The sequence below is a fragment of the Ammospiza nelsoni genome, chromosome 22 (genome assembly GCF_027579445.1).
Source record: "Ammospiza nelsoni isolate bAmmNel1 chromosome 22, bAmmNel1.pri, whole genome shotgun sequence".
In the NCBI taxonomy this organism is placed as follows: domain Eukaryota; kingdom Metazoa; phylum Chordata; class Aves; order Passeriformes; family Passerellidae; genus Ammospiza; species Ammospiza nelsoni.
In genome coordinates, this window is record NC_080654.1 from 7495785 (window position 1) to 7603203 (window position 107419).

The 107419-nt window shown below is 52.2% G+C and overlaps 1 protein-coding gene across 2 annotated transcripts; it reads right to left on the reverse strand.

Moving 5' to 3' along the window:
• Window positions 1–270: 270 nt before the first annotated feature.
• Window positions 271–54865, reverse strand: EPHA8 (EPH receptor A8). Of its 2 annotated transcripts, none has more exons than XM_059487306.1 (17): window positions 54781–54865; window positions 41443–41507; window positions 31357–32020; window positions 17949–18104; window positions 15394–15729; window positions 11788–11912; window positions 11501–11663; window positions 10292–10388; window positions 9583–9650; window positions 8987–9112; window positions 8054–8239; window positions 7384–7445; window positions 6813–7022; window positions 4695–4844; window positions 2773–2963; window positions 1658–1813; window positions 271–385 (listed from the first exon to the last, which is right to left on the reverse strand). In XM_059487306.1, exons 1-17 carry the CDS (start codon window positions 54863–54865, stop codon window positions 271–273), a joined length of 2955 nt encoding a protein of 984 aa, XP_059343289.1. The 2 variants fall into 2 exon arrangements, with proteins under 2 accessions (XP_059343289.1, XP_059343288.1); XM_059487305.1 differs by having other exon boundaries at window positions 8987–9163.
• Window positions 54866–107419: the final 52554 nt, after the last annotated feature.

A 107419-nucleotide genomic window follows, 5' to 3' on the forward strand; every position in this document is an offset into this window, starting at 1 on the left:
CTGCACAGCTGTGGGGACACCCCCAGTCCCACAGGGAAATGGCAGAATCATGATGTGCCTGCTTGGAAGGCTGCTCCCCCCTTCCCCTGGGGGAAGGATGCAGCAGGACCCCCAAGGTATCTGGAACACCACATTTCCACCAATGCTGAAATCACAGAGATGCTGGCAGGGCTCCAGCTGCTGGCGCCCCTGTTCCTGCTCACCACCCTGCAGCCCCTTTGCCAGGGTGAGTGTTAAGGAGTGCCTGATGCAGCTCTGCAGAGCTTTTGGTCAGAGATGCCTCCTGGGGCCGTTTGTGTTCAGCAGCTGGGATCTCATGGCCTGGATGCTGCTCAAGATCTTTTTCTGGTGGCCCATCATGGTGATGCCCAGACTCCGAACATCCCTGGAGAACAAAGACACTGTCAAAGACACCTGAGCCAGGCCCCAGGGAGACAACTGCACCATGGAGCAGCCTGTGCCTGGATCTGCTCCACCTGCACATCAGCACAAGGCTGGTCCTGCCCAGGGTCCATGGGCATTCTCCCAGGGACAGACAGACTGCCATTCTCTTGGACATGTCCTCCTGTGACAGCCCTGTGGGAGCAGGAGCAGCATCACTCCTGACAGGCTCACAGGTGACAAGATCAATGCTGTGAAATTGGATTCAGTTTTAGTGAGATGCCCTCAGATAACCCAGTCAGAAGGATGGATGATGAGCCTTCCCCATTCAAAAGATTCTCTGATGTGCATGACAAACAAGGATCACTATCAGCTCAATCCCAGAGCAAAGGGCTCATGTACAGCACTGACCAATGCACATGACAACTCTCTGTATCTCTCTGCCTTCCCTTTCACTGCCACAGGAACCCCTGTCCAGCAGCTCCCTGCCTTTAGAGGCTGAACAGGCTGTCACTCCTGGTAACAGCAAGGGATGAGAGATGTAAGCAGATATAAGGGCAGGAGCTGGCATAATTGCCTTCTTTTCTGGTACTGCTTGGATGCTCCACTTGGAAACTCCCTAGACAGGTGGGAAATCAAGCTCCTTACAGCAGGAGGGTGATGAGACAGATCTTCTCCAGCTCTATCTACTTAACCCACCCTTGGTAACGTGTGAATGACCTTCCAGGGATGTCTCACTCCTGGCTGCACTGAGCAGGGAGCCAGTCCTGTGCACGGGGGTCTGACAAAGCTCCAAGGTAATGCCCAGCTAAGGTTGTTTCCCAGTGATCCTGGAGAAGCTGTGCAGAATAGCACAGCCACACTCTAGTCCAGAGGTGCCTTTTGCAGGGAGAACAAAGATGAGAAGCACAAGAAGACAGAAACCCCCTGCCTGACCCTGCTCTGACCAGGAGGCTGGGTGAGCAACCCAACCTGGAGCACCTTGCAACCTGAATTACCTCCTATGGCCCTATAGTGACATTGGAGAGCCACCACAGAGCACTGGAGGTGACTTGGAGCTCACAGCCTCTCAGTACAACTCACACACCTTCCCTCAAAGCTCAGTGCAGCCTTGGACATTGTCCCAGGTCTCACCACCCTGTGCCTGGAGATACCTCTCCAGCCCCAGGGACCAACCAGGCCGAGCCAGCAGAGGCAGGAGGTCACTGTTTGGGGCTGGGGAGTTGCTGTGGGCCTGGGCACACCCAGACAGCACTGCTTGCTCCCTGCTACTCACTCGAGGTTCATGTGCATCACCATGCCCAGGGAGGAGTAGCCAGCCATGGCGAAGTTGTCGCGGTAGTGCCCCAGGCGGATGGAGTCCAGCCAGTCCTCCACAGTCAGGCAGCTGCTCAGGTCCAGGAGACCCCTGTCCAGGCGTGTCTGGGTGAACCTGGGAGCAGAACAGAAGGGGTTAGATGAGAAACGTTGGTCCAAGGTGAGCAGGCTGTAGGGCCACCTGAATGCAGCTATGTAATCAGGAAAGCATTAAGGTTGGAAAAGCCCTCCAACATCATCAACTCCAACTGCTGACTCAGCACTGCAAGGGCTGCCACTAAACCATGTCCCCAAGTGCCACATCCACACCTCCAGGGGCGATGACTTCACCACTGCCCAGGGCAGCCTGTGCCAGGACCTGACCAGCCTTTGTGTGAAAAAATTTTCCCTAATATCAAACCTAAACCTCCTGTGGCACAACTTGAGGCCATTTTCTCTTTTCCTGTCCTCATTTCCCAGACCAGAGGCCAACTGCTGCCTGGCTGACCCCTCCTGTTGGGGAGTTGTGGAGAGCCAGAAGGTCCAAGCTGAGCCCCTCCCAGCTCCCTCAGTCTGGAGCCAGGGTGCTCCAGACCCTTCCCCAGCTCTGAACACACTCTATCCCTCCATTTTTGTCTTGTCATGAAGAGCCCAGAACTGACCCCAGGATTCAAGGTGGGGCCTCACCAGTGCCCAGCACAGGGGGGCAATCACTGCCCTGGTCCTGCTGGCCACATTACTCCAGATGCCATTGTTCTCCTGCCCACGTGGGCACACAGCTGTGACACAGTTGATCTGCAGATCGTGCAGAGCAGGACAGAGAGAGCCCTAGCAGGCAGGTAAAGTCAGAGATGCTGCTGCATGGGCACTGCTGCACATCCTTGGCCTTGGCATGGGGATGCCGTGGTGGGAGCAAGGGGATGAAGTGCAGGAAGTTTCTCCCTACTCACCACAGCCTCTGTCCACGGGCCCTGTGCACATCCATGCTCCCAAGGGCAGCCACTGGTGCTACAGCCAGTCAGAACTGCAGCCCACATGCTCTGAGCAGGATCAGGTCATTGGGCCCTGCTCACACAGGCGCCTGGGAGCCCTCACCTGTTGATGGTGCCTGTGCACTTGAGGCTGTCGGGGTTGCGGATCAGCTTGTCCAGGATGCCCACAATGTGGGAGAAGCGAGGCCGCTCGCTGCGCTCCTTCTGCCAGCAGTCCAGCATCAGCTGGTGCAGGGGGCTGGGGCAGCCCATGGGCGCAGGCAGGCGGTAGCCCTCCTCCACTGAGGTGATGACCTGCAAGGAAGCCACAGCTGCAGTGGGGCTGCACCCCATCCCACTCCAGCCCCACCGATGGGAAGGTCCATGGAAGCTGCTGGGGCCGTGGGATGGGAAGCAGAGGGATGTGCACAAGCTCCATGCTAAACAAGTGAGTGGCTGCCTGCAGGCTCTGTGCAGAGCTGGCAGCGGGCTGGACTGCAGCAGACCCCATAGAATTGTCTAAGACCCCGTGGAGGGCTGAGACTTAACAGTAGGAATTGCTGAGTCATGATGAGACAGCAAAATAAACTCCTGTCTTCTGCCTCTCAGACCCCAGCTTATCTCTGTAACCCCATAGATCACTTTCCCCTAACCCTTACTATTGGGCAAGTTTGGATCCCCCTTTACCCTATAAAAAGGGGCTGTTTTAGCCCGTTCAGGAGAAGAAGAGCTGTTGCTGGAACAGACCCCTCAATAAACCATCGCTGTGGAACCACCAAGACCTCTCCTTCTCTTCTCTCTCATCTGCTTCTCCCCATAGCCCTCTGGCACCTTAGCAAGCAAGCTAAGAGCTGAAATCATAAGAGAGCTGATAATCATCTAAAGAGCTGAAATCCACTGAGCTTGCTTAAGGCAGCAGTGGCTACGAGCAGCCTGGGCATTTGGGCACTCTGTATCCAAGAGGGACTGAGCTATAGGGATAGGCCTGCCTTGCTTGGGGGCAAAGCCTGCTCTGCAGGCAGGGGAGACCTTTACTGGACATCACACACACACAGGAAATCAGTGCTATGACAACGGAGTTGTTTAGTGGTCCAGTGGCCTAAAATATTGCAGCTTCCCTCCAGCAGACAAGCCATGAGGGCTGCACTCACACTCAGTTTTTCTACAGCTGGGGTGTGGCACTGGTCAGCAAGGCTGGAGGAAATGCTGCTTGAAGAAATTTTGTGGAGGAGGTAGTGTAAGCCACTGCATTGATGCCCTACTGTCACCAAAGCCACCACAAAATAAAAAAAAAAAAAATAGGAAGCGAGGGGGCTCCCAGCACAGGGGGACATTTGTAGTACTTATAGGTAAAAAAAGGAGTCCTGTGGTTCTGCAGAGCCAAAATATTCATTTTACTGCCTCCTCTTGAAAATTTTGCCCTCAGGTTGTGGTCAGGATTATAACCTACATTTTCCTTCAGATTTTATGCTACTCTTGAGGTGAGAATGGTTTCACACAACTCAGACAAGTCCAAAGCCTCCAGCTGGGTGGTGCTAGGCTGAGGCTCTCAGCAGCCTCATTCGGACAGTGGAAGGGATGGATGCCCATCAGTGGAACTGGCAGGCTGGTCCAGTGGGGCTGCAATGATCCTAGGAAGCCCTGACCCCTCCCAGGGACTGGGAAATGTGGCACAACATGAGCTGGCTCTCTCCAGCCAGCAGAAAGGCAGGATTGCAGACAGCCACAGAGCACACAGCCAGTGTGGCAGCGATCTCCCTGCCTGTATCTGTATCTGGGGAACTTAAGTCAGTGTCCCCAGAATGAGGCAGGATTGGGAAGGGCCAGCAGGTAGGTCCATATATGAGCTCTGGTCACTCCTGGGTGCCACGGGGCTGCAAAGGCAAAGGCTGTGCAGTGCAGGGATGGAGTGCTGTCGGCACAGAGGGGACATGCACCCTGTGCACAGCCCTGGGGGATGTTTAGAGAGGCAAGAGCCGATCCTTGGGCCCTGCTGCCAGCCCCAGGCTGGCTGGGAGGGCAGGAGGGGCAGCTGGCAGCACTCACGTCGCGGTTGGTCATGTTCCAGTAGGGCCGCTCGCCGTAGGCCAGCACCTCCCACATGACGATGCCGTAGCTCCACACGTCGCTGGCCGAGGAGAACTTGCGGTACGCGATGGCCTCGGGAGCCGTCCAGCGGATCGGGATCTTCCCCCCCTGGAAAAGGAGCGACAGTGGGGGCTCAGAGCGGGCAGGGCTCAGCATCCCGAGCTCTTCAGCTGGGACAGCTCTTGGACAAGCTGGGGTGGCATCTTCTAAAAAGGACTGAGGAGGGAATCTGCCCAAAAGAAGCCCAGAGGGGTATGTGAAGGACGACTTCAAGGTGTTTCCAGCAGAGCAAGGAGAACACTGTGCTCTTTTACAAGGTCTTCATGCACAATTTGGTTCCCCGGTGCTCAAGAGACAAGGAATTCAAAGTGATGAAGAGGAGCCCTGGGCTAGCAGAGCACACAAGCACAGAGCTGACTCTGTGTGCAAGCAGAGAGCCTGATCTGAGCAGACAGGGAGAGTGATGGGATGTGCTCCCTGTCCTTCCCTGCTTTGACAGGCGAGGACTGAAAAGGCAGATGCATTCAATTCAAGGACCATGCTGACAAAAATCGGCAATATATGGACTAAGAATGCTTTTAAGTTGGAAATGCGGTTGCCAGCCATCTGAAGAGGAAAGGTGCAGCGTAGGGGATATTGGGTGGGCTTCCAGAGCCCCGGGACAGGAATGGTGTGCCACCACCATTGAGGGACACCTGTGTAGGGAGAGCTGCCTCCACCCAGCTGAGTCCTGCCTGCTCAGGCACATGCCTTGATAAGAACTGAGGATGAACACTGTGTGTTTTGGGAGAGTTCCTTGGGTGAAGCAATATCCTGAGCATGTTGAAGACAACACAGGAGGAATACAAGTTTCTGAACACAAAAGAAACGGCATTTGTGGGGTACCCTGACTGAGACCTCACCAGAGATCTGACTCTGGCACTGCATCCTTGGGGTTCAGCTCTGCCCACACTATGCACTATCCAATCTTCCTCCAGAGCAACCACCTCTGGTGGGTTTCACTGCACCAAGGTACCTCAAAGCACCAGAAACCAAGCAGCAGGAACCTTGCCCAAAGTGAAATTATCTGGAATGACATGCGGTTTCCTGAGATACCAGAAGGAGCAGATGAATGCATGGACACACACACAGAGGGAGCCCCTCTGGCTCAGCTTCTCCACTTTGCTGAAGCCAAGCAAAGACCATGAAAGGCCACGTTCTTTAGACTGGGCCATGGTGCACTCATCCCTCAGAGCTACAGCTGCTCTGGGACATGTTCAGCATCAGCCACCCCAAAGGAGCCTGAAGCTCTTTCTGCTTCTTAGTCTTGGTCCTTCTGAGAAATGATGCTCAGACTCCTCTGCTACAGCGCCAAACTGGCCTCCATCAGGACCAGTCTGTCTACCAGATGTGTTCCAGGGGAGCACACTAATTCTTTTCATGGCTAGAGAAGAGTAAAGAGAGCTTGATTTATTTAACATATTCTATGTATTTCATGAAAATGTATTTCATTTTGCTCCTAATGACCTCCCATGGAGGAGGACATCAAGAAACAGAGCTGCCAGGTTGGCCAGAAAAATCTCAACAGGGCTTCACAGACAAGTGTCCTGCATGAAATAAAACCACAGGTTGCAAAATCAATTCCCACCTTTCCCACATCCATGAATGAGGCACAGTCACATGGAAAAACCAGTGTGTGGCCACAGTGTTGAAGGGTGGACCAGAACACCCCCCTATGGATCGAGGGCTCTAGGACAACTGTGGAGTGGATGGAGCTACAGAGCCTAGGGAAGGACTCCAGTGGGCACACAGAGGCCACACACACCCATGGGAGCAGTTGGCTGGGGATGTTTGATAACTCCCTGTCCTGCTGTCCTGCTGCTCCTTGTTCACTGCACACTCAGTTCTGGGATGTCCCTGTGCGAAGGACACTGCTTTAAGGCTCAGGAGCTCTTTGGGTTTGAACTGTTGGCTCAGATATCAGCAGGAAGTGACACTGCCATTCCTGCCCTACCTATTCTCACTTGAGAATCTCTGACTTTTCCATGTGTCTGGGGCAGCAACCAGCAGCAGGGACCAGCTCTGTGAGCCACCCACCGTGGTGGTGTAGGCAGCGTCGGGGTCGTCCTCCAGGATGCGGGAGAGGCCGAAGTCAGACACCTTGCACACCAGGTTGCTGTTGACCAGGATGTTGCGGGCAGCCAGGTCCCGGTGCACATAGCCCAGGTCAGACAGGTACCTCATGCCTGCCCCAATGCCCCGCAGCATCCCCACCAGCTGGATGATGGTGAATTGCCCGTCGTGTTTCTGGAAAGGAAATAACCCAGAGTTCGCTTGTGGTGCTCACCACCATCCTGTTGGTGCTCCTGTCATTAAACCAGACCCCAGTGCCTCTCATCTTTGGCTTTGCACATCCTCTGACCCCACTGCCTCCTGCTTGTGCCCCTGCCCACTTCCTGCCCTCGCAGTGCCTGTGACACGTGCTCAGCTTTTGCAGTGTCACTTCAGGGAGCCAGACACAATGCCTGGAGCCTGTGTCTGCTGGAGAGGTGAGGGCCCAGCACCCACAGCTCTCTCTAAAACAGGGGTTTCACTGGCTCTGAGGCTGAGGAGCAGGAACCAACCCCAGGGGATGTGCAGTGAATGTAAATACAAACTCACTCCTTACCCTGAGGAAGGTGTCTAGTGAGCCGTTCTCCATGTATTCAGTAACAATCATTACCAATTTGCCTGCAGAAGACAAGGGAGGTCAAGTTAGCAGAGAAGTCACCTTCCTCCAAGAAGCCCAGTGCCAGGTTTTCACTTGGAGAGACATGAATTCAGGTCTGTGGGTCTTCTGCAGCCCCTCAGACTGGTGTCACCCCTGCAGTGGGCAGGACTGGCCCAATGACGGGGATGTGGCAACAACCCAGACAGGTATCCCTCCCTCCAGGTGCTATTGACATGGCTAGGTCAGTTTTGTTACCCTGCTGAAATTTGCATGCCATTAGTGTGAGCCTTTGCATCAGAATGTGCCTTTTTGGAGGAAGACTTCAAATTATGATTCAGTACAGGCAGCCTTTAAAATAAATGCCTTTGAGTAGGACATCTCCCAAACCAACAATGATCTGGAGCACGCTGCAGAGCACGGTGTGGAACTGCCATGGGGAACTTTGTTCTGGAAGAGAAGGCAAGGGGATGGCTGTCCCAGGTAAATGAACAAATCTGAAAAGCCACTGGGGCTGTGAAGGCTGGAGTGCACCCAAAGTGAGCCCTGACCCACATCTCCCAGGCTGCCCACAGGGAGATGCATCCCAGCTCTGCTCTGCCATACACTCCCTCCCCTGCCAGCCACATACTCCTGGTGACCACCCCCTCCAGGTGGATGACGTTGGGGTGGTCGAACTGTGCCATGATGCTGGCCTCGCTCAGGAAGTCCCGTCTCTGCTTCTCCGTGTAGCCAGCCTTCAGTGCTTTGATGGCCACGGGAATCTCCCTCTTCCCTGGCAGCTTCAGGCGGCCGTAGCACACCTCTCCAGACTCCCCTGCAAGGCAAGGGAAAGCGGGAGCATGGAGAGCTCCTCAGCTTCTCGTGCTCACCCACCAACACCATGAATCATCCAGCCTGTCAGCATACTCACAGCATGCCTCAGTCCCTCTGGGTTTCAGTCTGGATTTCAATCCCCTCCAACCCCTCCAGGATTCAATCCTCTGAAAGGATCGATAAGCTCTTGTTTCTAGCTCAGGAAGGGTGGGAACATCTGAAACCACCTCTCTCTGGTGCCTGTCACTGAAGGCAATGGGCCAAGGGCAGTGATTACAGTGGCATCATTCCTCTGGATTCGGCCCTCAGGGTGCTGCTGGTGAAGTTCCAGCTCCAGCTATGCACTGTGTTTCTCAAAAAGTCCCTGTTCCTATGCAAAATTCCCTTTTGTTCTGAAAATGTGCCATTTTGCTTGCAATTTCATTTGCATCTTGTCACCCAGGTTTTTTCATGGGTGCATGCTGGGACACCCATGGGGACAGGCTGAACCATCTGCTGTGTCAGCCTGAGCCACCAGTCCCACACCTGCTGACGAGCAAGCCCCCGCACCAGGCTGCTCCAAAGGGTTTATTTCACTCCCACAAACCCCCACTCTGTCCAAGGTTTTGATCTCACAAGGCTCAGGAGCAGATGAAGCCCTGCTGAGCACGGCTCTGATCCCAGTGGGCCAGGAGCACAGCTCAGCCTCAGAGCATGGATTTCCCTGAGCAGACACCAAGCAAAGGGGCAGCTGGGCATCAGCACTCACCAGACCCGATGACCTTCTCAATCTTGATCCGGGAGGCCTCTATTTCACGGGTGAACTCATGCACAGCTTGGCAGGGGTCCTCGTATGTGTGGGGGTCCACATAGAACTTGGACTCGGGGAACTTCACTGCCGGGTTGCAAAGTGGAGAGAGGAGATCAGCACTCTCAGGCAGCCCTGCTGGGAGGAGGGACACCAGCCACAGGGCAGAGGGTGGGCAGGGGCAGGGCAGGCTGAGGAGCCATGGAGATGCAGCACAAGGAACCCTAAGTCACGCTTTGGTGCAGCAGGGTCCCCAGAGCAGTTCAGGGCCTGGCTGCCCAGGTGTTCTCCACATGATTGTCCCACTCCCCCACTCCTGCCCCTGGCCTGCTGCTCTCTGGGATGATCCTGCTGCACTCTCAGTGCACAGTGGTCAACATTTCAAACCCCATTACCAGAATGCCCCTGGGATCAGATCACTCAAGTCTCCTAAGACAGGTTCCCAGAAGGAGGCAAGATACAAAACCCTTCCCCCTGGAAACCACAGCTCTGTCAGGGGGTAACTGTCCATCTCTGTCCATCCATGGGGCTGGAGTTCTTCCCAGAGAGTGTCCTACCTTGCCCATTCTGATAATGCATCTTCTCCTCATCAGAGTCCTGGAAAGCCTTGCTGTACCCACAGTGCCTGCCACAGGAGGACAAGGGTCAGAAGAGAAGCCCCCATCCGTCACCCCCACAAGCATTCCAAAAGCAGGGTGGAAGGCAGTGCATGCTGGGCCTGTAGGCAGGCAGAGAAAACACTTGGCCATCCACCAGCTGCATCCCTGCATCTCACTGCACTGACACTTGGGCGCTCTCCAGGTGCTCTCCAAGGCTTGGCAGTGCTAAAAGCAAGTGTGCTCCACGTGCCTAGCTCAGCATGCTCATACAAAGCACACAGTCTCCCTTGGATCTGTTTGCTGTAGAAAAGATCTCTCCACCCCTGACCTACCCACCAGTCCATCCAGTCAGCTCTTGTACTGGTAGTAGTTCTGGTACTGGTATTGCTATTGCTCGTGCTACTGACATTCCGTATATCATATATTATAACGTACACACTAATTTATTACTATTCAGCCTGCTGGCATGAGGAGAAGATCTGAAGACTGGCTCTGCCTCAGGGAAAGTGGTGACCCTTAAAAGAAGTCTCTTGGCTGCTTATTAACCCTGGACCTATAGATGCTCTGGACAAACTGAAAGGAGAAAAGTTGTGCCCAAGTTCTCCCCTCCCTCCTGTCCCTGCTGGAGACCTCCAGGAAGCCTCACTAGCCTTGACAAAACTCTTACCTCTTCTTGCAGATCAGAACCAGCAGCAAGGTGACAAGGCCAGTGATGAGTGACAGACAGATCCAGACAATCGTCATCGTGTCGTACCGGAGAGACACTGGAAAAAGCAGGGTAGGAAGGGACTGGGCTGGAATTCACTGCTGAGCTCAGGCACATACCCACCCCATGGTCATCAAAGACAAAGCCTTGGGCTGGCAATGTGGTAATGGTCTTCAAAGATGAAGCACTGTCCCACCTATTCCCAGTTTTGAGCCTCTCCCAGTGTACAGGGACTGTTTACATGTGGGGAAATCAAGGAGAGATCTGAGAAAGCCATGGTGACACAGCAAACCAGTACAGAGAGGAGACTGGAGCCTCAGGACCTCTCCAGGTCTTCCCTGCCCTAACTGTTCCATCCTTCCTCCCTCTTCTTTCTAATGTATAAGCATAGAATCACAGAATCATTAAGGTTGGAAAAGACCTCTAGGATCATTGAGTGCAACCATTAACCAGCATGGCCAAGGCCATCACTTAAACATGTCCCCAGGTGCCATATCAACAGATTGAGTGAGCACTTCCAGGCATGGTGACTCTACCACTGTCCTGGGCAGGCTGTTCCAGTATCTTCTTTCAGTGAAGAAATATTTCCTATTGTCCAACCTGAACGCCATTTCAACTTGAGTCTGTTTCCTCTTGTTCCAAACATGTCAGGAATGTAACCTGTAGCAATCCCTGCAAGCTGAAACACTGGGGGGATGTGCCTTCAGGTCCCCTCCCTGTGTGGCAGAGGAACAGTGGCCATGGAGAAGTATAGGGGCCTGAGTAAATGTATGTATTGCAGTAAAAGATCTCTGTATTGTATAAGTGACCCTGCCCCAATTCTAGTTATTGTAAATGGGCTGCAGGTGTGATGCCCTTAATTGGGCGGCAGCTGCAGACCGTGGAGGTAGCTGGGATAAAAGGAGGTGGGGCAGCCAGGGAGAGCTGGAGAGGAGCCCTGACTGAAAAGCAACAACAACGCTGCTGTGAAGAGTTGTGTGTGAGAAAACCAGCCTGAGAAGGTATGGGACTCTAGAAATATGAATACAACAAGTGGTGACCCCGACGTGATAGAAGATAGGACAGCCAAGAGCTGGGACTCTAGAAATGTAAATACAACAGAGAAAGGCATCAACAGGCCCCAGGCTCCCTGCCCTACACTTCCCACACCCCACATGTCCACACACTCACCTGGCTTTCCTGTTTCCACCTCCACAGTCTGACTGAACCTCCCGCAGCCGGCAGAGGTGCGAGCCCGCACCTGGAAAACGTAGCGGGTTGCAGGCTTGAGCCCAGAGATGGTGGCAGTGGTGCTCTTGGATTTCAGAGTTGAGTAGCTCTGCATTTCCTTGTCCTGGAGAAAATCAACAACAAAACCTTCTCTGCATTAGCATGGCAACCACGTGGTCTTCCAAAGAAGCCCTTGTGCAAGGCTGGCTGATAGCAGGGGGCTCCCTGAGAAACAAGCTCAGTGTTACCTTCTCATAGTACTTGATCTCATACTCCAGGATGATGCCGTTGGGCTGGTCCGGCTCTTGCCACAGCAAGGTGACACTGTTCTGGCCTGTGCTCTCCTGATGCACCACCACCACCTGTGATGGGGCTGGGGACCAGACAGGGGGTTAGGTGCCTGCTGAGGGGGGCAGCAGGAGATAGCAACAGAGAAGGGTGGAACCAGAGCCCCAGGCAGGACCCCAGGCTTAAACCAGGTTCTGGTTTAATTAAAGCCATGTGGAGATGAGGGCTGTGATGGGGATTGCAAACAGGCTTTTCCTTGTTTTGGCTGCATCAGTCTCTTTCCCATGGAGTAAGGCAGCTCTGAGAAGATGAGAGAGGATGGAATTGTCCCAGCACAGGCAGGAGGGGACATGGGTGATTTGTTGTCATCTGGAGCCAGAAAGGAGAAGGACCAGTGTGGTTGCAGGTCATGGAGAGTGTGGAGGCTGCTGGGCCTACACAAAAAGGGTCCATTACAGTTCCTTGGGTGGAGAGACCCTAAGTCAGAAAAATCTCTGTTCAAGGCAACTGAGCAAAGCCTCTCCCAGGCTGCTTTGCTGTGTATGCAAATACGCCCCAGTTCTACCTCCCTGGTTGGCCCGTTGGCCTCTCCACCCCTTTTTCCTTATATGTATATGCCCTAGAGTGTTCTCCCTTCCCTGCTGACCATTGACCCCCTATGGCCACAGTGTCCTGCCCCCTTTACCCTATTGGCTGCCACCCCTTGTCCTGCCTCCGTACTGCCCTGAGCCCTCAGCCCATTGGCCCTGATGCTCTGCTCTGCCTCCCTCATATTTAAACCTGGACCCTTCACTGTTCTTTTATCTTTGTCCCTGGACCGTTTCATGCATGGCTGGAATAAATCTCCTCCTCAGAGCTCTATACAAAGACCCTTTCCACTTCTTTGTCATTGGTGATTCTACAAGAGCTACCTGAAGTGTGTGCTGCAGTGATGGTGTGTGACTGTGTGTGTGGGTGTGTGTGTGCGTGTGTGCTGGCGTGACTCTATGTGTGTGTGCTGGAGTGACTGTGTGTGTGTGCTGCAGTGATTGTGTGTGCGTGCATGCTGGAGTGACTGTGTGTGTGTGCTGCAATGATTGTGTGTGTGTGCTGGAGGGACTGTGTGTGCGTGTGCCTGTGCCTGTGACTCTGTGTGTGTGCTGCAGTGACTGTTTGTGTGACTGTGCATGTGACAGTGTGTGTGTGTGTGCTGGAGTGACTCAGTGTGTGTGTGTGACTGTGTGTGTGTGCTGCAATGCTTGTGTGACTGTGCCTGTGATGGTGTGTGTGTGCTGCAGTGACTGTGTGTGTGCTGCAATGATTGTGTGTGTGTGTGTGTGTGCTGGAGTGACTGTGTGTGTGCTGCAGTGATGGTGTTTGTGTGCTGGAGTGATTGTGTGTGTGTGTGCGCTGGAGGGACTCAGTGTGTGTATGTGCCTGTGACTGTGTGTGTGTGCTGGAGGGACTGTGTGTGTGCTGCAATGATTGTATGTGTGTGTGTGTGCTGGAGTGACTGTGTGTGTGCTGCAGTGATGGTGTTTGTGTGCTGAAGTGATTGTGTGTGTGTGCTGGAGGGACTGTGTGTGCATGTGCCTGTGACTGTGTGTGTGTGTGCTGCAATGGTTGTGTGTGTGTGACTGTGCCTGTGACGGTGTGTGTGTGTGCTGGAGTGACTCTGTGTGTGTGTGCCTGTGCCACCGAGCGAGCAGCTCCATTACTGGAGACCTTTCTGGAAGGTCGGGCACCGCTGCCTCTCGCACCACTGGCAACGGGCCAGCGGCTCACAACAGGAGATCCCTACTGCACAGTCCCCTCTTGTTCTACCTGTGGTAAAGAGAGAAGGGCAGAGGAAGAGGGAAAGGGAAAATGCTAAGTGTGGTCAGGGTCTGAGCAGCAGTCTAAAAGTGCCTGGGGGTGCTCTGCTGCCCTGAGATATTTGTCATCTTCCCAGTCCTGAGCTGGGAGCCTGTGACTCTGTTCTTGTACCTGTAGGCATGCCTGAACTGTAGCTGTCACAGTTGAAGGAACCAACTTACCAGCCTCTTTTCCTACTGGGAAAATAACCACTGGGAGTTCCCCAGAGTGTGGTGGGTGCTGTGATGGCCGGGTGCAGCCATAGGGTCTGACTCATGGGAAGGTTTCGGGCCCCACTTGTGAGCTTCATTGTCAGGTGAAAAATGGGATGTGGCAGCTCTGGGGAAGACAGAGCTGCAGTGGCCATGGCTGCAGTGCAGGGGTGTCACCAGAGCAGCACAGAGACCAAAAGAGGCCACAGGGACTGCAGCAGCAATTTTAGCTCATTGGGGATGGCTCCTCTGAGAAGCAGAAAATGCTGCTGGTACAGAGCACCCTGCACCAGATGGGGAGATGGGACAGGGTGGAGTGGTGCGAATCAGTTAAACTGCAGGAGCATGGGCAATGCCTTTCCTCCAAACAGCCCAGGGAATCTGTGCTGCACTGCCTCAGCCATTGGGGCTGGGGGCAAGGGTAACAGCAGCCAGGAGGTTCCCTCATGCAGTGTTGGGGTCCCTCAGCCACCTGGAGGGCAGGGGGCTCTGTCACATGCAGCAGCTGGAGCACAGAAGCTGAACTACTAAATTCCCAACCCCGCTGCTTTCACAGCACCTGCTCAGAATCCATTTTGTAGCTGAATGGTCAAAACAGGAATACTCAGCACTTCCTGAGAGCATATCCGTCTGAGACATCAGGCTGAGGCAGCTCATCAGCACTTGGAGGGATTGTGAGGGATCAAGCCAGCAGGACTGAGCCATTTCCACATGCTGTAGAAGTGCTACAGGCTGGCATTAGTGACAAAGGGACCTGTTCTCATGCCAGCCATGAACTAACCAGCAAGGCTCCCAAGTTTCTCCCACTGGTACCCCTGCCATGAGACCAGAAGGGGCTCAGCATCACGGGAAGTTCTTGTGGGCTCATTTCAAACTGGGAGGACTGACAAGGAGGGTCAGTCCCTGCCCTGATCTTTCTGCTCACAGTGTGCTCCATGGAAAAATGCCACGGAACAAAGTCCTGTCCTACCTGGGCTACAGCACTGCTCAGAGGAATTTCCTGAGGAAAGATCATTTTGCAGTGAGGGATTTGCAAAGGTGAGACATGCATGGCATTGGTGTAAGATAAGAGCAAAGTATGAACTGCTGCATGGCCCTTTGGGAAGGGACAAAAGGCTGGAGGATCAGCCTGAAACAGTCATACTCCCCTTAGTGTTCCTGTCAATAAACAAGTGTTCTCTGTGTACCCTGTCTCTTGCAGAAATGGAGCCACCAACAGTGTCTGCAAGCTGAAGTGGGGGGAATGGAGAAGGGAAAAGGATCCCATGAAGCAGAAGCAGAGTAAGGTAAGAGTTACCTTGGGCAGCAATTTATCCCCAGCCCATTCCAGTTCCCTGAACCCACCTCCAGCAGCATAAAGGACATGGGTCCCATTTCTCGGCTGTCCCAAGCCCATCACCAAACCAGCCCTTCCCTGCTGGAGCAGGTTCTGGCTCTTGCAGACACTGCCTGGAGCAATGCTGGAGAAACATCAGCATCACCCGCGCAGGCCAGGTCTGGGGGTGGGTCTGCTCCTCCTACCTGCCTGGTTTGTCGTGATGTTGGCCACCGCGGCTCTCCGGGACTCCAGGCTGAGGTCGGAGACGCCGTTGACGGCCTCCACCCAGAAGGAGTAGTTGGTGTGTGCCAGCAGGTTGGTGACGGTGAGCGCTCCCTGCACCAGGCGCATCTGCTGCGGCACGAAGCGGATGCTGCTGCCGCAGGCCTCGCACGGCCCCGCGGCGCCCGCGCAGCGCCGGCACCGCACGTTGTACACGACGTCCGCACGGCCGCCCTTGTCCAGCGGCGGGCCCCACTCCAGCGTCACCGAGGTGCCATTCACGCTGGAGATCAGGTTCACCGGAGCAGAGGGCGGCCCTGCAAGACAGGCGGGGATTCAGGCAGGGCGAGGGCTGCTGGAGCATTGGAAACGGTGGAGCGTGGGACCAATGGATTTCGGAACCCAGGACATTCCTCTGGCTGCCCTGGAGGACTCCAGACCCTGGCAGGGGCTCAGAGACCTTGGCACGGGGTCAAAGACACCTGTGCCTTGTATTTTAGCACATGGAAAAAACTCCCAACTTTGTATGAAGATGTACAAGCCACAAGAGTTTGAGTAGAATGATAGTGAATTTACCACAGGGTGGAAAAGTAGAATTTTGGGGTTTTTAGAAAGGGAGTTCAAGAGGCAAGATGGAGGAATCTGGGTGTGTTCTGTCTTTTTCTTTCTTCTTCCTAGCCTCCATCTTCTGCTGTGATGGTGGCACTTTTTGATTGGTTTAGAGTAGAGACAGACTGTCTAACATAGGTGATAGGTATTGGAAAATTATTGTAAATAAAGTACATGTAGTTTTTTGGATAAAAAGATAACACCGGCCTGAGGGCAGTCAGTGTGCCTCAACCCGACCTGCCAGACAGTCTTCAGCAGGTCAGAAAAAGAATGTTATAGATAAGGAAAACTAAACAACCTTGAGAACGAGAGCCAAGGAATCCTGTCTTCTTCTTTGGTCTCAGGGCTGGGAAAAAGAGACTTTCTGACACCTCGGGGTCATCTCGACACCAGAGACCCCGTCAAATGGAGATGTGCCTTGGGCAGCAGGACCTGAGCTCACAAACACTGCTGCAAGGGACAGAGAACTGCCCAGAGCAGCGAATGTGCTGGACACGAGACAGCAAAGACACAGGCAGGGCACAGGGTGAAATGCCCTGGAGGTAAAACAGTCAGGATCAGGATGCCAAATGCCAGACAGTAAGAGCTGCTGTTAGCTCTGGGGGAAGCAGGAAGCAATGGTGAGGCATGAAGTTTTTTGGGGAGAGCCACAGTTGATGAGCTGGATATGCTCACCTAAAGGGAAAGGTGAACTCGCATTTCCTTGGCAGATTAATAAACTTGGGTGGATATTCCTTAGGGAAACACAAGTCAGGTGCTGCTTATCCCTCCTTCACCCTGGCCTCAGCTAGCAATGCCACACCTGTCTGTCCTCCTGGGCCAACTGCAGAAAGGAGAACCCCCCTGGGATGTCCTTGTCCCCTTTTAATAGCACTGGGCCCCTCAAAGCAGCATATTGCAAAGCTGAGCTGAGACCGTATGACAAACCCTGGTGTCACCCACAGAGGAGGAGAGCACAGCAACACTTGCACGGACCCCATGGCTTCCCAGGGGTGTCTGACCACCCCGTGCACTTCTGGGAAGGGAAAGCTGGGCTGGGGTCAATCACTTCTCCCAGGTAAGAAGTGACAGGATAGGAGGAAATGGCCTCAGGCTGTGCCACAAGAGGGTTAGATTGGGTATTGCCTTCTAGAAAGGAAAATTGCCTTCTAGAAAGGATGGTCAGGCATTGGACCACGCTGTCCAGGGAAAAGGTGGAGTTACCATCCCTGGAAGTGTTCAAAAAAATGTGTGGATGTGGCCCTTGGGGGCACGGTTTAGGGGTGAGCATGGTGGTGGTGCTGGGCTGATGGATGGACTTGACACACACAGAGGCTCTTCCAACCTTAATGATTGTGTGACTCTCTGAGCCTGGTCAGCTGCGTTTGGAGAGCAGCAGGATAGGGCTGGCACAGAGGCAGCGAGGGAGTGCAGCTAAGGAGGGCTCTCAGCTCACATGCCAGAGAGATGCTCGGGGTTGTAGGGCTGGTGGAGCACCTGGGGCAGCAGGTACAAGGGGGCTCAGGCAGGAGCACCAGCCGAGGATGTGACACTGCCCCAGGGCAGCACAGTGAGCACAGGACAGCCAGGGGTGTTCAGGGGATACTCAGGGGGTACTCGGGGGATACTCAGGGTGTTCAGGGGGTACTCAGGGAATACTCAGGTGATACTCGGGGGGTACTCGGGGGATACTCAGGGGATACTCAGGTGATACTCAGGGGGTACTCAGGAGATACTCGGGCAATACTCAGGGGGTACTCAGGAGATACTCAGGTGATACTCAGGGGGTACTCAGGGGATACTCCGGGGATACTCAGGGGATACTCAGGCGATACTGAGGAGATACTCAGGGGATACTCAAGGGGTACTCAGGGGATACTCAAGGGGTACTCGGGAGGTACTCAGGGGATACGAAGGGGGTACTCAGGCAATACTCAGGGGTACTCACGTGTGCAGGCGGCCGAGGGCGGGTCCTGCACGGCGCGGTAGAAGCTGCTGTCACAGTGGCACACACGAGCTGCCCGGCTCTCCGAGTGGCTGTGCAGGGGACATTTGGCGCACAGCTGGTCCCCAGGGGCTGATTTGTAAAATCCCAGCTGGCAGGCTGCAGGGAGAGGGGCACAGGTCTCAGGGATGTGCCTGGATGAGGAGCATCCCACGGCTCAGCGGATCCCAGCAGCACAAAGCTCAGCTCTGCTCTCATGCAGTGCACAGCAAACCAGCCTTTCTCCCCTGCACCTGGGCGAGTCCCCTCCAGCTGCTCGTCTGGAAACTGGGCTCTGTGGAAACTTCTGTTCCCCCAGCTGCACTTACTGCCATCCCAACACCCGTTCCCCACTGCTTCACAAGCAAACTTGGATGCCTCTGCTGTTCAGGAGCTGCCTGCAAAGCTCCAGGTATCGTTGCCCCTGTGCCTGCTGTCCACACTGTCTGCCCTCAAGACAGAGACCATTGCAAGGATCAAACCATGGAAGCACTGGAAATCTATTGGCAACTACTCCAAAATACCATTTATGGGGCAAACTTACAACACAGTCCACACTTCACAGGGGTTGCCACAAACACTGGCTATGCCCAGGTTCCCAAAAGCATCTATGTGGGAAGTTTCAGAAATTAAATCTCCACAACTGGGACATGGTACATGTCCCTCTGCAAGACCCTGGGGAGCTGCCACACAGAGCAATGAGTTTCCTTACACAAAAGGATGGGGAAAGAGCCTCTCTTGTTGCATAGCACAGCAAAAAGGCACTGCACGCCTGCTGCCCTCCCTCTGGAGGCAGAGGGACACTCAGGCCCAATGAGACAGCCTTGGAAAAAAGTTTTTTTCTGACAATACAACCTGCCTGCAGTTCCTCTGCCTCCTCCTGACGCAGGAGCTCATCCCACACCCATTGCTCTGCTTCATCCTACCCCTTCTCCCAGCAGCCCCTCAGGTAGATCATCTGTCACACAAACAAACAGCTTGTCTCTCGTTAAAAATCGATTTCTTCAAGAGTGACATGTGGCATGTCAGGTATCTGTCTGGGGGTGGAAGGATCTTCCCTCTCCTGCAGACTCAGATTGCAAATAAGGGAAAGCAGGCTCTGTCTGGGTCCCTGTACTCATGAGGCACTTTTAGGACCAGTTCTAGTGATTCAAGGATTATTCCTGACTCTGACTCATCTCTGTTTTTTCCCACTGAGGTAGTAATACCTTCATTTTCTCATCTTTACCTCCAGTGGCCAGATTTGCATACAAGCCTCAATCTTTGCTTTCAGGCATGCAAAAGGGTTTTTTTTTGTGATCCAGCATCCTCAGTGGGCTGTGTCCCTCCATGCTGTTTGTTCTGTTTCAAGGTGCTGATTTGTTTTCTTATTAATAGCACTCCTTTCCTTGCCGCAGATCTCCCTGGACTGATGCTACCAGCACATTCCACCTCTCACACACTGTACAGTGACACAAGGGCCTTTTTATAACCGAGCCACTCTAGCAATGGCAGCTGAAGGCAGTGCTCCAGTCATGTATCCCTGGTGTGGGGAGCACTTGCTGGTCCCTCTCTGGGCTCTGTCTCCAGTTTCTGTGGCACTTTTACACCAAATGCTCAGGAGTGATGCCACTGGCAGGACGGACACGTGCTGCATGTGCCAGAGGTGGTGGCACAGGCTGGTGTCACACCTTGGTACAGCAAAGGCCAGCAGTTCCAGACTTTGTTCCTAAATTTCTGCTTCTGCACTCCCCAAAGGCCATCACGGCAAGGAGCAGAAATGCCCAAAACTGGGGATGCAAGGGAAGGCAGATGTGAAATTGCAGCAGCTTAGGGCTGGTTTTGTTCCCCAGCTCTTCTGGCACCTTTCACCCCCTCAAGGGCAACAGGAGAGGAGAGAACACGGGGGATGCAGATTTTCAGGGGATTTCATGTCCTCCCAAGGACAGCCCGAGACATTTGGCAGGCTCTGGTGCTGACTGGTCCTGAGGATGCCAAGAGATTCAGGGACTCTGCCCTTGCCAAGTGCCCCCTGATGCAGCACCTCCAGTCTGCATTATGTGAGCATGGATACATCCTGTTCTCATGTGGGGACAAGCCCCAACCAAACTCCCAAAATAAATCATAAGAAAGAAAATTTCCCAGTTTTCCTGCATGGGAAAGGATGAAAACACTGCATGAGCACAGATGGGAGCTGAGCAATGGGACAGCCCCAGCTGGTGCTGGGCAGGTGCAGGACAGGAACTGCTGCCTTTAACTTGTGAATGTCCCTTAGACCTGCAAACCAGCACCTCCACCCATGCAGCAAGCAGCCACTTGTGGCTCCAGAGGCACTGGAGTGCTTCCCTCCACCTCTATTTAATTCAGGGCAGAGAAATCAGTGCTACCTCAGGTAGGAAAAGACAGGCAGCAGGAAGGATGGGAACACGAAGCACAGCAGATTTGCACAGAGCAATTGTAATCACTTAGCATTTAATGCTGTAAAAAAACCCATTAATTACCTGTAGCAATGAGTCACAATTATTTTAGATGCACTCAAGGGGAAAATTATACTAAATGACAAATTACAGGTGAATTTGTGCACCAGGGCAGAGCCGTCAGGAGCCAGTTCCCAGCACATGGACAGCGTGAGCACACAGGGAGGGCTGGGGAGCACCTGGTGCTGGGACAGGCACTGCTCAGGGGGTCAGTGCCCACTTCTGAGGGGAGCAGGACATGTGAAAAGCCTTCATGGGAGAGGGCACCAGCTCCAGCCTGCACACAGTATGAGACACCTTCAGTACAGGATGCCAGGCATGTCCTGCTCTGGACTGAGCTCTCTCATGCCATGCCAGTGACTTGTGGAAGGCCAGGACGTCCCAGGTTAGCTCTGGGAAGAGCAAACAGCAGAGCAGTGACCAGTAGGAAAAATTCAATCAAATGCACCAGGTCTGAAACACACTGGGCTCCACAGCCGTGGTTGTGGCACACACAGGAGCCTCCCAAGTCTGCAGCCATCCAGCAGAGAGGTGCAGAGTGGTTGTTCTGTTGTTTTCACGGCAGTCAACTATGGCCACCTGCCAGAAGTGCCCTCCCTGGAGCCCTGGGGAAGGTGAGGGTATCTTTTATTCCTATTATTTTATGTAGTTGACACCCTTGCTCTGAATCTGAGGCTCTCAGGTCCTGCCTCTTTGTGAGCCACCAGAAGTGCTGCCATGTCCCAGTGCCAGCCCCAGCTGCCTGTCCCTGCAGTTTGGTCTCACATGCACGGTGGGACAGGAGCAGCCCTTCACCTGCCACTCAGCCCAGGACTTGTACACCTGCATTCTCCCTGCAGCCCAGACCCCTGGGTGATCCTGGTGTCACCAGCAGAGCCGACAAACCCAGTGCTGAACGTGGGCAGAGCACATCTCTAGCCCTGTACTGCACAGGTGAGTCCCCCGTAATCACTGCAGACCCGTCTGGGTCTATCCCGTGGGGCTTGCATTGATTCCCTGCCCTGCCCTGCCCACCTTGCCTGTCTGCCCAGCCCACCAGCCCCACTGGCACGTGTCACCTGCCCAGAGGACCCTGCAGCAGCAGGTTTGTCTCAGGAACAGGGAACGCGGAGGGCCCTGCCAGCCATCTGGAGTTCGGTCCATTTGTTTCACTCCCCCTCCATCCTCTGGGGACAGGACAACATCTGCTAATGAGCTGGCAGAGCTCAGGAGATGATGGATGGAGCTGTCAGGGATCCGCTAGCAGGGAATGAGCTGCTCCTCTCCCTCTCAAGTGCTGCCTGGAAGCAGAGCTCTGCAGGTGGCCCTGGTGGGACCACCAAGGGCTGCAAATGCCAGCACTGCCCTCATGTCCGCCTCTCCTGGCTCTGTCCTCTGCCCAGGAGCTCTGGGCAGGGTGAGGGCATGGCTGAGGGTGACATGGGGCAGCCCTGTGACACTGGTGCCACCCTTCCTGACCCTTCAACAGATCTGGGCATCTGCAAGCAGCAGAAGAGCAGCCATGTGTCTCCCTTTGGCCATGCTGAGAAGAGATAGAGATGGAAATAAAGGTGTCACAGCCACTGTGACAGCCAGAGACAGGCACCAGTCCCAGAGCCCCCCAGGCTGCACAAGCCAGCGCAGAAAATCCCAGCCTCCTTTCAATCCAGTTTCAGCATGATGCCTCAAATCTCAGCTCCCATATGACACAGACACTGAAACAGAAGCCAGTTATTCTCAGTCATGTCTTAAAATGACACATTTGCCTCACTGCCCAAAATCTTCTGTTTTAGCAGGGCTGTGCTCCTGTTTCCCTGCAATCCAGGTCAGCCCAGGCTCTGTAGCCTGCAGGGAGTTTGGGGACCTGGCTGGGCTGGAGCTCTCAGTGATCTCCTGGAGCAGAGGTCATGCCTGGCCCCAGGGCCTGCTGGTGCTCACAGACCCTCCTTGTGCTGCTTGTCTCCACTCTGCCTCAGCCCTGAGCACCACACTGGCCTGTCCACAGCCCCACTCCCTCCCTGGAGCCCCTTTGCACTGCTCACAGATCTTCCCATCCCCAACACAACCCATCTCACCACCACACACCCCTGAACTTGTCTCCTGCTGCCCCAGACTCCACCTCACATCACTTCCCCACTTCTTGGCCCTTCTTCCCACAATTAACCCATTTCACACCCCACTGTACCCCTGAGTCTTTCAGAGGGGGAAACAGGAGGAATTTTTTACCCATGAAAGCTTTGCAAAGCCAGAAGGACCCTGTGCTTGTGGCTCCCAGCAAATGGTACACACAGCAAAGGACACCCTGCATCCGTCTTGGTGATACCCGGATTTCACTGCCACCAGAACAAGCTGTATTTAGGAGGGTCCTGGTCTTCCAAGTGGAGTAATTGCACTTGTAGTGCTGGGAAAACTGGAGCTGCAGTTGTAGAGACTGGTTGCATCCCAAACTGGAAATCTACATGATGCTGCCATAGAAAAATCAGCAGGTCTCAGAGTCACAGAATCACTCAGAACCACACCTCTAGCACAGAATTCCAGAATCCCAGAGAGGTTTGGTTTGGAAGGGACCTCAAAGATCATCCAGCTCCCCTTCCACCTTCTGCTAGACAGACTGCTCACACGCCCATTCAGCCTGGTTTTAGTACTGTTGGGCACACACCTTACACTCTTCTCTTTCCCACACCTTAAAAAAAATGCAAAATAAAAGCAGGAAACACCCAAGTCCCAGTTTGCTCTGAGTGCTGCTCTGCTGCCTGGTGCAGACATCTCCTGTGGGAGTGGAGGTGAGGCTGTGAAGATTTGTGTAGGTGAGACACCCTGACATGCTCAGAGCAAAGGCTTTTTTATAAAGCTTATCCAGGGAAAGGCTACAGCTTGCTGGAGTAGCATGGCATGGAAACAGGCAGCCTAGTGCCAGAATTAGAAGAAAGCTGTTTCCCAAACTCAGTCTTGTCAAAGAGTTTTAGGCAGAAGTATCCCAAGCTTCTGAAAAATCCCACAGATTTCACCAGGCCAGAAGCAAACGCAGAAAGCACAGTTTAGGGGAAGGGGTGTCACACCTGCAGGCGACAGTGCTGGAGGTAACTCTGTGTCCATGGCAAGGCAAGGAAGAGGAAAGGACACAGAGGACACCAAGAGCTCCATCCCATCCCTGGCAGGAGCTGCAGGGCAGTTTGGGGGGCACGGCATGGCATCCCTATGGCTGTGGATGTGTAGAGGGGCTGAGCTGTGAGATGAGGGTGCCCAGACCTGCAGGGCCAGCACAGCCCTCACTCCTCTGCTGGGCTCCACCAGCCTCGGGATCTTTCTCCTTCCTGCAGAAGTGGCAGCAGCAGCAGCAGTTTTCAGAAGGGGAAGAAGCCCTGACACAAACAGTGACATAAGTGGCATCTGGAGCTCCTGCCAAGGGCAGAACAAGTTTCTGGCAGGGCCCTCCTGCTCTGTGGGATGAGGAGAATCTTCTCCATGCAAGGCAGTCTCACCAAGCCTCTGAACGTGCTGGTGGGGAATTTGAGATTCCTGCCCCTCAGTGTGTTACACTATCCCCAGTGCAAGGACTGGTGCAAAATTCCAGGTCTTTCTTGTGTTCTGTGTCCTAACTCCCCAACAACAGCTTCCCAGGCACCTGCACACTGGAAATCCAGAGGAACAGCCTGTGTTCATCACCCAAAGGCAGCCAAGTTTTATGGAAGAGTTCAAAATAAAAATCCCCTGAAAATCCACATTCCCAAACTGGTGAACATCCTCATCCATCATAGCCCAGCTGCTCCTCACCACTTCTCAGAGGGACACAGAGACCTGCTAAGCACAAATAAAATTTGATTAATCCCCATCACTACCCTGAACTCCAGCTCACTATCATTCTCACCCTTCATTTCTGTCAGCACCGAAACACAGAAAACTCAGAGGAAAAGTGGCACACAAAATATTCAGCCAAGGACAAACCCTATATTGTTGTGTTGGTGAAATACAGTGGTGCTCTGCAGGCAGCTCCATCCTTTTTGTTTGTTCCTTAGCAGAGAAATAAGTAAAGGGATGTTGGGGTTCTGCTTTGTTTTGTTTTCCAAGCAAATGCAATTAGCCACCGCATTTTAGAGGTGGGAGTGATGCTGGGGATCCTGGGATCACTCTGTCCTGCCTCCTGCCTTCTCCAGAGATCTCACTGGGCTGAATTAGCCACACACACAGCCCAGCACCCCTGGGCTCCCTGCCTGAAGCCAGGTCTGTGACAGTGAGCTGGAGCTCCTGGTATGAGACAAGTGTGAACCCAAGGGTCCCCCCGAGGCTGGATAGGCCTCTACAGGAAGAAGTCTTTCCTAATGAAAAAAGAAAGAGAGCAGGTTTAGATGGCATATTGGGAGAAATTGTTCCCTGTGAGGGTGGGCAGGCCCTGGCACAGATTTCCCAGAGCAGCTGTGGCTGCCCCTGGATACCTGGCAGTGCCCAAGGCCAGGTTGGACAGGGTTGGGCTTGGAAGGAGATGAGTTTTAAGGTCCCTTCCAGCCCCGAAACCTTTCTATGATTCTGTGCTCCTAGATAGTAACAGCTTATGTGTCTTGGAAGACAAACTGACAAACTGGCTCCTTCCTTCCTTCCTTCCTTCCTTCCTTCCTTCCTTCCTTCCTTCCTTCCTTCCTTCCTTCCTTCCTTCCTTCCTTCCTTCCTTCCTTCCTTCCTTCCTTCCTTCCTTCCTTCCTTCCTTCCTTCCTTCCTTCCTTCCTTCCTTCCTTCCTTCCTTCCTTCCTTCCTTCCTTCCTTCCTTCCTTCCTTCCTTCCTTCCTTCCTTCCTTCCTTCCTTCCTTCCTTCCTTCCTTCCTTCCTTCCTTCCTTCCTTCCTTCCTTCCTTCCTTCCTTCCTTCCTTCCTTCCTTCCTTCCTTCCTTCCTTCCTTCCTTCCTTCCTTCCTTCCTTCCTTCCTTCCTTCCTTCCTTCCTTCCTTCCTTCCTTCCTTCCTTCCTTCCTTCCTTCCTTCCTTCCTTCCTTCCTTCCTTCCTTCCTTCCTTCCTTCCTTCCTTCCTTCCTTCCTTCCTTCCTTCCTTCCTTCCTTCCTTCCTTCCTTCCTTCCTTCCTTCCTTCCTTCCTTCCTTCCTTCCTTCCTTCCTTCCTTCCTTCCTTCCTTCCTTCCTTCCTTCCTTCCTTCCTTCCTTCCTTCCTTCCTTCCTTCCTTCCTTCCTTCCTTCCTTCCTTCCTTCCTTCCTTCCTTCCTTCCTTCCTTCCTTCCTTCCTTCCTTCCTTCCTTCCTTCCTTCCTTCCTTCCTTCCTTCCTTCCTTCCTTCCTTCCTTCCTTCCTTCCTTCCTTCCTTCCTTCCTTCCTTCCTTCCTTCCTTCCTTCCTTCCTTCCTTCCTTCCTTCCTTCCTTCCTTCCTTCCTTCCTTCCTTCCTTCCTTCCTTCCTTCCTTCCTTCCTTCCTTCCTTCCTTCCTTCCTTCCTTCCTTCCTTCCTTCCTTCCTTCCTTCCTTCCTTCCTTCCTTCCTTCCTTCCTTCGCTTTGGGATAACCAGGAGGTGACATGATCTCACCAGTAAGTATTCCCTGTATTTTACAGAGCAGCTGATGGCCTTGCAAATCACAATGAAAATCTTGTGAGTCACCAACTTTTTTTTATTCTGTTGTCTGGCATCACAGAAAGGACTTTTGCATAACTCCCATAGCACCACTTTGGAACTGTTTCTGCTCCTGGCCTTGGAAGCTTTGTCTTGGTACACTCATGGCAGAGCCCCTCTGTGTGGGACACCTGGGGCATTGGTGCCACCAGCTCTGGGTACCAGGTACAGCAGGCAGAGGATGCTGCAGGCAGGTGAGGCTGTGGCTTGGGCCTGCCATGTGTGTGCTGGGACTTGCACAGAAATTCCTCTTGAAATCCACACCAAGAAAACTGAAACATCATCCAAGATGTTTGCTTGGAGCTGCCATAACGGGATATTCTCATAGAATCATGGAATCACCAAATGGTTTGGATTGGAAGGGACCTTAAAGCCCATCTCATTCCACCTATGGCTGGGACACCTTCCAGTAGACCAGGCTGCTCCAATCCCCATCCAGCGCCTTCTCCTGGCACGTTTCTCCTCAGGCGTTTCCAGGGCTTTCCCTGCCCCTGTCCCAGGCTTTGGGGTGCAGCTGGAAAGGGTTTCCCCTCCTTTCACACAGCTCTGCACCCCCCTTGCCCCACCAGCTGTGGGACTTCCTTCATAAATGTCCATGGATACAAAACTGTATTCACAAGCACATAATTACCAAGCTGGGTATTTTCTCCTCTTAATTAGCAATGCCGTGGTGCTTTAATTGCTCGATTAAAGTTGCCCACAAGGAAGTTTTAAGGTACATTAAATCTGCTGATTGGTTCATCAGCATGAATCCCACCAACTGGAAAAAATTAACTGGCTTCCAGATTGCTAACCAGACTCTCCAGATCCATTTCCACCAGCTGTGTACCACAGGAGGCACGAGAGAGCTCAGCAGTCCTTCGTCTGTTCCCACCTCTCCTTCATTTTGGGGGCTGGAGGGGAAGGGTCCCAGCAGTGGCAGTGTCCCTCTCCTTTGCCCAGAGGAAAAAGGCCATTTTCTTGCTGAAGCAGAGCTGGGTACAATCTAACCCAGGGCCAGATCCTCGTTCAGCCACACACATCAGACCTGTGTTTGGTGGCTGTTCTCACTCAGGCTGCAAACACCCATCCTCGTGTACAAACAGGCTGCTGGAGCAGGAATTAGGAATTGCTCAGTTCCTGCTCCCTCATCACCATTTTCCAAACGGAAGGTCCCAAGAACGGAGGGAAAGCAGCCAGAGAAACCAGAACACCCAGAGGATAAGATGTCTGTTTCCAAACTTCAGGCAGAAATGTCTGAACAGCTCCTGAAAGCCAGGGATATTCAACAAAGAAGATCTTTGGGAGTGGCATTTCTGCCAAAGGCTCATCCACCCACTCTGACAACAGGAAAGGGGGCCTGCCCTCTGTTCCACTTGATTATTAACAAAAACCCTTCCTGGGAGATTCTGTGCTCCTGGGGGTCCCCCATGACTGGATGCTGGATGGGTTTGTGTCAGCTCCCAGAGAGCAGCACCATGATCTGTGGCCATGGCACTGCTGCTGCTGCTGCTGCAAACAAACTCCCTCTGCATGTACAACCTGTGAGCAGCTCAACAGATTTTAGCCCAACTTGAAGTTGTGCTGACTGATAGCTGGCGAGAGATACAGCCCAAGAAATAACTGGGACTTGACTCAAAAGGGGGACTGTGATGCAAGGACCATGGATTTACATGGTCCAAGGACCAAGGTCTATCCACCAAGGACCAACACCAAAACCCAAGGTCTTGGTGGCTCAGAAGCCTGACAGCCCTTCCCAAGAGGGGCTGACCAAGGCTGATAGAGGGCTGTGGCTGAAGAGCCACTGCCCTCACCTGCCTGACCCTCCATATCCATCCATCCATCCATCCATCCATCCATCCATCCATCCATCCATCCATTCATCCATCCATCCATCCACACACAGGACAGGGTACCAATGGCCCAGCTCTCAGCCTTTGGGGAGGTGGATTATGTGCCCTTCCCGGGCCACAGAAGCACAAACAGGCTCCCCTTTCCCATCCCTCCAATTGCACTGACCTTATTGAAATGGGTGTCTATGTGTCCTGCACAGCAGTTGCATATCAATAAGGCGAATTATGCTGATTGTCTCCTTATCTGATAAATTGCTGGGACAGATCCCTTTCCCTCCTGCTCTTGCTTATTCTGCTGTTTAGGCAGAGCAGTTGCTATTTGCTGTGTGTAAGAGATGTTAATGTGTTGTGTGTGGACTGTTGCATTTCAAGGAGGAAAGAGCAGTCCGAGGCTGTGGGTTAGGGGGCGAGGGAAGAAAAGTCCTTCAGAACCTTGAAAACAGAGGGAAAAACAAGCGGGCTGTGCTGTGCCAGGAGGAGTTTTATCCTTGGGGTGGCTGTGGCACAAGATACTGTGGGGCTAAATGTTGGGAATGTTAGGAGCTGGCAGACCCCAGGATGTCATCAACAGATGTAGGAATTCCAGCTCAAATCCCATTTCTGTCCAGCAAGGTGCTGTAGCACATGTGCCCAGTCCCAGCTGGGGAAGGGGGTTCTCTGGAGAGGAATCTGGCAGAGGCATTAGGCACAGATCTGGGGACAAATATCTGGTGTGTGGGGGCTGTGATTCAATGCCAAGCCAGCTGGCATCCTCAGACAATCCCAGTGCCCCTGGGCTGAGATCTGACCCCTCAATCCCATGGAAACTGCCCCTCACATCCTTATTGCAAACAGCAGGACATCAGAGCAAGGCAAAATGTAGATTCTGCTGGGATGAGTGCAGGAACAAGAGACCCCAGCCACCATCCCCCTGCCCCAAAAAAGGGCAGAAGGATCCAACATGATAGATGACAGCCAAGCCCCATCCCTGCAAGGCCAGGCTGGACAGGGCTTGGAGCAACCTGGTCAAGTGGAAGATGTCCCTGCCCATGGCAGATGGTGGAACAGGATAAGCTTTAAGATTCCGTTCAACCCAAACCAGTCTGGGATTCTACAACTCTGTAATGGGGGTGAAAGGCAAAGAAGTTCCCAATGTTCCTATACATCATTCACCATGTCCCACCTCACCCCTTCCCTCCCAGGTCTGTGGCACTGCCTTACTTCTCCTCTGAAGGGCTGGGAACAGCCCTGGCTGTGGTCTGGTTTCCTGAGCTGTCTTCCATCACTCTGGCAGGCCCTTAGGAAAATGAATGTTAAAGAGGAGGGGAAGAAACCTCCACTGTTCAAATATCTTTAGCTTTGACAAATAAAGCGTCTGGCTGTGAAAGGCAGAAGGAAATTAATTTGGAATCATATTTTAAACACTGCCATAGAGGCAAAGTATCTTCTCTAATTTCTCCCCCTCCACACCTCCTCTCCCCAAGCAAAAAATGAATTTCCCTGATATTTATAGAAAGATTATTAGGGCCACAAGGAGTGATTTATACCATCTCATCCCTGTGACCGAGAATGAAAAATTGCTGGGGCGACAGCCACTGGAATCCTGCTTTTATCCGCCTGACAATTAAAACGGCTAATTTCCAACTCCAACAGATCTGCTGGGCTTATAAATCATCCCCAAAAGGCACTTTTCAGCCTGAAAAATGAACTCTGCCCCAATCAGGCACAAGATCAGAGATTTGCATCTGTTTGCCTTCATGTGTAAATACACGTCCTGCTGCCCCAGCAAAGGAGATGCAGCAAAGGAGCCCCTGTTCACTTGATGTTGGGTCATCAAACTGTGCTGGAGCCAGAAAAATGGTACAGGGAAGGCAGGACAGTGAGACAACACCCATGTCAGAGAAAGCCCAGTGACATTTCTGTCCTGTTTCTGATGCCACAAGGCTTGGAGAGTTTTACCAGAGAGCATTGCTGGGTCTGAGTCCGTCTGTGGGGCCACCTGGGGTCACCTGCTGGACCACACTTCCTCCTGTGCCATGCCTGTGGTAGGAGCAATCCCACCAGAAACAGGCAGGAGGGCAGAGAAGGGGCTCTGCAGGAGAGAGCAAACCTATCCAAGGAATCACATGAAAATGAGGCAGGCAGAGCCCAGCACCAATGCCACAGCCTTGCTCAGCCTCCTGCCTTTGGGGCGGGGATGTCCTGGGGCAGAGTGTGCAGCACAGCCCTGCTGGAACGGAGCAGTAGGAAGGGCTGGTTTGTCTGTCTGAGCCAACGTGCAGCTCCTTGTAGGAGTGGGGCTGGCACAGCCAACCAGGAGGCCCACGCCAGTGTCCCATCCTGCAGCAGCACACGCCTGGCCCTGTAGTGAGAGTCCTATGTATTGGATAAGTGGGTCCTATAGCTATTCTAAATGAGCCACAGCTGCTGCCCAACTAAGGACTTCGCAGCTGTAACTCATTTAGAATAGCTAGGACCCACTTATCCAATACATAGGACTCTCACTACACGGCCCCACATACATCTTGCACCCACTCTTTAGCATGATGGAAGACCTTTCCTGAGTTATTAGATCTATCCCAGGACAACTTTCAAATCGACTGTCACAGACAGAAGGAGTTTCAAATAAAAGCATTTATTCTGCCCATCCTTCCCACTCTGTAACTGGAGACCTGCAGGAGCCAGCGTGGGTCCCAGCAGCCCCTGGATCCATTCCAGTCTGGTGTTGGACGTCCTGACCTTGAGCCAAGCCTCCCTAACTTGACGTTACCACGAAATTCAAACAAAGGCCCCGCACTCATATTTGTGCTGCTCCCCCTCCACACATCCCATGAAGAAACAGAGAGCAAACAAATCTGTGTGGAGGGCTCTCCTGGGGAGCCTGTGCTCTGTATGCACACATCCCTGTGCTGCTGCTGGTCACCCCAGTTCCTTATCACAGTTTGTTCAGTTGGCAGCTCAAAGCTGCCCAGTGGCACTGAGGGCCCCTGGGAAGGCTCCCCACACCCTGCATGAGGGGCTCTGCAGCAGCCCTGGGGGGTGAGAGATGGAGGCAACGACCTTGCTCCATGAAAGATCAGTGTTTTCCTTTTTGCTTTTCTCGCTTTTAAACCCATTCCAGCAGTGGGTGTTTTGGAGAGGCCAAGTAGTGCCTTGCTGGAGCACACCAGAGATCTCAGCACCAGTCAGAGCTGCTGGGGGCATTGAGCTGGGATCTCTGGGCCAGTGATCCATGGTACAGAAAGATGGAACCAGAGCAGCCCCTGTCCTGCTGCCAGCCAGTCCCCATCCCAAAGCCCTGCCCTGTGCACCAGGACCTGTCAGAGCCACAGGAACTCCCAGGGAGTTTGTCAGTCATACCAGCCACATATTTGGAAGCATGAAGCCAGCCAGCAAAGGCATGGACAGCCCTGGGCCTCCATAGAGACTGGCTGTCCCAGTTTCTGTGAGCAGGCTTCTGTCTTCAGCCCTTCCCCAAAGAGGCAAGAGCCCCTTGCAGGCACCCTTTCCCTTGCAAGCACTCACCCATGCAGGAATCACGCTGCTCCTCATAGCCAGCGCTGCACACACACTTCCCGATGGGCACCAGCCACTCTCCCTCGGCACTGCAGTACATCTTGGGGGTGTCCCTCTCCTCGGAATGGCCCACGCACTCTCCCCGCACTTCCACCAGGGAGGACGAGTCTGCCCCGGTCACGGCCTCGGAGAAGGACGCCAGGTTCCTCACGGTGGCCGGGCACTTCTTGTAGTACACGCGCACCGAGACGATGGCGATGCAGGCGCCGATGTCCTGGAAGGCCAGGTAGAAGCCCCTCTTGCTCAGCGGCCCCACGCCCCGCACCTCCGTGTTGAGCTTCAGGCGCCGCACGCCCAGGTCCACGTTGGTGAAGCTCTCGTCTGCAGCGATGGTGTCGATCTTGAGGAACTGGCTCTCGCGGGTGCTGGTGCCCAGGTCCCGGTCGGACTCCATGTAGTAGAGGTTGAAGGTCTCCTTGCAGGTTCCCAGCACGCCTGGCATGCTGTTACAGTCCCTCAGCGTGAATTTGATCTCTGCGTACACGCGCCGCGCCCCGTCCCGCTGCACCCAGTTGGTCCGGAGCCAGTTGTTCTGGTTGGGGGTCATGACGTTACACACCTGGTAGGTGTGGATGGGGCTGAAAAACTCATCCATTTCATTGATTGAATCCCACTGCAGGACAGAGCAAACGGGTCATTCCAGACCTCCCAACCCCTGGGGGAGCAGGGAGCATGCAGGGGTGTGTGCCATCTCTGCTGCTGTGTCTGGATGGGAGGTCGCTGCTGCCAGAGCAAAGGGAAATGAGGAGTACTCATTAGCTGCACTAACCTGGGCAGTGACACCCAGGTGTAGCACTGTGGGAGGTGCAGCCCTGCTTGAAGAAGGAACACTAGCTGAGGTCCTGGCAGAAGCTGATGGCAATGTGTGTTTGGGAGGGCTCAAACCCTCCAGGTCATGTCTGCGAGCACCTTTCCTTGGTGCTCAGCCTGTCATTCCCAGCAGTAGCAGGAACCACCTGCCTTGTGCTCACCTGCATCTCCACTGGCTCGTGCACTGCCCATGCACAAACTAAACTGGGTGCTTTCCATCTGGAGAAGGAGTTTCTGGGTGGATACCAGAGGGTGAAGGGGAAGCCTGTACTGAGCACAGCACTGTCAGCAAGAAATGTGGACACATGGGGGCTCAGAGGTCTCTTCTACCCTGCAAGGTGGTGCCAGTGTGGCTCCTCAGTGTGAGCCCACAGTGCCCAACCCAGCTGAGAGGCTGGATCAGGGCTGGCTCTGGGAACCAGAATGTTCATGGCTTGACAGCTCCAGGGTGAAAATTCCATATACTTGTGGCTGCAGGGCAAACCTGGGGAAGGGATACTGGCAAAAGCAGGTTGCAGCAAGCAGGATTGCAATGGAGGGTGGTCTGGATGAGTTTAGAGGGACAGGGACATGGGCGTCACACAAGGGAGGGATGCTACATGGGTTTAAGTGATAGAAAGTGAGAAGAAGTAGTGACATTTTGGATATGAGTTCCAGAGGCGAGGAACAAGTAGAACTTAGCTGTTGAGAGCTACATGACACTTCTGGAGGCTCAGTCTTGCCTGGCGTCTCCCTCTCCACTCTCACCACATGCCTCACCAGGACACACTGCACTGGGGGCTTCTCACCACCTCTTTAGCTCACATTTCTGCTCAAACCAGGTACTCCAATCATACCCCCATGGATGGGCCTGGGACCCCTGAATTCTTAGGAGAGAAAGGGAGGAGAAAGAGGAGCAGAGGAGAACTTCAAACCATGTGGCTTTTCCCCAAACTTAGAAACAGGCTTTGAAGTCCCACCCCCATGCCCAAGCCCAGCCGTAAGGGACAGCCTCAGGTGCAATGCTGCAGAAAGTGGGGAAGGCTCTGGCACTCCTGCTCCTTTGCTTCCAAATGATCATCACCTTTCTACCCCCAGCCTCAGCATCCCCCTCCAGCACCTTCCTGGGGTCCTGGCTGTGCTTGGAAGCTGGCAGGGAGCAGCCCCACCTGGGCAGCTGTGTGTACCGAGCTGTCTGTGGGAGCTGGGGGAGTCAGGTAAATCCCCAGCCATGCTGCACAGAGCAGGAAAACAAATCTTTTAGGCAGGATTTTAAGTACTTTAAATTAAACCTCTAGGCTTGCTCTGACAGGGCAAAAATGGTGTTTTCTTATGCGAGTGGTGACTAGTGTTTCATTAGACACAAAGCAGCAGTCCCGAGAGAAGGATGCTCTGCTCCAAGAAGGTGAGCTGCAGCCTTCACCCTGGTGATGTGGGAGCTGACAAGGATGCAGATCCCTGGGACCTGCACCCGCCAGCCTCGCTGGGTGCTGCCAGCAGTGCAGGGAGAGGGCACAACTAGGAGAGGGCAGCACACCTCCAGAACATAAGAGATACAGGAAAGAGGTATCAGTGATACCTGTAAAGCAGTCCACTCCCTTCTCCCCTCTCAGATGGGAATGTCCTTCCCTGTTTGACCTCCCTGACCTGCTGCTCCTGGGGATGTGTTGTCATGCCTTCTGCTCGTGTGAGGGTGATCAGAGCACTCACTGCACACATGTGCATCTCCAGTTTTCTCCAGCATCTCCAGTTCTCTCCTGCATTTAGGAGAAAACCCTGCTTCTCTGTCCTAAAGAGCCTAAAGTAACCTGGAAAAGGCAGCAGCTCCAGGTGCAAACTACAATGGAAGCTCATTTTAAGGGGAATATGCTGGCAAAGGGGGTCAAAATCAAATCCCAGGGAAAAAAAATGTTTTGTGATACATTTTAAAAAATTGCCTTCTGAATTCCCAGAAAAGCCCAGGTTTGTCCTGGGATCACTGGGAACATGCCCTGCACTCCAGTACTCAGGTGGACAGCGTGGAAAAGGGCCAGGCTACAGCTCAGCTTGGGCAGAGGGATGAGGGCAGCAGCCCAGGGATGAGCCTGTCAAAGGTGCTGTGCCACCCAGGACCCTGCCCTGCTGCACAGGGGCCCTGGCAGTGTGTGCCAGCCCTGGCAGTGCTGCAGAGCACAGCAGCCCCCAGTCCCACTCCCAGTGGCGCTCAGGCTGCTGCTGCGGCGCTTCCGAGGGGGTGGAAGCCGCTGTCGAAATTAATTGAGCACAAATTAACACAACATCTGTTTCCTGTCTTTTCCCTGCTGAGTTTCCCGGGGGAAGGGAAGCAGAGCTGTGCACGGGAGGAGCCACACAGTGTGAGGGCAGAGCTGTGGGGGTGAGCAGGGATGTCCCCACAATGCACAGCCATCCCCCTTCAGCACTGCCCGGGCGGGCAGGGCTCTCTGCGAGGGTCTGGCAAGGGAAAGATGAGGTTATTGTGAGCACCAAAATGCTTTGGATCCAGCTCATCTGGTTGGTTTTGGTCTCCAGACATTCTCTCCTAAATCTGGCAGAGGAGATGGAGCTCCCCACGTCCCCACATGGCAGTCCCCATGTGGCAGTCCCAGAGCAGGCAGCATCCTCCCTGTTGACAGAGCAGGAGATAAATGCCCACCTCCAAGTACCAGCAACAGTCAGTGTCAGCCACACCTCCAGCCTCTGGGGTGAATTTGGAGAGTTTGCACATGCACCATCACTCTTTCAAACTTAGTGCTGTTTTGCACAGCAGCTGCACTGTCAGTTCTGTCCCACGGTCCCTTGGGATCCCAGTCTGAGACCAGCCCAAAATGCCACACCCGGCCTGCAGGGAAAGTGCACTAAGAATGGGGCAGGCAGGCTACCTGAGCTCGTGGTTCACATGCCACAGATTCATCTCCCAGCATGTCACAGCTCAACCAAGGTCCCATAGGCCCTACCAGGTCCCAGGAGTTACAGGGCCTTTGGGATCACAGAATCCAAGAAATTATTTGGATTGGAAGTGACCATCTTGTTCCAACCCCCTGCCATGGCAGGGACACCTTCCATTATCCCAGGCTGCTCCAAGCCCTGCCCAGCCTGGCCTTGGACACTTCCAGGGATGGGGCAGCCACAGCTGCTCTGGGCACCCTGTGCCAGGGCTTGCCCACCCTCACAGGAAAAATTTTTTTCCAATTTCCATTCTAAATATACCCTCCCTCAGCTTAAAGCCATCACTGCTTAACCTTGCAAAAAGTCCCTCTCCAACCCTCCTGTAGGCCCTTTTAGGTACCGGAAGGGAGATGAAAGGACCTGCTTCAGGAATGCCCATGACTGGAGGGGTTTTTCTGTCTCACCTTAGTTCCAGGCTCTGTGGGCAGGAGGGGACCTCTGTGACACTGGGCACCACTGGTTCAGGAACACAGGCAGCATGCACACCCCAGGCACTGCTGGCTCTCCGTTCATGGGCTGAGATGGATTTTTGAACCAAAGATCAGCTGGGCCCCACCAGTGTGATAAGATCCCCCAGCGAGATGGAAATGAGGACATCATAATTAACGTGGTGAGCGCGCGCGCTGGGGAGGATGCGATTGCATCTGCATTCAGGAGTTTGCCTAATCGTTTAAATTAAAGTCAACACCAGTTATAAAATATTTGCCAGATTATGAAAGGCAAGAGATGCAAACACCAGATATCTGGGCAGCTGAGTAAGGTCTTATAAGTCTCCCAGGGCCTGTGTGGCACAGCAGAGGAGAAGAAGGAGGAGCAGAGGAGAGGCTGTGTCCCCCTGGCAGCAGCTCAGCCTCCCACCATCCTCAGAGTGCAAAGGAATGAGTGTCCCCAGCCCTGGGACAGCTTCCAGGAGGGATGCCAGGTCTGCCTGGCATAGCAAAGCTTTTGTGGCCACTGAGACATCCAGCACTTTCCTTCCCAGCACGCCATGGCACCTTCTCACACCATTGTCACTGGGAGAGGAAAAAAAGAGAAGGCTGTTATTGAAGCTATAAATCATTAGATGGGAGGCCTTAATGGAGATAATCCCCATGAAATCAGTCACTGCTGTGCCTAAGGAGGGATTTGTCAGGCAGTTAACTACCCTGAGCTTCACTGCAGGTGATTAACTACTGGTAGTGACCAGCATCTGGGGAATTAGCAATAACCCAGGATTTACTGAACAAGCACTGGGAGATGAGCTTTTATCTCAATTACCAGTCTAAATCTTTATTTTCTAATGTTCCTTTCCTACACTTTTTTTTCCCCAAAGAAAATTAATTTCACCACAGCTTGAGCTGTAACTTGCTGGTACTTTGGACCCAGGTAGAGGCTCCAGCTTGGAAGAGAAACCCAAGAAATACAACAGGGACATCAAAGTGAAGGAGAGCAGAGACATGGCCTAGGCACATGGGAGAGCCCCAATATCTCTTGGTGGTCTGAGAAGAGATGAACCTGAAGGGGGGTGGGATAGCAAGGACACAGCACAGCTCACACAGGGGATGGGATTTTACAGAGTGAGCTTGGGGCAAAGGGAGACCTTGCTTCATGACACATGAGGATCATCCCAGCCATGAACTGGCTGCTGGCTGCAGGATCAGACCCAGGCAAAAAAAAGTCTCCTGGTGTGTAGGCATGGCTTTGCAAATAGCTCAGTCCCAGGGCTGAAATCCCCATTCTTAATGCACAAATACTGCTGGGAGTGTCTGTGCTTTCAGCTGGGGGTTTCAGCAGATCTGGTGCGTTTCTGACAGGGTTCTCTCTGGGTATGTAGGATGAAGGAGGAGCACCCTTGGCTAACTGTGCCCAGGGGCTTCAGGATGCATCCCTTTCTGAGGAGCAAAGGAGCAGGGATGGGGAGATCCAAAGCCCTCTGAAGTTCTTTCCTCATTCCCATCAACAAAGCCAACATGGAGCATGCCAGGTGGGATTGCTGGGGATTGTACAGGGCCAGGAGTTGGACTTGATGACCCTTGTGGCTCCTCCCAGCTCAGGACAGTCCATGACTCTGTGACAGATGCTGGGGCAGCTGCCTGGGTGGCAATGCCCAGCCACTCTCTGGGCTGACCCCAGCCCCTGCTGCAAGAGGGAAACTGTGGGGCCACCACAGAAGGTGCTGGTGGGAGTGGATGGGGAGGTCATGGGCAGCGTGGGGGGCCTTCCTCCAGCACCCAAGGTGCTCCCATTCTAATTAGCTTTTGCAAGGCATCATTCAAGCTCCTTAGATGCCCTGTGTCTGAACAAAATAATTTCCTGTTTGACTTTGTAAATCAAAGTAGACGATACAATAATTATTAATAATATGTTGACTTATCTCATCAGTGTTTTAATTAGTCAGTAGAAAGGCAATTTGCAGCGGGGCCGATCAGCTCCCTCTGATCCAGCAGGTCACGTGCCCAGCCAGGAGAAGGGAGAGAAGGGCACTGGGGCACTGGGGCGTTTGGCTGGGGAGAACTGGGATACAGGAGGCATGGCAAGGGAAGGGGTTGACCACACTGATGAGAGTTTAATTTTCAATGCAAAGGGAATTGTTCTGGGAAAGGAGCGAGCTGCAAAGCTCCTGGGAGCCCTTTGAAGTTATAATTGAGAGGAGCCGCAGCCTGTGGGACAGGGATGCTCCCGGTGACCCCTCTGCTTCCTGCACGTGTCTCTGGGGTGGAGGTGAGGGGGGGGATGCAATTAAACCCCTGAGCAGCAATTACAGCCAATTACCCCTCAGTTAATTGTCTGTCAAGAGAAAATGTCAAAACAGGCCAGGCATGGCTCCCTGATGGCCTGACATTCCCCAGGGCCCACGGCACTGCTGACCCTCACTGTGCCCACTGCTCCCAGCTCCTGCTCCTCTGCTCTTGCTGGCCCTGGCAAAGCCAGACAGGGAAGGAACCTTCCAGTGAGGCAAGTGACCTTCCAGTGAGGGAAGAAGTTCACCTTGCCCACAGGTGTGATGAATGGTGCCCGTCCGGTTTTGCCTTGGCTGTGCAGGTAGCTCTGGGATCTCCCAGCCAGAGGATGAAGCCTCTGAAGCTGCTGCCTTTCCTCTGGACCCTCAGGTGTGACAGGACCTGCAGGTGCCACAGAGCGAGCCATAGGGCACTAGGCAGTGAAATAGCAGACACAAATCCTCTTCAGAAGTTCCTCAGGCTGGGGACCAAGGGTCTGTGCTGCTTAGTGCCATGAAAAGACCCAGGCAGAGCTACCCACCTGCTCCTGTCTGTCACACCCATGTGGTGGCCCTGGCGGAATGGAGGTGTGGGTACAGCAAAAGGAACATGACTTCAGCCAGCAGTGCTGGACCCTTGGCAGAGGATGCTGTCTGTGTCTGCCCACGGACGGAGCTGACACACTGTGGGGAAATCCTGCACTGTGGCTCAGGCAGGACAGCTGGGAGGCAGCAGGAATGGGGGGGCCACTGCCATCAATCTTTCAGCTAGAGTATCTAAATTAAGGAAATGGCAGTAAAAATAAACCTCCACGAAAATCTGGCTTCACAGTACAATGCCTCTATACAACCCCAGCCCAAAGCTACAGCACGGGGCAGGGACAGGGACAGCCCCAGGGACACCCAAAGCACTGGGCACAGATGGTGACCAGCAAAGGGAGTTCCTTCCTTAGTGCAGGGATCACACCAGATCTCTCCCACCTAAGCCTGAACTGCACTGTGGGGGCTGCATCTGCTCAGAGCCAAAGCATTGGCACTGCTAGCAAGGATTCTACCCCAGCTCCCCTGAGACACCAGCACCCCAATGCAGCTCCTGGGGACAGCAAACAGATCCCAGAGCAAATTTCCTACTCACAAAGGGCCTGGAGGTGAAGGACCAGCAGGGAGGGAAACGAGTGAGATGTGGTTTCCGGATAAGTGATACAAAGGCCCATGGAGGAAAAACCATGGTCCAGACTGGTGTTTAGAGGAGCCATTAAAACATCCAGCTGGAAAAATATATGAAAAGTTGAGGGTGTTCAAGACAGTTTCCACACAGGTATGTGGTCATCCTGTCAGTAACAGGGCCAAAATTTGGGCATAAGCACAGGGTAAGTGCACAGTGGAGTTACCCCACGCCTGACTAAGGTCCTGTAGGACTCAGCAGCATGGCCAAGAGGTGGCTCTGGTGTTGGGTGGTACACAGCATTTAATGTTATGAGCCTTTTTGGTTTTCTTTTACTTTTTTGGCATCCAGTACTATAATTTTGTTTTATTCTTTGTTATATTTATTTACTCTTTTTAAAATTTCCTTACTGTTTAATTTATTACATATAATTTAATTTATTATAAAGATTATTCATTATATTATTATTTATTTTTAATAAACATCACCAATAAGGTGGAGAACTCAGATGTACTGGTGTTCAAGAGCTGCTGGTGAAGGACTGCTGGGCATCTGCTGCAGAGAGCCCTGAGACTCAGCCCCAACCGCTGTGGTCACCGTGCAGTCACAGCTGACAGTCCAAATGGGGTGGGGCTCTGGATTCATCGCTGGATTTGTCAGTGTCCAGCACAGGATACTGCACCTTAGCTGGCCAGGGAAGTCCCTGGTGTGCTGAGAATGAGGCTCCTGTAGGCTCAATCCTTTTGTCTCCTTTGGGAGTGCAAGGCCCTGCCCAGCACAGGCAGCCCAGGGGATTCACCCTCAGTGATGCAATGGATTCCACCTGCACTCCTGACAGGGACCAAGGGCTGGGCACCCAGAAGGATAATCCTGGGCAGTCTGCAGGCAGCTGTGGCCTGACCATGGGGAGGGGTTAAGGACAGATGTGGACAATGGAAAACAGCCCTGTTTCCCAGAAAATCCCAAAAACACTCTCCCTTGCAGGAGAGCAGAGGAAGCCCCGAATGTGTGTCAGGCTCCTCCAGGATGCCACAATCTGGCAGCAGGGCTGGGATGATATGACAGCTGATTAGTGACAGGACAGCAGTGACAGCCAAGGGCAGCCATGAGCAGGACAGCATCTGCCTCATGCAGGCAGAGGCAGAGGAAAGTCCCCTGGCTGCAGACCAGGGGCAGGCAAATCCTCGCAGCGATCGCTTTTAACAGGGGCACGTTAACAGCCTCGCCACAGGACCTGCAGCATTTACCAGCACCAGCAATTTTGCAGCCAAGGATGTTTTTTCATCAAAGCTGTGCTGCTCTCAGAGCTGAATGAATTGACAGGTCTGAAGGCCCGTATTTATGCAGGAGATCACATCACATTAGTTCCACAGTCCCCTCTGACCTTGTACCTCTCAATCTCTTACATTCCCAGGATACTCATCATTGCAACAACTAACTGCTAAAATTAGACTTGAGTTAACAATTTAATATATTTACATATATGATAAAGTCTGATAGAAATCTGATCATTGGTATTATTATGAATTCACTGTTCTGATCACTCCTGCTCAAGCAGTGCAGGGACTGAAAGTCTCAAGCAACAGATCAATGAAAATTATTAGAGACCTGGGAAGATTTCTGTGGGAGGTGGAATTGAAAAGATTAGGACCATTTAGTTCAGAGAGAGGATAAAAAGAATGGACATGAAAAATCAACACAGCAGCAACAGCCAGGTAGGCACCCCAATTTTGCACATTTTGTGCCTGCAGAAAGCCCCACTGTGCCTTGCAGTTGGTCCTGTGGGTATTTATGGGATTGTTTCTGTTCACTAAATGAATGAGAAAAATCCTTCCAGCCAGGTCACCCTGACATCTGGAACTTACTATTTCCAGAAAGCTACTGTGTCAGGAAAACCTGGGCATGGAAATGCAAATGAAGGGAGAGTGTGGGAAGGATCCAGCTGGTGGAGATGGCAGGCTGGGGGTGGGGGTCACCAGCCACCATCCCTCCTCTGCACTCCTCTGCTGTAGGATGCCATCCACAGGGGAGGCTGCCCTGCCCCTCTTGCCCAGTGCTCACAGAAATTCCTTGGATTCCAGCTGGTTGGGACCTTCCTGGTCATTTGGGGCTGTTCCCCCTGATGCTCACAGTGCGGTGAGGAATGAGACACTTCTTAGCATGTCCCAGCTCTTGAGTCCCTGCAGAGTTCAGGACCTGGTGACGGCCTGATCCTTACCAGGGCACACGGAAGGTGAAATGGCATTTCCAAAACAGCTGTATCCCTCTGCCAGTCTATCAGGCTGGCATTTTCCCAACAGACATGGTCTGTTTGCCTCATCAGCACTGACTTGGGGCTGAGATGTCCATTCCCTACTCATCCCCTAACTCCTGCCACAGTGACCCATGGTGACCCATCCCACTGGGGTCCCCCTGCCAACAGTCACTTCATACTTACCCCATGTGAGGGATAAGTCATCCAGCCCCAGTCTCCCAGGATTGTTGACGTGTCTAGCAAGTTCACTGGAAAACACAGGAGTAAAAGCTGTGTTAGAAAGCTTTGTCCCCATCCCCAAGGAACAGAGCCACCATGAAGAAGCCCTCTTCACTTGCCATTTCCTTGAAAATGCCCCCCATCCATCAATCTTTCTTCAGGGATTGCCTGGCTGGATATGAGACAGGTATGGAGTTTGGGGATGGCAATAAGGGATGCTCCCCAGAGCTGGTGGTTCAGGATAGAGTTGAGTCCTGGCCCCAGCACTGAGAGCAGTGTGACCTTTGGGGGAGAGGAAGCTGCAAAGAGCAGGCTGGAGGGAATGCAGAGCAAGGAAGGGTTGTGGAAACAAACTCCCAGCATGAGGTTGTCCACCAGCCCCACCATGGGCCAAGACTGATGCAACTGGAGCATCATTTCTCAGCTGGACACTTCTCCTCTGGAAGCCCTTTAGGCACAGCTCCCTCTCAGCATCCCTGGTTTGAAGTCTGCACTCCAGCAGCTGCTGTAATTGCACACTGCAGTGCCCAGCTCCAGCACAAAGAGATCCCCATGGTCCTGGCTGACACCCCACTGGAGAAGTCCATCAAAGCCGGCCCCTCCAAATCCCTGCCACCACCAGGAGCCCAACTTAAAGAGGAGACAGAGGCAAACTGCAGGAAGAGGGGAGCAGATTGCATGGTAGGAGACATGAGGATGCCTTCCAGTGTGCTCAGAAGCTTCCTGTGGAAACCTGTGCAGTGGCAGCAGTGGAGGAAAGCAGGATGCCATGGAACTGCTGTCTCTGAGCCATCTGAGCCCCATGGTCAGACCCCACAGCATCAAGCAGAGGACAGCCTTGCCTTGCCTGATAACCTCGAGTTGCTCAGCACCTGGGGAAGGAGCCCCAGCTCCATGGTGCAGACCCAGAGGGATGGAGGCTTGGGGGAGACTGCCAGCAAGGTGCCTTGACCCTTGCAGCAGTGGGCACCAGGACCCTGATGCCTCAACACCCCCCAGAGCACCAGGCTCCCACAGGGACCCCCAGTGCCTCCAGCTTTCCCCATTCCCTTTATCCTGGAGCCACCCAGTGAGGTCAATGCCGCAGGAAGCTTCATCCTTGCTGGCTGCCTTTCCTCACCCTTGAGCAGCACCAAAGTGGACCTGGAGGCACCTGGTCACAGCATCCCTCTGCAGCACCAGGGCTGGGCTGGCCCCGGGCTCAGGAGGGATGGTGCTCTTGTTGCCAGGACCAGCTTGTCACAGCAGGGACAGGGCATATCAGGACAGTGGCTCCAGTCCCTGCAGAGCCTGGGCTCAGCATGAGGCTGCTCTCTGTAGCCTGAGGAACGGGTGCCACTTTCATTTACTATTACCAGGCAGGGAAGGAGAGGGGAGGAGAGAGGAGCAGAGACGTGAGCTGGCTGTGAAACACCCGGACGTCATGCTCCTGACAGAGCAGATTAGGAGCTTTTGAGGCATTTATTAATGTTAGCAGAACAATTTGAAAGAATTTCCAGGGTTTCTTGTGTGGTTCCATTGGCCCAACAGCAGGCCAAGCCCCTCCACTCCCTGCGCAGCACTGCTCCCACTGCTAAAGAGGCCCCTTGCCCTCAGCACAGAGTAATTACCTCTGAGATCTCAAATCCATTTTTATTTGTTATTGTTAATCTGAAGATTTTCTGCCTATTTTCCCTGGGTAATTCACCCAGCAGGAGCCCAGGCTTGGGAGTTTCCCTGTTCACAGTGCAGGACCACAGTCCTGGTGACCCTCAGCAGGCAGTTGCACGGAGGGGACAGCTTTTGCAGACCCTCTCTCCCCCCCACCGTGGTCTCTGCACCCTCTTTCCCACGCTGGGATGCTCAGCAATGGATGTGGCTGCCTCCCCCTGCTCTGCAAGCAGCAGGAGGAGCCTGCATGAGCTGGGGTCCAGCGGGATCATCGCATTGTGAGGAATGATGCTGAGCGCATACAGTGGGTGTACCCCAGACTTGTCTGCCAACAGCCTGTGGGACCTGGAGCCAGCTTGCTACACCTCATCCCACCACCCTGACCATGTGGTCATCACCCAGTCTCACAGAGATGTTGTCATGACCTGAAGGAGTCTTCTCCTTTCAGTTGCTTTGGTTCCCAGACAACCTATGCCACTTGCATCCCACCCATCGTCAGATTCCTCTTTGCAGGAAGAGGGATAAGTTTCTTTTACTCCCTCACTTCAGCCAAGTGCTCAGAGCCCTGCATTTTAAGCCCACACAGCAAGCACTGCACAAACACAAAGGCACTGTGTGTCCTGGAGCTCCTGTTAACTCATGGAGAGCCCACCCACTGGATCCCAGTGTCCATCCAGCAGCACCGTGACACGCTCCTATACGGGGACATCAACGCTCTCCCAAAACCCAGCTGGTTCCAGCCCAGGTTCCAGCCCAGGTTCCAGCCCAGGTTCCAGCCCAGGTTACAGCCCAGCTCCAAGGGCCGCTGCCACCCCCAGTGCCTGCTGTGCCCCGTGCAGCGAGCCCCCGGCCGCGCTGCCCCGCGGGGCCCATGCTCTGAGCCCCCTGCGAAGCCGCAGAGTGAGCAAGACCACCACAAAGGACCCCTTTCAGCTCAAACATTTTTTCAGAAAATGTGCTGGTTTGGGAGACCTCTCTCCTACAGCTGGGCAATTCTCTTTGATGCTATGGACTGTCTGCACGTATCAGTCTCAAACCGTGAGCTCCATTTTGTTTTTCTCAGCACCATTTTGTCATTTCCCCATTCTGTGCCTTGGCCTTGCCTCGGGTATTGAGCCAAAACACCAGGAGGTGTCAGGGGAAATTCTCGCCCTGGTGGAAAAGCTGTCAAGCCTGATTGCCCATTCAAATGTAAGCACCTAGGAAAGAGCAGGTCGTTTCCCAGCACAACTGGGGTCTGCAGACAGAGCCTCACGTAGGGCAGACCCTCATGCTGCATAAAGTTGCATCGTGCAATGGTGCATGAGCAGTGGACATTGCAGCCTAGGCAGGAGTCAAAGTGTGCAAATCAGTATATGATCTATGTATATATTGTATTTATACCTATATCTCTGCTTTTGGATCTATATCTGTATCCATTTCCATTCCCATATCTACCAAATCCTATATCCTGCCTGGGATAAGTGAGGGACCTGAGAGTGGGACTAGCATGCAGAGGATGTGAGTTTTACTTGGGACCATGTATCTCTTGCCATATATCTGTATCTATATCTATTTCTGTATCTATCTATATCTATATCTGTATCTATATCATCTATATCTATATCATCTGTATATCTCTATCTTATCTATATATTTATACCAATATCTATATTTATATCTGTATCATATATATCTATATCATCTATATCTATATCAATATCATCTGTACATTTCTATCTTATCTATATATTTATATCCATATCTATATATCTGTATCATCTATATATATATATTTATATCCATATCTATATTTATATATATATCTATATTATCTGTATATCTCTATCTTATCTCTATATTTATATCAATATCTATGTTTATATCTGTATCATATATATCTATATCATCTATAAAGAGTGAGTGCTTACATACCCTTCCCAACACTTTCACTGCTGGCCACAGGTCCTGCAGGGATGTATTGCATCCCTAAAAACAGATGTGGGAGCACACTGGAATCTCACATCCAAGCATCCTGGGCTCAGGAATGGGCTTGTGGTACCTAGGGGAGCTTGTGCATCCTCAGCCCACCCCGGGTTCATGGTGGGGTGGTGGAACAAGCCTGGAGGTGACACACTGGTGGATGTGCTGAGTCCCAGCCTCTGGAAAAACAGTGGGGGACCAAAGAGGGCTCTGAGCACCCTCACTAATTGTTAACTCACTGTGGTCCTCCCTCTAATTACTCCACCATCTCCCTCTTAGGCAGGGGCTTTGTAGCGCAGGCGTGGGGAGGAAGGGTCACTGGGAGCAGCCCTGTTCCCTTGGGCTTCAGTTCCTCTCCATCACAACTTCAAAGGCCTCCCAAGATTCACAGCAAGGCTCCCCCCCCGCCATGCAACAATGCCTTTTGCATCGATAATTAAACTCTAACCAGCACAGCTTGGCTGCTCCCCACTACCCAAAGACCAGCAGGCTCAGCTCCACAACTCTGCACAGCCCAGAGCAGCCCCACAGCCCCAGCCCCTCTTCATGGGGGAATGACACAGGGATGGTTATCCACAGGGGAAAGAGAGCAGCAAAAGGCTTCCTGAGAGGAGGGGAACAAGAGCCAGTGGCATTCATTCCTTTTAATCTGGGGCAGAACTTGGTGGGGCCAGGGTGGGTCAGCTGTTTGTGTCCCACCACTTAATGCAGGGGCCAGCTGAACAGGCAGCTGTGACCTTTCCAAATCAGGAGGCAAAGCTGAGACACAAAGTCAAGTCTTACTGGCCTTGGAACATGGCGAGAGGACAGGATGGGAAGCTTTGCTTTCAGCCTCCTGATCCCTGGGACAGTATTTATCTTTAAGGAATGAAAAATAGCCATTTATTCCCCAAGACATGAGGCCAACGGGGAGGGCTCAGAGGGAGGAGCAGCCTGCCTGGAGGGCAGATCAGATCCCCCCTTTTGGGAGCTTGTGCAGGGATGCTCCCCACAGATCCAGGCCAGCACTGGGTTGCTGCTCTGCCAGACCAGCAGCCGGATTCAGGCAGGATTTTCCTGCAGGCAGCTGCTCATCCACAAGGCTGCACATACTCAGGACACCGCGGGGATGGGGCTGCCCTCGGCACCCACCGACCTCGGCTGCCCAGAGAAGGAGTTTAGAAAAGCAGTGCGGGTAGATCCAGGAAATATCATCAAATCTGGCAGGAATTTTGGATTTCCACATTTCTGGAAATGCCAGAATCAGGCTGGAAAACAAAATAAAAGAAAGCAAAATAAAATAAAATAAAGGGGGAAAAAAAAAAAAACCAACAGAGAAGAAAAATACCAAACAAACCAAAGAAATAAAAAATAAACACCGAAAAGAAACACCAAAAACCAACCCATCAAGCTAAAAAGAAACATTTTCAAATGAAAGCAGTGCTGCTTTTTGGCTGTGCCCTAATTCCCATTTCAGGATTTCTTCTCAGACCTCCAGATTGTTGCTGTGAACTTTCTGCATTTAATTTTATATCATATTGTAATGCATCAGGAGCGGCAATGCCCATAAGGACTGCCCAGAGGGTCACCCCTTTTCACTGTACCCAGAGCAGGAGATACTTTGATGTAGGAAGAAAGCTTGTTTGTTCAATCAGTGCTAACAAAAAGCCTCAGTTCAGGTTTTAAAAATAAAATTATCAACCTGATCCTTCCAGCCCCTGCATGATATCATGTAAGATAATGTGCAGTGCAAGAGCACCTTACCTACCCGTGGTAGGACTGAGGTGTTGTGAAATAATGCAAAAAATGAAACCAAACAAAACACCCTGAATAAAGTATTTCTAAGGCTAAAACCCTTGAAATTATAGGGCAGGTTTTTTCTTCCCAGAAAAAAAAAAAAAGCATATCAAAAGCCGAACAACAAAAAGATGTTCCCTCTCAAAACTACAGGTGAGAAAATAGAGATGTAAAATGGTCATGTATCCTTCTGGCTTAGAGACTCCCAATGCTTGTGTGCAGGGGGACAGACAGGGAGAACGGGGCATGCTGGTGTAGGAGACCCAAATTAAACACACTCCCCACCACTGGGCAGGGTGTTACAGTACAGGTGTGCATCGCAGTACAGGTGTGCAGCCATCCCCAGTACAGGTGTGCACCCCTGGTACAGGTGTGTACCCAGCCCCGGTACAGGTGTGCAGCCCCAGTACAGGTGTGCACCCCTGGTACAGGTGTGTACCCATCCCCAGTACAGGTGTGTACCCAGCCCCGGTACAGGTGTGCAGCCCCAGTACAGGTGTGCAGCCCCAGTACAGGTGTGTACTCATCCCCAGTACAGGTGTGTACCCAGCCCCAGTACAGGTGTGTACCCAGCCCCAGTACAGGTGTGTACCCCTGGTACAGGTGTGCACCCCTGGTACAGGTGTGCACCCCTGGTACAGGTGCGTACCCAGCCCCAGTACAGGTGTGTACCCATCCTCAGTTCAGGTGTGTACCCAACCCCAGTACAGGTGTGCAGCCATCCCCAGTACAGGTGTGTACCCATCCCCAGTACAGGTGTGCACCCATCCCCAGTACAGGTGTGCAGCCCCAGTACAGGTGTGTACCCAGCCCCAGTACAGGTGTGTACCCAGCCCCAGTACAGGTGTGTACCCATCCCCAGTACAGGTGTGCAGCCCCAGTACAGTTGTGTACCCAGCCCCAGTACAGGTCTGCAGCCATCCCCAGTACAGGTGTGCACCCCTGGTACAGGTGTGTACCCATCCCCAGTTCAGGTGTGTACCCAGCCCCAGTACAGGTGTGCAGCCATCCCCAGTACAGGTGTGCAGCCCGAGTTCAGGTGTGCAGCCATCCCCAGTTCAGGTGTGTACCCATCCCCAGTACAGGTGTGTACCCATCCCCAGTACAGGTGTACAGCCTGGCACTGTGGCATTCACTGGTTCCAGTGCAAGCTGAAACTGGAAATGTCAGGACACCCCGGGCTGTCCCAGCGCTCGAGGATGAGCATGTGGGGCTGGACAGGGCTCTGAGTGAGGGTGACCCCACACTCCCACGTCCCTGCTCCTGCAGCTGGTGGGAAAGGAACTATTTCAGGCTCTAGGGGTGACTGGGCTCGCTGTAATTCAGGGCAGAAGCCAGAGGAAGAGGTGGGAAGGCCCTGGGGATAGGGGTGTGAGAAAGGTCAGGGATTCAAGAAATTCCATGGAAACAACCAAAGTGAAAAGGGGAAGAAGCAAGACTGCAGTGAGGCTGGGGATGGAGAACTGGGGTCCCTGTGGCCCTGGAGGAGGCACAGCTGGTGCCCCCAGGTCTGGATTTGGCCATCTGGGAGTCACACGTGTCTTTCCTTCCACAACATCCCCAGCCTGAGGGACAGCACAACGACACGGCCCTGTCCCTGAGCAGAGAGGAGCCCATGCCTGGCACAGCCACCCCTTGATATCTCATCTGGCTAAAGCCCTGTGAGAACAGATCTATTCAACTCCCACACCACCAAAGAGTGGCTCCTGGCATCCTTGACCAAAGCCAGAAGCTTGAGGAACTGGTAAAGGACCTGTGCCCTCCCTCTGAGCTGCAGTTCAGGTACAGGGACAGCCTGAATACCTCATGGTACCAGTAATGCAATATTGTGACAGCCTTTAAAAATTACACAGGAGTTTTCTAACACAAGATAAACGTCTTCTGCTTGCAGTCAGCAACACCTCTGTTGTACAGAGTCCAAGAAAGGGGAGCTGTGTCCAGAGGGGTTTGTCCCAGTGTCCTCACACTAGTCCTGACTCCTTCTTCTCTTTTCTCACATCCGTTTGGTATAATAAAATAGACACAAATGCATTTTCAGCTTTAGTCACCAAGTTTTCCAACCTCTGCTGCATTTTTTGGACATTGAAGCTCATGCCACGTATGCTGCTAACACTGTCCCAAGTCCTTTTCCCAGACTATCTCACTCCCCACACATAAGCTGCGTGCCCCCTCAGTTATCTCCTGCCTGTTTGGGATCTGGAAGATTTCTTATTCCATACTGCCACTTCTTCCCATGCCACCCAGGCAAACCTGGCACTGGAGATCTGTGCCCGTATCAGAGCCAGGGCAAACCTTGCAGCACCCTGAAAATGCCATTCTGCCCTTCCCACCGATCCCTGTGTCCCTGCAGTCCTCGTAAAGCTTTGAGTGTTATCCTCTCTGGAATCCTCACTAGGGAAACGTGGGTTTTACAAATGTGCTTGCTTATCTGGATTATCTGGAGGGGCTTTGCATGGCAGTTTTTCAGGCTGTCATATGCTTTTTCCCTAATTTCTCTGAGGACATCTTTGCTCTCGCACCAGTTGGCCACCCTAAACTGTGCTGAGCTGTTTGTACCCCAATGACATTTTAAAAGCAAGATAATTTCTTTTAAAGGCTTTTGCCTTTGCTCTCTTAAAAATAGCTTTCTGAAATGGAACATTTTCACAGACAAAAATACCAATACTAACTGCCTTTGAGGGAACAGGCTGAATATCTCATACCACTGGTAATTAAATATCACAAAAGTCTTTAATAATTGCATGGAAGGTGCATAATACAGAAGGTATTTCATCCAAGGAAAGACCCAGGAACTTGCGGCATCGTTGATGCTGGGATGGAGCTGGGATGGATTCATCTATCCAGCTGCAGCCAGCACTGTTGTCACTCACTAATGTGGTAAATAAGCATTTTAAATATGAGAAACTGGACACAGAGCAGAAGATACCGTAGGCACAACTATGATAACCAGGGCTGGAGGTAAAGAAAAATCACAGAAGGGAACCTGCAGAGCCCAATCTGTTCGTGCCCACAAGGGCTGCGAGGTGCATGGGTTGAGTTTACCACTTTCACCGCTGAAAAAGACAGGCTCTATAATCCTGCAGGAAAACCCAACAAGAACAAATGGCTGGAAGGTGAAGCCAGGGAAATTTGTATTAGGGAATGAGGGGCCTGATTTTTAAAGGCTGGGGCTGACGAGCCCTTGGAAGGGATTATTAAAAGCAGCACTGGCTTTGCCGATGTTTTCAGATAAACGGTGAATACTCTTCTGGCCGCTATCCCTGGGCCAAATACACTTCATTAGGCTTTATTGGTGTGCCTGGATCTGATCCATTACGGAGTTCCATCCTTAGGCTTTATTGGTGTGCCTGGATCTGATCCATCAAGGAGTTCCATCCTTTACACAGTTGTTTATGACACCGAGTATCGCGCACCGACGCAGGCAGGACGGGGGGTTTTGTTTCGTTTTGAAGGTAATACAAGTGCATTATCTGACCACTGCCTTTGGGACTGGTAAGGCTGAAGGGGTTAATCGCCTCTGTGACAGAGGAATCATTTTGAGCGTTGGCCACGCAAACAGGCTGGGTTAGAAGAATGAACTATCAAAAACTGTCAGGGTATGAATAGAGTTATCATATGAATGGATGTGCCCCAGGAGATAAAGGCAGCACCGAAGACTGCCAGCGAGGCCAGCAGGGACAGGCAGAACACAGGACCCGAGCAGAACAAAGAGCGGAGGTGGCGGGATGTCTCCAGAAAACCTGTGCTCCCCGAGCCCTGCCGCCGGCACCCAGCACTGACCTGGCATGTGTGGGATGAGCTTCCACCCTTCCCGAGCATCTTTGATGCTGGGGTTTGGTGCTGGCTTGTTGAGTTTTTTTTTTTGAGGAAAATATTTTGCTAACCACCTTTCAGCAATCGAAAAAATAAGGAATTCTTTCCTCTCCAAAGCAATTCATCAGGTTTTCAGTTGTACTTAAATTTGGCTTCATCAGATCCATTTCCACCATCACCAAAATGGGTGCTCATTTATTGTCACTGGAAACAACCCCTTGCAATTTCAGGAAACGAGAATTCAAGGAGAATGAAAAACCTGCCAAAGTAGGTGTGTTTCGTACACAGGTGTGTTATTTTTCTGCAAATTTTGGAGGTTGATTTTCCAGAAGTTTTATAAGCTATTAATACAAGAGGGATGGAAATGAAGATGGCACCAGAAACATATCCCTGTAAGCCTACCTAAAATTATGCAAATATTTGCTTTATATCAGCATTTTGGGAGCAATCAAAAAATTAAACATCCCCAGAATTTTTTTTCACTAATGTAGCCTAAACCAGGTCCCTGTTTTAAACCAATGTTTCTCCATCCCCCATCATCAAAAGTCTATAAGCTTAAACAGTCTTGTTTCCTATCCTCAGAGAGGAGCACAGACCCCCACAGCCTTTTTAAAACGGAAAAGGCGATTTCCTCTCCCTTTCAATGTCTTGCTTTTCCTGCAGCCCCGACTTTGGCATTGCTGCAGAGAAGTAGGAAAGAAGCATTGAATAAACATGCAGATTGGTTTTTACCTTTTTTTCTGTTTGAGCAGAGGGGCAATTAATGAGATTACAAAGAGAGATTAGCGGGGGAGACCCCCATGAACCCTTCCTGTGGCCCCCGCTGCAGCAGCGCAGCGAGCGGCTGGGTTTTCCCAAGGATTCTGGTGCCTTCCTGCACCCCATCCCTGTTGAGTGGAGGAACAAAACCCCATCACTGTGGTACAAGGAAAAGATGAGCATCCTCTCCTCGGCTCAGCATCCTCCCCATCCCCATCACCTGCTGTTTGCCTCAGCCAGCGCGATGTGCCCCCAAAAGCTGGGGGAAATGTCCCCAAATCCCCCTCCCCTGCTTCACCAGGTCCCCACATGGAGCTCTCCAAGCTCTCCCGCGGGCCACGGGGTCCATGTTGTGATGGGGAGGAAGGTCACCCGTCTCATGGACGGAGGGCAGAGCTGAGCTGGGGGCACCACCTGGGAGGGAGCAAACCCCCAGCAGCAGCATTTGAAGTGCCATTTTTTGACAGAAAATACAATTTTGTTACCCCCCACCCAAGTTCCAAATGTGGTGATTTCTGCTTGTCTGATTTTCTTCCAATTTAACGAAGATATTTTGTATTTTATTGTTTGACTTCAATTTGTGCTATAATATAAAATAGCTGCTTTAATATTTTCACCTATGCAACTCAGTCTGCAATAGTGTAAATATTTTTAGTCTCTCATACTTCATATTATTGAAATATCTTATATTGAAATATCATATATATTGAAAATAATTTTTCTACCTCCCTGCTCTAAAGCAATTTAATAATTTCAGACAATTCTTTTTTCAGTACTCCAAATAAAAATCTTCCACATCCTGAAAATTTTTACCCCTCTTTAAAACAAAATCTGAATTTTGGCTTTCAATGCATTTCGCAATGGCTGCTGTGCTGAAATGGGGGATTTCCCATGGAATAGCGATTCCCTTTTCCTCTTATTTCTCGCACACGCCTGTACACAAGGCTGAAAGGAATAAAAAATATAAGCTTAAAACTTCTTGGAACAAATATTTCAGGAAAGAGAAAGGCACTGGGAGCTCTTGGCAAGGAAAAAAACTAGGGTTGAAGCTGTTTTTTTTGAACAGGTTAATACATGTTTTTATGCACCAACTGCCTCCCAATACATGCACGCAGAGTGTAGCACACCGTGGCCTGAAATTTGCTTTGTGGTTGTAATTTTCTACCTTGTGGTTCCCAAACCAGCACTGGGTTTGCTCGGCAGCACAGCCAGAAATGCAGGGCACGGAGAGGCTGTGGGAGCAGGCAGAGCTCATGGGCAAACAGGCTACACCCTCACGCCGTGCCCGTAGCAGCCACACGCTCTGGGACAGGGCAGCCAAGCCTGGCACAATTGGAGGGTGGCATGCACCAAGGCTGGGCTCTGCTCTGCGGCATCTCCCACATTTCCAGTCCCATCCCACGCCAGGGTGCTCAACGACCGCCACCACAGCTGATCCAGCGCGGACGCTGCTCCCAGCCCAGCACTGGCGCACTGGGGACCGGCAGAGCCACGGCCACATCCCCGCTCCAGTGCTCGTGTTGCGGACCTGGCTGGCACTGCGTGCTCCATGCCAGGGCACAGCAGAGCCCCAGGATCCATGAGCGTCATTGTGGTGGTGGATGGAGCACCACCAGCTTTCTGCAGGCTCCCACACCTTTTCTTGATGCCATTCAGTGCCTCCTGTCTGGTCTAATTGAGATCCAGACTGCTCAGTCTGCCCCAGAGCCCAGCACATCCCCAGCCCTGTGTAACCTCCTGACCAAGGCTGTGATTGAGGATAGCTTTTTTTTCCAACAAATCTTGTGGGAAAGCCAGGTCTGTCCCAGCTGGTGACAGGCAGACGGCAGTCCAGGGCCTGGCCATCCATGCAGACACCACAAAGCCCAACTCAGCATCCAGGATCTCCTCCGTAGAGTACAGCAAGGAGGCCCTTGCCTCACTTGTCAGAGCCCAGCGTGTGCCAAATCCGGGCAGGGCTGTTTGGCTTTGCGGGGCTGCAGCACTGAGAGCCTGGCGCTGCACAGGCAGCATCCTGCACCACTCCCTGCCCAGGGCATGGGGCAAAGGGCAGCTGCTGCATCCCAGAGCAAAGACCAAGCAAGGGCTGGGAGTGTCGGGGTGCTGGGGCCCCATTCTGCACCGCACAGCCCATCCCCAGCAGTGAGACCCTAATGCATCCCCCTTTGTGGGCAGCAAAGCAGATGGGAAAAGGAGCAGGAAGAAGGCCAGGAAGTAGGCATTTGGCAGAAAACAGAGCTAGGACCAGCAAATAGCTGGAAATTGGGGAAAAAGTGAGGAAAATGCTGGTGGGTGTTGGATGATGGCAGTAAGCACAAGGACCCAACCCAGCAGGGTTCTTCAAAGTGCACAAGGCACAGGGGTGGCAGCCCTTGGGCCCCAATGTGCTGGAAGGATGGCAGAGATGCTGGGGCAGGAGAAGGGAGAGATGCCACCACCTCCATGGGGCAGGGACACCGGCCCCGGGGCTCGCTGCAGAGCCTGTGCCGTGCTGGCCGTGGTTCTCAAGCACAGCAGAAGGCAGGAAGGATGCTGCTGCCGGTGCCAAGGACACGCTCGGGAGCGGGAACAGCAGATCCCTGGCGATGAAGATCAGCAGACCTGGGAAGCAGCCGTGCCGCCGCTGCCAGCACAGAGGGAGACAGGCGAGCGGGTGGGTGGCAGGAGCAGCACTGCCGAAAGCCAGAGGGGCCTGGAATACTGGAGTAGGGACACGGACGAGGGCCGGGGATGAGGGCAGCCGGCAGCTGGGTAGAGTGGCCGGCTGGAGAGAGCAGGCCTGACGTGGCTGACTCCAAGATGTCGGGAGAGGATCCTCAGCTGCATCCCTGCTTCCTACTTCAGAAGTTTCCAGCCCTTTCTCTCACGAGAAGTTTCCCACCTGAATGCTCTTTCCAGCTCCCCTCATCCTCCGCACACCTTCCTGTGCCCACCCACTCACTCCATCACAGCCCACGCTGCTCGGCCAACGCGCCCAGCCCCGTTGCTGCCAGCTCCAGGGATGGGGATCGCCATGGCTGAGCTGGTGCCGGTGTCCCTGTCCTCTCTGCAGCCACCCCTGCATGCTGCAGCAGAGCCCGGGCACAGGAGGAAGGCAGAGCTGCCGGCATTGCTGCAGAGTCAGGTTCTCCTGACCGACTCCGAAGTTTTGCCTCTGGTGCAAAAGCTCCAGGATTAGCAAACTCAGGCAGGCAGGAAGAACCTGGAGCTGCACTCCCCTGGGAGCACAGAGAAGCAAAGCCCGGCAGGGCTGAGCCCATGTGGGCTCATCCGAACAGCCACAGCGATCCCGCGGGTGCCCCTAACACTGCCCCGTCACTCCAGGGCCACCCCGGTTCCTACCTTCGCTGGTGGTGGCCGAGAGGCAGGCAGCCAAGGTTATGACGATGGAGAGCGAAGATGTCAGATCCCCCTGTGCCCATGCCATGGTCCGGCGGGGGCCACCAGCGCAGGGCCACCTCGGTTGTCCCAGCACCTCTGCGAGCGAGCTGCCTCTGCCCGGAGCTCCGGCAGTGGCCGGCAATGCAAAGGCACTTTGCGCACATTGCTCGCAGCCACACGGGCGGGCGGCAGGGAGGGAGCAGCCTGCCCGTCACCGCTCGCAAGCCAATGGGCTGGGTGGGCTCTGCAGCGAGCCCCCCTTCCCGCGCCACACGCGCTCTGTGCCCGGAGCCGGGCTGGCCCGGGCTCCCGCTGCCCGCTGTCCCGCATCTCCCCGGCCCCGGGCTGCTCCCACAGCCCCCGCTGTCCCGCATCTCCCCGGCCCCGGGCTGCTCCCACAGCCCCCGCTGTCCCGCGTCTCCCCGGCCCCGGGCTGCTCCCACAGCCCCCGCTGTCCCGCGTCTCCCCGGCCCCGGGCTGCTCCCACAGCCCCCGCTGCCCCGTGTGCCCCCGTCCCGCTCCGCTCTCCTCACCCGCCGCCGCCAGAGACAAACTTGCGGCGCTGAGGGGAGCCCTGCGCTCGGCCGGGGTCAGGTGTGAAGGGGATGGGGTTACCCGTCCGTCTCGGTGTGCAAGGAGAGGAAAACCCCTTGTAACTGCTGCCCTTCACCCCCATCCCGATGCTTTCCGTGCCACATCCTTGTGGGACAGACACTCTGCTCGCAATTGACCTGTGGCAGTGGGAGCAGGGGACAGCACACGGGGCTCACAACGCCTCTTTGCTGTCACCTGACGGAGGGTCAACCCTCTCCGAAGCAGTTTGGGAAGACACAGCAATTGTGCCAAGGCAGAAAGGCTGGACACTGGGCAAGGGTGACCTGGGACAGGCTCCTGGGATTACCTAAGGAACACAAAGCATCCTTCCCACAGCCTCTGCATCCCTCTTGCTTGGAGCCACCAGAATTGCCAAGCCAGGTGAGTACCTTGCTCAGCATTAAACACTCGACATCTGTCAACAGACCCCCTACAGCCACCACTGCTTCCCCATCTAAATGCTGAACAATCATTAATACCTGCCCGTGGTAACCACAGATGCTGACTCCCACCCACGCCACGTGCAGTGACTCATTTGCTCCTTCATGCACTCGTGGCCAGTGCATTGTGACTGCAGCTCTACCCTGCCCCTGGAGCCACCCCTGGGCAAGGCACACAGGGCAGCATAGGCATCTCTTCTGTCGCCTGTCAGGCCATCTCTTGGAAACGGAGATTTGCTCAGTGGGGACAGGGAAGGAGAGGGGTGCTGCACACCCTCCATGCCACTCTGTGCACCCTGTATGTTCCCTGGAGATGCTAGAGCCCGTGCTGGGGCACCCCATGGTGCAGCTTTCTGCATGGAGGAGTGAGGGGAGCTCCCTGCCCGCCTCCCAGTGTGTAGTGGCAGTGATTTCTCACTCAGAATGGATGAGGGCTGTACCTGTGGGGATGTGTCTGCACCACTCATCACCAGGACCTGGGAACAGCACAGAACCTCGGGTCCCTCCAGGCTGTGTACCCTGCCTGCCTGGGAAGCAGGCAGTGCAGAGACAGTGCTGGAGAGATCCTGTCATCAGCAGGATCACAGGATGGGCTCGCAGAGTGCTCAGGCAGGGACACAGCCGTGCCTCAGGGGACACCAGACACTGCCAGGGCAGCTGGCAGAGGCCGAGGGGGCTCTCAGGTGACAGGTACAGCTACACAGGGCACTTTACAGTGGACTTCAGAGCAAAGGTCAGGGCTGATGGCCTCCAAATCACACCAAGCCACCAGGAAGCCCCCCAGGATGCCACAGTAGTTGCACCCCTGCAGCTGGTGGGAAAGCAAATTTTCTGCCAGCTATCACATTGCTACTCTGACCCAGACATTTCCATTTGCTGAAAGGGCTTGTCACAGCTCAGTGCTGGATCATTCAGCTCTCTTCCCACAGTGCCCAAGCAGAGCCAGGCATTCCAGAGGGATGATATTCACACTGCCACCATCTGCCTGGCTCTTTTGAAACCCCCCTGGAGAGCTACCTCCAGCTCTGGTGCTCATCTGGAGAAGAGAAGGTTCTGGGGAGTCCTTATAGCCCCTTCCAGGGCCTAAAGGGGCTCCAGAAAATGGACTTTGGACAAGGGATGGAGTGATAATGGGAAATGGCTTCACACTCATACAGGGCAGGGATGGATGGGATATTGGGAAGAAATTCCTGCCTGTGAGTGTGGTGAGGCCTTGGCACAGGGTGCCTGTGGGATCTCAGCACCTCAGGATGGAGGTGCAGAGGGACCGAGACCACCCTTGGGGGGCTCGGGAGTCCTGGAATGTTGCCAGAAGCGTCTGGTGGCTGGACTTTGATCCTACACGGGAGATGACACCTGTATGAGGATGGGAGGATTTCACTGGGATAAATGGTGTAGGGATAGGTTAATTAGAGTGTAAGACACAGGGTTTAGGATTTCTGTACAGGGGGGTCTAGAGAAGTGAGATGGAGGAATTGGGGCGTGTCCTGTCCTTCTTCTTCTTCTTTCTAGCCTCCATCTTCTGTGGTGGTGGTGGCACTTTGGGATTGGTTCTTACTAAAAGTGCACTGGTCAATAAGGGTGAAAGGTATTGGGGGAATAGGTAAATATTGTATACGTAGTTTTGAGTATAAAGATAAGTGACCGCCCCGGGGGCTCTCAGTGTGCTCAGCTGTGGCTGTCCCATCCCTGGGAATGTTCAAGGCCAGGCTGGGTAGGGCTTGGAGCCACGTGGTCTGTTGGATATGGGGTGGAATGAGATGGTCTTTAAGGTCCCTTCCAACACAAACAATTCTATGATTCTGTGATCTCAGTCCCAAACTCTGGATAAAGCTCTGGGGAGGCAGAAGCCAGCTTTGGCCTTCCAGCACTGAGTGATTCCACTCCCAGTGCCATTCCCCCAACCCTGCAGACCTTCAGCACATCCCAGCTGCCCACATGGGCTCTCCAGGCCCCTGTGCCCTCCCAGCCCCACGTGTGACAGGACTGTGGGTCCTCTGGGGCTTGCAGAGGGGCCAAGAGCCAGCAGCTGTTGCATGTCCCCCCAGGTGTGGGTTTGCTGTGCTCCAGGACTGCAGAGAAGCTGTGCTGGCTGTCACACACTGTAGAGCAGCTTTGCAGGAGCCAGAAATGCCCTGAAATCCCTGCCAGGGCATGGGAGGCCTCTCAGATACACTGTCAGCTCTGGGGAGAGGGGATGGGTGTAGTGGGATGCCTGCAAGCAGAGGTGGGTGCAGTCAGTGTGAGCTCTGTACCACAACACAGTGCACACACACTGGGCACACAAGGGCTGTGGGGGTAGGGACAGACGTTCTGCTTTCCCTGGACACTTGGTTTCATGGTCAGGATGTGCCTTGAGTGCGTAATCAGTGCATGTGCATCGAGGCTGGGCACTGTCAGGGGTGCTGGAGCTGGTATAGGATCAAACACTTTTGGGATGCTCCTGGCTGGGAATGCAGACCCCTTCCACGCCAGGATCCATGTGCAGCCACAAGGGGTGGTCACAAGGCGTCCCAGGAACCCCAAAGAGAGCAGGGAACAGAAGCATGGAGGGCATCACACCAGGATCCCTGTCCCCACCTGCAGCTGTCCCCAGGCTCCCATACCTCTGGCCTGAGCCCAGCTGCCTCCCCCTTCTTGCTGAGTGCTGCTGCCTCCTCTCCTTGATGAGTCTCTGGCCACGTCCCTCAGCCATGGTCCTGCACCTGGCTGTCACTGAGATGGGGAGGATATTTATAGATGCAGCAGAGAGAGGAGAGTGCATCTCAGACAGACAGATCAGCAAAGGAGGGAAGCAGGCCTGGATTTACCCCCTTTCAGCAGCTCCCATGTCACTGTGCATTCACCAGCGAGGCCACAGCCTCCTGGGTAACTTGATAGCTCTAACCTGAGTGGTTGCTGCCCTTTGCATCCAGCTTTGCACCCAGGGATTGACCATTGCAGCCTTGAAAGAGCAAATCTGTGCCTGGACTGAGGAGGGCAGCCCTGCCTCTGGTGTTCCAGCACTTCTCCAGCACGTCCAGGCACTTGTGCTCTCCTGTAGCATGTGCAGGAGCACGTGCCTTAGGGTTAAGGCTGGTGGAGGCACTACTGGCAGTCATCGAGGGAACAGGACCATCTCCACACCCATGCCACTCTGGGTTGGGACACCAGCAGAGCCAGGACTCTCTGCTCCAAGCCCTGCAGAGAAGGAGATGCTCAGGGCAGAGACAGAGCTGTGGTGCAGGTCTCCATAACCCCTGACACCTCTTCATCCATCTGTCCCCAGCTGTACATCCCTTCCTGAGGAGGAGGAGACAGGATGGGACACGGTGCCCTCACCCAGACCCAGTGCTCTTCCCGCTCATCAGTGTCTGCAGAAGGACAAGGACGAGCTGTGTATGTAGTAACAACACTGCACAGAGGTCCAGGATCTTCCCAGAAAAGCACTGATCATTGTCAGTAGGGGGACAGGACTCCTGGGGGACTTTCTCCACCTGAATAGCCTTAAAGTATGCTCCATCCATGTCTTGACCAGGCAACAGCCCTGAATCCAAGGAGCTTTAAAACCTGAGGTTTAAGAAGTCAGATTCATACTGCCTTCCCCCCCTATCCTGAGCCCTCCATTCTGGCTCCACAGCAGAGCCCCAGAGGTCCCAGGACAGAAGGGGGGTGCTGGCCCCATGCAGGTGGGACATCTCCCTCTGCACTTCTGGTGGCCGTAGCATCCCCCAGTAACATTTACATTTTCTGCCTCAGCCTGAGCTGTCAGCAGGAATTCTCAGGGAGTTCCCGTGTGCCCCATGTTAGGATGCCAGTGGACAGCCCTTTAAACTGGCATCTGCTGCATAAACATGCTGACAAGTTCTCTACGTGCATGTAACAATTCACCTGAAGCAATCTGGGTGCTAAATCACTGTAATTCCTTGTGCTGTGTCAGGGCTGGGACAGATTGCTCAGCTGCAAGGCTGAGGATCACAGGGACCATGTCTCACCTCCTCCCTGCCTCCTGGGCAGACTCAGGCTTTTTTCCCTTTCCAGTGCCTTCGGGTTGTGCTTTTCCTAATGTGCCAAGATCCTTTTTCAGCCAGGTGCCTTCCCTGCTTGCCCAGTCCTCCCTGGGGTTCACGGGTATTCCCATCATTGCCTGGCCTCCTACCCGGGGGAGCAGCCATTCAGCCAGGACCTTTCATGAGATCCATGGCTGAAGATCGCCTCCAGTCCTTCAGCACAGCCAGGTGGAGGGTGCTGCTCCTCCTCATTATCACAAGCAGGTGCCCAAGTTGTTCCATTAATGCCAGCAGAGAGGGCCAGCCCTTGGCATCACTTGTGATGAGGTACGACTGTGAGAACCACTGGCCAGCTGAGCAATCAGTACACAATTAATTCAGGTCAAGGCTGGGGAGGCTGGGCATGCCTCTCCTTGTCATTATCAGAAATGCTGTGCATTAATATCCTTTATGTTAAAAAAAAATAATTTCATCATCATTTTTTCCTCATTGAAAGAGACTGTTTGGAACTGGAATTGAGACAAACACAAGCCAGGAGAACCAGCTGCAGAAGGGGAGAGTTTAAGAAAGGTCTTTTGGTAATATCCATCGTTCCCTTATCAGTGAGGATATTAAATGTATTGAAATGCTAAGCAGCTCTTTAAGGGCTGTCTCTGATTTTCATTAAACAAGCAGAGGATGAGCAGGAGGGAAGGTGATGCAGCACTGTTCTCTCTCTAAGAAATTCTGATTGCTGGATATTAACAGCATTAGTCCTTTTATCCAAGAGCACCAGGGTTGTACTTGCCTTCTTGCCTATTCTGTGGCTGAAGTGGAGCTAAGTCTCTGCTGTCTAACATGGGCACACAGTGGCTTTGGAGCTGTTAGGGACTGGGGCTGTACAGAGATGCACAGCAAGAGTCTCCCAGGGATCATGAGTTGGGTCCCTGCATATCCCAGTCCCACCATGTTCCTATTGCCCAAAAGGAGATGTTAGCTCATGCCTTGGCAGGGCAGTCTGGTCCTGAGAGGAGATGGGGATGAGCAGTCAGAAGTTTAAACCAAGTGAAATCGCCCCAACAGCCCCAGGCCCAAGGTGGAAGCATCGCCTGAGGCATGGTGAGGGAATGGGCTGCACGCTTGAAATGTATCTGGCATTGGGTCCTGGTGATCCCCAGACATTCCAAGCATGGAGAAAAATGCTTCTGTGTCGTGCCTGAAGGGAGGCCTGGGGAGCACCTCTGCCCCACTCTGGGGACGCACAGTGCTGTAATGACCCCAGAGACCACCCCTCAGCTTCCCAAATGGGGACATTGCCATGGGAATGTTGGAGGGAGCCACCGCAGCACGCAGCGCTACAGCCCGGGTCAGCAGCAGGGCTGGGGCACACAGAAGAGGGGTTGGGGTGCTCTGCAGAGGGTCTCAAGCCTGTCTGCAATGCTGGCGTGGCCAGCTGAGCACTTGCAGGAGCTCCAGCCAAAACTGCAGCTCTGACACCCAGGCAGGGCTGGGACAGCCTCTGGATTTCTCTGCCAACAGCCCAATGATGCTTTGCTGGCTGAAGGAGCAGAGGGGCAACACAATCAAGTCCAACCACTTCAAAGACACATCACAAAACAAAGGCCATGAATTAGGTGCTAAAATGGCACAAGTGCCACAAGTACACCTCAGCACTCTTAATATCTTTTCTTTGCCTTCCAATTTCTAACCTTGGCATGCTCCTGGCTCTGCTCTGAATGGTCATAGAGGCCAAAGGCTCTGCTGCTATAACCACAGGCCTCCAGGAGCTGGGACTTGACAGCACCTGAAAATAACAAGGCTGCCCATGGCATTTGTGAGAGACAGCAGCTGTGGGAGAAGGCAGGCAACCCCCATCCAGTGTACATGCATTTGGAAAAGAAAGGGACACAGGGACAGCCCCAGAGCTCTCTAGAGAAGGGCTGGTACAAACAAACAGAAATTAGCTGGAGCTAATAAAACAGGGGCTGCCACAAGCCCAGGCATGTGTTTAACCCCAGTCTCCAGAGCCCAGCAGCTCCGACATTGCCAAAGGGAATGGCTTTGTGGGCTAAGCAGGTGGTTTGAAATGCTCAGGCTTTGGGAAAACACAGGGTCCCTGCAGGACAGCTGGAATCTGCAACCCAGCTCACTATCCCTCCCACACAGGACCCTGGCATCACCCTGCTCTGGGCCATCCCTCTTGCATCTTTGGACCCAGCTTGTGTGTCTTTTCTCCCAATTTATTCCACACTTATCTTCACTCCCTTCTGTCCTTGCTCTTTCTTTTCATGTGCATGGTTTGTTCTGTCCTGTCTCTGAGGCTTTATCCCACATGGACAGATGAACAGCTTTGTGCCCGCCAGATGGCTGTGGCACCTCCATCCCCATCCCCTGCCACCCATCGCCGCCCCCTCTGTTCACAGAGCTGGCCACTGCTTCCAGAGAATCCCAGAGCAGTTTGAGTTGGGAGGGACCTTAAAGCTCATCTTGTTCCAATCCCCTGCCATGGGCAGGGACACCTTCCCCTAGACTGAGTTGCTCAGAGGTTGCTTTTCTCCCAGCTCAAGCTCACCCTGCCTGCACCATCAGGCTCCTCCAGCAGCAATGAGACAAATGTTCTCCAAGGCACCCAAAACTCCTGATATTTGTGCCATGGGATACAAATCCTCCACAGGATCAAACGGGGCACTCCCAAAGTTGCTTCTTCTTCTGGTTTCTTGACCAAAATTCTTCAGACACTGTCATGAGATGGAAAGGAAAGCAGGACAACAGCACCAGCCACCTCTAGAGTCCTGCAGCCCTGTGTTGGAAGTACATTACAGCAAGAGTCACCCTCTGGCATTCCCAGTCTCTGCAATCCCAAGCTAAAGAACTCTGGCCCCAAATCACTGGTGCTGAGGGGCAAAGACACAAGACAGGCAGAAAATACCTCCAGCCCCATCTCTGGCGACCCTTGCATAGCCAAGAGAATGCTCTGATGCTGTTGAAACTGTCAGCTTCACTTCAAGCACATTGTTTCTGCTGGAAGTGGAAATTTTAAAGAGACTTAATTACAGAGCTGGGTAGACCCAGACATAATCCTTTTGAAAGCTGACAATGAGATGCTGTCCAAAAATAATTTGGATGCTACAAAAATAACCAAACAAAGCTGCATTTAAAATGGGATGAGTAATGGGGAAACAATAGCTAAACATATGGGAACACCCACAGCCACTTCAGAGCCCAGGCAGGGTTTCCCTGTGCAGAGGGAGGTACTGGTCAGGCAGGAGCTGCTCCTACAGAGTGGTACCCAGGTCCTGCTTACCTGGGCTGTGCTTTCCCAGAGCTCTGTCTGTGCTGTCTGCCACTTCAGAGGATTTGGGAAGAGGCCACCAGCATGCAAAGGTGGGGCTGGCAATGGTAAAGGACAGTCCAAAACCACAATTTTCCCCTCTGGTTTTGGTTACACATCCTGGGATCCCCAGCTGCAGCCTTAGGTTTAATATTTGCTCTGTCCAATGACAAAGTTCAGGTGTAGCAGGGACCATGGCACCACCTGGGCCTGTTTATTACCCAGCATAGGTCTCTGTGTATGCAGTGTGAAGCCAGCCTCCTGCCCAGTAGCATTTCCTCTTGTGGGATGTTGGATGCAGGAATACTTAGGAAGAACTGGAGCTATGCACCCAGCCCTGGCTATTGCAGTTATAAATAACCAGGTTACCTTGGGTAACCTTTCAGAATTGCAGCCTAATTTCTTCAAACATCCACCCCTCCACCTCATGTCACTGAGATTTAACTCCCTGTGGGGTGTGAGGGGTCAGTGAAAAGCCCTTCATCAGTTCAAGAAGAAGATGAAAAAACAAATTGAACTTTCAGAAAGAAAGTGTATTCAATTAATACTGTCTCAGGAAATAATTAACAGACTCACTTGGAAATTGTCCAGAATATAACCTGTGTTTTAACAGAAGGTGGAAAAGGGTAAGGGAGGACACCTGTATTTCACACCGTGAGGACTCAGGTCTGGGACTCAGATGTGGACAAAGCCCAGCCTTCAGCCTGGAGCTGAGCCCCTGCTGCCCCCCAGAAGCACCGAGTGTGACCAGGGCAGGGCAGAGGCCACAGTCTCCTCTGGATCTCGCTGCTCAGGCCAGCAGGAGGCTGCTTGCTGCTCCCAAGGGTCAGTGCAAGCAGCCCCAGCTGCACAGGGGAGCCAGGAGCAGCTGAGCAGCCACAGGAACCAAGGCTGGCAGCATCTGGCACCACCAGCTGCACCCCACAGCCTCCTCAGCACCAAACCTGCCACCCCACGGCCTCCTCAACACCAAACCTGCCACCCCACGGCCTCCTCACCCCCAAACCTGCCACCCCACGGCCTCCTCCACACCAAACCTGCCACCCCACGGCCTCCTCAGCACCAAACCTGCCACCCCACGGCCTCCTCAACACCAAACCTGCCACCCCACGGCCTCCTCACCCCCAAACCTGCCACCTCACAGCCTCCTCACCCCCAAACCTGCCACCCCACGGCCTCCTCCACACCAAACCTGCCACCCCACAGCCTCCTCAGCATCAAACCTGCCACCCCACGGCCTCCTCAGCACCAAACCTGCCACCCCACGGCCTCCTCACCCCCAAACCTGCGACCCCACGGCCTCCTCACCCCCAAACCTGCCACCCCATGGCCTCCTCACCCCCAAACCTGCCACCCCATGGCCTCCTCAGTCCAAACCTGCCACCCCACAGCCTCCTCAGTCCAAACCTGCCACCCCACAGCCTCCTCAGCACCAAACCTGCCACCCCACGGCCTCCTCACCCCCAAACCTGCCACCCCATGGCCTCCTCACCCCCAAACCTGCCACCACTGCTGGGTCACACCACAGCTCCAGCATCAGAGACCAGCTCTGCCCCTGGACACACTTCAAGGGCTCGACCAAACTGTGTTGTATTGCTGCCTGCTCAGCTGAAGTCAGAAGCAAGGGGTCACAATGCCAGATTCTGGCAGCACCTTTCCCCATGCCATGTTTTCAAATATTGTGAGATTTTCCTAGCCTGCAGCATGGGGGAAGTTTATTTCTCCCCTGGTTTGGGGAATTTGGGCTAAATAGAAGTCAAGTGACTTCAGATGAGAATGTCATCAAACTCCAGATATTGCAAGGCCTGAGATGAAATGCCCAGGAATAAGAAGGACAGACACTCCCCAGTCATCTTGCTCTTGCTCTGACTGACAGCAAGCTGTCTCTAACTTTTGAATATATACATTTTTTCCCATTCTATCTTTGGAAACAGTCGCTCCATAAGACAAAATTAACAGAGCTCCAGAGTTGATTTAGTCACTCCAGCTTTCCACATGGCTGTTCTCCTCTCCAGTACCCCATCCCAAGCACACTGCAGCAAACCTCCTCACTCACTGCCAGCAACCCTGGCACAGGCCCTGTTGTGCTGTGTGAGGTCCCATGGGGCACCAGGCACTGGCCAGAGCCATCCAAGGCTTTGGTCTGCCCACAAGGCAAGACTGTCTCCTGCTTAGGCACTCAGTGCACCAAGGCAGCACCCCTAGGCCCATGCCTTCTTTCTAAGCTCTCATTGAAAATATTTCTCAACAGCATAGTAATTCTCCTTCCCACCGTGTCCGGGGGTCTTGAGGTGCCCTAATTTAGCAATAGGCTCCCTTTGAAGGCAGCTCTGCTGTCAGTTGCACTTCTGACTGCGTCGTGCCCTGAGGGTCTCTCATCCCAATCCAGCCACTGAGAGCTTTGCAGTAGACTCCATGCCCCGTGTTTCCATCGCCTGGCTATGCAGGAGGACAGTCCCTAACACATTCAATTCCTTTGGTCCTCCAGTTACAGCACTCAGATGCTGATGTTAGCAGAAATATGTTCTTATCTGGTCAGTGGCACACTCAGGTGATGTTCACACACAGCAGGGACGAGTCTCTTCACCACTCTCAGAGTGGCTCCTTTTGTAGAGATACTTTCTGTTTTGCTCTCAAATATCTGTATTCAAAGTAAAGCTAGTTGCCTTGACCTGGATATTTAGAGTCCGTTTGCCTTCTGCAGCAGCTCTTTCCCTCACTGCTTTGAAGAACTCATCTGAGCTAATAGCATGGGCAATTTCATCTTTATCCTCCCCGTGCATCTGCTGGTGCTCACAGGCTCTTGCATTTGCTGCCTCTCCCAGCTGCGGGTGCTTTGCTTTGGGTGCTTATCAGAGCCCATGCAGCATTCAGGGGCTGTGCTGGCTTCATCCCTGCTCTCAGATCTGCTCTCATCTCCGCCACGGGTCACTCTGGTGGTGTCAAGTGTTTTCAGCGGTTTATGAAGGTTCCACACTGCTCACCCTTCAAAGGTGTCACTCTGGACAGGGTGACTTCTGCCTGGAAAATTCTAATTGCTGTGCCCCAGCTTTAGCTCTGCAACCACACCTTGCTCACTGCCTCTGCCTCCCTCTCAGTTGCCAGTTCTCCAGCCACACATCAGTCACCAGCTCTTCTGAGATTTCCCTCTCTTGCAGTCCTCTTTGATTAAAGCATGTCTTTTATATGTTTCATTTTTTCCCATGGTGTTCCCACATGCCTCGGGTTTCTGTGCCACACTCCTGTAATTAGCTTCCTCAGCCTCAGTCAGATGAATGCTACCAGAGAAATCAAATGCTTCAGAACCAGCCAGTGTCAAAAATAAGGCCTTGACACCTTTGTTTTCACCACAACCTTCTACTTCCAGTAGCTGTGAGAAAGCTGCTTGAAGCTCTGTTCCCATGCCAGGGAACTGCAGCATCCTCCCACGGAGCCCAGGACACAGAGCAGCAGGTCAGGAGAACCAACACTGCAGGCATAGTGACCAGCAAACTCACCTGTGCTGGGGGACACAAGAGTCACACCTCCCTCTGCCCAAGAGGATTTAACCCCCACCTTTAGCATCTCCAGACTGTGCTCCAGCCCTTCACAGATGGTGCATGGCTGGACCCCTTGGGCAGATGTGAGCCTTGAACACAGAGCCTCGTGCAGCAGCTCATCCTTCTGCAGGGCTTGGAGAGATAGATTTTGTCCCAACAAGGTCCCTGGAGGGTCAGATGTGGAAACCAAATGCAGAAGACCACTCTGGAGTGAGGATCACACCTTAGAAAGAGTAGAATTTGTGGCTTCTCTGCTTTTCTCAAGTTCCAGAAGACACCAGCCCATCTTGGCAGTATTGCAGGTGCCTTGAACTGGGAAGGTGGATTGCACCAATCAAGCTGGGTTTGTGGGGCCAAAATCCCATTCAAAATGTTGCTTCCAGAGCTGAGGCACACGAGAGTGAACTGTACCACACTCTAACCAGCCAAGTAAAAACCTTATCTCCCGGCTTGACTGGGAAGCTCAGTCTTGCACAGCAGACCATCCATAACATGATCAATGTTGAAGATTTCCAGACCATATTTTTCCTCTACCCACAAGAAAAGGCTGTTGTTCCAGAAGTTATTGAATAAAATGACTGAAGAGGAGAGAAGGGTACAGAGAGGACAGAACTGCCTTTGCACAGCAGATAGAGACCCGGGTCCTGTTCTCTCCTTTGCTTGCAGGTTTACTCCCCAAGTCTTGCCTTGCCTTGTCTTAAAGCCCAGCAGATGTCCTGTCTCAAGATTTTCCACATACACATTACATGGAATGCCCTTGTCCTGCCCCATAGGGTTGGAAAATTATTTTATCCACTCCCAAGACACTGTGAGTACTTCCCATGCAGCAGAAATGAGGAGATGAGGAAAACCTACATCCAGGAGTGGCATAAATGTCCTAAAGGATGGGCTCCAGCCTGGCACCAGGGTCTCCCACAGAGGGAACAATTTCTTCAGTGGACGTCTGTGAGGAGACAAACCTAAACTTAAGCTAGAACACTTCTCCTGCCTAAATAATTTGGTGAATGTGGATAAGACATACACACCACCAAGGAAAAGTTTCCAAAATCAATGGGTGAAGTTAAGGACCGGGCCAGGTACTCTCTACATGACTCTGCTGGATCCACTAACCACATCTCCTCCCCTGCAGGAGAGCTGATGTCCCAGTTATCATCCCAGGGCAGTGTGAGGGCACTGCAGTAGGTACTACTGTTCATGGGAACAGCAACACAGAGCAAACAGCTTTAAACTGGAGTCAGAATTGTGATCTGAAATCAGAATTAATATCCCGGTAGCTGTTTTATCTTCAGCCTGTCCCACTCTGGCACAAAGCCGTTGAACTTCCCTCAAGGCATTGCCTGCTCCAGCAGGTGCTGGGCAGCCAGGACAGGGGCTGCTGGGGCTCTTTGCAGACAACTGCCAGATTGTCCAAGCCTGGGGAGGCCGAGCAGCACCCCCGCAGCTCAGAGCAGCGTTTCCAGAGGGCGGAGGAGCCGATGCTGGGGGAGCTGATGCTGGGGAGCTGATACTGGGGAGGCGATGCTGGGGGAGCTGATGCTGGGAGAGGTGATGCTGGGAGAGGTGATGCTGGGGGAGGCGATGCTGGGGAGCTGATGCTGGGGGAGCTGATGTTGGGGGAGCTGGTGCTGGGGGAGCCAGTGCTGGGGAGGTGATGCTGGGGGAGCCGATGTTGGGGGAGCCAATGTTGGGGGAGCTGATGTTGGGGGAGCTGATGTTGGGGGAGCTGATGCTGGGGGAGCTGATGTTGGGGGAGCTGATGCTGGGGAGCCGGTGCTGGGGGAGCTGATGCTGGGGAGCCCATGCTGGGGGAGCCGGTGCTGGGGGAGCCCATGCTGGGGGAGCCGGTGCTGGGGGAGCCGATGCTGGGGGAGCCGGTGCTGGGCAGTCGCTGCCGCTGGGTGTGCTCGGGCTGTCGGGGTGCTGGAGCTCAGCTCTCAGCAGGGCACGCACTCAGCCAGGTGGGGCATCTGGCAGGGGTTCCAAGCACCGCAGGGAGACGGCCCCTTGCCCTGGAATGGCTGTCAGACCTTCCCTGGCAGACCTGTCAAAGGCAGAGCCCGGGGATGGGCTGGCGGACAGACGGACAGAGCCCGCAGTGAGGGCAGCGCTGTCAGCAGCACATCAGGCTGCAGCACGGGCCCGGCTGATGCCGGCAGACACGTCCGGATATTCCTGCACTCGGTGAAGTTCCATCTGGCCCTGCAGAGGGATGAGGTGCCTGCCCAAAGGTGCCAGCCCGAACCGAGCCGTGCTGCGATGCCGCCTGCACCCGCTCGCCCTCGTCCTGTCCTTTGCCTCCTCACATGCAGATGCTGAAGTCCAGCTCAGCACTCACCACTGACAGGTTTGCTCTGGGGAACTGCTGTCTGCCCACCCTTGGGGTGGCCCAGGGGCTGGGAGCCTTGGTGGAGTGCTCCCTGCACTATGACAGGTCTCCAGCTTGGCTTAGGGGATGTCCTTTGTGCTCTTTGCTGCTCCACCCAGCAATGAAGAAGTTCAACTTGGTTAAACTGAGAGAGGGAAGGGTTATATTAGATAATGGGAAGAAATCATTCCATGTGAGGGTAGTGAGGCCCTGGCACAGGGTGACCAGAGCAGCTGTGGCTGCCCCTGGATCCCTGGAAATGTCCAAGGCCAGGTTGGATGGGGCTTGGAGCAGCCTGGGACAGTGGAAATTGTCCCCACACATGGCAAGGGATGGAACTGGATGGGCTTTTAGGTCCCTTCCATTTCCAACCCAAATCATTCTGGAGTTCTATGATAATTACAAGTGATAATTTATTGATTGCTGCTTTACCTGTTTACTCTGTCTAAGCCTGTTCCCCCTGAGCTAGAAGACAGGGCCAGGGAGCAGAATGACACTCGCCATTATAAAAGGGTTAATGGTCAGCAAACCACACCAGAGAGATTCACACACATGTCTATGGAGTCAGATGCGATGTGAGGGATCTGGTGGAAGTGCTTATCAAGCCACTTTCCACCATTTGTCAGCAGATGGGAGATCCCAGCTGTCCCAAAGTGGTGTTCCCCAGGGCTCAGTAGTGGGTCCAGGTCCTGTCTAACATCTTTACCAATGATTTGGATGAGAAGATTGAGTGTACCCTCTATAAGTTTACTCACAACACCAAGGGGAGTGGGATCTGCTGAAGGGCAGGAAGGCTCTGCAGAGGTATCAGGACAGGCTGCAGTGATGGGCCGAGGCCAACTGCACAAGGCCAAGTGCCAGGTCCTGAACTCGAGTCACACCAAACCCAGGCAGTGCTCCAGGCATGCAGAAAAGTCTGGAAAGCTGCTGGGCAGAAAAGGACCTGGGGGTGCCGAACATGAGCCAGTGTGTGCCCAGGTGGGCAAGGGGCCAAGGCAAAGCAGGACCAGGGCAGTGATTGTCCCCTGTGCTGGGCACTGGTGAGGCCCCACCTCAAATCCTGGGTCAGTTCTGAGCTCCTCATGACAGGAAAGACCCAGAGGGGCTGGAGTGTGTCCAGAGAAGGGAACGGAGCTGGGGAAGGGCCTGGGACACCAGGAGCAGCTGAGGGAGCTCCTGGAGCAAAGGAGGTTCAGGGGGCCCTTGTGGCTCTGCACAGCTCCTGACAGGAGGGGACAGCCGGGGATGTCAGGCTCTGCTCCCAGGGAACAGGGACAGAACAAGATGAAGTGGCTCAAGCTGTGCAAGGGGAGGTTTAGATTGGATATTAGGAAAAGTTTCTTCACTGAGAGGGTGTTCAGATATTGGAACAGGCTGCCATGGCAAAGGTGGAGTTCACCATCCATGGAATTGTTAAATAAATTATTGATGGGGCATTTGAGGATATAGTTTAATGGTAAACCTGGGGGTGCGGGTTGGACTCAATGATCTTAAAGGTCTTTTCCAACCTAAAGGATTCTATGATTCTAAATAGAAAACAGGGAACCAGCTGCCTGCCCTGGGAGGTCTCTCTTTTCCATCAGCAATGCCCACTGCTAAGCAGGGATGGAGCTGCAGGGGCCCTTCCCTCCCAGCCCAGTGGGGCAGGAATGAGGGCCTGGGAAGGAGCGAGGGAGTCTGGCTGGCTCAGGGCAGCCCTCAGCAGGACTGTGCATCACAGAGAGGCATGGGAGGCACCTCATCCCTTGTGGAGGGATCAGAGAATCCCAGAATGGTTTGGGTTGGAAAGGACCTTAAATCTCATCTCATTCCACCCCCTGCCATGGGCAGGGACACCTTACACTATCCCAGGTTGCTCCAAGCCCTGTACAACCTGGCCTTGGGCACTGCCAGGAGTGTGGTTACACCTTCTCTGGGCAACCCGTGCCAGGGCCTCACCACCCTCACAGGGAGGAATTTCCTCCTAACACCCAATCAAAACCAGTCCTCAATTAGTTTAAAACTGTGTACACACACACACACACACACACACACACACACACACACACACACACGTTCTGTCACTGACTGCCTGTGCAAAAATTCTCATTTCCTCCTTTTTATATGCTCAGCTTATCAAAGCTGCAGCTGCCTTGGATTAGCAAAGAGGAGAGGCTGAGACCCCCCTGATCAGCAGCATGGTCAGTGGCTGGCACAAAGGAGGCCCTGAGCCCCTGGGCCAGAGCAGGAAAGCCAGTATTGATGTAGCTGGCTGTAGCAACCAGAGCCCATCTAGAATGGAAATGAACAGAATAGAAATAGAAATAAAAATAGGAAGAGAATGGAATAGAATAGAATAGAATAGAATAGAATAGAATAGAATAGAATAGAATAGAATAGAATAGAATAGAATAGAATAGAATAGAATAGAATAGAATAGAATAGAATAGAATAGAATAGAATAGAATAGAATATCCTGAAGTGGGAGGAGTCCACAAGGATCATGGAAATCTCCTGGCCCTGCACAGACAGCCCTACCTCCCTCTCCATGAACAAGGAGCTGTTCCAAAGCAGTGATGCCTGGGATCAATGCCAAGAGTCCCTCCTCCTCCTCACGTCCTGTTCTCTCAGCTGCAGGATGGCCCTGCAGGGAGAGGAAGAGGAGGGATGTGTGGTTGCAGCAGAGCATCAGGAGCAGGCTCAGCGCAGCTGCCTGTGCCTGCAGCTCCCTGCCAGGCCACTGCAGTGCAGCCTGGCCTGCAGCAAGCTGCACACAGCTGCCTGCACTGCCAGGCCTCCTGCTGGGCACCAATCTTCATCTCTTTGAAATCCACATTAAAATACATGAGCCACACTCTCTGGCCAGGGCTCCCAGCTCTGGATAATTGCCTTTTAAGTGCTTTCTAAATGCAAACTGCATGTCATTCTTACCACCATTGCCACCTCCCCTGCACCAAGTCTTTGATCTGCTACATGTCATGACAATACTGCAATTACCCTGTCAGCGTGGGGAAGTGCAGGCACTCCCAGATGGAAAGTGCAGGGATGTGCTGGACACTGCCCTCCCAGCTGACCCTGCAGAACAGGGTCTGGCAAGAGTCCTGCACACTGGCTGGGCTTGGTGGATCCAGAGGAGCACGCGGGGGTCACCAGTGAGGAGCACCAGGACAGATCCCCTCAGGTAACCTGCTGCGGGCTGGGGCTGGAAAGGCAGTGCATCCCTGATTGAGCAATGGATCCCTGGTGATGAGATGAATCCCCTTGTAAGCTGTGTGCCACTTCCTGGCTGTGTCCTGCCTCTGCAAGGCATCTGCAAAGTCCATGACTTTTAAAACTCAATCAGATCCCTGCCTATGTTTCCTTTCTCCTCAGGCGTATGAGCCCAAGATCTGCTGCATGCTGAAACAGCAAAAATCACTCAATTCACCCCAAAACCAACTTACAGTCACAGAATAATAGAATCACTGGGGTTGGGAAAGCTCTCTAAGATCATCAAGTCCAGCTGTTAACCCAGCACTGCCAGATCCATCACTAACCCATGTCCCTAAGCACCACATCCACACCTTTTTTAACCCTTACAGATGCTTTTCCTGTCTTTCTGCTTTGTGGGAAATGCTGAAGGAGAGAAAGAGGAAAAAAAAAAAAAAAAAAGAAGAGAGAAAGAAGCCAGTATCATTCTGGACTGGTTCCAGGTGCTGATTTAAAGGTGCCATTCCCAGACTTGGCAGCAAAGCTGATCTCTGACCCAGCCACCACATCCTGGGAGGACACAGCTCTGAAGGCAGCAGCAGCAGCAGGCTTCTCCACAGCTCACTCCAGACCCTGTGCCAGCATCATTCCCAGCTGCTGGAGGGCTGCTGGTGGGAACTGCCCCTGCCACCACCTGCAGCTGCCCAGCCTGTCATCCCCACACAGCCAGACCGTGGGGCAGGGCAGGTCCTTGGCACAGAGGTGAGACAGGGCAGTGCTGATTGCTAGAGTGTGGCTCTGAAGACCTTCGGGGTGCCATGTGGATGCAGTGAAGAGCCCTGGGGTCTTTTCCTTCCCCACCTGCTCCATCTGGCCCAAACGGGGATGGTGAGGCTGGGACACAGGTGGTCTCCAGCAGGGAACCCCGACTGGGATGGAAACAGTGTGGAAAGAACCTTGTGGTGGCAGCAGAGCCTTTTGGACTGTCACGTCAGCAGACCCAGGAAAAACAGCCCAAATGATCCTAACACAGCTCTGTGGGAGCAACATGCACCATGTCACTGTCCCCAGCATCCCCCTTCTGCTGTCACTGTCAGCTGGCAGGGTCAGGAGCACAGGGCTGTCACTGGCTCCTCTGCCAGCTGCCAGTGTGCCCAGTGTGCCTGGCAGAGCAGTGCCCAGGGACAGGGCACAGGGAGCAGCAGCTCCCATCTCCACAGGAAAAGGACAGAGCAACTCTTCATCCATGGGAAGCCCCAGAAGGCACATTGCTGTCTGACCCTGGAGAAAGGGGACAAAAGCAACATAGAAAAGACAGTATTAATGCTGCTTTCCTTGCCCATTCATTCTGGCTGGATAACTCTCTTCTGACTGTTCCTAAATACTACAGGGATCCTCTGAATACCAATTTCCACATCACACGCACCTCTGAGACTCTGTGCAAAGCCATCTCCCCCTCTGCCCCCACCTTTACTCTGGAGTGCCCAACTACATCCCAGGCAGCATTTCCCAGTTTCCAGAGCTCCTTGCCCAGTCATACATGCACTGAGTGGCCAGGACTCAGCAGGGAACTGTCTTTGAGCTTGCCTCAACTTGTATTCCCTGCCTTGGGGTGCAGCACCTGGCAATGCTGTATCTGGGACACGGGCACTCCAATCCCCATGGGTGTGCCCACTGTGTCTGCAGTACACAGTCATTTCATAACTCGTTTGGTGCCCAGCACTGGATTTCATGCCTGGCTGACTCATTTGCAGTGTGCCAGGGCCCTGTGGTCACCACCACATTCTTTGTGCCTATGAGTGGCCACAGCCACAATCTGCTTGCTGTGACACTAGAGGGAAACACCACACTAGGAGCTGCTGGGCATCTCTGCCATTTGGGGAAGGAGACAGAGCAGAACAGAGATCCTGCCTTGCTCAGTGCTGGTGAGAAGGTAGAAAGACATGGAGACACTGCAGGCAGAAATGAGCTGGTACTTTGTCCTCTGCTTCCTGCTGCCTTGGATCCCACAGGTCACTTGAACCCTGCAGCCCCAGATTCCACAGACAGATCACTTGGAACCTGGAGAAAGCTCCTTCCTGCATCCATTTGCAAGAAGGGCCCTTTCAGCTCCCCAGACACCTCTTGCCTTGTTGAGAGTGGCTGATGGATGCATCTCCCCTGTCCCATTCATTATTCTATCCATCTCACCCTTTCATTCGTTCCTTCTCAAACTAAATAGCTCCTTTCTCCTCTCTTCTCATGTGGAAATCGCTCTCCACCCATTATCATTTTCATGATTTCACTTTCTGCTGTATCCACTGTGATGAGACACGAAGACGCCGCAGTTCTCTGTGCATTTCTGAGTGTGTGGAACATCTGCCCTCACGATGGTGTGTCTTGTCTTAATGCATGTGGAAAAACTCATTTCTTCCCTTTTAGTGGCGATACAGTCCCCTGGTGAGAGCTCATTGCTCTCTGTTCCCAGGCCCTGTCTCAGTGCAGGGGCATTGGAAACACATCTGAGGGTCCTGTTCCCAGCTTCAGATGATCTTCCTCTCAGCTGTTGCACTGCTGTCTTTAACTTCCTTCTTTTCATCCTCTCATGGTGCTATAGGAAGATGCCCCATGTACCTCCCCATGATTCCTCACCAGTTTGCTCCTGGATATCAGGAGCGTGGCACTATGGCCATCCTTCAGAGGGATGCAGTGGCTTGGAGGCATTTCCAGCCGTGGGTCATGTGTGCTGTGGTCCTGTCCCAGCCATCAGAGAGCTGCCAGCCCCGTGCAAACAACAGGCCAGGCTCACACTGCATGGCTCAGCCTCTCCCTCATATCCAAGAGAGCAGTGCAGGGACCCAGTGCAGGCAGGGCCTCTGCCAGCTGGGACCCAGCATCCAGCCCATCCAGCCCCTGCAGCCACTGCCCACTCCCAGAGCCAGCTGCTCAGAGAGCTGAACAACACTTGGGCTGGTACACTCCTGATAAGGCTCTTTTTTATTCTGCAAAACAATGTCACACTTCTTATCTGACACAAATCCTGGTGTTGCCCCAGTAGCTCTCCAAAGCAGCAATTTAACCCCAGACACGTTGGTGTCAACTTGGGTAATTACAGCTGGGGCTGCCCCCAGCTCTGGGAGGGCCATGGGTGTTACAGGTGCTCTGTCTCAGCAAGGTGAGCTGGATTAGAGACATCATCCTCCCAGGAGAGGGGAACTCAGTCCTGGAATTGAAATCAGCCTCTTCTCCAGGCTGATACATCATTTTCCTGACCCCTAGGGTGTCGTGAAATGCTTTACACCAGTTCCCCTGTGACTAACCAAGGCATTAGCAATGGCAGCTGGGCTTTGCAATCTGCCCATTCATGGCCAAGTGGTTTTTATGTGTGGTTTCCAGATGATGACCAGGTGTCACACCGAGCCTGACCAGCACCACCAGCAGAGCCTGGAATGGTGTGGCTCAGGGTGGCTTCTCCTTCCACTCCCCTACTCTCAGCAAAATTCAAGACTGAAAGCACAGGTGAAGCCTTTCCACCCAGCCCATTTCCTGTAGAGCCAGGCCAGGCAAGGAAAGGCCACCACCAACTGTCCAACACACAGAGGAATTGCCAGCCTTGAGGACAGCCCAGGGAGGGGCCTCCCTGGCCGAGGGCTTGCTGGGATGAGGGAGCCTTTCTGAAGGGCAGACCTTACAGTGGGCAGCGTCCTGGCACTTCACAGGTGATCAGAGAGCCTGGTGCTCCTCCACAAGGTGGGAACAGCCTTTGTGCTGTTTGTCCCCAGCTGTCCTTGATGTCTGAGGCTGCAATCATCATGGGCAAGTTATCTCGGCTGGGCACAGTGGGGAAGGGGAACAGATTCTCACCATGGCCCTTGGGGTGAGCCTAAGGGACAGTGACATCTGCAGAGGCATCTGCAGCAGCACTGTCCCACTTGGGTACCAGCTGGAGACCCTGGGCAACTGGAGTGGGGCCACACTGGCTCTGCCCAGACCCCCAAGGCCTCCTAGGCACTGGCTGCTGGTGGGGACAGCAGGGGACACGGCCAGGATGGCAGACAGGACAGAATGACCAAGATGCTGCAGTGACATTTGCAGCCTGATCCCAGGAACGTTCTCACATCCTGACACATCCCAGAGCCACCGTCTGGTGGCAGACCTTGCTGCTTGAGAGAAAACCCACTCATCCTCCAGGCTGTGGGAGAGAAATAGGGATTTCCAAGGGTCGAGGACAAAAGGATGTGTAAGGCTGGAGCATCAGCATTGTGCATAGGTCTGGGACAAATTTCAGGTCTGATCTCTGCATGTCTAATGGAAGAGAAGCCTCCCCACACAGGCTGTTCCACTGCAGCAGGGACAGGCTCAGATGCACGCCAAGGGAGGCACGCAGATGCCAGCATAATTAGCCACAAAATAGACTTTTCAGTATCACACAATGACAAAGGAAAAAAAAAGCTCTGCGTGCTGATAATTCCTCAGTGCGCCTCAGTGACAAGGAACTGGGACAGACCTGAGCTTCCACTGAGCCAGAGGAAAAGGTATTTTTAAAAAGCAGATTATCTGGTTAAACAGAGGGCAGGGGGCTGAGCCGGGAGATAATGGGGGTGTCTGTGACAGCTTTATTAGGAAGTGCCTAACGTCGGAGTGATTTCACAGAGGCTTTCAGAGCAGAGGCTAACTCTGAGAGCTGGGTCCCCACCAGGGAGCCTTGGCAGCACTGTCACACGGGCTCAGATGGCAACTGGCCCCAGCTCTGTGCAGCAGGGCACAGTGGGAGCAGCAGGGATGTGCTGTAGGGGTCCCCACCTGCGTGTCCTCCTGGGGTACTGCTCGAGGGTGGCAATGGGTGAGCACTGTATCCATGAGCTATCGTCAGCAGGAGTAGCTCTACTATGCCAAAAGAGGGAATGCTCAGAAACACAGGGGAATGCCATTGCCTCCATCACTGGGACTGGCAGTCCTGGTCCAAACACTCCCAGGTTTGGCAGGGGCAGGATACAGCCCTTTATTGGCCTTGCAGGTGCCATTCAGGACATGCTCACCTCCTTTTTGCAGGGTTTCCTTGTTGCTTCTGTCTCATTCCTTGCTGTGTCATGTTCCCACACGATGCAAAGACCCCTCAAAGTTGGCATGGCACTCGTGCAGCTGACCCCAGTCAAGGGTGGTTGGGCACTGCCCAGGCTCTCCAGGGAATGGTCATGGCCCCAAGGCTGCCAGAGCTCCAGGAGCATTTGGACACTGCTCTCAGGCAAGGGTGGGATTGTTGGGGTTTTCATACAGGACCAGGATTTGGACTCAGTGATCTTTCTGGGTCCGTTCCACCTCAGAATATTCCATGATTCTATGATTCTCATCACATCTCCAGCTCCTTTTGCATCCAGGGTCTGCAGAGAGTTACTATCTCCAGCTTTCAGGGTCCTGCTGCCCACCCTGGCAGCAAACCATGTCTCACACAGACATCTCCCAGCACTGATCCCTGTGGTGCTGGGCTCCCAGAGGTGTGGGAATGCACTGCTCCAGAGTGCATGGGCAATACACTGATGGGATGGGTGCATGGGGATGCGGCACATCCTTTCCTTCTCCAGGCTCTTCTGTAGGGCAGGGACCCAGCCTGGCTTCAGGGTGTCACCAGTGAGCACTAGCAGGATGCTGACCACTGAGAAACCCAGGCTGTGATCATCCCATTCCCAGGGACCATCCAACAATGCAGGGCACCAGAGAAAAACAAGGCTTTGCTAGCGTGACTCCTGGCCTAGGCCTCTGGGAGCAGCTGTAACTGGGAACAGGGGCACTTGAAGAGGTCTCTAATCCCAGATTTTACATGAGCTGAGCAGGTCCTGCTGCTTGCCTGGGGCTTACAGTGGGATTGACAGCCACTCCCATGCTGCCCGCATGCCCTGGGCAGCCAGAGCTGCCCCAGGTGGCTCCCGTCATCCGGGCCAGGGCTTCCCTGTGAGAGAAGGGCAAGCTCAAACGCTGGGAGTGGCCCTGAACACGCCCGGCCGTGGCTCTGTGCACAGGCATCACAAGGGGGATGCAAATGCGGGTCCCGGGGAACAAAAGGCTGCGGTGCCTCTGCCCCCAGAGCTGCCAGCTCAGCGTGAGAGGACTCCCCAGGGCCCAGGGCAGCCAGCAATGAAGCTGTCTCTGACAAGGGAAGCTAAAGATGTAAAAGGCAGCATGAAATCACAGGTGACAACCATAACAGGCAGCTCCAGACATGCGAGGGGGAGCAGGAGCTGTGCTGCATCCACCCGGGAGGCACAGCCATGATTTTAGCTGGTGGTGCATGGTGGTGGGGTGCGGGACTGACACAGGAGGAGATGGAGACAGGCCCTGCACGGCCCCCATTGCCTGGTGATGCTCTGTCCTCTCTCACAGCACAGGGACTGGGTGACACGTTGTCCCAATCCCGGCCATGATTCCAGCTGCTGTCCAATGCTGCAACCCTGAATGAAATGTATTTAACACAAAGGGGATTGCAGCACCCAGGCTGCTTCACCTTGACTGGGCTGCCAGCCCGAGTGCCCAGCTAGGACAGAAAACACTTGCTAATTTCCTTGTGAAAGTATTCCTGTTCCATTATCAGTTTTACCCAGAATGCCTGAGCCAGTGCACCCTCTTGTCAAACCCTGCAGCTGCAGACTGCCTGTGCAAGCAGGGTGCTGCCTGTGCTGGGGTGTTACCTGGGCTGGGGTCCTGTCTGTGGTGTCAGTGATGCTGCCCAGCTGCTCCCATCACTTCTCAGCACCAGTTCCACATCTCTCCTTTGTATGCCTCTGCATAAGAGCACCAGAATTTAGCCACCCTCTCTTTCAACTTTTCCCCTCTCTCCTTTCCCCCACTCTGTAACAAATCAGTGAAAAGAGGGAAGAGAAGAGGCTCCAATGACAGATGGAGCTGGCACTATCATCTCTCTTAACTGTCACAGAGAAAATCACATGGCAGCCACTGAAATTCAAATTAGAGTTTTGCTGAAGCTGCTAAAACTCATCAAAAGATATCTTTGAAGTCCACTGTCAGGCTGGTCATTTCTTTTAAATTAGTCCCTGTTGAAAATGAAATTGCAGGGAGTTGGTGTATTAGCATATTGGAGTGAGAGAGCAGCATAATGCTGCCTTTCCAGGGAGCAGAGGCAGTTTGCTCCCACACAAAGCCCGCACTCAGACGGGGCTCTTACTGCATTAGTGTAAATGAGCCAGTCTTTCACAGCTGCCATTCAGGGGCCAGGCTGGTGCTTACAGAAGCCAGGTCAGCTCTGTCCCCGTGTCTGTGCCCTCCCAGCCCCACAGCACAGCACCATGCCAGTGAGAGCTGCCTCGTTAGAGGAGCCAAACTGACACCCAGGGGACAGGGCTCCTCTCCAGCCCCAGAGCAGGGCCTGGCGTTGGCCAGAGCTGATGTGGGGCTCAGGACCCGCAGCTCATCACAGGGGGATGCAGGGCCATGATCAGTCCCACAAAGCAGGGACAGTTCCCTCCCCAGGCTTCTTCTACACTGTGCTTTATTCCAGCACCTTCCAGACAGACTGGAGCCAGCATCCTGCTGTCCCCGAGGTAGCTGAACCCCAAGGAAGGGCTCTGGAGAACCCCAGGCCGCGCTTGGGAAGCTGCAGCAGCACCAGCAGGAGCACCAGGCAGACCTCCTCAGATAATCCGGCCCTGAAAAAGAGGATGGGTCCCAGCAGCGGCTTCTCCTCACCTGAGCCCCAGGTGCCTTGCATCCCAAAGGTGCCTGTTGGAGGTGAGTGCAGGCATTCATGGCCCTTGTGAGCCACAGATTGTGGTGGGACTCCCCTGAGACATGGGAAACCAGTGAAATGGATACAGTGGGATGGTGGGCAGTGGCTCCAAGAACAGCTGCCATTAGCAGATTTTTTCCAACACAGACAAAATTGGTCTGTCAACCTGCTCCAACCCAGTCCAACAAGGATTTGCCCAGAAATACTGATTTTTAGGATGAGTACCAGCCCCCTTCTCATTTCCCGGGCCCTGCACCACACCACTCTCCCCTCCCACAGCATTCTTTCTCTTCAGGAGGCAGCCAGCCACTGCTCCTTCTTTCCCCAGCTCCACCAGCCCAGAACATATCGTTTCCTTTGCCTGCCCTGAATCTCTGAGCAGAGGTTTCCCTATCACTCTGAATCCTTAGGCAGACAGTTGCTGTTGGATAGAGCAGCTTCTTTCATTCCCAGGCTGATGTGATGGGATTTAGAGTGGCACTAGTCACACTCTGGTGTCTTGACACAGAATGTCTTCGAGCCAAGAGCTATTGGCTGCAGATTTCACAGGGCTCTGAGATGGGTTGGGAGCAGGTCAGAGGTGGAGAGCGTGGCCAATTCCCCCCTGAACTGCTGGAGACAGAACAGAACTTGCCCCAGAGCATGTAACCTGTGACATTTTCCTGAGCCAATGCAAATTGCACCAACCCCCAGGCGGAGGAGCTCCTGCTGTCACCAGCTCACTTGGCACAGGCTGAGCAGGGGCTTTTGCTGAGGGTTTTGTCAGAAAGGTCACACAGTCCATGGCTAAGCCTGTCCTCCAAATTGTTAGCTCCTTACTGTGATTTTCCCTGGATTTCTGACAAAGAGGCAAAGGGAGGCACAGATCCAATCTAGCAAATACACCATTAGGGTGCAGAGTGAGAAGGTTTTTCTCCAACCCCTTGGCTAGTTTATGGCATTTAACCGCATTTCCCAGCCTTGACTGGGCTGAACACTGAAGTGTTGGGTGGGATGGGGACTCTGAAGGTCATGCAGCCTATGCTGTGATATAGCCCAGCATTCCAGCATCCCAGGCAAGCAGGAAAGCCAGTGCCAGGGTTCTGAGCGTGCGTTTCTGACATGCAACCCCAAATCCCCTGCATGGCAGGAGGCTTGAAGCAGCAGCTGCAGTTTGGCCAAGGTCACCAACCTCCAACTTGGAAGGAACAGCAGTGCCCAGGGATCACTGGGAACATCCACCATGGCTGCTTCTCATAGTGTCATAGAATTATGGAATCATAGAATATCCTGAGCTGGAAGGGACCCACCAGCACCATCAAAGTCAAACCCCTGGCCCTCCACAGACTCCCCAACAAACCCACCCTGTCCCTGAGAGCATTGTCCAATGTTTCTGGAGCTCTGGCAGCCTTGGGGCTGTGGCCATTCCTTGGGGAGCCTGGGCAGCACCTGACCACCATCTGGGAGAAGAGCCTTTTCCTGATATCCAGCCTAAGCCTCCCAAGCTTTGATAAGAAGGTGGCCAGTTGGTCTGCAACTGGTGGGATCACATCCCTGTCACCTCCTGCAGGGTACTGCCTGAGCTGGAAATTCAAACCTCCAATCCTGGTTTTCAGGATCTCATCTCAACCCCTTGCATTTCCCCAGAAATCCTGCCACTCAGCTATCAGAAAGAGTAGTAGGATGGCCAGAAAGCCCTGACAGAAGCAAAACTTCTTCAGCTCTGGACTGTTAATTGCCCTCTCTAAAATGCCAGAATCTGGATTACTGTAGGCTCCAACTGCTTTGCTTTCACTCCAGCAGCTCTTCATCCCTCCACAGGCACCAGCAAGGCCACCAAGAGTGTGCCTGGGGAAAGGGCAGCAGCCTCCTGCCCACCTGGGCTGATACCTCCATTGCTCACCGCAGCACCAAACCCCATCAGGACCTGCTGAGCTCCTTTCTGCTACCCCTGCAGCGCTTGGCTTGGAGCGTGGCTGCAGCGGGAGGGGAGAAGGGAGCACAGGGGATCTGCCCCAGCCACGGGAGGACCGGGGGGATCGGGAGGATGGGGAGGATGAAGAGGATCGGGAGGATCGGGAGGATTGGGAGCACTGGGAGGATGGAGAGTACTGGGAGGATGGGGAGGATGGGGAGGATGGGATCGGGAGGATTGGGAGCACTGGGAGCACTGGGAGGATGGGGAGGATGGGGAGGATTGGGAGCACTGGGAGCACTGGGAGGATGGGGAGGATGGGGAGGATGGGATCGGGAGGATTGCGAGCACTGGGAGGATGGGGAGGATCGGGAGGATTGGGAGCACTGGGAGGATGGGGAGGATGGGGAGGATGGGATCGGGAGGATTGGGAGCACTGGGAGGATGGGGGGATCGTTCCTTCCAGCTGCTCCACGCCCCCAGAGCAGCAGCTGCTGCCCCGCTGCTCCTGTGCAGTCCAACAGCCCCAGCCCAGCCGTGCAGGTGTGGTGTGGATGGGGAGCAGAGAGGATGGCAGGGAAGGGCAGAGCCCAGAGCTGCAGGGCACGGCCGCCCTCATCAACTTCTCATTGTGTGCTCCTCTTCCTCTTAGGGAGAAAGGCTTTAAATGTCACCATTTTCTGCTCTAACAAACCAAGAGGTGGTGACACACAGAGCAGTCCTTGAGTCTCAAGCCCTGGTCAGGTTTCCAGCCTGTGGGCATTGCAAGAGCCGACAGGGTCCCACCAGCCTGGGCATCAGCTCCCAAAATATCCCTTTTCTGAGCCCAGAGAGCCTTGTGTGTGGTGGGAGGCTCTTCCTGGGGTATTTCCTGAGGGGTTTTGAAAAGCCCCTAAGATGGACAGGATTGTTTCCCATGGGATCACAGGAGAAGTGAGCTGGAGGAAGGGAGTGGGGAACTCATGTCCCAGACACAGACACATATCAGTGAGGGACCTGCATGAGAACATCCAACAGGGCTCCCATCTGAAGTCATCTTGACACTTCCCCTTTTAAACCTGCTTGTTTTACCTTTTGTTAAGATCAAAAGTGATGTAAAACTTCAGCGGGAGACTGCATTGGGAAAGGGATTTATTTAATGCCATTTCCAGCATGAACCTTTCCACTTGCCCTCGGCACCAAGCAGTGTCCAAGTGGCATGAGCAGAAGCCCTTGTGTGTGACAGAAGGGACATGGGATGTTGGTCAATGTACCATCCCCAGCAGAAGTGACAACAAACTGCCTTTAACACCCTTTGGGAAGCAGTGGGGATTCCAGGGTAATGTCTCACCTCGGGATCTTGCTTATCCCACCTTACAGACCCTGGCCCCAGTCCCTGCCTGTTGTGTTGGTCGTTGTGTCCTCATTCTGCATGGCCAAAGCCACTGCCAGAGGTCTTTGCCAACTGGGCCTCTGCTGCTGGCTGTCCCCAGGGGCAGGGCACAAAGGCTGTTGTGCAGGATGGATACAGGGGGAGAACTCCAGGTCGTGAGCTGTTTTCAGGGCAGGGATCTGGTCTTAGTCCTGTGGGGAAGGAAGAACTAATCTGAATTTCTGCAGGCTGGTGGAGATTATCTGCTGCTCCAAGGGGACATTCACACCAACACACACAAACTGCAGAGCATCCCCTCAATATCTTGCCCAAAGAAAGATCTGTCAGAGAGGCAAACACAGTTTCAAGTGCTCATGACAGCTTTATCATCCTTTTGTTTTGTCATCTGCCTTTGTGCCTGGTGGTGAATAATCCAGGGTCCACTGAGGCAGCTGGGGAGACAGAAAATGAGTCACTGCCCATGAATGCAGACAGGTAAGTAGGAAACCAAGATCTTTTCAATGCTGCCCAAGAATCACAGGAACTTTAGAAGGAACCTTAAGGCTCATCAGTCCCACCCCTGCCATGGCAGGGACACCTTCCACTGTCCCAGGTGCTCCAAGCCCTGTCCATCCTGGCCTTGGACATTCCAGGGATCCAGGGGCACCCACAGTTTCTCTGGGCAACCTGAGGCAAGGCCTCACCACCCTCACAGCCAGGAACTCCTCCCTTGTATTTATTCTAAATCTGCCCTGATTCAATTCAAGGCCCTTATGAGAGAAAGGAGCCACATTCTCTGGAAGGATTAATGGTAGGAGTAGCTCGGTCTGTGATGGGCTGAGGGAACCCCTCTCTCCTCTTTCTGCTGGGCTCTGGCACTTTGTCTGCATGGGACAGTTGGGTGTGGGTGATGGATGGCCTCGCAGCAAGCTCCCAGAGCTGCATGTTCTTTGGGCTGGGTCCCTGTGAGGAAGGCTGACAGCGCTGCAGGGTCTGCTCTCCTGCTCAGCATTATCTTAATGATGGGGCACATAAAAAAGAAAACTACATATATCTTCTTTTTCCATTCAAGAGATAAACAACACACAAATGTGAGTGAGCAGAGTTTGGAGAGGCTGGAGCAGTTTGGAAACACTGGTGCAGACTCTGGTGCTGCACAGACAGGCTGGTGCAGAACACCCCAACTCTTCTCACTGGAACTGGGTCACTGTTCTCCTTCCAGAAACAGAAACAACATCTGCAAAGGGCACAGCAAACACCACAGTGCCCACAGATGGCACAGATGCCACATATGGCACGTGAATGACTGTGAAGGAGTTTTGCATCTCCAGGCAGGAGCAGAGGAATCAGTTTTACTTTTTGAAGCACAGACCAGGTCTGAACAAAGAGATTCTGATCTTCTCCAATCTTATGGCTTCCAAACGGTTCATGTTAGAAATCTGGAACCTCCTGAATCCCACATTCTTTCTAAAGAAGTATTTTTTCCCAAGATAATTTAAAATGTCTTCAAGACTAGCAAAACAGCATTTTCTGTGGAAAAACCTCCAAACTGTCCAGCTCCAGTCACCCCCCTGCATCCTTGATCCCTCTAAAGACACTATCAAATCCAGCAGACACAAAGCCTGAGGTAGAAGCTTCCACAGCAGTACCATGTGCCAATGCAGAGCTCACCAGATGTGTCATCAAGCGTCTCCTCATTTCCTGAAGCCCAGGACACAACAGTACCTTGGACTTCTCCTTCCCACTCCTGCACTGCTGAGGGCTATCTCCTGCGTTGTGTTCTGGAGTTGGCATTGCTGAGTGAGGCCATCAGCCCTGTCCTCACTGCACCTGCAGGGATGGGGACCACGGTGGCCCTTGAAGCAGCCGACACCTGAGCAGCCTGCTAATGCCAGAGGCTGCTCTCACCACACGTCCCTCACATGAGGACAGGGCCAACCAGCACAGCCATCCCTGGCAGGCAGCGACAGCTCTGCCAGCCCTCTCTGCCAAGCAGGGAGGCAGCAGGATGGATTAGGGACAGTGTGACTGGCTCTTACCCTGCTGTGCCACCCACACTCACATCCCAGCCGTGCTGTGTGCAGCAGCAGGTGCCCTGTGCATGTGGGATCAGGCCCTGGGATCACATCCTGCCACACGTGTGCAGCCCAGGGCTGTAAAGGAAATCATGGGCTTGCACAGGGGCCTTCCCAAACCTCCCCACCCATATGATCCCCACTCAGATCATCCCTTCCCAAACCTTCCATTCCCAAATCCTCCCTGCCCATACCCTCCCTTCCAAAACATTCCATTCCCAAATGTTCCTTTCCCAAATCCTCCCCACCCAAAACTTCCCTTCCCAAATAATTCCCACCCAAATCATCCTTTTCCCAAACCACCTCACCCAAATCATCCCTTTCCAAACATTCCATTCCCAAACCTTCTATTCCCAAATACTCCCCCCTGAAAACATCCCTTCCCAAGTAATCCCTTCCAAAATCATTCCCACCCAAGTCATCCCTTTCTCAAACCTGCCCTGCCCCAAATAATCCCTTCCCAAACCTCCCCCACTGATATGATCTCCACCCAAATAATCCCTTTCCAAACATTCCATTCCCTAACCTTCCTTTCCCAAATCCTCCCCCACACAAAACTTCCCAAATCATTACTTTCCAAATAATTCCTACCCAAATTATTCCTTTCTCAAACCCTCCGTACCAAAACATTCCATTCCCCAAACTTCCATTCACCAACCCACCCCATCCAAAACTTCTCACAAACCTTTCCCAAATCCTCCCCACCCAGATCTTCCTTTTACAAACCACATTCCCTCAAACCACACCTGCCCAAATCAGCCATTCCCAAAGCATCCCCACCCCAACCACAACTGCCCAAATCAGCCCTTCCCAAACCTTCCTTTCCCAAAAGCTCCCTACGGCAAACCATTCCTTCCCAGATCATCTGCTCCCAAATCATGCCTTCCCACACCCTCTCTACCAAAACCACCCATTCCCAAATCTTCCCTTTTCCAAACCCTCCTGACACAAACATTCCCTTCCCAAACCTCTCCACCCATATTATCCCCACACAAATCATCCCTTTCCAAACATTCCCTTCCCTAACCTCCCATTTCCAAATCCTCCCCACCCAAAACTTCCCTTCCCTAATCATTCCCACCCAAATAATCCCTTTCTGAAATATTCCCTTCCCAAATAATCTCTTTCCCAAGCCTTCCCTACCAAAACCTGGCCAAATCATCCCTTCCCACAGCCTCCCTACAGAAACATTCCATTCCCAAATGTTCCTTTCCCAAATCCTCCCCACCCAAAACTTCCCTTCCCAAATTATTCCTTTCTGAAGTAATTTCCACCCAAATCATCCCTTTTTCAAATCCTCCCTGTCCAAACCTTCCCTTCCCAAAACATTTCTTTCAAGATCCTCCCCACCTAAATCATCCCCTGCCAAAGCTTCCCAAACCATCCCCACTTAAATCATCCCTTCCCAAACCTTCCTTTCCCAAATCATCCCAACCATCACCCCCACTCAAATAATTTCTTTCCTAATAATTCCTTCCCAAATCCTCCTAACTCAAACATTCCCTTCCAAGATCATCCCTTCCCAAATCGTTCCAAACCAGAAATTCTTTTCACAAACCTTCCTTTCCCGAATCAATCATTCTCAGATCATGCCTCCCATGCCAGTCTGTGCTGGTCCCTTCTCACAGCCCACGGCTGCAAAGTTTCTGTGGGCATAATTTGCTCCTTTTTCCTGAGCTGCCCTTGAAGATAGGAGAAATTGGGATGCTTCAGTTATGGAATCATGGGATGGTTTGGGTGGGAAGGGACCTTAAAGCTCATCCTCTTCCACCCCCGACTTCCACTATCCCAGGTTGCTTCAAGCCCTGTCTCACCTGACCTTGGACACCTCCTTGAACATCTTCATGACTGTCCAACCTGCCTTGAATCTTCATGGACCACCAGAAGAGCTGGATAAGTGGATAAATTCCATTGTTTCCCCCTAGAATGCCATCCCTGGGTGCAGCTGCAGCCCCTTAGCTCCCTTCCCTGTGGGAACCCAGCTGGAAACCCAGTGCTCCTCATCCTCCTTCACAGTTTGGAGCCTTCTCAAAGAACTGGGAGAAAGAGTTCAAAATGTTTCCGAAAATTTCCCAAGCCAGAATTTTTAAAAATCAATACATGAGTTTCAGGAGGAAAAATGTAAATAATTTCAAACTTCATCCTTGTCATAGTTTGAAAAGTTTCTTATTTTTATATTATTAGAAATTAGTAATAAGTTTATTACTAATTTTATTTATTACTTTTTTGTAGGACTTGTAAAGCCAATCTGTCTTGGTTTGAAAAGACAGGTGTCTGCTAAGGAAAGCAGGATCCTCCCCTGAAGTTCAAAATGTAAACCCCCTCCGTCCAGATTATTATAATTTTGAAATTAAGGGGCTTTCAGGCAAAGATATGGGAGTAGGAATAAGAGCTCTTTATAAGGGAAGAAAATAAAAATAAAATTAAAAATGCAATAATATAAAACAACACTGACAGAGTCAGAATAGGACTTGACCCCCTGTCAGGGTGGTGTCCCAGCCCCATCCCACGGGGGCTCAGCCCTCCTGCAGTGCCAGCTGTGGCTCTGCTGCAGCAGGGATCCTGCACAAGGGGGGAGTTTTCCTCTGCAGCTCCAGGGCTGCTGCAGATGGGCCTGGGCTCCCTCTGGCCATGCAGGGCAGCACAAAGCTGCTCCTCTCAGAATGCAGGTCAGCAGAAAGCTGCTCCTCTGGGAATGCAGGGGGCAAAGGCTGCCCTGGTGTCCCAAATCTCAGATTGTATCCAGGTAAGAACGCTTGGCTCCTCCCCTGGGCGGAGCAACTCCCCATGGGATGATTGAATTTGTTCAGCCATGCAGGGACACTCAGTGGCCATGGACAGCAGAGATCTCCTGGAGGGAGGGTTGGCTGTGGGAGAGATAAAGAAAACTGCCCCATGAACAGCAGAGAGCTGCCCCAGCTCTGACTGATGGTGGTAGAATGGACACCCTCAGCTATGTCTTCTAACCTAAGACACCTTCCTAGGTGGAAAACTGCTTTTCCAGGGAAGTTCAAGAGCAGGAATAGTAATAACAGACCAGGAAAAGTGAACATTTTTTATAGCAGGAATTCAGCTCAGGGAGAAGCTCTCCATGAATTGACCCAATCCCAACTTTTGAAGGTTCAATTGTCAAAATCCTGGATTTGAAAGTCCACTCAGGAGTGCTGGAAATGGATGGTTCCCTCTGCTCTAAATGGCAATTTGTAACTGGGGATGAGCAGCGGGAAATGCAGGACACTCCCTGGACTGACATTGTCTTCCAGCTGTCACCCTCTTCCATCCTTTTCCAGAGAGAAATTTCCAGTTGCTCCACCTCATCTCCTTCCATGGAAATGCTGTTCATATTCCTTACAAATGTTGAATTTTTGTGTTCCCTTTGCAGAACAAGCCTTCCCAAGATGTTTGGCACCATTTCATCCTCTTATCTCCGGAAGATTCCCTGCCTGGGAATTCAGTAATCACCAAAATCCCTTTTTCCACATAGAAGTCACTCAGACATTCATCCAAATCTGCAAATAATGCAAACAATTCCGTGGCACCAGGAAGTGGTGCTGACTCCAGAGAGCTGGGAATCAGGGCCCAGTGTTGGTTTAAACACTCTGCATCGGATTGTGGAGAGAGGAATGAGCCAGAGCAAAATGGAAGGAAAACATGGGGAACTAAGGACCTTAATATGTTGATGGGCAGAGAAGAACTGTCTGGAAGTAGAGAACACGGAAATACAGGTCCTGCACCTGGGGAGAAACAACCACCCCAGGCTGGGGGAGACCTGCTGGAGCAGCTCTGTGGAGAAGGACCCAGGGAGAACAAGGCGTCTCTGCCCAGCAGAGCGACCTGGGTACAAAGAGCCAATGGGATCCTGGGACCATCAGGAAGGGCATTCCCAGCAGGCCAGCCAGTGATCCTGCCACTCTGCCCAGCCCTGGGAGGTACCTCTGGGGTGCTGTGTCCAGCTCTGGCTCCTCAGCACAGCAGGGACAGCAGCTCCTGGAGCGGGGCCAGCTCAGGCTGTGAGGATGAGGAGGGCCTGGAGCACCTCGGTGCCCAGGAAAGGCTGAGGGAGCTGAGGCTGCTCAGGCTGGAGAGGAGCCCCAGCTGAGAGGGGCCCTCAGGCCTGGGTGTCCCTGTGTGCAGGGAGGGGCAGAGCAGGGCCCAGGCTCGGCTCCAGGCCCAGCAGTGGCACCAGAGCCACGGGCAGGGCCTGAGCCCAGGAATTCCCCCTGCACAGGAGGCACAACTTCTTCTCTGTGCAGTGCCCAGCCCTGAGTAGAGCCCGGAGAGGCTGTGGAGTCTCCTCCCTGGGGACATTCCAGAGCTGTGTGAACATTATCCTATGCCCTGTGCTCTGGGATGGCCCTGCTGGAGCAGGGAGGGGGCACCAGTGACTGACCCACTGCAGATCCTCCAATCTGACCCATCCTGGAGGATCCCTCTTCCCATTCCAGGAGCGCAGTGGAGCCTGTGCTGACCCTGGAGCCATCGGAGCTGTGCTGCATTCCCATCCCTCCTCTCCTTCCTCACCTCCTGCAAGGAGAGAACAGCTGTGTTTTCCTGCCATCTCTTGGGGCTCTTTCATACCTCACCAAATATCATTGCAGAGAGACAAATCACTGTGTTTACAGCGCTCTGTTTACAGAAGATGCTCTCAATTTAGGTTTTTTATTATGATACTTTATTTTTATGGCTCTCTGCATGATCCGTTTGTTTGCATTAATTTGAGTCAAAGGTTTCATAATCTGATTATGGGCAGTAGGGCTTGGGAAGAACTTATAAAAAACTCAGAGTCCAGCAATGCACCTGCATTCCTGAGCACTGGCTGGGTTTGCTCCTTGATTCTCAACTTCTTCCTTTCCCAGGGCTTTTTCTGGAGAAGAAAGGTTCTCATGTATCTGTGGCCAGGAAAAGGGACAGTAAAGGTAACACCAGAAGGACTTTGAAGACTTGTTCCTTAACTTCTAAAAGTGTTCCCTGGCTGTGCCCTGTGACCCAGGACCTGCCTGTTCACGAGTTTAACAGATCCATAGTTATGAAGCAGAGTGATGCAGACTCCCCAGGCAGGTGCAAGAGAGAACTCTTAATTGCAAAACCAGGACTTTTCAAGCAGTTAGGCCTTTATCAGTTACATTCCATTTAAGCACAACAAATGTTATTCAACTAATCACCATAAACCACAATGTGAACATGTAGTAGTTATATAACTTATTTTTCTACCTGTAATTCATCTGAGTCACTTTCCCATAGTCCTTTTCTACTTAGTCAAAGTAATAGGCCTGAGCCATATTTTTCAAAGGGTAACAAGGCCCTTATTTTGTAAAGTTTTGCCAATATCAACATTTCCCCCTTTGTTTTTTGTGCGAAGGGTTCATGTACCCTAATGCCAAAACAGTCTGCACCTGTAATAATCTTATTAAGACTATTACTGGTCATCTGCTGGACACAGGATAAGATACAAGGAACACAGATCACAATCAATAAAAACCCCATCAAATATAACCATGCCACTGACAAAGACACTCACAGCAGAGGAAAACAAAAAGATGGTGTCCAATGTCCCCAGGAAATGGAAAGAAATGGCTCCTCTTCCAAAGTTCATATGGCTGGAGCTCAGAGGCTGTGCTGTTTAGGTAGGAGGAAGTCCATTAGATAGAAATGCTGTCTTTGGCATTACCGAATGTCCTTCTGGAAGCATGGAACGGGGAATAACTGAAGAAGGTCAGCAGGAACACAATACAGTGGGTGCAGTGCGACACAAGCAGGCTGTCTTCGTGAGCTTCCAGACAAGGCCATGTCCTGGCAGTCCTGCCCCTGCTCCTGCATTGGCACCAGGGCTGGGCTGTGATTAGGTAATTTCTCCTCTCACTGGGCCTCATCTCCTTGGAGGCAATCAATGTTTGTCCAGACAAGCAGGTAACCACTTTAGACCTGTTGGCAATAAAAACACATGCCTACGTTCTCCCTTAGGTTAGTAAATCAGCTCGGCCTTGCCATTGCACATCCAATGGTGGATCCTTATGTAAAACTTCTAGAAACTGGTTCTGTCATAGCCAGCATTGCTCAGAGTGTTGCAACCTTCCCGAAGAAGTGTCTTGAAAAAGACACCTCTGTGCTCACACCAGGTGATTTCTGCTTTTCTACAATCCAGTCAATCCAGAAGGAGAGACAGGGTCATGGTGTGGTGTTCCAAGGAGACCCTTTATTGAGCTTCCTCCTCAAAGGGATCCAAGGACAAAAGAGCCAGTCAGGCAGCAAAAGCAAGGGTTTATATAGGGATCTCGAGGGGTGGGACAGAACACCAGGGCCAATGGGATGAGGGCACAGGGGTGGAGCAAAGGGGAAGGGCCAATGGGATACAAGGAATCAACATAAAAACCCAAGGAGCATGGGGGATGCTCTTTTTGTTCACCATAACCTAAGGGGTTGTGGCTTTGGGGTCAGTCCTCCAGGGCAGTGCAGCAGGCTTTTGCTTGGCCAGATTTCTGGCCTCCACAGGTTCTGTATCTGCAAATCTTCAGAGCAGTATCACTCTGTTGGGAATCAAAATTGATGATCTGCTTTCAGAAATTCTTGTATAAGTATTGCATTATCTAAATGTTCTTGAGGAGCCGTATTCCCCCTTCTTTGTTTTTTCAACATGCACGTCTCTCACTATGAACACGAAGGCAACATAAAAGTAAAGCAATGTGGCAAAGCAATAAACTCACACCAAGCAAAAATAAGCAAGGTAATACATGTAATAATTAGCACACAAGAAAAAGCATTGTTATTTAGAATGATGTATCATCAATTGCCTAAATACTGTACCATCACCGAGAGTCTGCAATAGCTGGCAAACTCTGATTCACAATGAGGACCCAGAGAACCATTCCTGGGAAAAGTTTCTAGGTTTACCTCAAAAGGGGGTCCAGCTTTTATAAGCCCAAATTGGCAAGTCAAAGTGACCTGAGTACAGTTTTAATGCAGAAAACACCTGGGTCTGTTGGCATACTTCCAACCAGCTAGGGCTGGGGCTTGGCCAGGGTGAAGGCCTTAACTGGAAGGCTTTCCCTAACATATCCTATGAACAAGCCTTTAGTAATAGCAGTTGGGAAAGTTCCTTAAAATTATACATGTCCTTCAGATAGCTACCAACGGTACGGGAAAGTTTGTAAAGCAGCTGGCATTGTCATTCATCCTTAGCTAAGCAGTCAATGGTACCACAAACATGCTCCAAACAACCAAAGCAATGCATGTGCCAACCTCAAATAATATCCTATGGATAATGCCCATTATGAAAAGTCAGTGAATTCACACTGTGACATCCACAACATATTCAGAATCATTAATACATCAGCAGTAACCATCCTAAGAAGTTGAGAGTATGTTTTTCCACACATCTATGCATATATGAAAATAAAGCAAAATAAAAGCAAGAAACAAAGTTCTAAACAGCTTACAATTAATAGCAGCCATAATTTGGAATTGTTACTCATTCCTCTGTGTTACCTATGGAAGATAAAACAGCAAAGATTGTTATGAATAATTACGTTAATTGATCAATGTAGAATGTTTAAACCCATAGAATTTTCTTTGAAATTAAGGATCTAATAAACTGCATCCTACATATTTTTACACAACCTAGTATCTTATATTCTTAAACAGTTGCTTACCAAATTCTTCATCATAACTGTTTCAGTCAGTTCCATCTTGTCTCTATAACAAAATAACGGTATCTTGTCATTTAAATAAGCACATTTCAACAGATCTTAAACTTAACGTCACCCAAACATAACAAAAAGTACCCCTAACAAAATTTAAAGTTAACATTACTGAAACTGAACAGAAATTAATCTTAATTAAACTTAACAGAGCTTAAAATAACGGACTTAAATTGAATAACACTTCACTTAAACTTGACAGAAACTAAACTTAACAGAACTTAACCTTAACAGAACTTAAATTTAACAGAACTTAAATGAATTTAAAGAACTTCAAATTAACAGAATGTAAACCTAACATCACTTAAATTTAACAGAACTTAAAACTTAACATCACTTGAATTTCACAACACTTAACAGAAATGAACCTCAACATCACTGAAACATAACAGAACTGAAAATTAACATCACTTAAATTTAACAAAACTAAAGTTAGAGTTTAGAGTGTTCCTTTAAAAGTTTCAGAAACAAAAGAATTTAACTAAGTTTGACTCCATCATTACAAGAAAGCTGTTGAAAATTTATCATACAACAGTTAAGTATCAATGAACAATATGCAGGCAACCAACTGATTTGTAACTTAAATAGCAGCAACCTGGGTTTACTGGAGAGATTATAAAGGTGTGGCAAATGCATTTATGATGCATTAAATGCATTAAATGATTTGATATTATTTATTTTTGAGAATAGCTCATGGTAAGTGCAAATATTATTGAAAATACTTGCTCACAGTCAGAACTTTTCTGGTGTAAGTTTGCCAGGGTTTATTCAGGTGCAGCTTTACTCAGAAAAATGACAACAGTGTATATCTTGCCAAATTGTACTTCAAACCTGTTCAGTTCCAAGATGGTAAGACAGCTTTTCAAGACTGTCTGTACAATAGATTTTGGATTATTAAAGGTAATGAGATATAAATATTTAGGAATAAAACATCAAAGATCTATATAATACTGCCATGAGTTTTGCACATGTAGCTCAGTTAGGTCAGTGAGTGTGTAAGACTGACATGTGGAACTAAACTGCTACAAAGTCATGGTTTCAGATTATCCTAAAGGAATGAGCTACTGTTTACTGTACTTGTGGTCCATCAATTTAAACTGTTTTAATATCAACTCCAATTTCAATTTATAAGTGGCAAGGAAGAATAACTATGTTTGAATCACTAAATAGCTGTACCTAACCAAAATGCTGTCACATGTGTCTTCATGGCAAAAGATTCACAATAAAATTAGTTCATCAAAGCTGTGAGGTAAAAAGCAAGCGAACAGGTGAAGCCAGCACAATTCTGCCTGCCTTTACAGTAGAGAGTAATGAACTAATTATATCTAATTCTCTAATAGCTTCTGCAGATAACACTCAGGGTTTGCCTTCAAGTGAGCACAGGAATGCTTAATTTATGAGTGGCAATTGCTGTGGCTTAACATTGTGTTACATTCGTATCCACCTGAAATATTTCCAAGGAGGGATCTACTGAATTTTCTAAGGAGCCACAATATCTTACAAATATGAATCTTCCTGTCCACAAACTAAAACATTAGCCACACAGTGATAAATGTGGCTCTTAGTGTATCGACTTGCAAATATTTTTCCAGGTATACAAATTTCTAATTTTCATGGTAACAGCTAACATCATTATAACTTAACAAATGATTGGTATTAATTCAGACTTTTAAATCGAAATTCCTGAAAAGGGAGTATTCATCCCACATGGCAAGTTTTACCAATCATGCACTATATCAGCATTTCTGTTGAAGAATTTAGACCTTGCTAAGCAGCTTCAAAGCAAGAAATTTCATAATGCAAACAGCATGTGGAATGGCATTACCTTCACACACCTAGCCTTGCATCTCTCCAGTAAACAATCCTTTCAAAATCCACAGCTCACTGAAAAAACAAGGTTAGTTTTAACAGAGTTCTGGTAATGATGTCTGTGTTCTGGGGTTTGAGTGTGCAGCATCACCCGTTAACTGAATGACAGTCTCCTGTCCCACTCTCCACAGGTCTCTGATAACAGAGTAGCCTAAGTCCTTGTAAGCAGGTGGGCACACAGTAATAACCAACAGATCTGCACGTTTCAATGTGTCCTCTTGCCATTCTGACAGTGATGTGCTGCAACACCAGCATTCCGGGCAGACTGTAACTCTGCCATGTGCCCCTGGGTTACGGTTCCAGGGTTGGAAGAGTAGGCTGAGACAGGAGCTACATGGATGCTGTGTTCACCTGCGTGGTGCTCCTGGGACACTCATTGCTGCACTGAGACAGAGCTTCAAGAAGGTACAGCCTCTGACCAGGGGAAAGCCTCTTCCCCAAAGGGATGGACGGGGACAGGAGGCGGCAGAGGATGAACCAAAGCAATGGTACCAGTTCTGGAGACTGGGAGAAATAGCTGCAGATGTAGTTGGACTTCATCTCTCAGCGCAAATCCCAAACCAGTGCCAACATGTAACACAAACACACTCCTGCCATTGCAGCCACATGGTGTGGAGAGAGACCAGCAGCAACACCATCAAGAGTTGCCCAGGAGCTCTGCAAATAGTGCCTATGGTCTTTGCTGCTAAATGAGCCTTTGTGCTAAATTCCTGAGGGCCTCCTTCTGTGGCCCTTAGGAATGATAAATCTGGCATTACTCAGCAAAGAGCCCCAGCTTTTCCCCTGCTGCAGGATGGCACATGCCATCCTGGAACTCCTCTAAGGGGTCTGTAGCTGCAGACCTGCATCAGCAGGGGGGTGTTGAGAGAAAATAGAGTTAGATGGGACAGGTAAACTGCACCTACAAGAAAAGTCTGGCATGGGCTCCCTCCAGGACCTATGAGCACCCAGAAGAAAAATGTGTAGATTCTGATTAAACTGCAGAAAATCGTTTAAATGCAACTGAGAACTTTTGCACAATCTAAAACATAAAAGACAGTTTTGGACACCAGGTTTCCAGGTCACATTCTGCTGGAGAAGCAGAGGCATCTTTCAGATCCAGAGGATCCTCAGCTGCAGGGAAATGGCCTGGGAGCCTGTGATGCTGGATCTCAGTCCCTTTGGGCTGTCTGCAGAAGCAGGGGAGAGGGAGAGCAACACGTAATCAGCAGATTAACTTTGTGTCAGAGCAGAAAAACCCCTGAAGCAGCTTCTGGTCCACAGCTGGAGCAGAGAGCCTGCCCTGAGCAAGGCAAACTTTGCTGTCACGCTGCAGACATCATTTGAGGCTCGCTGGCTGGGCACCGTGTCTCCCCGCCATCATTTTAAGAGACAGAGAGGAGATGGTTTCTTCCTCCTGAAAGATAAATGCCTCCAGATTGTAGCCACTCGACAGGTCCACTGAAATTCATCAGTTCTGACTTGAAATGAAAGCTGTAATAAATCTCCCTGTTGAATAGGAGATCAAAGGCAGATCGTTAGAGTTCTTGGATTACCCAGTGAGAGTGCACTTCCATCAGCCACCGTGCTGCCAGTCCCCCGTGTCCAGAACGACCCCTTTGACAGTGCAGCTTTGACTGTAAAGAAAAGGACAGCTTTCCTATGAGAAGGTCTGGGTTGTGCCCCTCTCCTTTATCCACCTGTTCCTTGACTTCTGTCAGACAGCTCTGTGAGGCTCGTGTCCACATCCTTTGGCAGCCACAAGAATGGAGTGTGGTGTTGCTCCACCCACAGGAACAACAGAAGAATTTGGTGTTGGCCAAGGCCTCAGTGAAAGCTCTTCCCCACATCAAAAACTTCCTGCATTTTCTTTCCAGAGAAGGGAAGTCCTCCCCAAGACTTGGGAACTATCCCAGCTCAGCTGCTCTTCTTTAATTAAAGACAGACCTCAAAACTGCAAAGTAGAGCCCTGCAACCCTTCAGTGGGACCAGGTGTCCATATCACTCCTCTCTCTGGAGGGACGTAGGATGTTGTACTGATTTTACACTCTGTTCTGAGGATTCCCAGCAGGAATCAGGAGCAATCTCTATCTTAGCCTCTCAAAACATATTTGTTTGCAACAGCCTATGATATGGCCACAGTCTCAATAAGCTCCTCGGGGAAAACATCCCCCTTTCCCAAATCTGTGTGAGTTAACCCCTTCTCTCTGCTTGGGCCATGAGATCCCGAACTCAGCCAGCCCCTGGGCTTCCTGCTTTCTCATTTCAATCTCAGTAGCCATGTTCACACATCCAAGCTGGCATCTGTATATGGGTGCAGGGGAAGGTTGTGCAGGAGGAGCATAAGGTAGGGAGGTTTCAAGCTGCAGGTGGTGGCATCCTATCAGCAATACGGCTGCTGGTCCACCCTTCCTGGCTCCTTGGTGCTGTCAGGGAGGATCTTCTCCCAGCCTAATGCTGATCTGGTGAGACAGTTGTGCCTAAGCCAGCTGGAGGATGCTGGAGAGCAAATTCTCTAAATACTAACAGCATAAGGCAAATAGGTCTTTTCCAATGCCCTGACCTGTTGTTTGCTAGATTTTCACCAGAACAAGCTGGAAACCATCATCTGATGTCCCTGCCTCAGCACAGTTGGGCTTTGCTTCACTGCAGCAGAGCTGGATCTGGGCTGTGGGCTGCATGCCCAGCTGTGCCTGGGGACAGCAAGGGGACCAGGCCCTGCAGAAGCCACACAGAGGGAACTTTATCTCCATGCAAAACGTGTTGCACACAACAGAATGAATTTCATCCCTGGAAATATTTTTTCCCCCTGAGACCAGGTTTGCTGAGCTTAGGTCTGAAATGAGGGACCATAATAAGTCCATTAGCTTCAGAGGAGTTATCCTGAGCACATATTCGGCCTGTGATTTTACAAAGGGCTAAACATGGAGAGGATATAGCAGCGGAAGAGAGAGAACCTCTGCCATTTCGCACGGCTGTGATGTGAAAATCAGTGCTGGGGTGAAAGTGGGGTTATGTAGGACTTATTTCACTGACTGAAATACATGATCCTGGTAATCAAGCTTCTCATGCTGTAGCTGCTCTTTGTTCTGCAGGATGGGGCATGGGGTGTCTTACACCAAAGGGTGTCTGGGGACATGGAGTATGTGTGTTGGGGCTGTCCCATGACACTGGAAGTCCTGCAGCTGGGTATCCTGTGATACACCCTACCACACAAGTTATCCTCAGTTGCAGGGTATCCCAGAGAATGGAAAAGTCCTGACAACACAGATATTGATACAAGACATTGAGCACCCTGAGAAGAGACACTTTGGGTGGACTTGTACTGGATACCAGCTTGTCTGGCTGCAGGGAAATATCTGCAGCTGGGCAGAAAGCCTCATAAAAGGTCCCAGCACTGGGGCTCTGATAATGAAGAAACAACCCTGCAACTTGTATCTGAGCCCAGAGTTTTGGAAGCCCATGGCCTGACTTCTGAAGTGCAAACCAGCACAACACCCCCCATTACTCAGCTCACCCTGGGAGCAGCCCCAGCCCTTTATGTCACCTCCAGCGCAGAAGGTTTCCTGGACCCCCAAGCACAGCTCCCGCCGGACACTCGCACAGATGAAACTGCTGAGCAAGATCAAACACAAACCATTCCCCAGGCTTCCCCCCCGCCACCCCCGACTGCTCCAGCTGCCTGATAATCCCTCTGACTGAAAGGGAACCTGAACCCTGAGTGGTTTTGTGCACTGGGAAATGGAGCTGAGCCCCTAAACCCTCTTTGTGCTGGGATAATGGTCCCGGTGCCCTCCATCCCCACACTGTCCCCATCCCCACTGGCACTGACCAGCCAGGAAGATGATCTGTGGAGCTGTCACCACTCTGAGCTTCAATCCAGCATAAACCAAACTTTTTGTTTGAGGTAGTAGTTTGAAAAAAAAAGGAAAAAAAAAAAAGCATATGTCTTTGATCTTGAATAAAGCTTTTATCACAGCGCCTTCAGTCCCGGTGAGCGAAGGGGATTATCTTTCTTTCACACAAAAGTTCACCTCCCAGTGCAGGTCACGGGAGGAAGATTTCACTGGAGTGGGAGGCGTTTTCTCCAGGGCATTCACCTCAAGTCCAGCAGGCAGCTGCTCCCAGGGAAACCTTTTTATGAGCTAACCTACTGCCTCAAATCCTTTCACATGCAAAGGGAACAAAAATAAGAACCCTCCAGAAGAAATAAGTAGACGCAAACTCCCTGACAATCACTGCCAGCCTCATTTAGCAGCAAAGACCTCAGCTCAGCATCCTGCCAGCTCTGCTAACTCCCAGTGAGCAGCTAGGACTCAGGGAAGTCACTTGAGACAGTATCCTGGCCCAAATCCAGCCTGCATGCAGAGTAGGGACTGGATTTAGCCTTGGGCAGGGTCTGCTCTGGATCTGGCCAAGGGTGTCCCCATGATGCTGCTCCCCATGTCAGGCAGGTTGATCCATGAGGATCATCCCTTTACCCACAACAGGTTAATGCCAGAGGTGTTTGCTGCCTGGAATGGGGCTCATTACCTGAGCTCTGGGCAGCCTCCCTGCCCTCACCTGCCCTGCCTATGCATCAGACAGGCAGTGCTGGATAATGGGATTTGCTGAGAGCGCCTCAAAACTGCTGCCTGTTCCCAGGGTCTGGCAAGAACTGGGGGCAGGAGGCAGCATCACCAGCACACTGTAACCTGCCCGTGGGGGCACACAGGTAGGCAGGGCTGCCTGAGGTGCAGCACCCACCTCCACTCTCCTCCAGCCTTCAGGAGCCTTGGGGAGCAGGGTGCTGCCTGGTCAAGGAAGGGTGCTGTGGTGGTAGAGGCCCAAGTTCTCCTACTCCCATGGACAGGGACATTAATGAAAGTGACAAATATGCTTTGACAATATGCTTTCTTGTTCAGCCAAGAAGTAATTAACTTAAGTGAAGCAATTAGGTAAACTTATCAAGTGAAGTTTGCAGCACCTTAAACAAGCAGCTAATTGGGATAGGAAGGAGTGGCGATAAAAAGGAGATAGGATGAAACTCCCAAAAGGGGCTTGGAGGTCCCCAGGGGCTGAGGGTGCTGCAGGCAAGGGGGAAATTCTGTAACAGGGATGTCTGGAATGAAGCATCCCTCCTCCCATCTGTACCTCTGAAATTGTCCCTCCTGCTCTTCTCAGGACACAGGCAAGAGGAAAAGACACGGCCGCAGGAGTCCGCTAAGAGCAGTGGTAAGAGATGAAGGGATCGATGGGGACCCCCACTGTGTACAAGAGACTGTACAAGCAGGTCTCAAAGCATTTGCTGATAATAACAGGTAAGGCAGAAGATGGACATGGACACTCAGTGATGGACTCCCTGCAGGGACAGCAAAGACACAAGTGGCTGTGTCTCATTCTCAGCCTTCTTCACTAGAGGAGCAAGAAGGGCTGGGGTGTTCTGCTGGGACAGATGGTCACGGGGCTCTGTCCCATGGAAAGGTGGGACAGAGGCATGGAGAGAAGTGTCATGGCCCAGAAATACTCCTGGAAGCCTGTGTGCTCCCAGGACCCCATCACTTTATAAAAGACATAAAATTCTGAAAAAGGTCCCTCAAGAATGACAGAGAATCAGCACAGCCACGCCAGGCACAAGCCCCCTCTCATGTTTGGAAATGGATGGTGTCCCCTGGCCAGTGGCACTCCCTCAGGCAGTTGGTGCCACCATACCCCTCTGCTGTGTCCAGCTCACTGCCCTACCTTTCAAGTCAATGAGTTGCTAAATTTTAAGACTTAATTTCCAGATTTCAGAAGAATCCATGGCACAATCCACTTCTAAAGGTTGCTAAGGTGTCAAATCAACATGCAATACTATAAATCATTAATGCACCCCTGTGTTGCAATGAAGCTGGAATATTTTAATCACTGAATAATGAAGTCAATACTCACAAATCTCAGTTGTCATTAGAAATTCACATGCCTCTGTGCACCCTGCTGGAGAGGAAATTTTGCAAGTGGACTGGATTTACCCAGAGAAGTGCAGCAGAAGCACCGCAGCAGCGGTGGGACACAAGTGGGTGGGTTTTGCAGCTCAGTTTTGCGACCAGCAGTGAGTCAGCAGGCTGCTCTGAGCAGCATGATGGACTTATTGCAAGGGCATGTAGTGATAGGACAAAAGGGAATAGCTTTAAACTGACACAGAAAATTTATATTATTAGGAAGAAATTCTTCCCTGGCAGGCTGGTGATGCCCTGGCACAGGTTGCCAGAGCAGCTGTGGCTGCCCCATCCCTGGAAGTGTCCAAGCCCAGGCTGGACAGGGCTTAGAACAACATGGGAGAGTGGAAGGTGAACACAGGGGGTAGAATGGGATAAGCTTCAAAGTCTTTCCAACCCAAATCTCTTTGAGATTCTGTGATTGCTAAAAGAAAGAAACTCGAGCTAACCCCTGATGTGGTTCCTGGTAGAAATAACAGTGGCTAGAGCATTAACAGCTTGGATGAGCATTGGGGTTTTGAAGTGAACACTACTGACTGCTCACCTTGGTACCAGGAGAGTTTTGCCATTCCCATTGAGGACAGTCCAGAGTGGGAATGTCCTGCATCCAGGACCAGACACCATCCTAGAGCTAGAAAAGTCCTGGAGACAACAGTGTGGAGAGAACCAGAAAGGGCAGATCTGGAAGGTGGTGAACAGAAGGCAGAAGGGCAAAGTTAGCACAGTTCTGTGAATGCTGGGACATGCCTGCAGGCAGCAAGAACCACTGTGTCCCTGGCACAGATGGAGCATGTGGCTTGGAGCTGCAGCAACTGTGCGGGGGGCAGGAGGGATGGCCCTGCCAGGGAGAAGAGGAACAGGCATTAGGCACTACTGAGTAACACCAGCTTCCTCAAAGAAAGGAAACCTCTGGAAGTACAGCATCAGGATGGCAAACAGCCATAGCCAGCACAGAGGCTGAACACAGACAGAAGTGCTGATGTTTCTGCCTGCCCCAGCTAGGATGTTCACAGTGATGCATTGCTCAGGTGTGTGGTGTGATAACAAGCCTGAGGCCCCAGCATTGCAACAGGGCTGCTATCCACCTGGATGTCTGAATACTAATGGAGCCTGCATGGTCAGATGAACATCACCAGGACAAGAGGGACAGAGGGACAGAGGGACCTATCGCTTGATACTTCCAGAGCTGGGTCCAAATCACATTAAGACAGAGCTGGTAGGACCTGTGGGAAGTGGAATAGGTGAGAAACTGCCTCTTTGTTTCATCATAAAAGGAGGAACAGTCATAACAGTGCTCTCACAGGGTTGTTGCAGTGGGTACAGAGCTGTCAAATGGTCACCTGAACTGCAGGAAACCTCCCCGTGGCTCAGGCTGAGGTACCACACACCCTGGATAAGTGGCATAACTTTGAGTCAGATATTCCTTCCTCAAGAACGCGGTGAGACAAACAGTCCACCTTGAGCTGTCCTGCTCCAACCTGTCTTGGCACGAGGATTGCACTGAAGCCCACACTTAAAAGTCTTTTGGGTTTGCTCCATATCTTCTCTAGCTGAAGAATGGAAGCAGCACTCTTGAGTTCACGATTTGCTTAGACTGAAGAGGGACATTTTCAGAGGCATTGTAGTGACAGGACAAGAGGAAATGGCCTTAAGGTGAATGAGGGTAGATTTAGAATGGAAATTAGGAAGGACTTCTTCCCTGTGAGGGTGGGGAGGCCTTGGCACAGGTTACCCTGAGAAGCTGTGGCTGCCCCTGGATCCCTGGCAGTGCCCAAGGCTGGGTTGGATGGGGATTGGAGCAACCTGGGATAATGAAAGATGTCCCTGCCCATGGCAGGGGGTGGAACTGCCACTGTGGAACTGTTAGGTCCTGTCCAATCCAAAACATTGTAAGCTTCTCTGATAGTTCTCTGTTCCAGTTAGAGAAAAACAGTTAAAGCCATGGATTCAATCCTCAGGGGAAAAATTGAAGAGATATGTCACAAATTTGCAATCACAGAGTAAATGGAGGTTGGACAGAAGCTCTGAAAATCACCTACTTCACCACAACACCTTGCTCAAATCATTGCTGTACCTTTTTCTCCCAACTGCACTAAGCCCTCAGAGATGGCACGCTGGTGGTGCTGGTCACATCTCAGGGTGTAACAGCAGAGAGGCACAGCAGGACACACAGCTGGCATCCTTCTATGGGTGACATCAACATCAACAGTGCCCATCAGATTTCATTTGTTTTGCTCTTTTTGAGGTAATGATTTAACTGTTGGAGTTTCCTAGAACTGCCTCTCTAGATAAGGGGGGCCTGGAGCAAGTCCTGCCAACCAATCCCTAAATTAATTCCAACCTGGACAACACCAAAGGCTTTGCAGCAGTGTAACAGGGTTTGGCCCTCCAACAGTGATAGCCAAAATATTTAGTTAAAATATGAGGGGATACAGTGCTCCAAAGGGATTTCTTTCCCTCTCAGGCTGCTGCAGAAGTGTTCATGTGGGTGGCAGAGGATTTCCACCTTTAGTGCATGAGTCCAGTCACCTCTGAAGAGGGGACCCTGAGTGAGCTGGACCAACATGGCAAATCCCATTTCCTCATGAATTTTCTTGAAGGATGCTTTGGAGGTAGCTGGGTGTATCTATTTGTGTGAACAAGGGATATTAGAGACTCATGCCGTGAGATTATAATCAACACCAAATGTTGTTCTCTCCTAAACCCCTCTTTTAAGGCGTTAACAACTTTAAAAAAACCCATCTCTTTGTGCTGGAGATGTCTCAAGCTTCATCACAGATTAAAGGGTTTTTTTGGGAAATCTGAGCCAAAATCTCTGTGGCTGTGTTCTGCATTATCTGAGCTTGCATTAAAAAAAAAGTGAGGTGGGGAAGCACACCCTGTTAATACTGTTTTTTGCCATAATCCTCTTCTTCCATCATCCTGCCCAGCAACAGCTGCCTGGGTCTGTCCCTGCCCCTCCTCTGAGATAAGGCTTGTGTGTGCACCTTCCTGCTCCCCCCTTTCCCACTGCAGCCATCCAGTGCCCTGATCCACCTGTGCATGCATATAAGATGCCCTCCTAGACCATCCCTTGGACAGGCAGCTGGGAATCTCTGGGCCCCCCATCGCCTCCCTGCTGCCTCCAGGGCAGAGCGGCCACGCTGAGTGCCCGTTCTCAGTGCCAACAGGGCCATCAGCAATGCCAGGACAAGGCAGGAGGCAAAGAGGTTCAGCAGACAGGGGAATCATGCGGGCCATGATTCCACAGGGCTGTGAGGGGAAACATCATCCAGCCTGTCCAGGACATGCGGGAAAGAGCATGGAGGAAGACTCAGCAGGAGAGCTCACAGAAGTCAGGGAGTGACATGGCACAGTGAGCAGGGCCAGAAAAGGGCATTTTCTTAAATAGAGTAACCCCTCAATGAGCAGAGACCTGCCCCAAACACACAAGACCAGAGGGTGGAGATAGCTCCCCTCAGAGCAGGGAGGAAGACTGCGCCAGCCCTCATCACTGCCCCAAATTAAACAGCTTGTTCAGGATGCTCAGAGCTCCAGCAGTGTGGTTTCATCCAGGGCACTAGCATCAGTGCTGGGGCTCAGTGGGGCACAGGGCCAAGCCAGCAGAGGTGCTCTGAGGATCAGAGATCACTGGAGATGCCAATGTCTGAACCCTCAGAGCCCAGCCAGTGTCCCCAAGGGATGAGAAGATCCTACAACTCCTGCTGAAGCCTATCATCAGCTTAGGGCTCCATTCATCCCCCTCATCTGCAGCCATTGATTCCAGCTGCTTTTGGATTCTTTTTGCTTCCCATCATGGCAGACATCAGTTTCCATATTTAAACCAACACCAGTTAGTCCCCACTCAAAATACAGCCAGGGGAATCCTTCCAGCCCAGGGGAAGGGATTGTTCCCAACAGGAGACCTCTCTCTGCAAGCACCTGGCCTGAGCACAACCCCAGGAATGAGCTTGTGACACAGAAAAAGGAAATTGTGTTCGATCGCTCTGGCAAGATGAGCTGCCTGCTCCCTGAGGGGAAGGGGAGTGCAGGATCCCTGCTGGTGTTGCAGGGATTTGGAAGGGGCAGAGGAGCCAGGCAGGCTCAGGGACAGGAACACAGCAACAGCAGTGCGTGGGGCTGTCCCAGGGCTGTGTCCCACATCCCTGTGTGGGCTGTGGCTGACACATGGAGAAGTGCAAGGACCTGAGCACCCCATCACTTCCCAGAGCTGCTCCAAATGCTCAAAATAATCTCTGGAGCATCTGCAATTCTTTGCTAAGTGCTGAATCATCTTCCTGCAATGTTTGCATTAGGAATGCAGGAGTGGTAGAGCCCTTTGCAGAGAGCCAGGGAGGCGGGGACAGGTACTGGCACTCAGCAAAGAGAGTATCAGCAGGAATGTGCTCTCTGTGCTACCTGCTCTGCTGGCCCTGCTAAGTGCCAACACTTGGCAAACAGCTGGGCACATCCCAGAGGGACACAGGCTGAGTCTTGACGCATGGCAAGCCTGAGGGTTTAGTTTCATCACCATTAAATGAGTCACTGCCAACCCCCAAAGCAAGTCCCCTCTGTCCTCATCCTCCACTAGAGCTGCAGGGAGACCCAATCTCACTTGTGCAAAGCTCCTGGAACCCCAAATCCAGTCCCCTACCACGGATTCCCATCAGCTCTTGGCCTGCTGTACCACCAATGATGTGAACCAGCTCATTGGTGGGAACAGCAATGCCTTGCCTTTAAAACAGAAAAACCCTCAGAGCCGCCGAGAAATGGATGAGTAAAAGGGGTGTATTTATTTAGACTTTGGCAGAAACTTTGATAAGAATCCTACACTGGGGGATTTGAAATCTTTGAGCATATCCTGGTTACACACAAGGACACAAGAACTCGTGTGTATTTAATAGATCTACTGAGATGTGGCAGATAGCAAAGGATTATCTGGGTTAGTCTGTGTGAGAGGCTGGAGGGAGCTGGGGAGGGAATTCACTGTTCACAGAGACCGGTCATGGGGCGAGGGGAACGCAGCGGTGATAAACAGGAGTTCACACTCACCATGGGGATCATCTGGCTTGCTCCTGAGTGCCACCAAACTCACCATCAACTATAATCCCGCTGGAGAAAGCCCCATGTCTAACAGACAGCTCAATAGTAACAGCTTTACATGCTCAGAGACAAAAGAAACAACTTCAGGTCTGAAGTGCAATGTACTAAACCAAGGTGAGGTTAGCACAGCATTAAGGATCAACAGATGGGGCAGCTCCACTCTAAGCAATATCTCACTGGACCCTCTGAGCTGGAAAAAATGAAAAGAACACAAGTTGGATAAAGGGAACAACCCCCTCACTTGTAATTGCCGAGTATATTTTACCAGTCATCCCACCCATCTTCTACCCAGCACAGAGCCCTCCTTGTGACTCCTGCAGAAGGCCAGAATGGGAACTATTTACCTGCAGCTGTATTTACATGCAGCTGTATTTACCTGCAGCTGTAGGCCGTCCAGATGTGCCTCTACACATCTCTACAGAGAGCAGAGCATGGGCAGACACATGTTGAGAGGTGCCACCTCTGCAGCATGAGTTTCGTGAAGAAGGTCTGGGTGATGGCAGACCAGGGGAATGTGGGTGGAGGGCTGGGGTGAGTGGCTGGAGACCTAGTCCAGGTGAAGGACAGCAAAGTGGAGGGACAAGGGTGGCTGGCAAGGGCTGGAGTTTAACTTTTCCCTTTCAAAGTGGTGACCAGAAGGCCGAGTCCATCAAGTAGGTGACTTATGGCCTTGGCCTCCTTGGGCAGAGAGAGACAGCTTCACATCATACCCATCAGCAGGCTCAGCACAGCTGGAGGGGCACAGATTATCTCCCCAGGCAGCTTGAAACCCAAGGCAGGGCTCTACTTACCTTATTTCAGCCAGGAGGAGAAGGGCAAACTCCATCTCCAGCAGGACACCTCCAGTGGATGGAAAACCTATGAGTGGAGACAATTTTGCACAGTCCCAAGCTAGATCTAATCTATCCAGACAGATCCATTTGTTGGCAGCTCCTTTGTGCTGCTAGCGAGGATGTGCACACCAGACCCATCCTGGCCAACCCTCCCCATCAGCAGGAGGTTCTGGGGCCAGCAGGAAAGAGGCACAGAGAAGAGCTTTCCATATGCTACAGGCCTCTAAGCATCCCAACAGACTCGACCCTGAGCTCCCTGGGAGCAAGACACGGACTGACTACTCCCATTAGAGGTGGAAAGGTCACTGTCTGGACTGCTTGCAATGCTGGGCATCTCCAGGCTGTCCAAGACAAAGGAAGTAAGGCCAATCTAAGCATTTGTGCTCTGCACAGATCAACCCTGACTAGTGTTGATGCTCTTCAGCACTTGCCAGAGAGCAGAGATGGCAGTGAGCACCAGCACAGGGGCAAAGGCTGCCACCAGTTCGCTCCCCAGACATGCCAAGCAGCTTGAGCTCCTTCACTCTTGTACTCTTTGGCAGATTTCCCACCTCTTGACTCGTGCTGGTAGTCGTTTCCTGCACAGTCTCCAGTTTGTCATTTACATGTCATGTGCTGCTATGGGTGAGCAGCTGTAGGCAATGACATGTCATTGCAGCAAGGCTCAGAGCAGGGGCAGCACAGAATGCCTTGTGACGTGCCAAAAGCGGCTCCTAAAGCCCAAAAACATCGCTCAGGACTCTG

Bases quoted from the DNA above. Each gene is read 5' to 3' on its own strand.
- EPHA8 (XM_059487305.1), bottom strand. From the start codon at position 54,865: ATGGCATGGGCACAGGGGGATCTGACATCTTCGCTCTCCATCGTCATA. The intron at 9,651-10,291 runs GTAAGAGTTTTG...CTCCTGTGGCAG, and splicing joins GTTCTGATCTGCAAGAAGAG to GCACTGTGGGTACAGCAAGG. The intron at 1,814-2,772 runs GTGAGGGCTCCC...TTCTGCTCCCAG, and splicing joins TGCACAGGCACCATCAACAG to GTTCACCCAGACACGCCTGG.